General features: G+C 43.3%; 1 protein-coding gene across 1 annotated transcript; it reads right to left on the bottom strand.

Annotated features, from left to right (window-relative positions):
• Positions 1-16388: 16388 nt before the first annotated feature.
• ADGRF5 (adhesion G protein-coupled receptor F5) lies at positions 16389-114289 on the bottom strand. The gene is made up of 21 exons (XM_058553946.1): positions 114183-114289; positions 69956-70078; positions 63119-63173; positions 53408-53578; positions 50050-50226; positions 49809-49915; positions 48112-48170; positions 47124-47266; positions 43592-43813; positions 42153-42356; positions 35119-35289; positions 32794-33003; positions 30308-30520; positions 28366-28521; positions 26302-26510; positions 24162-24341; positions 20962-22356; positions 19699-19740; positions 19555-19614; positions 18858-18942; positions 16389-16897 (listed from the first exon to the last, which is right to left on the bottom strand). The coding sequence occupies exons 2-21, from the start codon at positions 70052-70054 to the stop codon at positions 16818-16820; spliced, it is 4038 nt and encodes a 1345-aa protein (XP_058409929.1). The 5' UTR covers positions 70055-70078; positions 114183-114289; the 3' UTR covers positions 16389-16817.
• Between the last annotated feature and the right edge of the window lie 14436 nt (positions 114290-128725).

Below are 128725 nucleotides of genomic sequence, written 5' to 3'. Positions count from 1 at the left end.
TCAGTTTAGGCTTAAGTTCAGGCTTAATTTGCTCTAGGACCCACTTGCTCATCTTTTTGGCAGTCCAGGGTATCCGTAGAGCTCTCCTCCAACACCATTTCTCAAATGAATCAATTTCTTTCCTGTCAGCCTTCTTCACCATCCAGCTTTCGCATCCGTACATAGCAATTGGGAATACGAGGGTGTGGAGAATCTTGGCCTTGGTCTCTAATGACTCTTCCTTAGCCTTGATGATCTTTCCTAATTCTTACATTGTTGCCCTTCAGAGTCTCAGTCTTCTCTTGGTTTCTTGGCTGCAGTCTCCATTTAAATTGATGACTGAACCAAGGTAAACGAAATCTTCAACAATTTCAATGTTTTCGTTGCCTACATTAAGGTTGCGTAGTTCTTCTTAGTCCTAATTTTTGTCTTGATGCTCAAATGCAGTCCTGCTTTGGCGCTTTCTTCTTTCACTTGCGTCACAGGTCGTTTCAAGTCACTGCTGCTTTCTGCCAGTAAGAGGTGTCATCTGCATGTCTTAAACTGTTGATATTTCTTCCAATTTTCACTCTGCCTTCCTCTGAGTCAAGCCCAGCTTTTCGTCTGGTACGTTCTGTGTACAGATTAAACAGATAGGGAGATAACATGTACCCTTGTCTGACACCTTTGCCCGTAGGAAACCATTCTGTCTCTCCATATTCTGTCCTGACCGTGGCTTCTTGCTACTCATCAGTTACTCATCAGGATGATCAAATGCTGAGGCACACCCATTTCTTTCAGAGCAGCCCATAGCTTTTCACGATCCACGCAGTCAAGGGCTTTATTATAGGCTATAAAACATAGACTAACCTTCTGAGATTCTTTGGAGCACTCCAGTAGCCAACGAATAATCACAATTAGGTCTCGTGGGCCTCTCCTTTTTCAAAATTCAGCTTGGACACCAGGCATTTCTTGCTCCATATAAGGTAAAAGCCTTTGTTGTAGCACCTTGAGCGTCCCTTTACTTGCATGGGTCTAAGAATTTGCATTTCTAACAAGTTCCCAGGTGATGCTGATGCCGCTGGACCCAGACCATACTCTAGAACCACTGCTCTAGTGGATGGAAATGGGTGTGGAAGTCAGGCACCCTGGCTGCAGGCTTGGACTGACCATCTAACTAGCTGTGCAACTTTAGTAAAATCACTTCAGCTCTTGGTCTTAGTTTACTAATTTGTCAAATGGAAGTAACAGTTGACCCCTTCCTCCCACCTCACATTAACACCTACACAGTTGCAGGGTAATAAAATAGGATCATGGGTAAGAACGTATTATATAGTTAAAAATGTGTGCAAATATTGTTGGTAAATTTTCAGCCTAGATGAGAAGCTGTACAGCCACCAGCCTGGTCTTCTATCGCCAAAGACCAAATTGGAAATAAACTCCAGCTTTGCTTCCCCGTGTGCTTCACAGCCCTGTAAACCCACAACCCACTTCACAACGAGGCCTGGAGAAGATCCTTCGCTCCACACTCTCTCCGTGTCTTACCTCGGAAGGGAGCTCCAGGCGTTACTGTTACTGCTGTTGTTTCCCTTTTGTTTTATTAGAAGGAAAGGGGCTCTCGGCTTTGCCTCGTTTAGACCTGGTCCAGCTCAGAGGGAAAGGCCCCCATCCCAAACCAAGGACAACATCCCTTGTACACTTGAGCTCTCTCTAGAGAAAGCAGAAGCCCAAATTTCAAGAGTAACCTAGTATTTTGATCTAGTACTATAATTAAAACTGCTAGGTCAAAATAATGCTAAGGAGGTAGCAGACCGAGGGTAACACATTTTGATATTTCTCTGTAGGTTCTCAGCTCCTGCACCATCCTTACCACGTAGGCTCATCTCTGTTGATAACTGATGGTCATTTCTGTTGATTCATTAAGAATCTGGCTCACCATAGATCAGACATCGTATTTAGCTTTTGTTTGAGTCTGAAGTCCTTAATCCTTCCAGGAGGATTTGCAGATACTTTATTCTTTTGAGGTGTTGAGGTGGTGATGGAGGAGTAGGCATGTGTGATGGGGAGGAGGTAGAGAAATAAGCCTTCCATCTTCTCCAGGCAGTGTGGGATTTTGGCTTTAGATGAGCAACACGAAGAAGTGGGAAATTCTCTCTGCATCTCAGTGCTTGGATTCCTTGGTCTTACATACTGGGAATGAGTCAGGGTAGTCTGAAAGTCTGAAAATGTCTCACGCCTCCTCCCACCCTATCCTTTATCCTTCCCCCTCTGGCTCATTTCCTTCCGTGAACTTACCTGAGCCAATCTGGCCACTCACAAATGTCAAGTTCTTTAGGTAATATCCAGAGCATGTGATAGTTTGAAGTGGGTGGGAACTATAAGCCCTCTCCCACAATGTTAAAACGAATCAAGATTCTAAATTCTGCCACACATTTATATATATTGAGCCCCCCAAAAGTCATCCAGCCTGTTTTGTAAATGTACTGAAGTCTCTGCTCTGTGATTTTAGAGTCTCCAGCAAACTTCTTAGATTAAAGGTTCATTCCAGGCATGTGCAAACTAATAATCTGAAGGCCAGGATCAGACAACTATCTACCCTAGGGTCTCACAACCTCAGCACCATTGATATTTTGAACCAGCTATTCTTTGTGGTAGGGACTGCTCTGTGCATTGTAGGATATTAGCAGCACCCTGGCCTCTGCTCGCTAGATGACGGTAGCACCACCTTTCTGGTTTTTTTTTTTTTTTTTGCAAGGAGGACTAGCCCTGAGCTAACATCCATTGCCAGTCCTCGCCTTTTTTTTTCTTGAGGAAGACTGGCCCTGGGCTAACACCCGTGCCCGTCTTCCTCTACTTTATATGGGACGCCGCCACAGCACGGCTTAGCAAGCGGTGTGTCGGTGTGCGCCCGGGATCCGAACCTGCGAACCCCGGGCCGCCACAGCGGAGCGCGCACACTCAACCGCTGCGCCACCAGGCCAGCTCCTTTTTTTTTTAAGTTTTTTTTTTTTGTGAGGAAGATCAGCCCTGAGCTAACATCTGCCAATCCTCCTCTTTTTGCTCAGGAGGACTGGCCCTGGGCTAACATCCGTGCCCGTCTTCCTCCACTTTATATGGGACGCCGCCACAACATGACTTGGCAAGTGGTGCGCGCCCGGGATTGGAACCGGCGAACCCCTGGCCGCGGCAGCGGAGCGTGCGCACTTAACCCCTTGCGCCACCAGGCCGGACCCCCACCTCTTTGGTTTTGACAACCAAAAATGTTTCTGGATGTTGCCAAATATCCCCTGGGTCAAAGTGATCCCTGGTTGAGTACCACTGATCTAATTGGATCAGCCAATGCAATAATCTATTAAGTGAGGGAGACCAGGACCAAATAGAGTTCTAGTCGAAGATTCTACCCTTCCCTAAAAAAGTTAGTCCACTGGGCCTGCTAAAGTTTTGTACCTATAGCTGTTTGATAATGCCATTTCACCAAAGCAAAGATGATTTCTAGCATCCTTTACCCTAATAAACCCTCTGGTGTGGCTTGAGATAGCAATATTTAAAAGTTTTTGGCATAGGAATTTCTGCAGTACAGACTTTTGATTAGAATCCTTCAGTGCTAACTACCATAGCAGTGTTTCAGAGGACTTTGGCTACTATCTAACTTCTGGGTGTGGATTCCAATCAACCTGCACACTGTATCCAGTGTAATAGTGATATTGATGTATTTATAAACAAATTACAGACAATCTAACACCTCCTCTTCTCAAGCTCCTCCTTCCTGGTGAATTACATCATCTGCTTTACCGCTTAAGAAAACTTAGGGATCCTGAAGCTCAACTCTGGTATTTGAGTAAACTGAGGAGATTCTAAAGAGAACAGGCACCTTAGGCAGGTCAAAGAGCCACTGAATAGCAGAATCTGTTACCCTCTTCTGGCTGCCAGGGACGCTTAATAAGATCAGGGATTTCGTTGAGGGGACAACGAAATGGAAGCTAATCTACATCTAACGCTATATAAAGGTCTTTTCTGCTTGTTTTTCTTTGTTATGGATATCATTTTATGTCTCACAAGTTGCCTACCCGCATTTCCATGTGTTTATGAATATGGCTAAAACAACTTTGCTATGATAGTTTTAATATAAACATAATGTATTTTTTCCAAAATCGTCAAGCAAAATTAATTTTCAAAAAGATGCATTGTGTTTATCCTATAGCTCTTAGTACTGTTTAGCAAATTATCCCAAACCCTAATGGGTGGGTGATGGGAGACAGTGGAGTGGGATGGTGGTAACCCGTCACGAGTACTGACGTGAAAAAAATGACAGAAAAGATTTGACATGGGTAGGGCAGCCCAACAGGGTTCATGTGTGTGTGTGTGTGAGTGTGTATGTACACACGTGAGTGTGTGTAAGGGATGGGGCTAAAAGTGAGATGGGACAAGATAGTGAAGACAAGACCCATCTCTCTCTACCTTTCACAATTTTGGCAAGGGCTGGCCCTGGAATCCCAGAATAGATTGACACATGGCCTCACCTGGGTCACAGCTTCCCTCAGGGCCTAGACAAATTTAGGACAATGTGACCCAGGTGTGACTCAACAGCTCAATGGAAATCATCAGTAAAATTTAAAGATTTTTGTCTGGTCAGGAGAATAAAAGGAGAGTAGAAAAGTGGGGTCATGAGAAAGGTATAAGGAGGGAATGGGAGACGGGGCAGATATTCAGATTATCAGCCCCTGGGCAAAAATGGTCACCAATATCCGTTCTCCTTCTATCCATTCTCAGTAATGGAATCTCTAAACCCTAGCTGGTGGAATGGCTACCCAGAATAGAGTTTACATTCTCCCCTTCCCTTGCAGGTAGGTGGGGCTGTGTGATCATTACTGGCCAATGGAAGAGAAGCAGAAATGTTGCATGACAGCTTCTAGAAAACTTTCTTTAAAAAGCCTTGGTGCACTCCCCCTTAGTCCGTTCTTCTGTGCTAATGACTGATAAGGGGACATGATGGCCAGAGTGGGAAGTGCCATGTGGGGCTATGTGGTGACCATGGGAAGAACAGAACAGAAAGATAGAAAGTACCTGGATCCCTGAGAACTATGTGAAGCTAAGCCTACAATACCAATCTAGACTGCTTATCTACACACTTTTATGTGCTACCGAAATACACTCGTATGTTGTCACTATTGTATTGAATCTTTGTTGCTCACAGAAAACATAATCCTTACTGATCCAATAGTTTCTGCAGAGTGGGCACATGACTCAGACTAAGCCGGTCACGATGCCTTGCGCTGCCGTAGATACACGTACTGATGGGCAAGAAAAGAGTGACTCTTCCTTTTAGATCTCAATCTATGGTCCAGAGGCCTCACAGATTTCTTTCCCTGAAGCTCTGTCTTGGAATGAGATAAACACACAGAGGGAGGCAGAGACGTAAAAGGCAAAGCAGGAGCTCTGAGAACACCATTTGAGCCCCTGAATCCAGCTGTACCTGAAGATGTACAGTCCTGTATCTTTCCCAATCACATGAGCTAATAAATGTCAGTTCTCGCTTAAACCAGTTTGAGCTGTGGTTCTGTTACCCGTAACAGAAAGAGCGTTAACTGACTTACTGATAGCACACGATTGGCTCATCTGTAAAGAGGGGAAATAACGGGATTAGTTTAAAGATTAAATAAAATCCTGTATTACATAAGATAACCAAAGCTGAATTGAGATGCAGACACTGGGAAGTTAACCAGGCTGACTCATTTAAGTGGTTATTCTTCCCTTGAGTCTTCATAATGGGTGTGATTTAAGCTCAACCTTGGTAAAATGATGATTTATGATGTCGCGTATCTTCAGGGTCGCTTTCAAAGACTCCTAATCACGAATTAAATGCAAAAATGTGAGTGTGTATACATTTTGATTCTAAGTAGAGATTGTGTCTAAATCTGAGTTCTGTGTGTGTGTGTGTGTATAATTTTTACACACAATATGCTACAAAATGATAATGGCTAACTGCATTCAGCAGTCACTGTGTGTCAGCTGCTGTTCTATGGGCATAAGAAGTAACTCTTCACAACAACCTCTGAGATCTGTACCCTTATTATCCCGTTACGTTGTGGAAATTCAGTCACCAGAGAGTTACTTTACCCAAGGTCACAAAGCTAAGAAGTGGGGGACTGCCTATTGGAAAGCCAAGGTCTGGCTGCCCAACACTCGCCCTTAACGGCCACTCTACTTTCGCTCAACCAGCTGTCAGTCAGAGCTGAAGACAGCCCGGTGTGTCCACCCCAGCAAAGGGACGCAGAGAACCCAAATGATTCTAGTAGCACGTCAGCTGCTGCTTCAGTCTGGATAGCACAAGGGCAATCATGATGTAGCCAAGTTTATTATTATTATTATTATGTCTCAACTCTCCACTTGTGTTTAAACACAGCCTTAGAAACACTTCACTTCTGGAAAGCATATTTTCCTCCTATGTATCTAAGTAACATCCAACACCCTGAGAATGCTTGATAGATCTCTGGCAAGAATAAGAATAGCACCATCGGAGACTGGAGCGTCAAGGAAGCTCATGTGGATGAAAACTAAAGACAAAAACGGCACATACAGTCCAGCTGCTCCATTTGGGGAGTCCACGAGGTGGCTAATGTGAGACCTGCTCTCAGTAAAGCAGCACAGCGGGAGTCCCTTCCTACTCCAGCAGAGACTGGAAAAGGTAGTGGACCAGCTCTAAAGTCTACCTGGAACACCAGTCATTATGTTCTATGGGCATTATGTTCTAATTTCACCTGGGCTGCCCCTAGGTGAAATTAGAGAGTGAGATGAAGGTTGGAGATGCCTTAACTTCTCCACCCTTTCTGTCACCATTGTTGTCCTGCTCTCTTGTGTACTCAGAACTCTCCCCACTATGGGAGTCAACCTGCATCAGGTTGCACCAAGAAGCAATAGAGTGAGGTGGTGACATGCACATGTTCTAGGTCAGACACTCTGCATTCAACACCTGGCTCTACCATTCTTGAGCTGTGTGACCTCGGGTAACTTATTAACCTCTCTGTGCTTAGTTTATTCATCTGTAAAAGAAAAAGAATATGTACTCAATCCAGTGTTGCTGTAAAGTTTAAATGAGATTGCATGCACAAAGAGCTTAGGACCAAATACAGGGTAAGAACCCAATACACGTTAGTTAACATAGTTAAATAGTTATCAGCCATTTTCGCTGGAGGGGAAATTTCATGTCATCTGTTGTGTACCTCTCCCAGAGGTTTTTGCATGTTAAGCCCCCTCTCTCCTTGAGATTTTGTTTCCTGTTAGAGGAATGTCCAACAAAAGGCAGAAGGTGTGCGAGCTATTCTGAGGGGGTACGAGCAGTGTCCCAAGGCATGTGACATTCTCCTGCAGTCAGAAGCAGTCTGCCACATCATGCAAGGCCAGGTCAGCTTGTCCCCCTTCTCCAAGGGTCAGCCCTCTCGGCGGCCTGTGCTGTTTATTCTCCTGGGTCTTCCTGGATCACACTTTGGCTGGCAGAGCCGGCAGCCTCCTCTTCTGTGTGTGTCCAGAAGCTCGAGCGGGAACTCAGCAGCTGGCCTCCGCTGCCCGCTGGTGTGTCAGGCAGCCCTGGGACAGCCGCTGATTCAATGTGGGTTGAAAATGGAAATCCAGCCCTGCAGTAGTTTTCTACGGATGAATTAGAAAAGGAATAGGACCATCCCAGTTCGTCCTTTTGAAGGCATAATGATAGAAAAAGTGTTCCTGTGCCGTGAAACATGGAAGGCACCCATTTGGCACCTTCCAGACCCTGGTCTGGAATGGGGGACCAGGTGATTTCTGCCGCTGCTTTTAGCCTTGTCTTTGGTTCCGTAAATAAGATTCAGTCAGTGAGGGAGGAAAGAGAGAGGGAGCGATCCTGGCTAGTACATCTCAGAAATGTACACCTGCCTGCAAATCCATCCTCACACTGAAATGATGTGACTGGAATGTTCGCTCTCCCCATACCTCTACACGCCTTTCTGGCTACTTTTTCCTCCGCAAGGATCATAATACAAGAGTGTTAGGAGATGGGTTTCCTCCGCAAGGATCATAATACAAGAGTGTTAGGAGGTGTGGAGTGAGGGTGATTCTTTCATTCCTGGTTTCTATCATCTGGTAAGCGTTGATTCCACCTTCACTCTGTTCATAAGCCCCAAATTTTACTCTTCCTCTGCGGCTTGACCATCAGGCTTGTCATCCACAGCCCTAATGCCGTGTGCCCTGGAGGTTCTACCGCCGGGGACCCAGAAAACGCACCTCCTCTAACGACCACCAGGTGGCGACCAAGCCTCAGGAGAAGCCCGCGGGCTGCTGCGGAGACCAGGCGCTGGAAGGCAGCTGTCACTCATTAGGCCAGCTGGAGACGCTGTCAGGACAGCTTTGACTAGGACAGCTGTGAGAGCTCCTCCAGGCATGGGAAACGCTCACAGTTCCAGGAAAGCGGTAGATGGATGTAAGATTTTCTTCAGTTAATCAAAATAAAACCCTTCTTTCCACCGTTACTGGGGGTGAGGGCTCTTTGGCAGGATGGAGGACAGAGGATGGTACCAATCAAAATTGGGTCCACAAAAGGCAGGGCCTCACATCATTCTTGGATTGTACTGTTGAATGTCAGAAGTGGGCTGGAAAATAGCAATCTTCCCATGACTTGCCCGGTCAGTTCCTGTTGCTTTTCATGCTGAGAAAAAGCTTTTTTTTCTGGGCTCCCGGGCTTGTTCTGTTTAGTTTTTAGCAGTCACACTTCATTTGAGACTTGGCTTTGCATTAAAGAATAAAATCCCTGGGGTGCAAATGGGCTCACAAATCCCCTACCCATGGTTCATCTGTGCAGAGGGACACTCGTGACCTTTCAACTCTTCATCGGAAAGTTTAAAGGTGAAAGGGAAAGAATGGACGTCTATAAAGTCATTTAAAAATAGACAAGATGACCGTACTGTATCTAAATCGTAGGAGACTATGCCCACCCCACAAAGGAAAATGGTGTTGGGAGATGAACAACAGGGGGAGCACAGGGTGGGCTTCAGGAATTGTGCCCATCTTTCCTTCTTTCTTCTTCTGTCCACTCCATATTTGCTGAGAGTAGAAAACTTACGACAACTGTTTCCTTTCTAGAATGTGCTAGAGGATAAACTTAGACATCCATCTGTACCAAATATAAGGAAGGATGCTGGAGGGTAGGACCCTAGCCATCTGAGGAGGGTAAATGGAAGTAATTAGGTGCTTCACCACTGCCCACTCCTTCAGGACCACTGATGGGAACAGAGAGAAGGGCTGGCTACATCCCAGGCCAGGCCCAGGGGACCAACTCCATTCTCTTGTTTTGGCCCATTGCTTGGCATCTGCAGAGATGAGGGGTAATTCGATAGGAGCCTCCAGAGAGGCAGGGTGGTGTTTGAATGATGCTGCTGCTGGCTGTCCCTGGAAGGAAGGGGCACCAGACAGTCTGCCACGTGGACCCATTTGATGCTGGGAAGGCATTACTCAGAGCAGGCCTCCCCTGAGAACCCACTAATCACAACTGAGAGGCTTTCCCACTCCCCCAGACTTTCATCCTCTGGACCATCTGGTCTCCAGGCCTGAGGGAGAAGGGCCCTGAAGTAGTTGCAGCCAGAAGCTGATCACCAGGGGCTCCCCATCCCTCAAAGGGGTTCTGAGGCACCTGGGGTTGTGGGACATGTCTGGGCCTCTGACGGTTCTCCCCACACCATTGGGCAACAAGGGTCCAATACTTGCCCGCCGGGCTGTGTGCTCGGGGCTGAGTCATGCCCAGTGACTCAGCATTCCGAAGCAAGGGAGGAGGCTGGACTCTTCTGGGAAGCACAGGGCCAGCGTGAAGACGTGTCTTTGGGCATCATTGTTAAACTCTGCCCATCTGCACACGTGCTTTGGGGCCTTGTAAGAAAAGTCGTCTTGTCACATTAGCTTGAAGGAAATCTTATAAGTCAATAATGTTTTTGGTACTGCCTCACTCCCTCATGGGTACCTGATGAACTGTGCCCACCCTTCCCGATTCAGTGCCCTTCTGATGACCCCTGACACACCCAGGGCTTAGAATGCCCCTGGAATCTCATTAGGATCACCTGAGTTATTGCCCCCTCCCCAAAGATCCCCTGTGTCAGCCTTCTCTGCCTTTAAAAGAGATATACAAATAATCTTTTATTTGCATACTGCTTGACAGTTTACAAAACATGTTCATATAAACCATGCTTTTTGAGCCACACAACAGACTTAAGAGGTAATTAAGATAATCTCGGTTTTTCAGATGAGCAAACTAAGGATGAGCGAGGTTTAGTGAAGGGCCCAGGTGAGTGAGGAAAGGCATCTTTCTGTTCTAGGAATCATGTTCTTTCTGCTACACTACACCAGTGAGACAGAAAGCTCGTTCTCTAAGAAAGAAGGCTGATGGGGATCCCCAGGCACTTCCTCCTTCCCCGGGGAAGATGTGAAGCTGTGATTTTCTGGGGCCAATGCCCCGTGCTTGTCAGCAATCTCTGAGGAGAGTTTGTAACAGTGTGGCTTTCAGGCCAGCCTGGAGGGGCAGGAGTTACGTGGAACAGAGGCATTTGGGGCCTTCTGGATTTCTGGCCCCGACACCCACCACCACCATGTGCGGAGCCTCTGCATGGACCAGCCCGGATGATGTGGTACAGGCCTTGTCTTAATTTTATTTTCCTACCTGCTGTCAATGCACAAAAGGCAGCAGAAGTACGGAACAGAAAGCGTTAGTCTCTGGTTTATGCTCTAGAGCTGAGTCGTCCAGCACAGTAGCCTCCAGTATGTGTGGCTACTGAGCACTTGAAATGCGGCTGCGGCAACTGAAGTGTGCTGGAAGTGTAAAGTGCACACTGGATTTTGAACACTCAGTACAAAAAATAAAATGTAAAATATCTCATTAATAAGTGTACATTAATTATATTTTGAAATAATATTTTGGACATATTGAGTTAAATAAAATGCATTATTGAAATTAATTTTACCTACTTACTTTTTTTTTTGTGTGAGGAAGATCAGCCCTGAGCTGACATCCATGCCAATCCTCCTCTTTTTGCTGAGGAAGACCAGCTCTGAGCTAACATCTATTGCCAATCCTCCTCCTTTTTTTCCCCCCCTAAAGCCCCAGTAGATATTTGTACATCATAGTTGCACATCCTTCTAGTTGCTGTATGTGGGACCGGCCTCAGCATGGCCGGAGAAGCGGTGCGTCGGTGCGCGCCCGGGATCCGAACCCAGGCCGCCAGTAGCAGAGCGCGCGCACTCAACCGCTAAGCCACGGGGCCGGCCCACCTACTTACTTTTTCAAGTGTGGCTACTAAAAAATTTAAAATACACGTGATTCACATTCTGTTCCTACTAGATGATGCAAGGCTTTACCGAATAGTTCAAAGAAAGCTGCATTTACTCTCACCTAAAGTGTTCATAGGAACGTGCTTTTCTTCCTATTTATGTGAAGGAAGTGTAAACTTCATAAAGCCATGGAAAAATACAAAGTATTTTGTCTTCAAAATACAAAACTAAACATCTTCCTTCTAAATGATGTGTACATTATCTTATAAAGAAAAAAAGTCAGTCCAAGTGAGCGGAAAACTCCAGACAAGCGGCTGTGACCCAGGCAAGCATATCACAGCAGAAGTTTAAGCCCATAAGAGATTCATAAGAGACCCATGGTCTATCAAGGTGTGAAAACTTCCCCAGACCCAGGCATGAGGTGCAGGCTGCAGGTGGCAGCATTTCCTGGGGAGGCTTGAAGGATGAGAAGTGCCCAGCACGAGACTTTATTTTTAAGGACTGGGAGGTCAGATGCACAAAAGCTCAGAGGCCTGGCTGGCACCCGTGTGCTTAGGTCTCTGATCTGTCGGCCTGAATGTCAAGGGCACATTGGCTCCTGGGCGGCTGCACCTGGCGTGCCAGACACACACCGTGCTGGGGAAGGCCGCCAGCTCCCATGCTGCTTTCATCTGGATCAATCAAGCTTTTCCAAACAGCAGCCTTTCCCTGAATTTCCACACCGCTGCATGCCAAGCCCTCAGGAAAGGTGACTCCTCTCCTGTTTGCAGATTCAGCAGACGGAACAACACTGTGACGTTTGCAGCACATGAGCTTCATTACTGACACTGCCCGAGAGACCCTTCTGAGTGCGATTACCATTCTGGATAAAGAACTGTTTACAGGTCACCTATGCACAGCTAATGCCTCACACAGACTCTGCAGAGCACTGTCGGGTCCTTAACTTTGTTTGTTTCAATAATCCGATGAAATATCTTGTATAATCCTCTCCCCTTGACTGCGGGGCAGGACCTGTGAATCCGATGAGATGTCACTCCCATGAGTAGATTACATTATATGGCAAAGGTGAGGGGATTTTACTGATGTAATTAAGGTCTCCATTCACCTGGCTTTGAGTTAATCAGAAGGGAGATTATCCCGGATGAGCCTGACCTAATCAGGTGAGTCCTTTAAAAGAGACTCTAGAGGTCAGAGACTGAAGAAGTCGAAGAGACTCAAAGTAGCACAGAAGCTCTCCTATTGGCCATAAAGAAGCAAACTGCCATGTTGTGGAGAGGGCCACATGGCAGGGGACGGCAGGACGCCTCTAGGAGCTGAGGGCCTCAGTTCTATAAGTACAAAGAATGGAACTCTGCCAAACAACCAGTAAACTTGGAGGAGGACCCCTGCTTTCTGATGAGACCACAGCCCTGGCCGACAACTCGAGTTCAGCCTGGTGAACCCTGAGCAGAGAACCCAGTGAGCCATGTCCAGACTTCTGACCTACAGAAACTGTGCGATAACAAACGGGTGTCGTTTTAAGCCTCTACGTTTGTGGCAATATGTTACACAGCAATAGAAAACGAATACAGGAAATATAGGACCATGTTACAGAAATACCTATTGCTAATAGAACTCCAAAATTCCAACCAAGCCGCACACAAATGTTTAGAACAGGCATTTGTTTATTTGTTTCCCAGACAGTTAGCTCCTAAAAGCTTGACTTCAAGGACCCCTGTTTAAACCCTCTGTAAGCCTCTGAGCTCCACATGCTGAGTGGGAGTAGAGATGGTGTGAGGAAAGATATCAGCTCTGTCAAGCCAACCGAGCTCAGCTGTGAGCTTCTGGCATTGTCCCCTTCCCCACGCCTGGAAAATGGAAGGGCTCATTCACTGTTTGGAGAATGGAGTTAAATTCTGATTGACATAGGGAAGCTGAAACAGCAACAGTACATATTGCAAAAGAGCAGACAATTTATATAAAGAAAGCTTCAGAGATCTCGTTAGATATTTTATTGTGATAAGCATGGAAAGGAAACATAGCTGCATGCTGGCATACCATTAAGACATGATTTAAAACCCCAAGTCATAATTTTAGAAAAATAGCACCTAATTTCAAGGCTAATATCTTTGAAATGATGAGACATTATTTTCATTGACTTTTCAAAAATACGTAAGAAAGATACATCCACTGGAAGTCCCTCCTTTATTTTGGACACTCAGGGAATCAGGGTTCTGTTGGCCTGAGTTACTAACTATCTCTTTGGAAGGCAGAAGCCCCATTTGACATCACCATCACATGTCACAAATAAAATGCATTCCACCCACATGGCATTTCTATGAACACACTCATTGCCTTTGTCTTCTCAAATGGTTGTAACTTTCTGTGCCACTCAGCTCAGAGTAACCTCCCTCCCTTCTGCACTGTAATCTTTCTCATCTCCCTGTAACTTCTTTTTAAGCTTCAACATGGGCCTCTCTGAAGTTCTCTACATAAACCACAAGAGGCTATGACTTCCCACAGCGTTTCTTAATTTCTGGCCTTAGCAACCTACATCCTGAAAACCCCATAGACCTTTGTTTACCTCTTTCTCCATGTAAACAATAAGAAATAGGGAGGGGGATGGCAGAGGCATGACTCATTCAAGAGATGATGTGTTACACTGGGCTTAGACTATTCCTGGACAATATTTCTGTAGTTTATATTAATTGCTCATTTGTGGATGCTCCAACCTCTGAAGAATTAGCACAGATCCATCTGCAAGAAACTGACTTAAAAGAAGATCCCTTAATGCAAGAAAGTTCTGGCCCATGGAACTAACTTGACACACTGAGAGATGTCAGGAACGTGGGGAAGCATTGGGCTGTTTACAAGCAAAGTAGACCACCCATCCCACTTTGCACCAACGTCAGAGCCAACATTCCTCCTTCATCATTCTTCCCTCAGAAATCTGCTACTAGAAGCCTTGTAACCACTGCTGATTGAGAACTGATGACCTCAGGGCCGAGCAGGGCTCCTGCTCTCATAGAATTTACAGATTCATGGACTGTTTTACAATTCTGAATTCTACTGCTTATGTTAGGATATTCTTGGCAAAGAGTAGTGGTTGAACTATGTATCTTGCAATTGGGCAGAAAACTGGCAAGTATTTCTCCAGTTTTCTGTTTTCATAGCTTTTCTGGAATTTGGACCCAGTGCTGTGTGTAGTTTAAAAGGTGGGAAGTACACGCATGCCTCTGTGTGTTTGTGTGTGTGTGTGTGTGTGTGTGTGTGCGTGTGCTGGGGGTAAGGGAACGTGCTTCAGTTAATGCATGTGGGCAGAGGGCCAGAGGCACATCCTATGGAAGTCCGCCAGAGGTTCCTGCCATTATGGAGATTCCATTCACAACATCAAATGCAGTGATTCCCAAAGGATCCTACAGAAGTGGGTGGAAATTCAGTGTTTCTCGTCCTGCTGTGTTTTTTAGCTCCCCTCGAGTGCTGTGCTTTCCTTGGCTGATTACATCACGATGGCCATGCTGACACCGTGCTGTAACCCACCTCAGTTCTCCCTGACACAACTACAGGAACCAAACCTGTCAAAGCCATCCTTTCTCTGATATCTAATTGTAATTCAGTTGATCCTTCAACCTCACCTCTGGCTCTGTCTTCTCAGCACTGAGCTCTGCCCAAAGCCAATCATGCCCTGGAGAATTTTATAGCCTAACAATCATTTCCTCTGGGGACTTTAAACAATGAGCTATTCAGTTGGGATGTGACAATTTTCAGGCACATAGGAGTAGATGTCTATGTCATCTGTGAATATGTAGAAATAGAGTTCACTTACTTTAAACATTATTAGAACTTCTGTCAGTCCCTCCTCTCCCGCCCCATGAAGAAAAGAGAGGCAGAATTTAAATTTAAAATTAAAAATGAAAGAAAGAGATTTTAAGGAATTAAAATGTTAAAAGAAAACTCTTTTGAGCCTCAGTAAATAAATGGTTGCTGAATCTCAGCCTCTTTTGTCCTGTCCGCCTGATGGCTGGGCCCAGTTAGGTTCCCAGTCCTTATGGAAACCACACAGCGGGCCCTTCCCCAGTGGTCCCACATCTTTATTCTGTCTCATTGTCCCCTTGGGATCAGACTTTGATTTGGAATGTATGATTGCTGTGGCGACAGCACATGGTTAACTCTAATATGGATGCAATTTCAATAAATGTTTGTGTTTCTATGAAATGCACACACACGAAACACACACACACAAGTCACAAATAATCAAATTCTTGGGAAAAGCTCCACTTTTTGTTCATCAAGGTCAAGTGTCATTAGGAGCATGGACTAGCCAGCTGTAAAACTTCCATCTGGAAGATTTCTAAGTGGTTGGAATAAACACAAATTAGACTGTACAAAATTCTTAATGTATATTAATTGGTCTGGGAATTTGAAAACTGAAAGAGCTAATACACAGAGAGCTATACAACACGCCAAGGGCCGCTGCAGCCACAGTAACAACAACAACAATAATATACAGTGCTGTAAGGTTATTAAAATCTATTCTATAGTGCACAGAGAAGTACCTGGTTAAAGCTGTTAAATATAATATACGACAGTTGGGGTCTGTTTTCAGTGCAATATATTACATTTGGCAATTAGTGGATATAAAAAAATATATTTTTTGCTTTCAAAAGGTGGAATAAGCCAAAACATAAGGCTTTTCTGATAAATTATAAAAAAGTAATGGGCAGATCTGCTTGGATCGGATAAAGCATGGTTGTTATCACACTTTCTCTGCATATTCAATCCACTTAGCTCAAACCTTAACATACAAAGGTACATATGTATGTGTTTACCATCTGGATAATTGTGTCTCCTTCCGTGCACTTCTTGTAAATATTATTACCCACTTGAAAGCATCCTGTAATTCCCTCCCTATTTTTCCCACTGCCCTTCTCTTCTCTCTTAGCTAAGAAAATACCAGGGAGATAGCGAGAGAACTTTCCTGTGGCTTACTTTCAGTTTCCATTTTTGAGCCATTTTTTAATTCTCAGTGTGGCAGTGTCTGAGTAATTGTATTAGACAATCAACATGGAAATCTTAAAGTGTGGTCCTTAATGTTGTTTTTCTCTATTTTTTTCTTTTTCTTCCTGTTTCCTTCCATCCTTCTTTCCTTCCTTCCTCCCGCCCTCCCTCTCTTCCTTCCTTCCTACTTTCCTTCCTTTCTAGAATTCACTGAAGTATTTCCTAGGTACTAGCTTTTTACTTATTATTTTAATTAAAGCTTATCTTGGTGCCCAACATGTGAAAAGTGAAAATGTCTCTTTAAAATTCTATTTTACAATATAGACAGAGAAGCTAGGCCTTGAGGAACTTAAATTTCACTTAAATACTATACACATTTGGTATCACAGAAGGGCTGGAGGGTGGGGCAGCAAAATAAAGGTAACAATTTACTTTTAGTCTGTCTTTACAAAAGAAAGCCTCTTTCCTAATGAAAAAGTCTCTTCAGCATCTGCTCCCAGAAGCCTGTGGAGAAAACATTTTATGGATGGCTTGAAAGCATCTCTTTTTCAGAGCACATTCACGGTTCCTCAAGAGGTCACCTGGATTGGATTTTCCTGTTCTTAGTTGAGCAACGAACAAGCACTGGATGTGTTTTCCACGGACGAGCTGGTTGTTTCTGGGGTGGAAACATTGTACGTTCCTGAAAAACAGAGCACCAGCTCAGCCTAAAAGATAAGCGTTCAGGTTAGGGTGTGAACCACTCCAAAGGGCCTGGGGGAGCTCTCTCCAGGAGCCAGGTAAGCTCTGCCATGCCTGGACACACACCCATGCCTGCCCTCCTCCCTCCTGGGACCCAGCGGTGCCAGAGAACAAAGCTGTCCTTCTCGAGCATGCATGGCAGCCGACCAGACAAGCACAAACTACTTCCCATCACACCAGCAGCCAGATTTCTACAAAGGACAGGGAGATCTCAATGTGGGCGCCTCTCCACATGCCACCACATGCATGGGCCTGGGGACATTCACCTGAGGGGACCTCCCTGGTCCTCTTATGTTGGAGTGACTTGGGGGAGCTCTTGGGAGGGGCCTGGAGGCTGAGCTGGAAGGTGAGGTGGGGAAGGGGGAAAGGAAAAGAAAAGAGAAAATTACAGGGAAAGGAAAGGCACGACCAGAAGAGAAGCTGAAGTTAGGGGATACCAACAAAAGTGCCGAGAGCGAGTGCAGTGGGGAGGGCAGCCGGGGAGCAACCACACAGGCTGATGTCAGCAGTAGGGCGGGGCTGAGCACGGGGATTGTAGGGAGCATGTGCTGGGCAGGGGGAGGGACACAGTGCCCACCCTACCATCAGATTGGTGAACTGCCACTGCTAACAAGGTTTCCATCATTGCCTGGGAGGCCCTTTGGGGCTGCTGACAACATAAACCAAAGTTACAGTGATTATGGAACCCTCCGATAGGCCAACGTGGAGCTGCATTGATGACCCTGAGAGGCTATCGAGGGGTAATGACCTGGAATCTCAGGCCCTGGGACCTCGGGGAAAGAGCCCCAACTCCAACTTCTATCTGACTGATTCAGAAACAAGGAACTCATTCTATTGGCCTTACATATTGCATAATTCTGATTCTGTAGAATCATTTTGTAGAGTTTTCCCTATTTTCACTTTAATGCAAACGGTGAACACATTCCACAGACAGTGTTTTGGAGAACTATTGCCAAGAGCAATAGTTCTAATACACCCTGAAGATTTGATCATTTCACAACAGGTCCAATCAGTGACTTTCAAAATCAAAAGTGAAGGTCCTCCAGTTTCATAAGTCATGCATCAAACTGAAGCCCCAAACACCAAGTCCTTTGGAGTTTTAACAGTTAATACACATTCTTGAAATTTGTTTTTATATGAAAAGCCTTAGTCTAGAATACTGACACATTTCTAGATTCTGCATTTGTGAGATCTGTACAGTTTCAAGAAGATGGAAGGAATTCTGGTGCCTATTTTCCTGGCGGGAGAGGGTAGTGGCACGGGACAGGGGCTTCAACTTGCCAGAATAGCTGAGACATATTGCCCAAAGCCATTAACACTGTTTATTTTATACTCCCAAGGTGGAAATTTTAACTGTGCATGTTCCTAATAGAATAGCTAACTTGGGTGAGCCCTCATATATGAATGCACAGTTTTATAAATGTCAGTGTGTAAACCAAGCACACTCTAAAAAAAAAAAAGAAAGAAAAGAAAAAAAGGAAAAGAAACCCACAGCATGAGATCCTATAACAGGATTTTCTAAATATATTCTCTGCTGCACTGTAACCCAGAAACATGACCCACCCATTCCTATTTCACACGGATAGAAAAGAACTCTGTGTTGGGCAAGGCCAGCAATTTACAATTCCCATTTTTATGGTTGAGGCAGGTTTGACACACAGCCCTTCAAAAGCTTGTCTAGATTCTCCAAATCTTATTCTTCGTAAGTAACGATTAGCTGTCCACTGAAGGCATTTGTCCTCTGTACCAGCTTCCTGAGGGTTTGGGAAAATATTAGCAATTTCCTCTATGTGACCTCTGCCCCAAATGGAGCCATTGTAGCTAAATGCTCTGAAGTGAGAATCCCCATCAGGGCAAATTTGTCCAGGTCAACACAGGGAGCAACTAGGGTCACTACGTACCTGTTTTACCAAACAAATTGTTAAATCTTCTTGATATTGGAGAACTCATAGAAAATACAGGTGTAGATGAACCTAGGGATGTTGACTAGGAAAGAGAAGAAAAGACAATTACAAAGCAAATGTGTTAGACCAAGGCCCTGTTTCTACCTGTAGGAAGATTAGTTTGCTGCCCTCTAGTGGTCACTTACCACATCTCTCATCCCATTTCTCAAAGGCCTATGTGAACACAAATTTCTACTTCAAGCAAATCAAGCCGGAGAGCCACCTTGAAACATTGGAATCTCACCATCAGTCTTAGGAAAATAACTTTCAAATGCATGTTTCACTGTTCCATAGGGTTCTAGCATCTTCTGACATGTGGAAACAGTCAAATATATTCAAGTACAATAGTGATTTTCCAACATGAACTACAGAAAATTCTATTTATCATTATTCCTCAAATTGTGTTCTCTGTTGCCTTAGGTTTCCCCAGAAGATTGTTTCTCATTGAAATTTTATTTTGACCTCCAATCAATATTATCTGTGCTATTTGACTGCTATTTAAAGACGTGGGGACAGCATCTTAATGAGAGCTCCATGGCTGTGTTTAATAAACAAAATGAGGTGAGAAGCAAAAACGATGAAATAATCTATGCTAAAACTAGTTGTGGAGAGAGAGAGAGAGATTTGGAGAAGTCTCTACAAAGGAAAGATTTACCTTTGAATGCTGTGAAGACCATCTCGACAGTGAAAACTTATTCAGCAAGGCGTCCTGTACCTGCATTGTTTAAAAGAAGCCATTGTAAATTCAACACACCACAAGCACTTTAGACTTTTCTAGGAGCATGAAACTTGTTCTCACCTTCTGATCCCAGAGGCATCCAAAGAGTAAAATGAATAATCCCTGAAAAGGATTGGGAAGAAGTGCATTTTAATCATATTCTATTCTCTGGCAAAATAGGGAGTATTATTAACCTACTGTTGAATTTGTACTATCTCTTTGCACATCCGAGTTTATAGAATGAGTCCAGTAGATGATAATGTTAAAAGGGATGCAGTAGGAGCACACCAAGGGACCTTAAATGTTATGATGTTATAAGGATATTTCCTATTTCCCTATTATCCCCCAATGGTGAACTGGAGATCCTGTTGATTATGCGATTAAATACATCTCTTGTGCCTACAGGACTTGGGCATGGAGTGGAATAATCAGTCCCTTCTAGTCAAGGCTTATTATAAATGTCATTAGACATGAGCCTGATAGTTTGGAGCCATCGGACAAGTAGCATAAGTTAGGATTTGAGTGGTTTTGGCATGAACATCCAAGGAGGCAATGTCTCTACTTCCAGATGCCCTGCCCCTTCACCAGCTCATGGGGGCCTATGCTTACCACCCCTCCACTGGGTGAATCAGAACTAAGCATTCCCTTCCTTGTGTTCCAAAGGCTTGTTGTCTTCACCTCCGCTAAAGCCATTCTAACAATTTGGCTTGTATCATAATGAGTTGAGAGGGAAAAAGGTATTTTTTTGTTTTAGTATAATGGAGTAGAATGTCTACCTTACATAGAGCACACATTCTTTAGCAAGCTTTTCCAGAGAACACACTACGTGGCACACAGCATTCATTTTATTCACCAGATGCTTATTGAGCACCTACTCTGTCTTTTTAGGTGCTAGGGATACAGTGATAAATAGGACAGATGCTATCTCTGACCTGGCAAAGACAGAGCTCATTGAATGCTTATGGAAATTAACTGGAAAAATTATTTGGCTTAATAGTGGTATTGTCATTTAGGAGATAATCGACGACATTAATATAGTCTTGGATAAATAGCAAAATCTAGTGCAGGGAAAGGACTTTCCTGCTATTTGTATATTCAGGGCATTTAGAAGAGAGTCACATATGCAACTAAATTATAATGCAGGTGATAAGAGGTATGAGGTTCCATGGGAACAAAGGAATGTGTCCTTTCTATTTCATTGAGTTCTTGTCATTAACAGTCTTTAGGGCCAGGGCCTCCTCTGGATTAAAATCCTTCCCCATTCCTACTCTTGTTTGTGTTTCTATCATTAATTTGTCCCATCAGCCTAGTCATTTCCTAAGAGTCCTGCACTGCAGAACTTACCTGGAAAGCATTGAGGAGGGTAAATACGATATGGAACACAGCATTGCTCCCCGGGAACACAGTGGCAAGACCAAAACCCCAGGTGAGCCCCAAGAGTGGTGTCAGGACCCCAATGCTCTTGCTGATCTGAAAGATGCTGCTTTTCTCCTGCTTGCTTGGCTTGTCTCCAATGGAAGGTCTCAGGATCTTGGTGATGACCACCACCGTGATGGTCACGTTCACCACCACGATGATTAGTGCTGGGATGATAAAGGCCAGCAGGGCCTTGGTATCCTCCCAGTTGAGCCAACACGCATTCTTCCTCATGTAGACTTCCTGGGGCTGGGTGGCCCCCAACGTGATGACTGAGATGACAAGAGGGCAGCCATAGCCAAGAGAAAATGCAATAGCCTTCTGAATGGACTTGCTTGTGTCACGGAGGATGAAAACCAGGCGGTAGAAGAGCATAAGACCCAGAGTCAGCATCCAGAAGAAGACACTGAGGTAGAAGAAGTGGATGAAGAAGGTGGTGGCCACACAGGCCGTCTCATTGAGTAGGTAGTGATGGTCATCAATGGTGGCGGCCACAATGAACCAGATGTCGGCAACCAGAAGGGAAGCAGAAATGTTCACAATGCAGATGTGACGCATATAGGAAGTCCGATTCTTGGTCACTGATTTCCACACCACGGCTTCCACAACCAGACAGGCCGCTAAGCTCAAGATGGAGAAGCACAGCCCAATGTAGGAAATGATATCCAGTAGTATTTTCAGGAGAGAGTCAGGGTCTGGGGAGTCAGGGGACATGAGGATGGAGAATGATGTTAGATGGTCACAGCTGCAGGAGACAGTGTCTTCATTGACTTCTTTAACATAGCACCCACTGCTGTCCCACCCCCCTGTATGGTTGGCGAGGTTGAAGTTCCAGAAGACACATTGTGGTATCCCGCCTAAAGGGTTGTTGTTCTTAAAAGTCATTGAAATCCTGAATGGCATGGTTATATTGTGGCTGACAGTGGTTGTCATCACTAAGCTGTTTATAAAATTCTTTGCCTCAACATCCTGGGCAATAATGGCTTTGAGAGTTGGGAAAGCCACAGTGACAATAGATGAATCTGGCTGCAGGTTTTCCAGCTGGCACTCATCAATGGCCACATTGCCCCAGAGGTCAGAGTCTAAGAAAACAAAGCTCTGTTTGTAGGGTTTTGGGTCGCCAGATTTTATTACCATGCTCTTCATCTGTACGTTAGTTTGGGAGATGGACAAAAAGGTGCTATCTTCTGACCGTAATGCTCGGGAAAATCTTTCCACTGAATCCAGTAGCTGTGAGCTCTGATTGGTCTGTTGTTGTTGTAACACCTTCCAGGTACTCAAGATGGACTTGCTGAGGATGGCGTTAACCGTAGAGAGAACATGCTGTAATTGACATGGCATGGGATCAAACCAACCAAATTCTTTCAATCATGCAAGAGAAAAAAAATAACATCTCCCTGGAAACTGGTAAAGTGGGTACAGGTAAGAGGAAAAGAAGAGAAAAATGAGGCATCACAGGCTATGGAGATCTGTGATACACCTTCTTATGGCAGGGAGTTAGCAGAGACTAGACCTCAAGGCTGTGAGACTTTGTTAAACATTTAGCAACAGTGACAGTGAGAACCACCACCCTCTCCCCCACGACCCACTAAGGCCAAGTCAGCAGGCTGGCAGAGAGATTTATTAATTGTTTTATTTTATTTTAAATCTCAAGCCTACAAAGGCTTTTTGGTGGGTGATATTTCATCAGCATGGGTGAGGTAGTCTCAGAAGACCCTCTCAAATGCTGAGCATCAAATGAGCAATTGAGGGTTGTCAAATGCATCTTTGTTTTTTGCTAAACATATTGATTCTCTCTCCCATAAACTTGGGCATATCATTTTCCATTTGTGCCTTCTCTCAATATAATTTCTCTGCCCTTCTTTGCCTTGTTCTGTTCTCTGAAACTATAAGCCCTATAGTTAGTTGAATGGTGGCCCCCAAAACAACATGTCCTAATACCCTAATACCCTGTGAACGTGAACTTATTTGGAGAAAGGATCTTTGTAGATGTAGTTAAGTTAAGGATCTTGAGAGGAAATCATCCTGCATGACTTAGGTGGGCCCTACATCCAATGATAGTATCCTTATAAGAGACAGAAGAGAAGAAGATAAATGCAGAAGAGGAGAAGGCTGTGCGAAGACAAAGTCGGAGATTGGCATGAGGCAGACACAAGCCAAAGAATGCCTGGAGCCAGCAGCAGCTGGAAGAGGCAAGAAAAGATTCTCCCCTAGAGCTTCAGAGGGAACAATGCCCTGCAGATACCTTGATTTCAGATGTCTAGCTTCAAGAACTGTGAGAGAATAAGTTTCTGCCATTGTAAGCTATCCAGTTTGTGGCAATTTGTTATGGCAGCCCTAGGAAACTTATATAACTTTTTTGGACTCTTGTTTCCCAAGCTGCTTGCCAGTTGGCATCTGGTTGGGTTTGGCTAATGGGAAGCTTTAGCAGGAGATGGGTGGAGAGGGAAGAAAGAAGATGAAATATATTTTTCCTACTATCCCCTGCACCCCCATTCCCATTCTCCTCAGCACATCTTTGGCAATAGCTATGTCCTTCAAGACTGTAGCTCCTGCTGAGCAACCCCTCCTCCACGGGTCCAGCTCTCACTGGCTGTGAGTGCACTATTTCCTCTCCTTTCTCCTTTAGTCCTTGGGGTAGTTATGGCTCCTAGATGTTGCTGGTCTCGGGATGACTCACCACCTTTTTTTTTTAACCCTAGATTTACCTCTGTAAATATCCCTTCATTGAAGTCTCTTCATCTGAATTCTTGTCGGTGAATCCCCTTTCCTCCTAGAATCCTGTTTGCTTCCAAGTTCAGGTGTAGTGCTAGACCATTGAGAATCCTACCTTGTACCTATTCTGAAAACCTTTAATTCCTAGTTTTCCTAGAAAGCAGATAAGAATTCCTTCTTTTTTAATGAACAAACTAAAGCAGAGATTCACTAAAGAAATCTTCTTAAGGTCCCCAAATGAATACCGGAAACACTCCCTGATGTCCTAGAAGCCATAGGTGGAGAACATGTTACATGACTCTGGAAAAGACAGAGAAGAAGCCACAACAGGGAGGAGATATGTTTCTTGACCACAAGTCCTGAGGGGTGAAAAGATGAGATCCAAAACTCCTCCAAGGCTTAAACCAACTCACCGTCATCATTTCTGAATTCACTTGGGTTGGAACTGTTGAAAGCAAATCAAGGATGTTAATGGTGGCTCCCAGGCTCCCAGGAAATGAGCTGACTTCATTTTCCACCTTGCCTGTGCTAATAGAAAGATCCTTTAGGTATGTAGGGAGCTTCTCGTCCTGAGTGGGGCTCTTGATCAAAGCCTAGTAAAACAAAAGCCAACACAAAAAGACAAACAAAACAACTTGCCAATCAGTCCAATGATCAAATCCTGCTGATCCATCCATGACAAAATCTCTCATATCTATAGTTTCCTTTTTCCTTCATTCCCATAAGTATATCCCATAAGATAACTTACTTATCTCTTAAACTATCTGTGTGTGCTCTTCAGAACAGAATATTACATAAGAAGGGAAACAGTAAAACAGATGTCAACCTGATGACTAGTTGGAAAAAAAAAGAGAAAGTAGATGTGATTGCTGGAGAACTAGATTAAAGTTGAGTAGAATTGTCACTTGGATAGTCAATGGAAGCATATTTGCTACTCTTTGCTTTTTCTTATCACTTATTTTGCTGATCATTAGGGTGACCATCCCAATTTTCCTGGGACAGTTCTGGTGTATATCTGCTGTCCCAATGTAATTAGATAGTGCCCTCTTTTATTTTCAAAAAGTGTCCTAGTTTGGATGATAAATTATATGGTCACACTATCTAAAAGATCACACCTGTATTTTCTAATTATCTATCTTCTACTTATAATCAAAGAATGAACTCAAATTCTGTCTTCTCCATGAAGAACTCTGATGAGTGTTCCAACCCAGAGGAGTTTCTTCCTCTGAATGCATAAGTATTTGTTTTATTTAACACATGTCATATTTGTGACATCTTTCCTAGTGTCATCTTGTGTTTTAATTTTGATATCGCTCCACTTAAATGATAAGCTCCTTAATGACATGAACAATGTGTTGTTTTTCTTTATATCCTTCTCATATCGCATAATGCCTAACATAACACAAATCATTTGACTTGGCACATAGTAGGTGTTCAATAATATATGTTGAATGGATAAGTCAAATGGAGCGTGATAGGCCAGCATGCCCCTTTTCTATTGAAAATGTATTTGGGTATCTAGAATCAAGACCAGGGCCCAAAGTTGAGTTAAAATTAGTATAATTTCTATCTTTCTCAGTTAGGATGATTTATATCCCCAGTGCTTCATCAATCAAGGTCTAACTCAGATGCCAAGTTTTTCTAGCAGAACTTCCTGATTATCCTAGCCAAAATTAGTATGTACAACATCTGTATTCTCTATCAAATCAGCGGTCAAGTTCTGATTTGGCCTCTTTACTCGGATAGCACTTATAATAATGCTTTGCACATATAGGTATTTTAATGAATTTGGTGTAAGACAAGAGGACAGACAGAAGATAATTAGATAAAACACAAATCAATATCACCCCTTCCCCTTAGCTCTTCTTCCAAGGGTGAGAGGATTTGGAACCAGTTGTCTGAAGATGTCACCATTGGCTATAACCCCACTAGTTGCCTCCTTAGTGTTTATTTATTGTAACTCATGGAATTTAGGAGTCTTTAACTGTCAACAACTTAGGTATGAGGTGACATTTATTCATTTTGTTGGAAAGAAAGGAATTTTCCCCTACCACATGAAAGTAACCTCTGTGCTAGGTAAGAGAGGCAGGCTAGTCCCTTCTTTTATAACTATAGGCCACCTCTAAGGATTGAGGAAATCTCAAACCTGTAAAAACATAAAGCCCCACTATTTTTATTTTCCACCGATGAACCTTATTTTTTATATTGCTTTTCATTCTGAAAAGATTAGAGCTATTTTTCTGATATCAAAATCATTCAAAGGAGAGCGGATAGAGAGGATAGTACTACCTATACCTTGGAGCTAACGGAAACAAGATACTGAGATGACAAGGTGAGGGTACACAGCTGTTCCTAGAGCAGAACACATATTTTTTTGCCTCCATATTGACATTTAAGCAAATTTTTAAGCATTTCTAGGGTTGCATCTTCTTTGGAAACAAAGTTGTTTTGAGAGCAACACAAACCAACCCAAGGCCCATTTTCCTAAGTGCTGAGATACACAAGCTAGACAGATCTCCCCACGAAGAGCTCAGTCAGAGGTCTCAGGATCACCTTGGCCAGCTGGAGCAGACCATTTATTGTGGCAGAGATGCAGTTGTTTCTCTTCACCTTCCACTGGGAGCCTACACATTCATAAGTTATGATTCCACCAGCGGGACCTCCAGGGCTGCTGGGAACGTCCGAGAACTGACACAGCTTCTGGATGACTCGCCCAGGCTCCCCAGCACCTATTATGGGATCCTGGCATGTGATGTTCTCCTCTGCATTGGAAACATGGGAATAAAAGGGACAATTGAAAGGAGGAGAAAACATAGTGGAAACAGGGTCAAGCCAGGTGGAATTTTGATGTTTGAATTGATCTTTCTCTTCACTTCCAGTGAGATTTTCAGTTACCCAATTTCTTTATTTTGCTCCTGATTTCTCAAAGCCCCAGTGCTTTCCACACAAATCTGACTTTAATCTGCACTTGCTTTTCCTAACAGAATTTATGTCCTCTATGCCTCATTCCCACCTCCAATCCCCAGGAATCATCTCTCTGCTGCCTGCAAAATCGAAGCCATGGAAAATAATGAGAACTTAAAGTGCACTCAGCCAGATAAGAGATATTCAGTTTACTAGGATTTGTAGGGATATAATGCCTTCACCCAAAGGATTCTCATCCTGGCGTATTAGAATCACCTGGGGAGCTTGGAAAACACCAATGTCCGGGCTCACTCCAGCCGAGGTAAATCAGAACCTCTTGGGCTGGGATTTGGGCATCAGTAGTTTTTTAAGCTTCCGCAGTGATTCCAGTGTGCAGCCAAGGTTGAGAAGCCCTGCCTTCATCCAAAGATATAATTAGCAGTAGGAATTCTGGGCACCCACAACCTGAAGATTCTAGGCAATATTTGCAAGGATTTGTTCCTTCTGTTTTCCCTGAAAGATGACTCTATTTCACCTCTACTCTAGAGGAGACTTGAATGGGAAAATGACATCTGTTGCAAAATCTCTAATCTCCAAGGGACACTGACTCTCTGATGTGCAGATCCCTCTCTCACCAACTTTTAAATTTAGCATTAATTGAGTCCTCAGCCATTGTATAAAATCTTAAAATATGTGAGTAATGTTCTACTAGGAAAATGAAATGGAATCAGAGTTGATATGAAGAAAGAGAAGAAGAACAAACATAAAACATGTTGATGCCTGGACTAAAATGGAGGGACAAGGAAGAATTTACCTTAGCTGCCCCCTGGAAGAGGTCTTCTTGATAGCGTCAGTGGACAGTGCTTCAGAGAGAGATAGGGAACTCTAAATTGCATTCTACTTTGGTGTCCAGGGCTTAGTTATCAATACACATGAGAATGACCACAAATCAGTGAACTCAAAGGAGCTGGCTGATAGAGCCATGGACCCTTCAGAGATCAGGGGTCCTATTACAGAGAAGATTTCTGGGAGAGGGGTCACTTATGGTGGAAGCCCAGGACCATCATTTACACACTTGCCCCTCTGTTGTCGTTAAGGAGAGCTCTTTGGCATGGGCTGTTACAGAGATGTCTCAACAAATCATGACCTTTTACCTTGAAAATGTTATGTGGGGGGATATTGGCTCAGTGATGACAAAGGATGGAAAAGACAGTTGCCTAATGTTTAGATCGATTCTTTTCGTGTAGCCCTGTCTCAGGGAAACAATGCTAGTGGGGACACCCTTCCTTTGCTGAAACCTCAGAGGAGTCTCAGCCCCACACAGACACTGTGCACTCTTATCTGCTGGGGGTGGTACACAGCCTCCCAGACTCAGCTGAAATATGGCTTCGTCGGCAAGGCTCCTTGATCACTTCCTCCTCACCCATCAACAGCAGAGTTATGCCAGGCAGCCTCAGCTGGCCGCCCACAACGTCTCTAGTTTAGCACTTACCACATTATACGTGATAACATTTTTTATTGCATCTCTCTCTCCCGTAGGCTCGAGGCCAGGAAACATGGCTTATTTCTTTTCAAATCTCCACATTTACCCCAAGGCCTGCCACATGAAGGTGCTCGACATACATTTATTGGATGGATGAATGAAGGAGTGATTGAAAAAATGAATCCCTGGTCATGATTATAACACTTTAAAGTAATTTAAAATGCTCTCACCAAGAACCAGATTAAGCTTCATAGACTGGCTCCGGACTGAATTATTAGCGGCATTGGTAAAGTGACAAAACACGTCAACAGTTTTTGGACACCGGGAAATTGAGTTTGCCATGAAATCGTATCTGTAGCACACTTGCTTTCCATTAACTTCTTTTGCTAAGATAGAATTGTTGAAAGAATTAAGTCACAACATGAGTATCCAAAGCACAAATTTTGTTAGAAGGATCCAGTATGGGTAAACTTGTCCACACTCTTCCCAGGAATGGGCCACATGCACTTTTAATGTGGTTTTACTTGCTTACCTTTTGCCTCCAGCTCTTAGAAGTAAGTAAGCCCACATTTGCATGGGTGCTAGCCAAAACTTTACCTCCACCATTCATGACTCCAAATCTGTGCCCACACATTTTTCGACAATCAAAATACCTTCTCAGCATCTCTCAAATCTCTCTACCTATCTAAATCCCATCACATCCTGGGCATTTATTCTATCCTGCCTTCCCCACATTGGTTTAGAGTCACCTCCAATAGGGTCTGTCTCCTCCATGAGACCATAAGGTGTTGGAAAGAAAATACCTAGTCTTATTTATCTTTGCATCTCCCAGTGCCTAGCCCAGTATTTGGCATATAGCACTGAACACATGCAAGTTGAACACAGAATGTTGAGATGTTTGAATATTTTAATAACCAGATTGATTCCATGCCCCCTACCATGTAGCCTTCTCCAAACTTTTTATTGGATCCTCGCTGCTCTGAATTTCCACTGTTCTTTAGATCTGTATTACTCATTTTGGATATTTAATGTTATATGCATTATCTTTTATGACATGAGCCCTTCTAGATATTAACATATGTATTCTACTTCTTTTGTATCCTTTCCATTGCCTGCTATGGTGTTTTGCATTGAGCAGGTCCCCAAAAATAGTTCTTGAAAGAATGAATAAGCTTATAAAACCCTCATGAAGATGTCTATGTTTTGAGATTTGGGATTGTGAGCTCATATTTGGTTGACCTTTATCTGTAGGAATCCTGAAGGATCTGGACTGAAGTACATTCTATCAGAGAGGATTTGAATTTTTTTTTCCAAGTGCCATCAGTGCTACCAACAGACCACTTTAAGATAATTTTAAGTTAAGATAATTAACTTTAAGTTAATTATCCTTCAGCTTGAAGTTCCTGGACCACACAGGCAGTATAATTTCAAACCCCAAACCTGAGTGAAGGCAGGACACTTGTAATTCTCAGGGGAAAATTTTGCCCAACCAGAGATGAGGCCAAGCTCTTAACTCTGGCAGATGAATTTTGTTTTCCTAGCCTATTCTTATGTCACCCTTTGAGGGTCCTGACATCATGCTAGTAGGGTGGTGGTGCCTCAGTTACTGCACAGGAAGCAAGGCCTCTCCTTTCATGTCCTTTAGAGCCTTAAATCCCAAGGTTTTGGGTTTCTGATATTGACAAATGCTCTCAGGGATGCCCCAAAGTTAGTCAAAGCATTATCTCTATTTTTCTTTTCCTCTACATTTTTGGCCCTTAGTTATTCCTCTTACTTTCTTACATGCTCAACAGTGCATTTAAAAAGATTTTTGTAGAACATGTGGGATTTTTAGAGCATGCTGATTCATACCATGGAGTGAAGGACTATCAGAACATCTAGTTTACTATGTTGAGGAAGCAGAAAGCCTGTGAAGGTATCTTAATACCATCTTCAACAGTTCCCACTAAGGAGAATGGGCTCCACTCTCACAGACTCTTAAGATTTTGCCACAACCACAAGACACTGGCCACATAGCAAAATAGAAGATAATGAAGTCTCATGGGATTCTTCTCTGTTACATTCCATCTCTGATACAGTCCGTAGTTTCTTGAATTCTATTTTAAGAGTAAATTTTTAGACTTCACATATATGAAATAATATGTCCTAACAATTCATCAGTTGGCCTCTTACCAGCAGGAAAGGATGAAGAATCTATATGGAAAGTTACTCTGTAGTCTTCATCCTCCTCTATGCAGCACTTGAAGTGGTGGGAACCTCTGCGTGACACTATAGCTTCCAAAGGATCAACCATGATGTTTGGCTCTAGAGGCAGCGGGTGAACGATGACGTCTTTGCTCGCAACACTGTATGAATTCTTATATCTAAATATGCAGTAATAGGTTCCTGAGTGGAAGGAGACAAAAATGAGATGGAATGAAATCATCGTTCCAAAAAGGCATTTGCTGGGAAGGTTAAGAAGAGGCTTAGTTTTCCCTCTCAAGCTTGGGCAAGTGCACACCACACCACCTTGGACACTGGAGGAGAAAATGCATGATCGACTCCCCTTCTGGTTCGCTATGTATTTGAAGGACTAACCAACAGCCACCTAAATATTCACTTACTTTCAGATAAAATTAAATGGCTTATCCAAAATCATACAGCTTGTTAGGGGTGGAACTGGGTTTCAAACCAGGTTCCTGATACCTGCCCCAAGGCTCTTTCATTAACCTGGGGAATAAATGGGAATTTTGGTACATGCTGGGATGGAGAGAATTGGAAGAGAGCTGTGAGCCAGCTGGAGCACTGGGGGGGTCCGCATCTCTGAGCGATTAGGCTCTTCCGTGTCCAGGACACCATGGCACCATCAAGGAGTGAAGACAGAGAGGGAGTTAGTTCTTGGGAGAGCTTGACCTATGGACCCTGAGGTTAGATGTCTGACTCTTCTCTATAAAAGTCTAAAGATGAGAGGCTAGCTGACCGTGCTGGAGTGGGAAGAGAACACTTCAGGAGGAATAGCCTACACAGCCAGTGCTTGGGGGGCAGAGTGGGCTGTGGAAAGTACTTGGGCTGAGCATCTTGAAAGGGCCTTTTCCCAGTGGACTTTGCACTAGGGGCCATCAGATGATGAGCTACCATTTGAGCCACTGCCACAGAACAGTAGAGGAAGATTATAATAGCACCTACAGCTAAGGGAGACCCTTCGATTTTGTATATACTACTTCTCTTTGCTCCGTCACTGGAGGAGCCAGAGCAGGAGCTAGCCAGAGGGAACCTAGAACGAGGGCAGAGAAGAAACTCCTTTCCATTCCTGTTGAGAGGCAGGGAAACTTAAATTCAAGATAAAATAAAAGGGTTGTTGATTTAGAGGAGAATAGATTTTTTTTTAGTCCCTGAGTATGGGACCATTAATAGTGTAATGTGACTGGAAAAGCTCCTCCTAAGTCATGGCCCAGTCATAGGAGAGAGCAATAGGACAGAGTAGGTGTGAGTTTGCAACAGGAGAAAAATACTCCCATTTCCTGATTGTATACTACCAAGTCCAAACTATAACTAGTTATTTCTATAAGGTTGCCTAGGCTCTACAGGCAGAAATAAGGAAGACCTGGGACTCACGGGATCTGGACTGATTAACCTGATAGTTAATGAAAGGCTTCAGGTGGAATGAGTAAGATTTGGCCACTGGAGCCAGCCTTAGTTTCCCCCTGGCTCTGCCATTTACCAGACGGATAACCTCAGGTAATTGACTCACCCTCATTGGGCCTCAGGTTCCCCACCTGTAAAATGGCGATAATAATAGCACTATCTTCTAGGTTTATTCTTTTAAGTGAATTAATACACTTAAATACTTAGCACAGTGCCTATCACATAGTAAGGGCTCAACAAATGTCAGCCACTACTGGAGCAGTTTATCAAATTCTCTTTTTATTTTTTTTCCCCCAAATTTGTGTTTCCTCCCAACATGAACAAGGTACAGAGATAAATAGGAAACAAAAATGTTTCTTTCTTTGGAACCAGGCATATAAAAGCTTTACCTAGATTTTTTATAGCACAGTTGGGTGAAACACTCCCAAGAGTCTGGTAAAAGTACTTTTAAGAACAATTCTCTTTTGGGGTTGGCCCAGTGGTGTAGTGGTTAAGTTCGTGCACTCTGCTTTGGTGGCCCAGGGTTTGCAGTTTGGGATCCCAGGCGTGGACATACACACCACTTATCAAGCCATGCTGTGGCAGGCATCCCACATATAAAGTAGAGGAAGATGGTCATGGTTGTTAGCCCAGGGCCAGTCTTCCTCAGCAAAAAAAGAGGAGGATTGGCAATAGATGTTAGCTCAGGGCTAATCTTCCTCACCAAAAAAAAAAAAAAAAAATTCCTTTCTTAACTTCATGGTAGGAGCACAGGCTCTAGAATCAGAGATACTAACTCCAATCCTGACTCTACAACTGCAGTTGTGGAAGCCTGGGTGCATTTGTTATTCTCTCTGAGCCTCAGTTTCCACATCTGTAAAATGAGAATAATGACCTCTTCCCCCAAGGTGCTGATGCCTTAAATGTGACGACACATTTAATGTAAAGTGGCTGGCATAGGTGTATCCCAGGACGGGCCCTCTGGGGATGGTAACTGTTATGGTGTGTTTCCAGGGGTCCAGGCAGCAGAGCAGGGTATCTGGCCTTTCACTCACCCGTCCAGTCCCTGGTCGAGGTCTTCACTATCAGTACCGACTCTGCTCCATCAGGATACCTCCTTGTGGTATAGAACCTTTGGTGTATTTTAATTCCAGAAGAAGTGTTCCAGTACACCTCATCATAGTTACTCACATCACTGATGCACTTTATAGAAAAGTTTTGTCCCTCAGAAACAGAAATTGGTTCCGGGGTTATTGTTAGGTTGGCTGAAAGAAGGCAAACAAAACAGACAAAAGAAAACTGACAACAAGCACAATGTTTAGTCTTTCCGGTGACATCGACACACAAGTGAAATTTAAGATAAAGATAGAAAGCATGGACCGTCCTGACTCTACTTGTGTCAACGCGGGATTGGCACCTTGCTGTTCCTGGGCTTTACCTGTTTCTAGGCTGTTCCTGGTGGTGCTCTGAACTGTACTCATTTCCGTCACATGCCTTAGGAACTCGTGCACTTCCCCTTTGTGGCTGGAATTATCTCCTGATGATCAGCAGGGCAAAAGGTTGCAAACTTAGGGGTGTTGACTTAACCCAAGCTCCCCTCCATCCTCTCCCGTGACACCTCAAGGGAGACCAAATGTCTCTGTTCTTGTGACAATTCCATTCTATACTCTTTTAAAATACCCCTTTAAAAACAATACCACATTTTATTTTAATTCCTCTCTCTCTACTTCTCGGTAAAAAGTGACCCTCTCAAGAACAGGACTCTCTCTTCCGTGTCTTTGCATCCCCAGCACTTAGCAGTGGATCTAGTACACGGTCAGTGCTTACTAAGCAGAAGACTGATTTCTGGAACTACATTTTTAGTAGTGGGATCGTGAAGTTTATTGCCCAAATAATTACATGTGGACTCTCTCAGGCAAACTGGGATGTGTGGGATCCTAACTATAAGTCTCTACATTTACTCCTCTAAGAATCTCCTCATAGATTCATGAGGAATTATTCATCAAAAATGTTAACAAGACCCTTACAAATATAAAAGCTTGTATGACCATTCCACTGTTTTTGCCTCTGAATCTGTCTTTCCACTCCTCTTTGAGCATGTCCTCTAGATAGTTGACATTTCAAAAGGCCACTCGTTTCTGTCTTCCATAGGTGAACAACTTCATGCCTTGAGCCCGCTGATGCTGGCCTGCTATTCCAATCAGTGTAAAATCTTATTCTTAGTCATAATCAAAAGAAATCCGGGCTTTCCATAGTACTCTTTAGAAGTAGAGCCAAATGTTCAGAATTCTGAAGCCAAGCAAGCATGGATTAACGCGTCCCTCGCATGCCCCTCACTGTGTTGGGATCTTGAGATGCCTTTTTAAGGTTTAGCGGAAAGAGTAGAAAGGCTCATGGAATCATGAATTTGGTTCTCTTGCTTCTCAGTTGAGGTCCAAACTACCAGACCAGTGGTTTTCAGCAAAGGCTAAATATGACCCTAAAGACACCCAAAAGCTCACATAATCAGTACAACTCGCAGAGTTAAAACTTGCGGTGGACGACTGCTCTCGCTATAGGAAACCACAAATTGCTCAAAAAACCCGCCAACTCTTCTACAGCAACAATATTTTCAGATAAACCTGATCTAGCTCTTTGTAAAAATGCTAAGTCATGGTTACAGAAAACCAGTCCTTTCTCCAAGTTGTTCAGAGGGGGGTCTGATGATTTATTTAAATAGTTCCTTTTTGTAAGATGAGTGAAAAAACAAGTTTGCCCCATTTTTGCAGGTGGGGATGAAGTTATAAATGCTTTATTATGTGAGGAGAAGAAATGATACTTTTAAGAAGCCTACTGAAGCTGAATTAATTGAAATATAAAAAACACTTGTTACAACCATAAAATAAGCACAAAGTTTCAGATTATTAAAGGTTTCTGCAGCATTCTCTCCAGAATAGGTGAAACGGGAGAGGTGGAAGGACAGAGGGAGGAGAAGGGTGGTGGGGAATGAGCCAGGCTATTGGAATTCAAGGGAAGGAGAACGAGATTATGGGAGGAAAAAGGGGGAAATTAGGGGTGTTATCCTCATTATAAACTCAATGATCATTTAGGACTAATCTGAGTGTGAAACTCTACCTCCCAGGCCACTTTCGTGTTACCAGCACAATGCAGGCCCTGGCTTCCCTGCAGCCACTGGTCCCCATTCCTACCCTTCCCAGATTCTAATGACTTCATCTGCATTTAAATGGCAGAAGGGACGATCCTCTTCTGTCTCCCACTGTGGGATCTACCCCAACCACCTACCTGGAAGGCCCTGCTTTATTGCTCATAGATATTCCCAAGTGATCAGCAGCCCTTGGTTTAAGGTGCAAGGCTCTAAATTCTAGTGAACGAGTCCTTACCCACAGAGGTGAAAGTCACTTCTATGTTCTTACTGCCTCTGGCTCCGTGGGCGCTGGTGAACTCACACGTGTAGACGACCTTGGTTCCAGCCGACCCACTTAGACACTGAGTTCCGTTGGCCTGGAGGGTGTACCTGCTGCAGCTGGAGTCCATGTCTGTGTCAGAGTTTTCTGCAATGACATAAGTAGTTCTTCTGCCGTCACAGTTGGCTGACTCTCGGATTTAGCAGCAAAGAGGCCACATCAGTGAAAAAGCGTTATTATTTAAATTCGATTTCTTCTCTTTGAATGGAGAGGCAGGATTGTACAGTGGTTAGGTCTGCAGGCTCAGGAGCCAGGTGGCCTAGCAGCAGATCCCAAACTTTACCCCTTTCTGGCAGGGTGTTGTTGAGAAAGTCACTAAACTACTCTGTGCCTCAGTTTCTCAGTAAAATGGGCATAAATAATAACAGCTATGGCCCAGGACTATAGTCAGGTAAAATGAGTTAATATACGTAAACGCTTAGAACAGCTCCTGGCTGGGACCTGCCCCTAACAAAGACCACTAATGATAGTCGTTTAAGTGTGAAAAATAAAAAAAGAGTTTGGATACGTTTTCAACTGGAAGGAAAAAAGATGCCAGATTGTTTAGACTATTGTTATTGAAAAGAGGAAGAAACAAGACTGGGACATCTGATATCCATCCCATTTGAGAAATCTTTTCGTAACTTATTCTCTCCTTCCTAGTCTATATGTTTTAGTGGAAGCTTCGACTTCATGCTTTTTCAGGTTATCAGCAGTTTACCCTTCAAAACAGCTTCCTTTCCATTCCCAAGATGCCCTCCAAGCCATCTTCACTTCTTGCCTACGGCTCTATAACACCCTCCTGGCGAATTTTTTCTGCTCCAGTCCCTTCACTCTCTCCTCCAACATTGCTTGCTGCCATGTACCCTTAAGACATTCTTCAAACACTGTCAATCTTCCAAAAATTAAAGAAAAAGAATAAACTTCTGATTAGCTCCAATGTAAATGCATCTCTTTCAGCCTTGGCTGGATGATCAATGATATTTGAAATATTTTTATTGATATATAACCAGCTTTTTTCCTCAGTTCCCAAAACGGTTGTTCATAACACCAAACTGGTTTGTATCTTCACCAGCCTTGACTAATTACCTCCTACTTCATGGGCACGAGTGTCCCTACTCATCTCTAAGGCTCACCCCTCCAGTTATTTTTGGAAAGCCCACTTCCTCCAGTGCCTCCAGGACCTTATTCTGTCCTTTATCTTTCCTCTCCCCTGTGTCTTTAATCTTTCCTCACTTCAACCATCAGATATGCTCAAGTCTTCCCTTCCTAAAGTAATCCTTGCCCAATCTAAAAGCTCCCCTAGACACCACCACATTTCTTCCTCTCTTCATACCATGTCGCTTCTGCATTCACCACCTTTAGTCTTTCATTCCCACTTTTCAGCAAACCACTGCAATTTGCCTCTTCTCCCTATACTCCACCTAAGGTGTTCCTTTAAGGCCAACTGAGACTCCTTCTTTTCCACATCCAGTGGCTTCTTCTCATGCTCCCTGGACTGCAGCATCCCATTCTGCACACTTTCCCTGTGACTTGGCTCACTTGATTCCATAGGTCCCTCCTTCTTCTTCTCTCTCTTCATCCTTCTGGGTCTTCCTCCCAGGATCCTCTCCCCGCTGTTCCCTTTTTACATATTGGCGTTCCCCATGATATTGGCCTCCCCAAGCATCCTGATATGGGCTCTTTCCTTACCTTTTTCTCTACTCTCTCGCTGGGCAATCTCATCTACACACATGGCTCCTATTATATCCTGTATTTGGATGACTCCCTACTCTATCTCCAAGAGAAACCTCTTGTTGGAAACTCTAGAAGAAAATTCCCAAGTGCCAATGCGATGTCTTAGGTACCGCCAACTCAACATGTCCAATTAAGAACTCATCTTTCTTCTCTCCAGGCAAAATATGCACATCTTCTAATGTTTCTTCTCTTTGCTATTGGCAGTTCACAAAATTAAGAATCTTTAAGTCATCTTTAATTACTTGCATTTCCTCACATTCCACTTCCACTCAGTTGTAAAATCTTTTAGATTGCACCTTTGAAACATCTCACAACTGTCTTATCCACTCCAACCTGTGGTTACCTGCCTGGGTCCCGTTATCTATTATCTGCCAATTGCATACTCTTGAAACTGAATCTCTATTTTCAGCTAATTGCCCCTTCAATCTATTGGCTACACAACCTTAAAATTTATTTTTATTTTCTAAAATTTATTTTTCTAAAGTTCAGCCCTGATCATTTCACTTCTCTCCTTTAACCTTTAAAATCTTACCATTGCCTACAAAATAAAATAATATCTCCTTAGCGTAGTATATGTATTTGTTCACAGTATGATTTCAATCTGCCTCTGTTCTCTTTATTTCATTCTATATTCCTCTCTTACAGACTAGGTCACGGCCTGGCTCTTCAAAATGCCCGTAGCTTCATGCCTTTATGCCTGGGTTCACATCTAGAATATTCTCCTTCCCTCTTCCTCCTGTTGACTCTTACTCATCCTTCAAGGCCCAGCTTCCTCATCAAACTAATGTGCAAGACAATGAACTATGTCAGATGGATTATATATGGAGATGTTCAAAAATAATTGTAATGCACAGTAGATAGATTTCATAAGAGAAATAAGTATAATATGGAGATTAAAGAAATAAGTATATTATGGAGATAAATATATTATGGAGGGGTGTTTTAGTTGGGAGACTAGGGAAGATTTCAGAGAAGAAGGAAGATTTGCTCTAGGCCTGGAAAGAAATAGATAGAATGGTGGCTGTGCTGTTCTGGTGTGCAGCTGTGTGTGTGTGTGTGAACCAGTACTCCTTGGAGAACTTGGCCTTCCATTAAGCTGCTTCAGGAGCTGGGGCTGGGTGGGGGAGTGGGAGAGTGATAAGCTATGTGGGCTGTAAGCCCCCCACGCTTTTTACAACTCAAGTGGCTCCATTCTGGTGTGCTTTACCCATCAGATGTGTGGTTCTCAACCAAGGGTGATTTGGCCACCCTGGGGGGCATTTGGCAATATTCAGAGACAGTTTTGATTGTTACTACCAGGGGTGCTGCTGGCATCTAGTGAGTAGAGGCCAAAGATGTTGATAAACACCTTGCAATGCACAGGACAGCTAGCCTCAGCAAAGAATTATCAGGCCCCAAATGTCACTAGCGCCAAGGTTGAGAAATCTTGCATTGGACAACCACATAAGACTTTTCTTGAAGAAAGGATTGTACGGTTAAATCAGAAAACCATTGGTGTACACGGAAGCACAGAAGCAGCAGTGTGCTAGTCACGGTTGCGGAAAGCTAAGTAGCCCTGTTAGGCTGAAACACACAGGAAAAGAGTGGAGATGAGGCTCCAAGGAGATAGTGAACTCTGAAAACAAAAGCAAGACCTCTGAATCAGCAGCATTCACGTTGTCCTTCACACAACACCCCTGCGGCTGTGCAACTCGGGGTCCAGCACGGAAGGTACTGAATGCAGCTAATTAAGTTGGTGCTCTGCTTTCTGGAGAAGAGATGGGAGGCAATTACAAGTTTGCTGCTCAAGGTTAGATAATATCCAATGAAGATTCCCCACCACACTGAGGATAAGTGAGGGAATGGTTTTTAAGGCTATCGTCAGAAAATAGTTATTGTGGCAAATTCAATGTAGTCAACTTGGTTTTAAATGTTTACATTTATTATCTTGGTTTTTCTCCCTCTAAAAGTCTTGTAAAATAGGTGCCATTATCACTATTCAACAGATGAAGGTCTGGAGGTCAGTGAGGTGACTCGACTTGCTCTGCACCAGGAAGAGGGCACGTGGCAGAGCTGGGATTACAGCTTTTCAGGACTAGGTACTGTCTTACTGGAAAACATGGTTTGTAAGGCTAATTTTTCCAGGGCAGAAGACTTAGCACAAGTTCTTTCCTTTTCTTTTTCTTTTTTTAAATCTAATTTTGTGGGCATTCCTACAAGTAGAGGACCGCTATTTAAAATGGGCTTTGTCTATGGCACTGTCAGGAACACAGAGAAGGACATGGAGGAGGAGGAGAGAGTGGTGGGTGACGAGGTGGAGCCCTTTGCCACGATTGGGGAGACCCCGGGCAGCTCACATAAAGGCTCAGTTTCCCCATGTGTAAAATGAGGGATTGGACAAAATCCATGGTTCTCGCTCCCTCCTGCCCAATAAAATCACTTGTGAAATTTAAGAAAACATGCCACTGCCCAGAGCCCAAATTCATAGACTGACTTAGTTGCTCTAGAGTGGAGCCCTGACAGCTGGTCTTTTAAAAGAACAACGGAGGTGACCCCCATGTGCAGCCATGATGGAGGACGGTGCCTCTAACAATGCTACTTCTAGTTGCTTCTCTACTTAGGGCTCACCTCAGTCTCTGAGGCAGGCCTACTTCTGGTGGTGCTTTATAAAGTGACTCGAAAGCCACAAGACTGATTTTTACTCAATAAAGAAAAAAAGCCAGTGTCACTTTTTTATCTCTTACTGATGCCCTGTTTGGCTGCAAAAATAACATTTCAGGCGGCACACAAGCACACGCAATAACACGTGGTCAAAAACGTAAGCGGGGCCGTTGGGAAGAAAAGACACAAGAAGGGAGATTGTGGCGTTTGAGGCTGTTCCCCGTCACCAGTCACTCGGCGTGCTGTTCCATGTTGTCATATGCCTTCACAGCCAGCCGAGAGGGGGCTGACACCCTCTTGTAAAGACTCAATTGTTTTGTGAATACTCTGCACGACGATAGGCCAAGGGAGTATGGTAGGCAGGGCGAAGAAGAAATTCATGAACTCATTTGGGGACTGTTCTAACAAAGCGGGAATTAAGGCTCCATTATTTTTTATCATCACACCACATAAGAGGAGCTATGGTGAGACTACAAACTCTATTGCCCTAAATTCCCCCAAGCGGTCAATACGTCCCTAAACAGGCAGAGTAGTACTAGATACGGGCAAAGTAGAAGCGGCACTAATGATAATAACTATTAGTACCTCTACGCTTACTACTACTAAGATATAATATTAATACTATTACTTCTGCTGCTATTAACATTTATATCATTAGTCGGTGCCCGATGATTTGAAAAGCCCCAGAAAGCTCTCTATATTCCAAAAAGACCACCTTCTTAAAGCTGGAAATTCTTTCATTGCTGATTACCTCCTTGCTGTCTTATCCCTTGCCAGAAGTGTTTTCAAAATGAAATGCAACTTTTTCTGAGAAGAGGTAATATATTCACTTCCAAACCCTTTGGGGTGAATTATTTAGCTAGATTGCTTTCTCCTGACCTGAAAAAGTGGGTGCTAAGAGAACTTGTGGGATTTGGAGAAAGATTGCTGCAGAGACGGGCCAGCAAGGGAGGAGGAAGAGGGCAGAGTGCCGAGAGCAGAGGCTAAATTCATCAGAAAACTGACCGTGTGGGTCCCCAGGTGGCCAGCCCTGGGGCAGGAAATCCATTGTTCTGCAGTCGCTTCAGCTCACACTGGGCAATAGGAGTGTCTGCAGCAGTCTGGCCACGAGAGGCCCCTGAGCATCTGCACCGCAGACTTCCTGGTTCCTCTGCCAGAGGGCAAGGTTTTTCCCCTCTCCGAGTTGAAAGCCTATAAGTCAGTACCACGGGAACTTTGCAATGTCTTTCCCCCATCTGTCAGTTCTCTCAGGATGCCTACACCTCCTCTTCCTTAAAAATCAGGGAAGTGACTAAATGTACCATCTGTCAACATTTTCAACAGTTACCAAAGGCCTTTCCCATCCTTCGGAGTTCTTTAGAACGGAATGCAAATGCTGCAGGTGAAATGTGCTTTGCAAATGGATGTGCTCGGGAAAAGTTGCATGTACATTAACCATTATTTTATTTTTTTTATAATTTAATATAGTCTGATAGCAAAGACTCTGTAAAGTAAAGCTTTACCACACTAGTGTATTTCATGGGTGGAGTCACATTTTACTTTAATGATGTTTTACTTTAAAGATGAGCACATAATACTGTCATTTCTTAAGGAAGAATTGGATCTTGTTATGCGAGGTTTCTAGGCAGAAGACAGTCTTCTGCTTCAGTACAAACTCTGTCAGATCAGCTGGCTCCCGTGCTGGCTCACCAGGCACGGATAACATAGCCTGGCCAAGACAAACACTGGTCTTGTGAAACAACACCTGAGGTGAGTTCCAACTCTTTCTTTTTTTTCCTATTGTGACAATCTTGGATAAGTCATTTAATACGGACCACAATTTCCTTATTTGCAAATTAGAGGTAAAAATGCCAGCTTCAAACTTGTAGTCAAGTTTAAATGTGACTAAAAGTGATAACATATTTTTAAAAAAATGGTTAATCATAAACTGTTACACAAAAATGAGTCAGTATTGCTATTTTAGTTTATTATTATTATTATTATCATTCATCAGTATAAACTGAAGGGTGGGGAACTTCAAGTCAGATCTCAGATCTAAAACGGAAGCAAATAGGGTCAGAAATCGAGATGAAACAATTGAGAGACAAACAGGTCTACACAGAGAGATGAAAAAGCAGAGACACAGCATAATATAAAAGAAAGTGTGGATACCAAAGCAGAGAAATGAGAAGGACAGAAACCAAGAGAAGAGACACAGAAATGAGACGCTCTAAGTCAGACCCCAAAACAAAGCCAATGACCTTATCCTTAGCTCTTTGCTGAAGATGGAAAGGAAGGTAGGGAAAGGAAGGAAAGGAAAGGAAGCTTCTGTAGATGGGAGATGCTATGGACCTAAGTCATCAGGTCCCTCCCTCTGGGGTCTTCTCTGCCAGGATCTCATCTACAACCCAAACACGACACTTGTACGTATATATTTTTGAAATTTTGTTCTAGAATGGCTAAGTTGGAGCTGGCATCAAACCTAGTACTTTTTCACAGTCTGAAGCCCGGACAAAAACAGCGTCTGACGCTTCCTCTTTCACCCATCGCATCTCCCATTTTTACTTGGCCAAGAGGCAAAAATCTATTTGCAAAAGAGCATCTACCGTTCTTACCTTGAATGGTTATTTTCCCCTCTTTCTTCCATTCTATTTTACTCCAATTAACATTAATCTCACTGCAGCAGTTCAAAGACACAGGATTGTTGTCACACATGACCTTCATTTCTTCATTTGCCAAAATTTGGATGGAGGTAACATCTATTTTTTTTCTGGCCTCATATTCAAAAATATCGAGTGTCAGTTTGCAAATATATTCACCTGCACAGAATACACAAAAGCATTTATTATTACTACATATATCTATTTCCTTAGAAGAATGAGAGCCTTGTCTCATGTGTCATGACAGTACATCATGAAACACTATTTTCAAAGGCATCCGAGACTTGGTCTAAACAACCTTCAGGGAACATTCAGGAATTGCAGAAGATTAATGCAGATATTTCTGATGCCACCAGGTAAAGAGTAGAGAGATGTTCTAAAGAAATAGCAGAAATCTCAAAGTCTCTGCTAATAAAAGAAAAAAGTGTGGGAAGGGAAGAGGTAGAAAGGAAAAATTGGAAAGCCTTGGAGAATTAGAAGACTATGGATAATTCTGGCATCCTGTTTAACTCTGTGGCAAAATCAGAATCAACAAAGGTGTGCTAGGACCCATATGTCTGGAGCCCAATTTCTCATTCAGAGAAAAAGAGATGCCCCTGTGGACATCTGGGTTACAATGGGGTTATTTTTTCTGTTTTTATTTTTGATGAGGAAGATTCGTTCTGAGCTAACATCTGTTGCCGATCTTCCTCTTTTTTTGCTTGAGGAAGATTAGCCCTGAGCTAACATCTGTGCCAGTCTTCCTTTATTTGGTATGTGGGTCACTGCCATAGCATGGCTAGATGAGTGGTGTAAGTCCGCACCCAGGATCTGAACCCACAAACCTGGACACCAAAGTAGAGCATGCCGGACTTAACAACTATGCCACAGGGCCAGCCTCTACAGGGGGATTATTAAATTCTAGAACGTCAGGTTTAAAACTTATGCTTCCGGGTTGCTGGGGGAGGGGAGTGGGGAGGGGCAGGTGGGAGCGACTACAATGGTGTACAAGCAAATTTGGGAGGGTGACGGATGTGTTCACTATCTTGATTATGGTGATAGTTTCACATGTGTATACATATGTCAAACTTATTAAATTGTACACTTTAAATGTGTAGAGTTTATTATATGTCAATTCTACCTCAACAAAGCTGTTTTAAATTTTTAAAAATTAAAAAAAAAAGTCTGCTTTTTGTCTTGAGTTCCAACGAAGCCTTGGTAAACGTACAAAACTGTATTTGTCTCCAAGGCTGAATTTGCTTAGCTCGTATGTCATGGGATTAATTTTCAATTTTGAAAAGTTGCACCTGGTGACTTCCTTTTGAAGAGGAAAACACTATATACACATTCAATGGTTGGCTTCTTTATGAGCTCTTCCTTCCTTTCCTCACCCCAATTATTGGATGGAAACCCACCTGCGTCACCCTGAGTGATGTTGTAGATAGTGAATTTCGATACTGAGGTCGTGTTGTTGAGCACAGAGGTGTAAATCCAGAATCTGCTGCTGTTCTGGATGTCGGAGCTCCTTTCAACATGGTGCCAGGACACATTGGAGAACAGAACTTCGTTTTCACACACCAGAGTTACTGTATCCCCTTCAAAGATGATTTCTGGTATGACAGAGAACTTAGTTTCATCTGGAAACCCAGAAAAAATGTATTAGGATCCCAAAGCAAATAAGTGTACTTGATGCTACCCCCACAGACTGGACGCCACCACGACGAGGGTTCTCCCGAGGTCTCCACAGCATCTGTGCTGCTGACTAGAAGGAGGCAGCGTGTCCTCCTCGCTCCATCCTTGGGCAGCTGGTATCTGAGGCCCAAAGAGTTACAGCCTGCTGGATACTAGGGACAAGCCTTCCAGTTTGGGGTCTTTGCACACTTAAGAGTTCTTAATGGTAGTAATGAGGATCTCAAAGCTATTTTCAATATTTCAAATAGTCTGGTAGGAAATTGCACATTTGCTTATGAAAAAGCCACACCAGGTAACTTAAACATCAAGTTTCTTTGCTACTGACTCAAATAGTATCAACTGCTTCTTATCAATAACTGATACCTTGTGTTGACTGAATGTTCTGTCCTATGTCTTTGATGAATTAGAAATGGAAAGACAATTTAATTTTTGATAATCATGTCTGGTTGGGAAATAATTTTTTTTAAGATCTAATACCCATGGGCCCTTAAAAGTGAGAGCTGTATAGACACACAGGTCCAGATTTGAATTCTGGTTCTGTGCCATACATAGCTGTGTGGCTCTGGGGACCTTGCTTAGCCTCTCTGAGCCTCAGCTCCCTTCTCCGGAAAATAGGGGCAGTGAGAGATACCTTGGGAGATGACTAAGGGAACAGTAGCTATTATGGTTTTCATAGTAAAATTCTGGAGAACTATGGCTTTACATCCTTTCATAGATAGAAATAAAAACATAGTATTTGCTATTTTTGTACATGTTTTTATGGTTGTCCTTTGCTTACACAACTTTCCCTCTAAGCTGTTTCTTGTGTTATGTCCTTCGTGAGTTCTGTGTGTCAAGGAAATCAGAGGAGCGGGTGAGGAGGCTCTGTGGGGCCTCTTTTGTATGGGGCTCGATGCTCAGGCCAGATCCTCTCCATAGTGTAAACATGGGATAAAACACCATAAGATTACTCCGGGGTGGTATGATGCTCTAGCCAAAAGAACAAGGCATCTAAAAATTTCTTATCACTTTTTTTAGGCTCCTGAGTAAAATAAGATTTAAAAAAATCACATTCATCTATTAGGAAGCAAGGCCATCTGTGAATATTAATGTAATGAACTGACATTGAAGTCACACAAATTTGTGTTACTTACTATGTGTCCTTGAACAAATTATTTACCCTCTCTAAGTTTCCATGTTCTCATCTGTAAAATGGAGATAATAATATCTACCTCACAAGATATATAAAGATGAAATATGTACAACACACTGGGTTAACACAGAAAAGACTCAATAACAGTGTCCCTCTTTTCGTTACTATCGTTGCTAATAACTATGATTAGTAAAACTGCCAGTATCATATAGTTATATGGAATGGATCATAAATATATTGAGAGTGATTAAAGAAAAGGGTATACTGGTTAAGGGACCCTGCTGGTTAATCAAACATCACCAGAGGATTAATATATGACAAAATGAATGGAGCTATTCTGAAGATTGCCATGAGCCTTTGTGTTTCATAAAGACAGATTGAAAAATAAGTTCCTGATACCAACTCATTCATGCAGCATTTTTCTTTCTTGTTCTTCTTCTCTCTCTTGTCTTCTAAATATAATTATAATTTTTTAAAAACACCTAGTCACTTTACTTTTTTGGATATTTGTATTCTGGGTAAACACCACCACCACCACGGAGAGCAGGATGGTGTCTGCTTTCCCTGTGGAATTGCACATGACAAGTCCATGCTTATTGTTCTAAGGCTGTGCATATCACAGATCACATTCTGGTCTTCGAAGGAGGGCAGAGATGGATGTAAAAGGGTGTGTTGGGTGCCATTCACAACAACTTTATTGCTCTTTGGAAGAATAACCCGCAGATACTAAAGCCCCTTTGTGAACTGTACTGTCAGCAGTGTTTCTGGACTGACAGTCACCCACCCATCAGGAGAACGGCTGGACACTTATTCATTTCAGTGGCTGACTATCCTCAGCACAACTGAAATTTCTGGGGAAGAGTAATCATAACTGAAGCTCACCTATGCTAAAGCCTGCTATTCTCCTATGCCCTCTGAACCATAAATAAAAAGAATTTTTTGGGGCAATGCGTCTGCTGGTTGGTGGGGTGGCATTGGGTCGGGGAGCAGTGGTCTTGCTGGGATTGCTTCTGTGTGAGTCCAAACTCAGGCCACTTGTTCCTCTTCCTTTAATGTTCTGGTTTTCATCCATGTTGTTGCTGCCTCATCTATTCTGAATTTTTACTTTGCTATTTTATCTTGCTTATGTTGAAGCACTTTCTTACCATTGTGTATATCTCTTCCAATATTTTATTTTTAAAAATGAGCTGATGTCTAAAAATACCAGCAGAGAATGTCAAGAGAAAGAATATAAACCTATTGTCAGGATGGCCTCGCTCCTGAGAAGGGGCGCCCTTTCTCCTGGTTGTGCCTGCAACAGTCTGCTCAGTGCCTCCCCAACCGTGGACCATGTTGCTCCAAAGAGGAATTGCCTTCACGCCAGAACTGTGGACCTGAGTTATCCAGAACATCCGCTGGCCAATTCTTGCCCACCAAATCTCTGCCCAGCTGGCTCGCCTTCCTACCCAGCCAGTAACAATATGTCCCCCCACCTAATAACACAACAGAGCCCAACTCTGTACCCCATTTGTAAAATGGGGAAGAATATCTAAAATCCCAGGATTCTTACCACTGTTATATATGATCCAAAGCAGTGGTTCTCAAACTTTCCCCTGCATCAGAATCACCTGGAGGGCTTGTTGAAACATAGACTGGCCCGGTTGATCTGAGGTGGCCCCAAGAATATGCCTTTATAACAAGTTCCAGGTAGTGCTGATGGTGCTCGCCTGGGGGCCACACTTTGAGAACTACTGCTCTAAAATAACAATGGTTCCCTATTTAATATCAATACATTTCATGACTATCCCAACCCCTACCACAATGTTAGCTTTACTTTTCTGAATGTTTTGGGTCCGTTAATTAAAAAAAAATCCATAAATCCAGGTGGCTCTGGAGCCCCATTGTAAAACCTTTCCCCACTGAAAATGCCTCCTCCAACTGCAGTGACACTAGTCTGGTTGGGAGGCTTTGCACTGGCTTAAGACGGGGAGACAGCACATAAACCTTTATGCCAGGAACGAGAGCGTCTGTCTCCACGGAGGACATCGTAATGTAAGTTCCTAGGTTTAAGCATAATGATGAACATCATTACCATATCTAAATAGAATCTACATATAGGAAAAATGTAGCAATGTTCTACTTACTACTAGTAACTGCTTGAAAGGAGCTGTAGTCCATTTTGTAGGTCTGATTGAGGTTCTGTAATACTTGCTCATTCGCTTTATGCATTAATTCAGGTGATGTTGTTTTAGTCGTGACTTCATATGTCACAACCACACTTCCGGGCCTGGACGGAGACCACTCAGTTCAGTAAAACAGTAACTGACCTGAAAGAGTCTAGACCCTTATGGTTTATTTGCATAAGAAAATAAAATGACAGGAACAGCCCGGGTACTTTTATCTTCAAGGGTTCACTGAAATCAACCTGCTTTCAAAGCTCTAGTTGAAAGCCAAGGCAGGGCTCATAAATGTCTACAGACAGGTAACATAAATAAACAAAATACCAGACAGGGAAGAGGGAACTGAATCACATCAGCTGGTCATAGGGTGGCAGCCACAATGCAGACACCGTTGTCATACAACCATGCTGGCCCAGGGTTACCAGATATGCTGAATGTCAAGTGAAGCCAAAAGCCTGAATGTTTCTGTAAACATTCTTAATTTTTAAAATTGGCAACAAACTTTTAGAAACTCTGTATAAACCCACTCAGGGCTGCCAGAGTGCCCAGCACCAAGGGGAGCCATTCACACAGCAGCATGCAACTCTGAGTTGTAGCTGGCTGGTCAACTTTCCTTAAATAAAAGCATCATTGCATGACATTATTTCATTTTTATGTTTCTGAACTCCCTAGACTACAAGCTTCTCCCAGATCTTTGCAAAATTCTTGCATGCATAAAATGAACACAAGGCTTGTTCTCACCTTCCTTCTAAGTAGGTACATCTGTAAGGAGTGAGCTACTGTTCTTAGTATTTCCTTCCCCTTTAAGGCTGCAATCTGGCATTGTCTTCACCTCTACCGAATTGCTCCTGTTGAGTGTCCCAGATGATGGCCCTCTAACGGGCTTTTTCTCCTTCACTAATGTGTTGATCTCTGCCAATGGACAGAAATGACCTAATTACAGCATTCTTACCTGAACCCTGTCACAGTCACCAATTTGAAGCCTGGTAAAATCCGGTAACCTTTCCAGAACTGGAAAATAAAGCAAGACAAGTGTCATGTATCAAGGTCCAGTGGGATATATGCCAAAAGACTTTAAACAGAGTAAAAAGTGTGTTTTCCTTATCACCCTGGGTAAAATTTTCTCCTGTATATGTTGTTAGCGCCAGCATCAGCAGATCTTTGAAGAAGTAATTCCTGTCTACCTATGTCAGTGTGGGTTCTCTGAGAAGCAAACACTAGATTAAATGTGCAAAAAATTTACTCGGGGAAATGCCTAGGAGAGAAAATGTGGAGGCAACGAGGAAGGCAGGGAGAGCCCTCAGACCCCAAATGAAAGAGAGCAGGAAGGGAGGTTGGGTGAAATCATCCTAGACTGAGCTTGGAAAGGCTCAGTATGGCCTTCAAAGGAGTCCCATGTCTGCCAGACACAGACCTGCCGTGCTCATGCATTACCAGCGAGCAGCAAGCACTGCCATGGGTTTCAGAAGCAGCAGCTGTGGCCCTTGGTCAATTACATCCCCTGTAGTTGGAGATCTGTGATGGGCATTCACACGGCTGCTACACTGCCTGATCCCTCACTTAACATACTGCAGCACTGGTGGAGCCAATGTGGCTTTTGACGATGTTTTCACTCCACTTTGTTTCTCTGAGTACCAACCCCACAGGAGATTCAATCTGACTCAAGTCACATTCACAGGACAGGTGCAATGTGCAAATTACTGAGCCAGGTACCCAGATGGGTAGGACCCAAGGATTAACATGTAACTCTATCTTTCCTCAAAAGTATATAATTCAGTGTAGTGTGTGTGTGTGTGTGTGTGTGTGTGTGTGGAGGGTTCTCATGCTGTGTAGAACTATAACATGCCAAATATGCAAATCAGATGTCCAAGAGCTCTTCTGTGTCAGCAGTTCATCATGGCACCCATGGAAAATGATACTTGTGTGGCACACTGGGGTAAGCTAGAGGCTGCTCCTGGCCTAAGGCAGGGGCTCGGCTGCCCACAGAGCTAAGGGAACTCATTATCCCAGCCCACCTGTAGTAATTTCTGCTACACCAGTTGGGGAGCTCTATTCCAAATGAGTGAAATCAACCATTTAGGTTTAGATGAATTAATCCAAAGTAAAGCACTTTGAATAGTGTCTGGTACACAGTTAACACTTAGGGAATATTCTCACTCAGGGAAGAACACTCAGAGAATATTTTTACGTGAGTAAATTTAAATCTGTCTTAAGTGTGAATGCCTAGGAACCACTAGTATAGAGTGGTTTGGAACCCTCGGAAACTTAGGGCTGGTCTGCCCTAAAAGTGTGATGGGTTTCATCCATGTGCTGTGTGAATACGACTAGAAAGGCATCATCTGGTGCTTCTAGACCAGGTTCTTGGGCCTCTGAATAGGTTTCAGTGAGGTGATACCATCAAATCTTATCTGAATCAATTCTACCCTAGGAAGATGCTCCACCTACAGGTCAAAATGATGTCAAACCATCCCCTGAACACTATTTGAATTGAGCACTTCTTAATTCACCATTCCAGATGTAAAGGAATAATTTTGACATCCACATTCATAAATTCTGAGAGATTCAAGCAAACTATCCACTGTAAATGCAATAGATTCAGTTCCGCCCAAAGAATTTGTTCATTAAGAGGGTCCTAGGGCCAAAACCTACCGCTGTTTCCAAGTCAGTCTTGTAGGACCTATAGAGGGCAGAGGAAGAGTTCCTGAGGTCTTCTTGAAAGCCCACATTGAGTCTGACCGACATTCTCAGGGTAACATCTGCTGAAAAAATACAGGGCAATATTTAAAAATCTCATATTAGCATTTGAGTACACACAGGACAGAGAAACATTTGCTTGAGCTGACATAAAACAGCCATTCAACAAACAAACATTTAATGAGCAGTTACTTACCTCCCCGGAGTTGGCAAAAAGGTCCCTTAGGAGGCAGTCCTTTAAGGCAACTGCAATGATGTCCTGCAGGGGAGTTGCCGTGGTCGTGACATGTGAGATTGTGGAGGCACCTTTCCTGAGGCCACCTATAGCCTGTCTCACAGGAGCACCAGATTTCATTTCCAGTAGGTCTGCAGACTATCACCAACCAGAACAGTGAGGAGAGAGAATGTGGTCACCATCTCTGCATTTATAAACTACAAGTATTTATACTTGTAGGAAATCCTAAGTTGACTCCATATTGCCCTTCTGGGAAGTTCTCTGGCACTGCATGAGATTCCCTTGATTCCTGTATGTATCACCACGCTATTCGGCATGGCCATCCAAAAGGTGACTACTCTGACTATCCATATTAGGGGATGCCTACAATGATAACAAGATAAATAGATTCCTGGACATGGAAGGTATGGTAGCCAGCCTCCAAGATGGCCCCCGACCATCCCTGCCTCTGGGCATTCACACTCCTTTGTAGTTCTCTCTCATATTGTACTCTGGTTGGTCTGTGTGACCAATAGAATATAGCAGAAGTGATGATACATCACTTCTGAGATTAGGTTATAAAAGACACTGTGGCTTCTCTTTTGGTTGTCCTCTCTCTCTCTCATCACCCCCTCTGAGGGAAGCCAGCTGCCATCGCATGAGGACATGTCATGGAGTGGCCCACAGGGTGAGGAACTGAGGTCTCCAGCCAATACGCAGTGGGGAACTGAGCCTGCCAACAACCACACGAGTGAGCCGGGACGTGGATTTCCCAGCCCCAGGTGAGCCTTCAGATGACTGCAGCGCTGGCCAATAGCTTGACCACAACCTCATGAGAGACTCTGAGCCAGAGCCATCCAGCTAAGCTCCTCCCAGATTTCTGGCCCTCAGAAACTGTGTGACATAATCAATGTTTGTTGTTTTAAGATGATAAGTTTTGGGGTAATTTGTTATGCAGCAATAGATAACAAATATAGAATACAAATAAAATTGTGCCTTTTACATTTCAATTCAAATGCAAACGGCCCAAACAAAAACTGATCCCACTGGGGACACTGAAAAATGCTCTGAAAATGGTGCTTTGAATTTATTTCTAAAACTGGATCAAAGTCATATTGCTGGGAGCTGTTTGTTCTGCAGATGGACACCTAGGCATAGGCCCACCAACTGGCCACCCAAAGGAAAACCATCAAACGACTATTCCTGAAATAGGAGGGACAACCAAGTTCAGTGACTCTTTGGACACTAATGCAGTCCCATGCTCTAGAAGTAGGTGGAGGTTGAGCAGAAGCATAAGGAACAGAGGAAATTAGGGATGCTAGTGAGGGAGGTGAACATTGGCTGAGGGTAATTTGAAGGGAGCCAACAAGACTGCCTTTGTCAAACTCTCTCCTACTGACCTGAAATCCCACTACTAAAGCATTTTTTGTTTTGATTTGTCTGTTTTTGAGAGGGATGGCGGGTAGTATTTGAAGAACTTTTGACTCCCATGTAAAATACAAACATGCCTTAGGAGGATGGCAAAAGCTATTACCTCCAGACCACCTACCACATTCCAGATATTGTTTAGTGCTTTACACACATTGCCTAGCCTTAAAAATCCTCAGTTTTGTTTACTATTATTAAAAATGTCTTTCTTGAAAGGATCATTGGTAAGCTGTTCGAGAGTGAGCAGGGGGAAGCATGGGAAGAGGAGAATGGAGAAAATTTGGGGTGCTTAGACATTAGTACCATGGTCAGTAAGTCTAACCTCCATTACCCACCCATCCCATCCACTCCCCTTTGAGGTCAACTCTCCCCAGCCGTCTTGCTGGTCCTGAGAGCCATGAGTCTCAGGCTCTCTCAGTTAGCTATCAGAAGGATTCACCTCCCCAACGTGGGAATGGCCAGTCTTGCTGCCAGGATAAATTAAACTTTCCAAGGGTATTTACATCTTAAAAGAGAAACTCGTTAACCCAAGTTGTAAATTGACTAACCCAACATCTAAACTTGTGTTAACAAGTTCCTAAAATGGTATAAATAGCAGACCCCCTTGAAGTCATGCCATTTCCAGTAGAACAAAATAAATCAGAGTTTGTCAATAGGTCTACATTGAGTGTACATAACATGAACTCACAACTAAAGCTCAAGTATCCATAATCACAAGCTGTTCAATGAAAATAAACTACTTATTTATTTGATAATTACTGGTTTATTTTGTTTACTAGATTTGCTTTCTAGCACCCAAATACACACCCAAGGTTTCCTTAAAAAAAATTGGGAGGCAAAACAAAATTGCCTAAAAATCTATCAAAAAATTAATTTTTCCCCATAAATAGAAGCAATAATTTTAGAGGCAGAAGACCTGTGCTGAGTAGGAACATAGAAGGGTGTTTCCTGTGTTGCTCCAATGTACATTAGTTTTGTGAGATGTTCTATGGAAAAGAGTCCTGTGTGCAAATACATTTGAGGAACACAGAGTAAACTTCCCACTGCTGGAGGACTCACAGTGCATGCTGGCATCCTATCAGAGAACCACTAACTTGAGGAAATTAATGCTAACGTCGAATTTGATGGGAAGTGGCATCCAAAGGGAACCACAAGGCAGCCATTTCAGGTTCAGGTAGCATATATTAAGAATCAAAAATTAAGATGCATAGACTGATATGGTGATAGACTATTTGAAATATGAGAATTCAAATAGATTTTGAAAAATAAAAATTTTATTTTTGCCTCCATTTTAGAATCATGAAACCTAACATCTGTTACTGCTTTGCAATTTACAAAGCAGTAACCTTTTTTAGGACAAGGGACAGTCCCATCTTACAGCTTCTCAGATGATGGTCCTCTGAGAAATAGGAGAGCTAGCATGACTTTGAAAGAGAGTCAGTGTCCAGAAAATCCGATCCCATAGCCTGGGGGTTTCTGGTTCATGCCTTGCTTCTGACCCAGGCGTGTACCTGGTTCCTATTTCCTGACCCATGATGCCAAAAAGAAGGAAACTTGCTATTTATTAATATCCTCAACCACTCCTTGCTGTCTATACCCACTGATTGCCCAGGGGAAGAGGACCCCGTCGTTTGTCAGAAAGGACCTGGCAGTACGACCACTTTGCAACAACCACACACAAACCACCAAGCAAACATTTTGCTACCATTTAAAATAAGGAAACTGGCTGCAGAGTTTGCCAATAAGGGCTTCATTCTGGAAGGCTGTGAAGTCATAAAATCAGACCCATAAGGACTGTTGGGTCATTTCACTTGCCTACTAAGTATAATTTTCTCTAATGGTCAGGAGCTCAGACAGCCTTTCTCCTGACATGTCCCATCTTCCATTCTAAAGCGATGGGTCTTTTACTCACCTGTTGTCACTGCTATGCTCAAAATGTTGGTGGCTTGGTCAGTGCTGTTCCCTTGAATTGGAAAACTGAGGCTGTTCAAATGAGCTTTGAGAGGCTCCAGGAAGGAGGCATTTTCAAAACTGATCTCAATGTCAACGGTGTGCTCTTCAGCTGCAAGGCTACTCGAGGCAACTGGAATGAAACCACACGAAGGCTGTGAGAAAACACCGTGGGTGACAGAGAGAGAACGTGATGGACATGTCAGCATTTAAGGGTAATTCCACAACCATGTGGATGCTGGACATAACAGTCTTTAAGAATTTCTAATGAAACTTTTTAGAGAAAAAGAAGAGTTTGTCAACTCACCAGTGCCAAGCCCCCCTCATGGCGTTCCTGCTCTATGACCCTACTATTTAAAGGAGAAAGGCAATGCAGTGGTCTCTGGCCATCTGAGAGATTCAAAGGCTGAGCTCAGGACTTGCCCTTCCTCTCCGTGCCCCCCCTCCTTGCTGTCCCAGGCCAAGGACTGCTGTGTGGAGAATGGACTGTAAGGGGAAAGAATAGAAGCAGGGAGACCTAGCAAGGAGGCCTTGACAACAGTCTAGACAATAAACGCTATATTCCTGACTCACAGGAATGAGTCAGGGTGTTTCCAACACCATTCAATTGACACGCAGGTATTTTGAGAGCTGAACTGTGCATGGTTTGAAGACCTCTGGGAAAAGCCATCCAGTTAATTAACTTCGCTCTAAGCCTATGTACACAGTACGAGCTCTGTGTTCTTACTCTGTAACTCTGGTGTCCAGAACATGATAGGCACTCAACAAAAGCAAAATTGGCAAATTGGAAAGTAAAATAAAAGATATCTTCAGCTCTTCATTGCTTTTCCAAATTGTCTCTAGGCTGGTTAACTGGCTGGCATTCTAGCTGAATCTGCTCCTCAACACATGCCCACTGCAGGCAAGCCAGACAATATACATTGGAATATTCTTTCATAGTTTCCTGTATTACACTGTCTGGTCCACTAGGTGTAAGCTTCTCAAGGGCAGGAACTATTTCTTTCACTTCTCACAGCCTTACTCCATCTGGCACGGAGCTCACCACAAACAAATACGTGCCCAATTAGTTCTTGTTAAACCTGTGACTCTCTGTTACTGCTAGAATCTTTGGCTCATTCTTGGCTGAAACACGTAACTGGAGCAGAAGCCATGGGCTAGGTTAGTAGTTAATGAAGAACCTTCAAAGAATAGGAGAATTTTTTATACAGCTGTTTTAAGAAGACCAATTGTGGCTTTTCTTGTCAGTCAAATAAGAAAAATATTAGTGAATACTTGCAAAACCATCACTTTAAAATTTAAGTCAAACCTGAAAATATGATGTATATTTTACCATAAAATTGAAATTCTACGTCCATTTTCTAAAAGGGCAAAGAATTTTCCCACAATATTGCAAGATTTGTTTTAAATTTCCCAAGGAATATTGATGTGAAGCACTAAAATAGAGTAAGTTTATTATGAGAAACTCCCACTGATAAATGTTTGTTGCAGAAGGCTATAACATTTGTTCACTTAGAGTTGTAAACTATATTTGTCTTAGAAGGTTGGTTTTACTCATCAATCTTGAGAATTTTTTCATTTTGGCATCATTCAACTTGCTGTAATTAACTCAAACTGTCTCAAAAAAAAGTCTTTGCAGATTTCGTTAAAATTAAGAATGCATCTTACGGTATATTTCCTCCTTATAAAAATGTATTTACAAGTAGAACAAAGTGACTTTTAAAACCAGTGTGGAATCACAGTGTCTACTGATACGTGGGTTTGCCTCAAATTTCCTGTTTTCTCTCTGATTCTCAAGCGTTTAGTGATGGAAACAACCTTCCTGGAAGAAATGCTAATTTTATTTTGCGTGATCCTAACTCTAGACACAGTATGTTGCCTGCTGGGGGCATTTGCAAGGAGGGCTGCTGCATGATATTTACAAGGTCTGCACATTAGAGCACATTCTTTTTCCTGAAAAGCACTGCAGCAATGTTTATACCCTCCAGAGGATTCACTGGCTCCAGGATCCTCTTTGCCGTGGTCAGTCTACTCTCCTCCCACGAATGTAAACAGGATTTCCTGGACAGTAGCTGCTTTTGAGATGAGTGAGGTCAATAACAATTCCCCATCACCCACTTCATCATCTGCATTGTTGCATCCCAGGGTCTGATCCCAGCATAATATCACCGCTGCCTGAGGGCAACGTCCATCCCTGAGCCCACCCGTCTGTGCTCTTTACAGACATAATTGTAGGACAAGCATGTGCCTGGAAAGCACATGGTGATTCATGGATGTCATCATTCCTCACCAAACTAAGGCAGTTCTTCCACTGACATATTACAAGGAGCTGAGCCAAAAGCTTAAAATACCCAGAGGGAAGTTCCTGTGGCTTTAGTGAGTTCCCGTCTAAGGGATTTGTGCAGCTGTTAATTAAAGCACCAGCCTCTAAGACTCTCTTTCTCTCATCCACCGTTTATGTTCTTCAACAACTTCTAAGGGAGTTTCAGAATGGCCCTCAGCCTGAGCACAACTTCCCCCTAGAGACCGATAAGGATGAGGAATTTCTAATACAGAAGGAAATGTCTTTTCCATGAACATAGTCAATTCTTCAAAACAGGCTCAAAAACGCCATAGTAACTCAGAAGGCTCCGGGCTGGCCCTTGGAAATCATCCGGTACAGTGGTCCCCACGCTCGACTGATGATATACACACCCAGGGAATTCTACACACACAGATATTCTGGTGTCTCAACCCAGGTGGGCCAAGGTAGAATCTCTTTGGGTTAGGCCAGAAATCTGCATTTTTTTCAATTCCCACTGGTGATTCCGGCGCTCAAGCAGGTTTGGGGTCTAACGTTCCAATCCAAATGAGGAAATAGAGAAGGTAATACCGGAGAGCCAATATTAGCACCTAACTCTGCTTTTTTTTTTGGTTTTGCATTGCTTTTTGATTCAGACACCTCCTGCTGCTGCTCCTGTGGGGCAAACAGTCAGAGAGTCTCCAAGCATCCTTGCTTACCTCCTTCTTCAGTGATCCTGGATGGATCAAAGGTGATTATGATAAAGTAGCAATAATAATAGCAGCTGCCATTTATCTAGTGCCTGGTGGGTTCTAAGGCCATGAGGGCAGTGTGCATACACCCATTTTGCAGATGATGACACTGAAGTTTAAGTGATTGAAGCCACATGGATAGCAAATATTAGAGCTGGGATTTGAGACCCCATGTTTCTGGCTCCAAAGTCCATTTTCCTTTATCTATCCCCTGCCACAACTGAACTGGAAGAAGATAATGAAAGCGTCCACTTTGTAAACCCTAAGGTACTGTAAAAAATATAAGGTATTATTGTTAAATGTGTCTTTAGTATTCGGTGTGCAATTCCTACAGTAAATTTTAAAATAAAATCAAATACAAAGGCAAAATTATTAACAATAAATGGAAAAATAATCTAAAACTTTGTTGAATTCAATTCATCATAATAAATATCTTAAAAATCTGCAGTGAGGAAAAACACGTTGTGACCCACTGCCATTGAAACTCATGGCTTTTGACATTAAGCCTTGCTAGGTTTATCTGTTTGTTCCCTGATTTATTGATTTATGGGTAACTTCACTGTTTACTGAGTGCCTACTTCCCAGGCACTGTGCTGGGTGCTGGGGACACAGGGTGACTAAAAGGAGTAAAGCTGTACTTTCATGGATCTTCCATGCTCGTGCAGGGGGCAAACAGCACGTTCAAACTTCAATGTCAGGCAGTTCTAAAGGGCATGGAGAAAAATAAAGCAGGATAAGGAAACAGAGGGGCAGGCAGAATGGGGGTGGAGTGTTGTTTTTTGTAGAATGATCAGCAAAGACCTTTCTACAGCAGTAAACGTTGAGCAAAGAAGCAAATGATGTGAAGGGATAACCATGCAGATATCCGGGGAATATCACCCCAGGAAGAGAAACAGGCATGGATGCCCGGAGACAGCAACTTCCATGGCTTGTTTGAGGCGCAACAAGAAGATGTCCCTCCTGATTTGGGTCATTCCTTCTCAACTAGAGTATCACGGTAACTATGGGCAAGCAGAAGACAGAACCACGCTGGGCCTCCCGTCCGTGTAATGCCCCAGGGTGAGTGTCTGAGCTTAAGGGTGGTAGCCCAGATGCTCAGGTGTCAGGATGATCCAAATATGGGTGGGATCAGAGGCCCACTTTGCTCACAGACCTCAGACAGATTTGGGGTAGAAATGCCAAACCCTGTCCACTTCGCCTCTCTCAAACCTGAGGACTTCAGAGCTTGGGAAGGCGATGATGTCTGTTCCGCCCCAGGCTACAAGGGACCCGGGAGGAACAGAAGACAATTTCCCCACCTCTGCGTGAGGGTGTATTTTAGAGGTCCTTCCATGCTCCTCTGCTGCCTCGGGGCCATCTGATTCCAGACAGTTTAATGTGTTTTCTTTTCCTCGGGCTCCTTCGCCCTGGTGTTGTTTGTCTGAATTTCTGTGACTCACCGACGCCTTGAGTGGAAGGTAGCACATTCCAGGTGTCATCAGTGTCACAGATGGAGCCTATCGGCAGGCCCAGCAGACACAAACCAACCAGGATTTCCCCCTCCTTTCCCCTCAATCACTGCTTGCCACACAGCACTTATCTTAAAGAGACATTTCTGGAAAGTTGGCTACAAACTGAGACAAGCAGTTCTGGGTCTTAATTACAGCTGTTTAAGCAAACAATACTATTTTTGCATGGCAACTCTAATGGGAATTATGGCTTCTCAGAAGGCAGAGTCTAGTAGATGCACAAATTAATCTCACACCTGCAAAAGCATGAAGCCTGCGATCCCAGAAGAAGTGAGATTAGTGTGGTACTCTCTTGACTGGACAATGCTTCTTTACCACTGAAAATTTGGCTCTCTTCTTTCTCCCCCTTAGTCCCGCAGCAGGTAAATATTAAAAGATGCCTGCTCTTCTGCTTGTTTGTTGACATGTTCTAGTAGGTACCAATTTGGCAGCATCATCTATATCCTACTGTGCCGTTGTCAGCAGATAGTCAAAGGATCTTGTTCTCCCTTTGGGTTTTGGAAAGGTTTGTTCACACGGAGGAAAACTGCCAGCACCCTAGGCGATAGCTTACCTGGCAGGTGTGGATGGAGGAGACAGTGGGCAGTGCTGTGTCATAAAACACTGGGCTGTGAAGTCTGGAGAAAAGAATCAACTCTACTAGCTGGTCATATGCCCAAATCATTAAAGTCAGCCCCATATAAAGTTCTTTTCCTAGCAAGAGGAAGATAGTGGTGCCAGGGCTCCTTCCTCTACAAAGCTGCTTTAAGAATCAGGGAATGGACTCTCAAGGGCAAGAGCCAGAAACACATGCTGAAAACCATGACTCTTAACTATGAGCACGGACTTGAGAGCCAGAGGGAGCTGGGCAGGCCATCTCACCTCTGTGAGCCACACTTTGCTCATCTGTAAACTAGAGGTAATATTTTTTCTGCAGAATTGTTAAGGAGTTTGGATACTATATGAAGACCCCTAGCAAATAGTCTGGCATATAGTAGCCATTCTGAAATAGCTGGTAGAAATAATAATATTTATTATAATAAATGTAATGATTATATTCTATGCAGACATCTGCTGGTAGGTCAAGACAAACTAATGTTATTCCAATCGGGTCTCACCTTTGCTTTGAGATAGTTAAACAAACAAACAACATTAATCAGAAATTAAAAGAAAAAAGCACTTCCAATATTGAAGGTCCATTCTAAAACCAAACCCAAACGTCAGGCTGAGAGCTCCCAGCCTTCCCATCTTACTCTGCCACCACCGCCACCTGCTCAGAGCCCTAAATGACACATGTTATCACAAGAAAGATTAAAGCCATGAAAATCCCCAAATCTGTTCCTCGACCTGGAAAATGCACAGCGTTTCCTGCACCCAGATCAAAAAGGGCCAGCACTTTGGGGCTGCCAGGTCTGCGGGAAGGTCAGGATTTCCGCCCTGGCAGCCAGCAACCCTGTCTGGGAGGAACCTGGCTCTACTCAACAGGTGTGAAAGTGTAAGCACTTCCAAGGCAGGGTGAGGACATCCTGGAGCTCCCTTTCTCGAAAATTGTCTCCTACCAGCCATTTCTTTTGAACTCAGAGAAGAACCAATGGGGATTCTTCAGCCAAGGGCCCAAGACACATTCCCAATCAAGCTCAGAAACCTGGCGTGGAGGACTCCACAAATTGACAGAGACGACACATTTGTGTAACCAATAAGAAACTTCCATCTCCAGTCCCCTATAAAGACTACCCTGATGGCTAAATTTTGTGCTTATTGGCAAACCTCCAAGATTTTCATTTCAAGTCCAGTTTCTACGTGTGGCCTCCACATCCCTCAGTCACCCAGGTTTGAGCACTCTTGGAGTGTCACATGGACCCTCGCTTCCCTTCACCCCCAGGGTCAAATCTGTCTCCAAGTCCTTTTGATTCACTTCTCTAATTGTCTCTCACAAGCATTCCCTTTCCTTCTCTCCTATTTCACTCCAGGGGCCAGGGCCGATGATGGGCCACGCTGCTGAGCCTCCTCACTGGTCTCGTGACGCCAACTTCTTCATCTAATTCCTTCAGCCATAACCACCTGGCTAGCTTTCACTTCAGATGGCTTCCATCAGTCCATTCTCTGTGCCAGCCTCTCAGCTCATCTAGAATCCACTTCCCGGCGTAATCAGGACATAATTCTGGATGCTTTAACCCATTCTTATTTCCCTTTGCTGCCCAACAGCCGCTCACCTCTAATAAGTAGATCCACACTTATTCTTGCCTCCGGCCTCTGGGTTTTGTGCAGGCTACTCTTCCCCAGCAGAGTTTTGAAATCATTTTGCTAAAATGCTAACTCCTATATCATGGCATCCATTCTCCTGCCTTCAGTAGTTATATGGGAACTTCCCTGCATCAGGACTATTTCAGGCTCTTTCAGATGCAATATTGTTTTTACAAATAAATCAATTAACTTTGTTTTTAATTTAAAAAACTATTAAAACAAACAAAAAAAACAAATAAACTCTCAGATATCCCTATTAACATTTTTAAAAGTAATATGTACATAATATTACTTAATCCTCTCATCAACCCTGTAAGGTAATAACATATATATATATATATATGTGTGTGTTTGTGTGTGTGATATATATGAGAATATATGCATATATATCTCAAGGGCCTGGTGAAGCTCTATAACTAACCTTCTTCTTAGGGAGAAGTCCATAGTGCTCTGAGAATAAATATGAGTATTGATCCTACCTTTAAAGATGATTCTATCCCAAACCCTAAAGATTTGGTCCAGTGCCTCAAAAGGAAATTCCCTTTGAGAACTCTCTTTCTCTTGGAACCTTCGTTTGTCCCTTTCTGGCATTAAGCCTCCAGAAAGGGAGATGTATGTATATGAGAAAGGAAATTCCACTCTGAAGATCAGAGCCCCATCCTATCATCTCACTTAATTATCACACCAAGCAGAAGCCGGACACCTCTGTGCAGCATCTGCTGAACGTAACTCTCCTGTTGCTTTCTTTCACAGTTTTCCTGGAGAGTGATGCTCTTAACCTCAACTTACATTCTGGGTGTCTGCTGCCTGATGACCAAGTCTTTCCAAGGCCGTGTCTTACTTCAGTGATTTTGTGAAAGTACCAAGGCCAATCCATCTTCTGCAGATGATGGGTTGAGTCATTAACACTTCTAAAATGACTCTAGAGGCCCAAGAGCACAGAGGACCACGTGTAATAAGTGGAAAACATGTTTTCATGGTCATGATTGTTTTTAATGAAAGCACGCTTGGAAAAATTTTGGAAAGTCAAATCCTTAGATGTAGAAGTGGTTTCCTCCTCAAGGGCTAACCTCTCACGATGTTGCCATGGTTCATAAACAGAGATGAAGAGCTCGGATGTGCAGGAAGACCTTACTTTTACAGCTGTACCGTCACTGACTGCCCCGAGCAAGCTGGCAGCCTGAACTCTAGAAGAAGCTGGCGGAAACCTGGAGCTAGAACTCTCCTGCAAATATTTTGATTTTAAAAAGAAAAGTCCTTCAAAACACCAAATGGGGACATCTCTGGCCCTGTTTCTGTCACAGGTGCAGGAGGGCTCAAGAGGTTATCAGGGATGGGGTAGATGTAATGATACTTGCTTTGAAGCACAGAAAGTGCAGTCTGTACTACAGACGGCTTCAAGGAAGGAAGGGAGAAAGGGGGAGTGAGGTTCCCGTGGGGATATACAACAAGGCTGAAACAGAAAAGAATAGGAAGAAAGGGAAGAGAAAATGATCAGTGATATGACCTTTCAATGAGCATTTCGAAAGCTGCGTAAAGTGTGGTCAAATTCTCGTTTCAAGCTCTGGGCAACAGCTGGGTCTGGTTGCTGCACTGTGAGGGGCTCTGACAGACACCTCTATCCTGACCTCAGGGTGAGCCCACTCTCTTTGGCAGCCTACTGTCTCTCTCAGACCACAAAACTGAATAGACCAAGTCACGGCATGCCTGGAAAACAACTCCATCACAATGCTCTAGGTTAGAAGTTTTACTTTCTACACAGTTGGTACAGCCACTAGGCCAGCTGACTCAGCGGTAGGAACATACTCTGAACACATAAAGAGGCAGTGATGATAGAGACTGCACTCTCTTTGTTTGTCCACTCATCTATTGAGAAACCAGGCCACAGAGATGAAGAGAGTCCAGGGGAGCTCATGTCTGCTCGGGAAGGCAAACAGGAAGCAAAGTAATTACAATGCATCGGGACAGATGTGCTATGAGAATGTATGAAGACAATGGGAATACAGAAAAGCAGCCCCTCCCTGTCCCGGGAATTGGTGGAAAGCCTTATAGGGCAGGAGCCCCTGTGAACCGTGTGAACCGAGGCTTAAGTCAGAGTCTCCAGAGGAGCAAAGGGGGGTGGTGAGTGGGGCATCGACTATATGAAAGGAACAGAAGGAGAGCAAGTGGAAAAAGCATGTAGGGTCCAGTAAGACTCGAGTGGGTGATAGGATTTTATCTCTAAGGCAATTGGGAGCCATGAAGGACTTTATGCAGAGAAATAACAGAAGCAGACGGATGTTTTTGAAAGGCTGCTGTGAGGAAAGTTGGAGGGTCTGGTCCCAGGAGAATCCAGCCTGCAGACACACACAGACACCTGCCCAGGGTCCCACACATGGGACAAGACACCGAGGATCAGTGTGCGAGTGTTCACAGCTCTCACCTGCCCTCCGCCCTCCAGAGGGCAAAGCCTATATTCCAGACCACTTCTTTGGAATTTAGCAGGAAAATTGGAATGGGAGACAGACGAGAAGGACTTGAGTCTAGTGGTTAAGTTGATCCACAAAATAAAGTGCTGAGTGAGAAGAAAGAGGTTAAAAAATTTTAAAAAGACAGAAGAAAAGGCTGCTGGGTGGAGAGTAGAGAAGCAGGCCTTATGGTGGGGGGGAGGGCAGCTGAGGGCAGAGCCCCAGGGAAATCTTCAGGATATGAGGAGCGGGGAGGAAGAGGAAAGGGGATTGTAATGTGTTGCTAAGATTCATTTAATGTCGTCTGATAGAGTAGAGAATGGAGTTCCTTTGTAATTACTTCTAGAAATTGAACCCTGATGTGCTTGGAGACTGAATTATGTGGATCACAGTGTTTTGAAAAGTTATAGCAAATGCCATTTGATCTGACTTACTAGAAAAGATTGCCAAGCAGAGGTTACATACCTGCTCGTTTATGCCTTGGTGGCTCCTCCTCTGCTGGTTCATGTTCATGGAGAATCTGAAAGAACGTTTTAGAAAACCATCAATTAGTGTTAGAGGCTAGAGATTGATGGATCTATTGTTGCTTCCTGTGGCAGGGGCTAGGACGGCCAGCTCCAGAGTCAGACAGCTTGGGTACAAGGCTGTGCCACTTACTAGCTACGTGACCTTGGGGAAGTTATTCATCCTCTTTAAGCCTCAGTTTTCTCTTCTGTAAAATGGAATAATGACAGTACTGACCTCATAGAGTTGTTATGAGAATTAAGGCTTTCTGTCACATGCCCCGAAATGTTAGAGCTGAGCTTAGGACTACAGATTCTGGGTTAGCCCCTTGTGCCCGGTGGATGCTGGGCAAACAGCAATTGAATGGTGGGGAAAATGAAATGGAGTCGCGTCTGTAGTGTGAGCCGGGAATCCACTTTTCACAGACCAGTCTCTAGATCAGGAGCGGAAGAAATCACCATATCTGAGTTTCTCAGAGTTCCTGCAGTTTCAGACCTGTCAAGAAATATAACTTATGATGTTCTCAACTTGTGTTCTCTGTCTAAGATGGGAGCCCTGAGTCATTTCAATGACCTTCTGGAGAAGTCTCACGACCTCTTCTCAGCACTCAGCCTGTCCCCTCCCCAATATTTCTGCAGCGCTAGGGCTGTTTAGATTGTGCACAGTTAGAAATGATTTTCTCCTCCTCTGGTCCTTTTTCTCCCAGAGGGATCTATTGCTGCTTCCTGTGGCAGGGGCTAGGAGGGCCAGCTCCAGAGTCAGACAGCTTGGGTACAAGGCTGTGCCACTTACTAGCTACGTGACCTTGAGGAAGTTATTCATCCTTTCTAAGCCTCAGTTTTCTCTTCTGTAAAATGGAATAATGACAGTACTGACCTCATAGAGTTGTTATGAGAATTAAGTGAACCACAACATGGCACGTAGTAAGCCCTTAATAAACTTTAGTTGCATCATATAGTACAATGGTTAAGGGCAAGGACTCTGCAGACATTGAGTTCAAATCCTAGCTCTGCTATAAAATGGCTGTGTGACCTTGGGCAAATTATTTAGTCTGTCTGTACCTCATTACTCCTCTATAATATAGGGATAAAAATAGCCTACCTCGTGCAGTTGTTGTGAGGATGAAACGATTAACAAATACAAAGCAGTGAGAATAGTTTTTGTGACATAGGAAGTGCTATTCCAGGACGGGGCATCACTGTTCTGGGGGCACCATTCACATGGACCCCCTCTGTTCACCCACCGTCACTTGCTTCTTCTCTATAAAGCTCATCTCCTGTCATCCTGTGGCTTTTTTGTTTAAGAACTGATGCTGACTGTCTTTGCTGTCTGGCTCACCGCCAGCTCTGCAGCTGGTAACCTTGACCTGACATGGGTTCCCAGCTCATCCTGCCTCCAGGTGGGCTTCCCTGCAATGTGCTTCCCAATCCAAACTCCCGTCAAGGCTCAACAGAAGACCCCACCTTTCTGAAGTCTCCCCAGGTAACCCCTGCCCCCCGGGGGAGTGTCCTTTACTCCACACGCCTGTGAACACCACCTGAGGCAGAGCTCATTCTGCCATCTGGGATGTCTACCATTATTTTCTAGTTATCCCATGTCATAATGATACAAAAATAATAATTCCTAAGATGTATTCAACACCCTGTGCCAGGCACTGTTAAGTGCTGGATGTGCGTTTACTTACTTACTTCTCACGACAATCTAAGATATAATTGCTGTTTATCCACATTTCACTGATGAGAAAACACAGGCACAGAGAGGTCAAACAACTTGCCTAAGGTCACCCAGCCTTTAAATGGCAGAACCAGGCCTTGAACCCAGCTAGGCCGGCTCCAGAGTCTGCACTTGGCCACACAGACATTGCATCCTCCTATCAGGAGACGTCTGGGAAAACTGTGGGTTTGTCTCAATGACCTAGTCTTTCCTACCTAGCACTTTTTCTCTTTCTTTCTCTATTGCCTCCTCCTATCCCCTCTTTCTTGTCAATGACTGGTACTAATGTCTATGGGAACTGGAGGGAGACGTGTACCTGATCATTCATAAATGTTCTTGAACGTACTAGAGGAATGATGGGTCATGACTGGAATTTCAGAAGCCCAGGTGCTGCTTCACATGCAGCACGGTTGTCTTAGCTGAATTGAAATGAGCAGGAACGGAGAAGGAACAAAGTTGATGCATAGGGCTGGTTCCTCCCCACCTTCCCCTGGAGCCTGTTTTGGCTTTGTGCCCAGGCAGAAGGAAGGGTTCTTCCACTGCATTCCTGCCTCCATCATCGCTGGGGCCTGGGGGTAGGGAGAGGGAAGCCACCAGGAAGCTTTCTCTGCCCACTCTTCATGGGATGTGGTTGGGGGACTCAGCCCAGGAGAAAGTGACCACCAGCGGTCACCTTTGGGCAGCTCTCCCAGGTCGAGATTTCAATTTCTCCATTTTCCAGAGGGACTGAAAAATTGAGGACTTCCTGCCTATAGTTGTACATTAAAATCAAGGTCCATTTCAATTCTCTCGTGAAGAGTATTTCAAATCTTTTTGGGCACAAGGGTTACTTGCCCCCCATCCCCATAATCTGAATTAGCAGGTCTGGGGTGGGGCAAAGAAAACTGCCTTTTGTGTGTGTGTGTGTGTGTGTGTGTGTGTGTGTGTGTGTGAAGAAGACTGGCCCTGGGCTAACATCTGTGCCCATCTTCCTCTACTTTATACGGGACACCACCACAGCATGGCTTGACAGGCACTGTGTTGGTCTGCATCGGGATCTGAACCTGGGAAACCCCGGGCTGCCCAAGCGGAGCGCGTGCACTTAACCGCTAGGCCACTGCGCCGGCCCGAAAACTGCCTTTTTAACCAGCACATCCCTCAATGTGAGGCCACCTTTTGAGAAACACTGCTTTTTAACTATTTCCTGAAACTTTATAGTGATTATCTGGAACTTTCAGTCTTTGCAAAGTGCTGTTTCCACAACTCTGTGTTACCTACTGCCTCTCTGTTGTCTAGTGAGGATTCACAACATTTTGTGAGAATAACCTACCTTTTATTTTGAGCTCCATAATCATTGGGGAAAATGGAGGAAAAATACATTGAAAGCAATGAAGCATCGGAGGAGTTCCCTGGCAGTGGTGGCGGTGGTGGTGAATACCCTTGCTCTCCCAGATTAGAGAGGGTACAAAGAGCTGGGCTGCCAAGTCGTGGGGCCTGGATTCCAATAAGGCGAAGGCTGGAGTCACACCAAGAACTCAATGCCACGCCTCCACTTCTCCCTAGCGGGAAAAGTCGTTCACTCACGCTAAGCCTCATGTTCTTACGTTACGAAAGATAATGAGCTGAGGTACACCACATGCTGGTGCCATCTCCAGCAGCGGTGTGTCCCCTTATGTCCAGCTGGCCTGGGGCTCACCAGGAGCCGGCCTTGTCCTCTCAAGTCTTCATGTCACCCAGTTTGGAGAACTGTGAGACTCTAGCACTTGCCTTCTCTCTTAAACTCCAGGTGCTGAGGAGAACTCATGGGGGAGCACAGATCCTGCCAGGGCCTCCCAGTGCTCAGCTGAGCACTTACTTCAGACAAGGAAACAGAGCCTCCAGTGGGGCCTCCCTTTGCTTGTCCATATAGAGGCACCCAGATGAGTGTCTGAGCAACAATGGCCAGCTCTGTCCAGAGGGGATTTCCTGATGGCCAAGCTTTAGTCGGAAGACACAAGGTCACCAAATCCAGGAAATGCCCCACCTGTTGGACGTGATGACTTTACAAATAATTGTGTGTAGGGGGTGTGGCCGGGATGTGGACAATGTCAGGAATGAGAAGTGACACTTTACGTGTAGAAAAGAAAATCCCCAGGGAACTGGATGACAAACAAGGTGGTCCTCAAAAACCTCAGTGGTCGCCAGGCCTCACCCCTCCCCCCCGAGGCCCTGTCACTCACTCTCTTTGTTTTGACCTGGAATCCCCAATTTAACATCTTTGCCTCCATGTTTAGCAATTGTCTCCACAAGGGTCCTGTTGGAATGTCTCCTCACACAGGCATATTAACGCAGGTCTATTTGCACCAGAGTAGTAAAAATAACCAAATCTTAAGTACTTGCTCTGTGCTAGTCACTGGGCCAAGGCACACATGTATAAGAATGTTTAATCCTAAGATTAATGTGACTCAGTTTCCAAGGCTGGTGAGAGTCAGGGCTGGGCTTCAGACTCCGGGCTGGTGCCAGCTCTGAGAGCCCACAGCCTTGCTGCTCCAAGTGTGGTCTCTGGAGCAGGGACAAGGGCAACTTGTCAGAAATGTGACATCCAGGGCCCCACTCCAGAGTTCCCGAGTTGCAATCTGCATTTTAGGAAGGTGCCCAGGTGGATTTATGCACACACTGAAGTTTGAGAAGCTACAGCATCACATTTCATAAGCCTGTCACTTCATATTTGTACACCCGCGTTCACAGCAGCATTGTTCGCAATAGCCAAGGGGTGAAGGCAACCCAAGCGTCCACTGATGGATGAATGGATAAAACAAATGTGGGATATACACACAATGGATCATTATTCAGTCTTAAGAAAGGAAGGAAATTCTGATGCATACTCCAACATAGATAAGTTTTTAGGACATTATGCTAAGTGAAATAAGCCAGTCATGAAAAGACGAATACTATATGATGCCACTTATATGTGGAACTTAGAGCAGTCAAAATCATAGACACAGAAAACAGAATGGTGGTTGCCAGGAGCTGGGGGGAGGGGGGATGAGGAGTTGTTGTTCAACAGGTATAGATTTTCAGTTTTGTAAGATGAAAAAGTTCTGTAGATCAATTGCATGACAATGTGAATATATTTAACATTACTGAATTATACACTACTGAATTATACTGAAAATTTAAGATGGTAAATTTTATGTGTATTTACCACATTTTCTGTAAAAAAGCTCATCACCACATGTTGCATTAACTGGGAGAAGGTCAGCCGTGGGAGCTGAGCGGCAGCCTAGGGCACTATAAGCTGATAAGACAGGCTCAAGTGCACCTCTCCAATAGGGTCTTTGGCCTTTGGGCTGTATGAAGATATTGTACCTTGAAGGCAGATCTAGGGGGGAAAAGCAGGGCCCTTTAGGGGGTTGGTGGGAGCTTCCAAGATGATGAAGTTCAAATTCCACTAGCAGCCCTGGGAAGTCACTGGGGGATAAGTCACTTATCCCCTGACCCGCCTGTGCCACCAGCAGACGGAGGGGCTTTGTAGGGCCTCTGTGATGAGGGCCACCCTGGCACAGTGTCCGGGCGCTGCTGCAGCCATGAACATAAGGACACACTGCAAGAGAGGGAAAGCTAACCGCCTTGCTGAGACCCCCTCGCTCACTGGCTTTCTCCCCTACGCTGGGATAACCGGAGCTCTGCACGGACCCCGAATTCCCAGGAATCGTAACTGTCTCCTGCCTCTATTTCTATGAGCAACCTGCTGTGTGTGACTGCACGGGCTGCACCGTGCACACTGGAGTTTGAAAGAAGATACACACTGAGTACACCTCCCAAGCCATGAGAGAAATACAGGGAAAGACAAAGAAAGCCCAGGTCAAACAATGAAAGACACACAAACAGAAAGGAGGAAGGAAGTGCATGAAGTCAGCAAACAAAATCCTGGAAGTAAGAGCAAGCATTTTAAATACGTCATTAAATGTGAATCAATTATACTCCCCTAATCAAAGTCAGATGTACTCAGATGTGATTTAAAAGGAAAAAAGACCTGAAACACGTGTTGCTTATAAGAGAACCGTGAAAGCAGAGTGATACAATAGAGACTAAACAAAAAATAAAAGATAAAAATCAAGCAAACACAAATATGAAACCAGGATTGACAACTGGAATAGAATACAAAGAGTTAAAATGAAAAAGTGCCAAGCAGGGCAAAAAGAGACATTTTACAATGCTAAAATCTACCAATGAAGCTCTAAGAATAGCAACAGACTAAATAAAGTAGCACTAAAATATCTTTTAAAAAAATCAGTAGAAAAAAATACCATTACAGTAGGAGAAATAATAGCAAACAGTGACATAGCATTTATGATATGCCGGGCACTGGTCTAAGGCCTCTTATAAATATTAACTAATTTAACTCTCATAGCAATCACAGGACAGCAGTACTATTATTGTCATTGTTTTATAGATGAGGAAACCGAGACAGAGAGAGAATTACATCAGTCTCCCAAGATTTCATACCCAGTACCATACCCTGTCTCTGGTGCATTTCATAATCAGTACCATACCCTGTCTCCTTAGAGTGGTCTAAGGAAGGAATAATCCAATAATTCCCATAAGGAATAAAGGGGTACTTATCACCCCCTTCAGTTAAGCTCAACTTTCTTTAACTTCTGAAAGACAAAATGACCTGGATAATTTGTCAGCCAAAAGCTCAGATGATATCTTATGGCCCCTTCAGCTAGATCAGTCTGAGACTATGACACACCACTGATTAACGTCTTTTGAAATGTCTTTCTAGCCTGACGCTCAAGTTCAAATGAATCCTTTGAGAACATCCGTCCTTCTCAATCCTCCAATCTGCTTTATACTCATTGTTGTCAGTTTCAGAGTGGAGCTTCAGGCCTAGAGGTGGCAATTTAATTAGGGAGGGTTCCCTGGGTCCCACCCACCACCGATTTCAGAGTACCACAAGCTGTAGCCCAGTTGATACCTAACATCCACCTGCTCACCACCCCCTCCTCCCATTTGCAACATTTTCTCAAAGGCCCAAAAAAAAAGCAATTTCCGTCTGTGACATTCCCAGGAAATCAGAGAAATATGACAGGGGAAAAATGTAGCAGACATGGATTTACTCACCAAAGGATGAATAGACTCTAAATTCAAGTTCAGTGTAGCTTGGGATGAATAAATCACAATAATCATGAAGCACAAAGTGGTTCTCCTTGCAGATTTCATTTCTTCAAGTTTGGGTTGCTTTGCCTGAAATGGATATATGGTGGTTTAGAGACAGAGCCATTTATTTAACAAACATGGGAAGAACTAGCAAACCCTGTCTCGAAGGTCACACTACAAAAAGACTTTTTCATACAGAGGGGAAAGGAAGGAGTGTAAAGGTACCTATCTGTAGAGAAGAGTCTCTGCTCCTGACCCTTGGGTGAGGAAATGATCATGTCAGGTGGGAGGGGCTTGGGTAGATGGAGGATGGTTCCCATAAATAGGACAAAGGTGGCAGAGGTTTGGGTACATTTCCTTACACATGGAGAAGGAGAGAGAGAAGGAAAGAGAAAGGAGAAAGAGGAGAGAGAAGGAAAGCAAGAAAAAGGGAAAGACTACTCAGAAATCCTTTTAACATTGTCATCCAGTACACGTAATAGATGAACGAAAGGATTCAGAGAACAATACTCACCTTTGCTACATGCAACACACTCTGATATTTACAATTGTGGTCTATCCTATCTTACCCTATTTTTTCTTTTAATTCTGGTAACAACCCATTAAATTAACTTTTATTACTATTATTTGTTATTTATATTAATGGGCTTTTATTATTTTATTTATTATTTATATTAATGAGCTATGACCCATTAGTATGAAAAATCCTGGACTTCGTCATAAATATCTAAGTTGTATTCTATAGTCTTTTATCATGTTATAGTGATATAGTATAGAATATTAATATCATAATATATTCCATCTTATGTATCGATTTTTGACAGCAATCTCTTTATAATGATGGTGACGAAAATGAAGTTTTTTGGTGACCAGGTTACTCATTGTTGCTGTTAAAAAGTAGAGTACCAGATGGAATCATCCCAACCCTCGTGGGTCTGGGGACCAGGACAAACTACTTTGCTCAGATTCCTTTCCTCACTGACTTTTCTATATCTACGCATTGTTGTGAAAAGGGCTCTAGACTAAGAGAAGAAGATACGGGTTAGGATGCAGGTTTATTCTAACCTAACTGTGCTTCCGTGAGCAAGTCACATCTTCTCTGAGTTTATGTTTCCCCACCTGTGAAATGGAGATCATTATACCTCCTCTCATTCTCTCACAGAGTTTTCTGAGGCTCAAATGCAATTAAAAGCCATGAAGAGCTCCGGAGATACAGGCTGCAATGGTTTTCACCCTGATTGTTAGTGGAATCCAGAGGGCAACCATCAGGAAGGGCAGGCCTTGGCCCAGGCGTTGCAGGGAGCGCCAGGGGAACGTGGCCAGGATAACACAGATGATAGCCAAGATTTACATGCCAGGGAGAATTGTGTTTCAATCACCAGCTGCCGGCTCCCTCCTTTTCCTCTTCCCCAGTGGAAAAGAGGGAAGCATAAGGCCCTGGAAAACTGATCCAATTTGCAAATCTGGCAATCTAATACCTTTTTTTTAAATTCTGGAACTCTGTGTCTTTTGGAAAATGCTCTGCAATTTAGGTTACAGGAACAGATATTTAAGACCAGATGCATCTGCTATAGGGAAATCATAGCAACTCAGTGCTTAGTTCTCTATTAGAAGTTTCTCCTCCCTTGTTGAAAGGGAGTGGACTTTTGTGGGTATTGGGCAGGCTGATTTAGCTTGGTGATAGCAACTGTTCCTGGGATGAATCGGGTATTTAGGAGGCAACTTAAACTTTTCAGGCCCTGACTCAGTGCACTGTACTAGTTGGTTCCAGATCGAGGCAGTTAATAAGGGGGTGAGACTTAGTAACTGAATGGTTAATGAGCCTCCCTTAGTATGTGACACCTAGGGAGGGACTCATGTATTAGAGGGACTAGAGCTGTCTCCATATCTTTCCATTATTTCCCAATGTTGACTTTTTCATCAGAGTTATCAAGAATTATAATGTCCCCAAAATGTCATGTTTGGGCCTTTTGTATAGGCCACCAGCCAATACTGTCCACTGTTCCCATCTTCCCCCAGCCTCTCCTGAGACAGTTCTTGATTAAATTAATATTCTCTCTGTCGACCTACTTAGTGACAACAAAATCACCAGTCAATAGAAGTAGAGCTATAAGGAGGACCCTACTCTGGGAAGAGGAGTATTCTCTAGATGGAGAGGAATGACAATAGCTAGGTACAGTCCTCAGTTACACAGCAAGGGGGGTGGTTCTCCACTTGAAAAGAGAATGGTACCACTTTGAGGGAGAGGTAATATTCAAAACATTTGACAACCAGGATGGCGTGACCAATTGGAACACTGATACCAGCTGAGGATCAGTTCAGTTTTTGAGGTTGCTACTACATTTTGGGAGAGACCTGAAGATAAACTTCTCTTACCTACGTCAATAATCTTACATTAACTCTCTAGCTCACAGCTGTTCTCATCTGTGAGGAAGCCAGTGGAGGCTGTTTAACTTGGCTAATGGAGGAAAAAATCCAAATTCATCCAGTTAGAAGCATGGAGCAGTGTCCACATTCAAGGGAATATATCTTCAGTAAGGCCCCTTTATTTGTTTATCCCCTAGCAGTTCATATTTATTCTAAATTCCTGGAGTAAACGGCAGACGACAACTAAGAGACTCAGAGGCAGAGAGAGAAAGAAAATGATCTGAAGTCATTCCCAATTTCTTTCTCTTTTAAAATTATAAATCCTGGACACTCTTTACTAAAACTCACCAACCTGTATGAGTCAGCTGTGTTTTAGAAAAAGCTGGGAAATATGATCTCATGCCCAGTACTGACCCTGTGGTGATGAGCAACTTCCTGGTCTCCTCTGACTCGATTTTCCTGTCTGTGAAGTTAGGAGAGACAGAGAAATCAAGCCCCTTGACATCATATGCCAGGAATAAGTCATCAGGATTCTCAGCAGCCCTGCATTTAGAGAATGAGAGTCTGGGTTCCTTGAAGTGTCTATAACAACATTCTCTTGCTGCACGATTATGCATCAGGATCCGTCTTGTGAAACTAACCTGAAACACCCGGGAACTGTTCTCCCAAATCTTAGAGATAACCAGTGTTTAAGATCAACTGCTCTCCTGGAAACGCTTCATCAACCTTGACCTGCCCAGACGAGAGGAGGAGTAAATAGGCTTGTATGCCTGGCAAGGTTAGAAGCACATTCACAAAATGGCGACATCTGTGTGATCTGATGACCCAACGTCATCATCAAATTGTGATTGCAGGCTTCTTCTCAACAGAGCAATAGTGGGATTCTCTCTGGAAATGATTTATTTCCTAAGCTCTACACGGCTCTGCCTTCCCATGCTCTCTAGTGTCCTTGGCCCCTCTCACCTGGGGAGCCTAGCTTTAATACTCTCCTTGGCTCCTCTTGGGGAGTAGGAAGGTAAGAGGTGAAAGTGAGCCCACGTTTGACCATCCTCTGCCCAGGGGCCTCCTCCATCCTCCAATGCAGGGTTCTGCTCCTGGCTTTAGCCCAGTACACAGCCCCTCCCCTTAGCATCACTGGGGTACCACCACCCTGGAAGGAAGTTCCCTGGAGTATTTGTGCATCATTTGCTTCAGTGGTTCTTATCCCTGGCTGTGCATCAGAGCAATCACCTGGGGAGTTTCTTTTTTCTCTTTTTTCATTTGTTTGCTTGTTATTTTAATATCACTCCAGACCAATTGAATTAGAATTTCTGAGGAGTGGGAGCTGAGAGTCTGTATCCACTCCAGTTGCTTCTGATGCATAGGGGGATTTGAGGTCTGCAGATCCATATTTTCAGCATTCCATTGCTCTTTCCACATTCCCTTGCACACTTCTGGTACTTTCCATCACCAACCTATAACTTTCCCTTAATAAAGAAACTATGTAGAAGAAGAATCTTGAGGGGGATGCGTTTAGGAGGCAATCCACCAAGGGTAGATGAATGAATGGATTAATGGGAGTAGGGACTCAGAGGTGATCTACCCAATAATTTTTTATGCAATTCAGTAGCCAAGGCTGTTATTTGAGACTGTGTTTTATATCTCATGTAGCATCAAATGTGTTGCATGCTTATGGACCAAGCACCATAGGGTGCTTTCTATAGGCCCCAAGTTGTGCTATGCATTCACAAGTTGAAACAAGTCACGATCTTTGACCCCAAGAAGCTCTCAACCTCATTGAGAAGGCATGAAACCTACAATTAAAGAAACATAGACTGAAAGGAAAACATAAGCTTAAAAGACACTATTTACTAAATGCCTACTGAGTACCAGGCACAGTGTTAAGTGCAATAAATATGTTAATTCACTTAATTTGCTTCTCACAATAACCCTGTGAGGTAGGTATTTCAATCTTAATTCATAGACAAGAAAATGAAGGCCCAGAGAGGATACAGAACTTACCCAGGCCAATCAGCTAATAAGTAACAGAAGGAGCTCCACCCCCAAGTTAGCCTGTCTCTGAAGTGAGCAGCAGTGTGCAAGTGATCAGCATGACTGGAGTTGAGGACAGGAGGAAGTTGGGTGAGCTTTGGAGTGACCAGGGTCCCTGGCCAGACCCTGAAGGATGGGCAACGCTTCAATGTGTAATGGAGAAAGAGAAGAGAATTTCAAGCAAAGGAGAATAGCATAAGCACAGTCAGTTGTCTCTGTTTCAAAGGAAACAAAGCAGTCAAGAAGGGTGATGTTTAGCAGTCCCTCAAGCCACTTGTGGAAGTTTCCTGGAGCAGCTTGTCTAACCACTGTGACGTAGGCTCAGCTATGGTTCTCGGGAGGGCATTGTTCTCCTGAACAATCACTGTCACCAAAGAAGGCATTGTTATTTTTGCTGTGACCTCGAAAGAGAATGAATTTGATGGCATTAGGGCTTGGGTGATTCCCTCCTTCGTGTAGCCGACTGTAGTGGAAAGAGCACCGGCCTTGGAGAGAAACAAGCTTGTGTTCTGATTCCTGCTCTACTACTTCGTAACTATGAGCAAGACACTTAACCCTGCTGAGCCTCAGTTTCCCAATGTGATAATGGGGATCACAGTACCTGCCTTGCAGCATTGTTGTAAAGATTAGAGATCATGCCTATGTCATGGTTGGAATTTGCTATGGGCTATGTCCCTCCAAAATTCATATCTTCAAGTCCTAACCCCCAGTATCTCAGAATGAGACCTTATTTGGAGGTAGTATCCTTAAAGAGGTAGTTAAGTTAAAATAAGGTCATTAGGGTAGGCCCTAATCCAATATGACCAGTGACCTTATAAGAAGAGGAGATTAGGACACAGACACACACAGAGGAAGGACCAGAACCTCTAGAATTATGAGAAAATAAATTTCTATGGTTTAAGCCACCCAGCCTGTTGGCCTTTGTAATGGCATTCCTAGCAAACTAACATAGAAGTTAATAAAAATGGTATCTCTTTTTATTCTTTATCATTTAAAAAGAGTGAGTGTGGACCTCTAGTCTGCTGCTCAATATTTATTCTGGGTACATTTTTATGAAAATTGAAAAATGGATTATTAGTGTGTCTGAAAAGAGCATAAAAACATACACAGTCAGAACTGGAAGACAAGTTAGAATTCATCTCTTGTTCAAGTCCTTCCACCACCCCACACACCCCTTTTAGTTTTCCAGATGAGAAAACTAAGGCCACGCAAGGGCTGTGTGTCTCAAAGGCAGCTAGGGCCTGAGTCAGTCAGGACTCAAGAGGTCAACCAAGGATTCTAGATAATAATATTGTCCCACAGTCAGGCAAGCCATTTACGACAGGGTTGTGGATAATAACTGTCTTCGATGATGCTGTTGATGATATAGATCTCTGTCATTTATTGGGTTCTCACTGTGTTCCAGGCATGGTGCTAAGCTCTCTCCAAGGATTGTCATTGAACCCTTTCAAGGATCCTATGATACCAATAAATTACCCCCACTTTTCAGATACGGAATGGAAGATTAGAAGAATGAATAACTCACCAAGGCCACACAGCTGACATATGGAGGTGGCAAAATGATAAATTAAGCTGTCTATTCCACTGGGGAAAAGGTAACATTTGGGCTACGAGATCGTCTTGGTGGGGTATCAACAAGAATAAATGGAAAACTTTCTCTGTATGTATGGACACTAGACCAGGCAACTGGAAACACGATTTCTAGCCTTACTTTGCCACTAATTAGCTGTGTGACCTGGAACAAATCATTTCACCTCTCTGAGTCTCAGTTTTCTAATCAACAAAGCCAGGAATTTGACTGCACTCAGTGATTTCAAAATTGGGGTGTAGGAGTTGGCCTCTGAAGGCCCTACTACTTTCAAAGAGTCTAAAATTCCTCACCATTATTTCAAATCCAGTGTAACCTCACTTAGGCTTCTAAGCCTAACCATAATTATCTCTTGCATGTATCCAACCCATCTCTGATTTACTACACACTCCAGGCCTTCACTGCCTTCGTGTGTACCATTGTGATGGCTTCCATTCTTTTCCTGTCTGCCCCATCGTTTACATAGATGCAACATTGATCTTCCAGAAGCATTTTTCTCATGTGTTACCCCCTGCTCAGCTCCCCACTGCTTTCAGAATTAAGGCAATTGCTTTACCGATACTCAAGGCCCTCCATGACCTGGATTTTATTTTTCAGAGTTGGCATATTTAATAAGCATCTATCATATTTTCACTACTGAAGCTGGTTGCTTTTTCATAATTTAAAATAGTGCAAGAGATTTTCTGGTCTTCATGCAAAAGTAAAAATACAAAAACTAATCTTTGAGAATTAATCCTGGGGGTGGGGAGGAGTAGTTATTATTGTCAAATTATTTTTCAGTGTTTGGCAAAACCAAAATAATGCTGCCTTTTACTTTGTTTGTTAATCTTCGTCTTGTCCTGCCCCTTAGCCCCAGGATAATCACTGCGTATTCAAATTCTACCCACCCCTCAATGTCCAGGCAAAAGGCCCCCTCCTGGCTCGAGGTTACCCGATCTGTTCAGCTATAAATAGTCCCTACTTCCTCTGAACACTCACACTTAATCTAGATCCTTAGCCTTCCTACTTGTATTATATTTATCGTTGTAAGTATTAGATAAAATGAATCTATTGATTCCCCCATTCATGTATTCATTTGTTCATTCATTCACTGGACAAACATTTATTAAGTCCTGGTAAGTGCCAGGTGTTCTGTTAGGTGCAGGAGAAGTAGAAAAAAACAAGAGAATGGTCCCTGTCTCCATGGAGCTTAGAGTCTAAGGGAATAGATGACATTAATAAAGAATCAATTACTCAATTCATTGTTTAACTATGACTGTGACAGTGCTACCAGGGAGAATAATCATAATACAAACATTTGTTGTGCACTTACTCTGTGCCAGGCACTGATTTGAGCACTGACTGTATTAAATCCTTTAATCCTCACAACAATTCCAATGAAGTGGTTCTAGTATGATATCTAATTAATAGTACGATATCAAGTTAACTGAGCCACAGAGTGGGCAAAGTACTTGCCCCAAACCACACAGCTGGTAAGTGGCAGAGCCAGAATTGAAACCTAGGAAGTCTCACTCCAGAGCCCATCTGTTTAATCAGGGTGCTGAACTGCCTAATAAAGCCTATCAAGACAGGGGCATGACCTAGTCTTGGGAATTTGTGGAAGGTGTCCCAGAGGAAGTATTTAATTGAGCTGAAATCTGAAGTATGAGTTAGAGTTAACTAAAAACAAATGGGGAGGTTGAAGGGAGGGGAGGAAGAGGGTTCCAGGCAGAAAGAAGATCACGTGCAAAAGCCCTGAGGTAGGAAAACACATGGCAAATTTAAGTTGCTGCAAGCAGGCCAGAGTGGCTGGAACACCAAATGGAAGCAGGTATGAAATGGGGCTGGTGAGCCAGGACAGGCAGGCCTTATAACTGCAAGCACGGGAGTGGGTAAGGTTGATTAGGAAGACAGCAGAGAGAGTAGAGAAGAAGGCCTAGGACCAAGGTTCACAGAATTCCAACAATCAATCAAGGAAGGTGATAGAGCCAAGATGTGTGGGAACGAGAGACCACAGAGGCAGGAGGGAGAAAAGGCTAGCAGTGAGTCTGAAACAAGAGAAGGTCAAGTTTCAAGAAGCAGAGTGTGGTCAACTATGTCCAACAGTGCTGAGATGTCCCTTGAGGAGAGGACTGAGCTTGCCCACTGGATGTGGAAGCATGGTATGTTCTTAGCAAGGGGAATCTCATTGGGGTTACATGGGAGGAAATCCTAGTGCGAAGAGTGTAGAGTGCGGGAGGTGAGGACTTAGAGAGAGTGAGCATGTAAAACTCAAGAAATTTGGTTGCAAAGTGGAGGAGAGAGAATGGAGAGTCTTCCCATGGGTAAACTGCTTGGTTTTCGTGTCACTCAAATTAGGTGATGTTATACGCATGGCTTTCTTTTTAAGGAAGGAACAAATTGTATCACATGCTAGGACAGCATCAAGGGAAGCCGTGACTCTTACTAAACCTTGGCCTAGTTTATGGCTGGCTAACTAGACAAGTTATTGTGTGCTTTGAAAGAAGCCAAGGGCATATCTCCCTATCCCTGCTCCCCGTGTTCTGGGGTACAGTCCATATGCTCAGGCAGTTGTGTTTTAAACATGGCCTTCTGATCAAAATAGAGACTAGGTGAGAGATGGAAGACAGATATGCGCATATACCATTCTACTACTAGAGAATAATTGAAAGCAGAGCTCTTCTTGATGGTAGATGATAGATGGTAATACCAAATTTCAGGAGGACTTTCATTGCGAAGTTTGCTGTGATTATTACTCTTTGCTCAGCTCCGTGAGGCACAGGTTGCAATAAAGATAGGATGCCATCAGTAACCTCCCTCCTGAATTGTAGAAGTAGAGATTAAAAATCCTCAAGTGTATCTTCAAGAGCCTGCCTTCAGAGATCTGTGTTTTCAACTGCAGAGGTGATAAGACTTATGTTTGCTGACCTTATTTAAGTAGAGGATTCATCCCTCGCACGCGCAGAACTATAAGCTAAATATTTATTCAACACAAACACGAAATACAATACCAATTAAAGAACTGCCGTGAAAATTTTTCTCTGTTGAATTTTCCTTGGCCTTGAAATAGGGTCCTGAAGCAGCATTGTGTCAGGGTGGCCCAGCGCTATCAGATTACAGAGGAACATTTGTTTGTACACAATGGGGTCAAGTTTTCCAAACACACTGCACATGTGTGCAGCGTTGATAATCTTTTATCCTTCTTTTCTTGTTGTAAATCACCAGAGGATTTGAACATTTAAGCTAGAGATTGCCATCTTTGTGAAAACATTGCGTTCCTAACTCTGCTCTTATCTCATCTATCTCGCTACTTTCAGTGACCATGTGGAGGGATTTCCCTGAACTTTGGCAAAACAATGCCAGGAGTGCATTCCATTTGCAATGGAGGGGAGCCCTGTGGTTGGCTGCAGTGCTGATGGAGCACCAGAGCCCTTGGGTGTGGGTGCAAGCCTTACATTCTGTGGTTCTACCCTTTATTAGGTGAGACTCAAAATAATACTGGAGGGGCTGGCCTGGTGGCGTAGCGGTTAAGTGCACGCGCTCCACTGCGGAGGCCCAGGGTTCTCAGGTTCGTATTCCGGGCGTGCACTGACACACTGCTTGTCAAGCCATGCTGTGGCGGCGTCCCATATAGAGTGGAGGAAGATGGGCACGATGTTAGCCCAGGGCCAATCTTCCTCAGCAAAAAGAGGAGGATTGGCAACAGATGTGAGCTCAGGGCTGATCTTCCTCACACACACACACACACACCAATAACAATAATACTGGAATATTTTAATAATGACCATAATGGACCAATCAGAGCAGTCTCTGGTCACTGTGCAGGAGTTGGGGGCTGGGGGCCTTCATTGCTGGGTAGTGGCGAGGTCTGTGGGAGGTTTCCGAGGTGAGGGGCTGGGAGGCTAAGGCAGAGATGGGTGGGGGGCACTCCGCACTCTGGGGACTCGAGGCAGCAGTTATTTACCATGTGGTTTAAAATAGTCCAATGTCTTAAGAATTGGCAGGGACGTCCTACCCTCTGTGTTTCCCCCTTTCGTGCCCTTATCCACTCCATCTCCCCGAGACTGGGCATTGCCTTCCTTGGCCAGTGACTTCACTTCTCTTAAATTCTCATTCCCTCTCTAGGGATTACGTTAGGCTTTAAGAATAATGTGTGTTATTCACAATGAAAAAAGTGTTACTTTTTTCCCCAAAAATACAGTACCCTGAGAAGTGATGGCCGTTCCAAGATTTCCTTAATCTGGACAGTCTGACTTTTGTCCTCACCTCGTCATGAAAAGGATTTTATAAAGGCAAACCCAATGACATTCTTCACTAGTCCTCATCCTCCCTGGTTTCTTGTTGGTTTCTGATGTCATTTAGGGCCTCCTCCTTTGTGGAGCCCCCTTTTCCCTCTCCTGCTTCTTTCATCCCTCCAGTTTTTGCTCCCTTCCCTCCTCCTTCTGTGATTCCATCCATCTTATCCCACAACGGTCTCACTGTGGTTCTGCCAAAACGTCTCCTGGATCCTTGGCTTATCTCTCTTGACACCCTTTCTCTTAGGGAGCTTGTCTACTTCTAGAGTTTTAATTATCAATTTATGCAACAATTCCCAAAACTTTATTTCCACCCTGAGCTCTTTGCTAAATATTAGGAGCATCTCTCCAACTGTACTATTTCCGCCTAGGTCTAAATTCAGCTCATCTAAAACTGTACGTGTCTTCCTTCTCTCCCAGTGCTGTCTCCTAACCCATCCCTTCCCAGATTTACCAACTGCTGGCTTTATTCTCCAGTTTCCCAGGCCCACCACTCCATAGGTATCCTTAGACACAAGAATCGAGGGCAGGAGGGGGAGCAGCAATTCAACCAGTCTCTAAGTCCTGTTAATGACTCCATTGCTGCTGTATTTTTTTTCCTCGGTCACCACATTGGTTTGGACGTTATCATCTCACATCTGGATGAACGCAGCAACCTCCTGAATGGGCTCCCTCCCTCCTTTCTGCCCTGCTCAATAATCCAACACACCATCAGCCAATTAATTTGCCTCTCAGCTTCTTCTCATCCTATTCTTGGCAACTGAAATGCTCTGTTCCTCCTTTCTGAAATTTACACATCATTTCAGGTCTTGCTTATTCACTTAGTAACAACGACAATTTCTATCATTTACCAAGTCCTTGCTATGTGCCAGGCAATAGGCTAAGCACTCTGCATGCACTAGGATCATTTAATCCTTAAGTCTTATACTGTCAGAACTATCATCATCCCCATTTTACAGAAGCAGAAACTGAAGCTCAGGTAAATTAAGTAACACACTCCAGGTCACACAGTAAGTAACCAAGTCTGCTGCCAAAGTCTGAACTCTTAACCTTTATAGCATACTGCCTCTTTTCTTGTCTTCCCAGAGATACATCTTTCTCCTGAAAACACTGCATTTCTCTTCTCAGCTGCTCCTCTGGACCTGCCATGAGGCTCTTTTGGCAGCACTGTTGTGGTTTTTGTAGTGTAGCATAGTAATGGCAATGTAATAGTAATGTAATAATAATAATAGTAATGTAATAGTAATAGCATAGTAACAGTAATGGACTCTGAAGTCAGACTACCTGAACCGGAATCCTTATCCACTATGTGCCAGCTCTGTGTGCCTCACGCAGCTTTCTTAAAATTGTCTGTCCCCTCGTCTATAAAATAGGGATCATAATAGCACCTGAGTTATAGGATTATTGGAATAAATGAGTTAACAATCTTTGTTATCACTGAGCGTAGTGCCTGACACATTGTAAGCACTCAATAAATATTTCCTGTTATTAAAATTCTCAATGCTCATGCCTCGCCTCCCATTAAGAGTATAAGTTAACTAAAGGGAAGGATTCTCTGCCTTTGCAATTCCACAGCAAGTCTCAGCAACATAGGTGCTTCCATTAACCTGTGATTTTAAGGGTTTCACTTTTGTGATTATCTTTTAGGAAACAGGCAAGATTCCAATTACTTTAACCATCAGGACCAGAATCATACAATGTGAGCTGAAATGCTGAGCTGGTAAATAACTCGTGAATTCACAGTGTACCCAATGCAGATATTTAACTCAACAAGCCTTCCTTATGAGCATATTCTGTGCCGAAACTCGCCGGCCCTGGGGAAACTGAGATAAGCTGAGGGAGGCCCTCCTAGCGCTTTCTATAAAGGAGACAAAGGCTACACCGATGAGGAATACTAACTTGAACTATATCGAGAAAAGTTGGGGGCGAAAGGTTCTACGAGCACATTTCGTAATTTAAAAACAGCCCTGATTTATTGTCTATCCATTTTAGATCAATCCAGAAAGTGGTGGGCTGTGCAAAGGATAATTAGTATTTCTTTGTCGCCTTTTTCTTAAGATTGGGACACAACATGTTAAAGTGACATTGAGCAAAATGCATGACCTCCCGTAGTCATTTGGCACTGGAAGAGCACATCCTGTTTACCTAGAACATTTCATCTGATTTTGTTAAATCTGTAAGTAACAGGCAGCCAATGTGTCTGCAGTGAAGTCAGGGGGGTTGTTCCAATTTAAATTCAACAGGCGGTGCCATTGTAACTCCTCTTCATTTTCACATGCAGAGCTGAGATGCGTCTGCCCCTCTCACAAACAATAGCAGCCAGGATCCCAATACATGGTGCTCACAGCTGCTGGCACTTCTGGCCCCAACTTTTTGGCTGCATGAACAGGTATTACTTATATTTCTCCACTTAGCCATTTTCTCTCTTACAGTTAGGACTTAGTGGTTCTCAGCCCTAGCTGCACAAATGAATCACTTCAGAGATTAAAAAAATGAAGAATACCATGCCCGGGCCCCTTCCCCAGAAATTCTGATTCAGTAGGTCCAGGGAAATGTCTGGGCATTGTTTTCTTTTTGTTAAGTTTCTGAGGCAAAACTAATGGACAACAGGTGTTACACTCTGCCAAAATCTGTACCAGGCAATAGCTTGATCTGTCTACAGATTCGCAGCAAAACACGTACCATGTTGCTGCAAAGCTGACAGAATCCAGCCGATCACCTTAATTCTCTATTCCGCGTGAATTTTATCCTTGCATTTCTGACCAAGAATGGGGCTGGGAAGCCAGAGATCTGGGTTTCTTCTCATTTCAGCACCCCGAAAAGATTCTTTGTGTGATGCTGGACAAAACTTAACCTCTGAACCTTTCTTTTTTGGATTCCATAAAATGAGAGTGAGAGACTTGCTCCCCCTGTGACACGTCGAAAGAGGAGGAAATCTCTGTCAGGGGGCTAGCACGAGGCACTAGGGTGAAATGATTAACCAGATTAGCCACGGATCAGGAGAAGGGATCAAGGCAGGCAAATTTAACACAGTGGTCAAGAAATTACTCAGAATGCCCCAAATCAGCAGGGCCAAGTGGCCCTCTGGTTTGAGGTGGAAAAGTCTTGGAAAGGGCAAGAAAATACCATATAGTAACTGAAAGTATTTTCTAATTATTCTTGGGTTTGACATTGCTTATTTGTACCTTGCTTCCAAACCTTTTCTCCATGACCCATATTGACTTGTTCATAGTGATTTTTTCTCATTCACTTGTCTCAGAACAATGTTTGGGGGAATTAAAAAAGGCCACATTTTTACATAAAGCTAAAAGAGATAGAAAATTAACCCATCTGTTAAAAGCATTTATTATCCATTAAATAAAAAGGGCATCTCTCCCACTCTCACCCTATCTTCCCACTTAATCTATCCATCTATCTATCCATCCATCTATCTATCTATCCATCCATCCATCTATCCGTCTATCTAGCTAATTTCCTTTTACTTTATTTTTTTCCCTTTCATTTGCAAAACAAGGTTGCCTTTGACAGCCTTTAAGAGAGAAGCCCAAACCACTTGTTGGAAAATCTAGAGATTAATCCATGGGAAATTATTGTGAAAATTATTAATTGCCAAAGCCAAAACGGACACAAATATAATAACGGTAAAAATGAGTAAAACTCTTTCAGACTGTTCTAAGTGTTAACAGAGCTGTTCACACTCCCCACGTATCATTTCATCTTTCCAGTGAGTGGCAGGTGTTGCTAGAGATCACTGCATGAACCTGACAATGAGAAGGTATTGTACTCCTGTGTGCCCCGGCTTGTCTAAGAGCTGGGAAGAGAGAAATTAAGTCATTTAACTGGTAAGATGCAGGGCAAACTCTTGACAGGCTAATTTTGGGACAGGGAGAAAAAGAGTGTCTTGGGGGGTGTGGGGCTTGAAAAATTGTTAGAGATATTCTACGACAGTATGAACATGTCCCTGCGTTACTTGCATAATTCAAAAATGAGAAACTAAAAACATCAGCCCTTTATGAAAGGAAAGTGGCGTGACCCGGCTTCCTACAAAGTACAAGAAAACATGGTTTGAGCAAGCCCCGCATCACAGAACTTTTCCTCCCTTCTGGAATGACCAAAGCAAGCCTGCCCAGCTCTGAATCCCAGCTGTCTTCCTGACCTCCTTTCCAGTACTGTCTGTAAGCCCCTTTGCCGCAGTCATGGGTGGGAGGTAACAGCTTACATTTCCATTTCGGGGATACCCCTTGCCCCTAGGACTGTCTGGGAGCTGAGAGAATATCCGTGCTCCTCCCACTGTACACGGGTGCAGCCTCCTCTTCATCAGTACGCCTCGACATGGCTGCCTGGCCATGGAAACACTCACATAGTAATTCATGAATGCTCTGGTCTTTATGGTATTTTCTGGTACTCTCTTTATTATAGAGAAAACCATAAAAAGATCCCAGTTAGTTGCCTGATAATCTCCCTAAATATGGTCTCAACTTGACTAACAGGCTACACAATACTCTTGACCAGACATGCTTAACGCTCACAACATACATGTCACAGCTATATAAAAGAAAATCAGGGAAAGAGGATCCTAACTGGACGATGCCTTAAAAGTTGTGTCAAAGTGACTGAGGTGCCCCTGAGGTCTTGCTGCGAAAGGAGACAGACCACAGAGGGAGAAATGCCTGTTACCTGTCCAGCACCGCAGTCTCCAGGCCGGCTCCTGCTCTGATCAGACGCCTAGAAGCTTCCAGATTTCCACTCTGAGGCCATTTGCCCTGTGGCCTCCTAGAAGGCCTCACACCGGTGAAGGGACAGCCAAGCAGGATTCATTGTGAGGGCTCAGGCAGGACTGGCAGCTCCACACCACACTCAGCCTCACCCCCGCCCGGTGGCTCCCCTGCCGCGGTCCTCGGAGCCTCACAGAGCCATCCCTGTGAGCCTCACAGCTGTTTGAAAAACAAGAAGTGATTTCCTGATCCTCTTCCCCGGATGGCGTGTGCGACTTCCCTCACGCCCATGGGAAGTCCTTCAGATCCTTCTTTATCTGGAAACCTCTCCACTGAGTGGCCAGACTTGTTTAGCCAATACCCCCTAGCTCTTGCTTTCCTTTCTCCCAGAAAAAAAAAATCAGAAAATGAAACCAGAGCAAACCAAAGATGAGTTAGAACTAATGAGTGGCGTCAGATGCCTGGTTTACACCTTTGAAAGATGCCCACTAAATTAGATTGTGGAAGGAAAATTAATTTCAGAGTGGAAGGAAAATTAAAATTATCAGTGAGTTCCTCGTCTCTAAAACTATCAATAAGTGTCAAGAAGTCAGAGAAATAAAACTCCCCGGAGTACGAGAAGACCTCAAGAAGTCATTTGGTCCTAGCTCTGGGATTTAGCAAGGGCAGCACTTCAAATATGCCACATGAAGGGGGCGTCTAGCTCTCCCAGATCTCCAGGGAAACCCTGTGAATATTTGTGCATCAAACTATAAATTCTGTGACGCTTAAAAACCATCTCAATAACACTAATATTTAAAGATGAGGCGATGCCCGGAAAAGGGCCATTTGGCAGGCTGCAGTTAGGTTACTGGGTTTAAAGATGAATTATAATCAGAGTGTTTTAGCTGAAAGTGACCCTACTATCCTCGTTTTACAAGTGAGGAAACTGAGGCGCAAGGAGAAACAGTGACTTGCCCAAGCTCAGTACACAGATGGGAAGTAATACATTATCATGCATTGTTCTTAGACCTCAGTGTGCGGAATGCTGTTCAGTTGCCTGCTCTGGAGCCCTACCCACAGAAAGTCTGGTGAAGGCGGCCCGGCCTGGAGCCCAGGACTCTGCATTGTGGGTAAGTGCTCCAGGTGAGTCTCATGCAGGCAATCCCAAGACTGTATTCAGAGAAACGCTCGGAATGTTAGAGCAAGGACTCCAGTGCCAGACCGCAGGGATTCAAACCACAGTCCCACATATTTCTGTTTTTGTAGTCTTGTGCACATTAGGAGATCTCACCAAGACGCAGTTTTATGGCGTGTGAAAGTGGATGATAACACTGCTGAGCTTAGAGGCTCCCAGGACAGCCTGGCGTAGAGGAGGAGCTCGAGAACTGTTCGTTCCTATCGGAGGACCTGGACTCTAAGCCTCAAGCTCACACGCCTTCCCTGCTCCACACCGGCTCCCTCTCTCCTTGCCCGCCTTCACTTCTGCCCAAGGCCATGGCCCTTAGGCACGCCGGCAACCCCCAGTACTACTTACGGTTGAGACAAAAGTTAAGTATTTTAGCAAAAAGAGGATGAACCTTCAAAATGTTATTATTCTACTTCTCAGTACTGATTCTCAGTTGTATTTTCCACCCCCTCCCATGCCGTCATTGGGAGACGCTAGTCGTTGTCCACCCACAGCTGACCCTCCCCTTACTCCTCACTGCCATCCCCGGTCAGGCCGTGTGCTCAGGGGATGCACCACGATTGGTCTGAAGCACGGCCATCTCCTTCTCCTTGCTGGACACTGGGGTATGCTTGGACATGGGGCCAGTCGTGGCTGCATATTACTTCTGGGTTCACCGTTAGTGGCACAATAAAGGGCCTTATTATTTAATCCAGTTCTAATTGGGCTTTCTGTTATTTGTCGCTAAAAGCCACTATAGTAAAGTGGTAATTCACTATGAAAAGTAAATCTATTGATTCTATATAAAAGGCTACCCTTGGCCTAAAAAAAAATTAGGAAGAATATTAAAACACATACACACAGGGCCAAATAGCTTAAACCATATTCTAAAATATTCCAAATTAATTTCTTATGCTAAATATTTGTGGTATTGACTTTTTCTATAGGAAATGGACCAAGATACTCCAGATTATTCCTTACACTAGAAATCTATAATATTAAGTATAAGTAGTGGAGAAGCACCTGCGTCTTGGAAACTCAGAGGAGCGTGAGGGTTAGGAGTGTGGACTCCAGATCTGCCCAGTAATAGCTCCGTGGAATCTTAACAGGTTATTTAATCTTTCTGTGCCTCAGTTTCCTCATCTGTAAAATCAGAGTAATAATGACACCTCCCTCAGGGTTGTCTTGAAAATTAAATGAGTTAAATACATAAGAAAATGCTTAGAATAGAGCCTGGCACAGAGTGAGCATGTAGAAGTGTTGGCTATTGTTATTTCTGCAGAGAGAGATTTTGTTGTAATGAGAGTTGCACGTATGGATTTGGTATTATCCTCACGTTTGCTTTCTGCTAGCTTTGCCTCTGGTTCATTGGCACTTTGAAGATGCCTCCGAGGTATGTCTTGTCTCTGTCGTGAGATTTGGTTCCTTTGGGGGTGGCTTAAGTGGATTAGTATAAATGTAGATGAATGACGCCAGCTGTGTTGGGGAGGAATGAAGAAAATGTAGGAGGAAACCGGACATTAACGTGGTGTTGAAGGACACTAAGAGAACTTTGCGGGCTGACAGCAACTGTGTGGGGGAAATTGACTTGGATACATCTTGCCTTAAGAAGCACCCTGCTGTCACAAGGAGCTCCTGGATAGATGCTCCTTCTATAAGACTCTATCTTTTTTCTGGCTGGCATTGCATAGTCAGGCGCAGTTGGCTCTCTGGACATGGAACGGGGCGTTGTCACGGTAGCTGTCCCTTTGTTTCCCTGAGGAGCAATTCCTCTCTCACCCACAGTCCCGTTTGTTGCTAGGAACACTCTGTGCTTAGTGCACTCACTTTACAATGAAAACAAAGACAAATAAAAAATGGAACCACCATATGGTCTTGGCTGCAGCCCAGAATTAACTGCTGTTGGGAAGACTTTGCCCTGTCGCAGCTACGGCTGCAGTTGGCTGTGACAGAGGCCCTTCTCCTGAATTCTAAGATGTTAGAGTTGGCGGCAAGTTGAACCCAAACTTTTTCAACCAGACTGCAGTGGTGCAGCCAGAGTAACTAATTCAGCAGTCGTGTTATCTATGTTTGTGTTAGCAAGAGGTGTCTCTCAGGGCTTGAGGGTATAACTTCATTAGAGAGAAAGCTATTTTCTCAGGCAAAAATGTTGGCACCAAATAAATGTGTATTTGCCTGCATGGTCCAGGCTGTTTCACCCCTCTGCCTGTTCCCCTTCCTCACCTAGCTAACTTTTAGTCTCCCGTTAAGTTGCAGGAATTATTTCTTCCAAGGACCGTCCTAGCCCTCCCAGCCTGGGCCAAGTGTTCCTTTTCCCTGATCCCATCCTACCAGGTACATGTCTTTTTGCAGTTACCACACTGCATTCCAATGATTATTTTGATACATTGACTGTAAGCACCTTGAGGGCAGGGGCTAGTCTTATTTATTGTTTGTCCAGCTCCAGTATAGTACTGGCATATCATAGGTGATCAATAAAAGCCAAAAAATGAAATTATTCCATCTCATTCCATTGCTGGTTCCTCTTCTTAACGCTGGGGTGTCCGTGGCTCAGCCTTTGGAACTCTTCTTTGTTGACACTATTCCGCCAAGTGATCTCCACCCATTTCATGGTTTAGATCTTTGTGCTGATGACTTCCAAATGTATATCTCTATCATGGGCCTCTCACCTGAATTCCTGCCGCATATATCCCACTGCCTACTTGATATCTCCACTTAGATGTTCAATAGGATCTCACACTGAACACGTCCAAAGCTGAACTCCTCATCTTCCCTCCCAAGAGTCTCTCCCATCTTAGTAAAGAGTATCTTCATCCTTCCCAGTTACCCAAACCTGAACCCTAAGACTCAACCTTGAGTCCCCCTTTGCACACTTTATATTTAATTTGGCATCAAATCCTGTTAGCTCTACCTTCAAAATATATGCATAATCAGCTATTTCTTACCCCTTCCATTGCTATCCTTCTCATCCAACCCTCCATTATCTCTTGACTGGATTGTTATCATTGCCTCTAATTGGTCTCTGGGCAAGACTGCAATTAGAATGGTCCTAGTCAAACAACCGTATATAATGCCCACCAATGCTCAGCCCTGTGGTGCTCGCATCCCACACAGTCAAAGTGAAAGTCCTTTCAGTGGCCTATAAGGCCTACACCATCAGCACCCCTGCTCCTCCACTATTTCTTCCCTTAATTCCTCTCCTACTTGTCCCCACATTGCCCTAGGCACTCTGGCCTCCTTGTGAGCCAGGCACAGCTCTAGCTCCGAGTCCTCACACTTGCTCTTCTCTCAGCCTGGAATGCTCTTTGCCCAGACATCCTCCAGACTCACTCCCTCACCTCATTCCTACCTCTGCCCAAACATCGCTTTCTTAGTGAGGACTTTGTGACCACCACATTTCACATTTCAGCCCTCTCAATCTCCCTTTCCTGATTAATTTTTTCCATATCACCTGTGACCTCTAATATACTGTAATGTACTTGTTTATTTTGTTTATTGGCTGTCTCCCCCTTTCAGCCCCACACCAGAATATAAGCTTCCTGAGGGCAGAGATGCCTCTTTGGTTCACTAAAGAAGAGTATTTGAAAGTGTAGCACACAAGCAAAGGTACGAATGCCACAGCATTAGGATGTACCCAGTAGAAGTATATACAAAAGTACATGACAGTTCAACTTGTAAAACACTCCTACCTCCTTGTCTTGGCAGGGGAAGCTCTGGGTTTTTTCAATCTACAAAGAAATCTTGGTAACCCTTTTGACCCAATGTGGCCCAGAGTCAGCTCTCATTTGGTATTTCTAAATCGAGGCCAGGGAAAGTCCCCTCTGGCACTGACCTGTCCCTATGCGAGGAAGGAACCAGCGAATAATTGGGCAGTTTTATAATATGCAAATAGTCATATTCTTATCTTTTGTGTGTATATCTTGGCAGAGTCTCTGCTAATTGGAGTTGGTCATGTTTGCACTTGGCCCGCCGTCTCTCAAGTTTTATTTGCACTTTTTTCTATTGGATCCATTCCACCAATAGATGGAGTGATCACACTTTCTCTGCGTACACGTCTTTCAGATATTTATAATATTTTGCTACGGTAGATCCCAAAGCTCCATCTTTTGAACCTATTGGATACAGCTGACAGCCCTGTTCTACCCACATTCTTATGCCTCCAGTGATGGCCCCAGCTTCTGTCAGAAATTCAGAGCATCCTCCAAGTGGAGCTCTGTTTTGGACTCTATTCAAAGCACTACCTTCCCTGCCTTTTCTCAGAAGAGGGAGGGACAACATATGGGGGAAATGGAGGTAGACTTAGGACGTGGCTCCATAGAGGTGTCATTGACAGTCCTCTATTGACCTTTGTTGACCTTTTCTTGTGGAGGGTTGACCCTCAATGGTCTTTGAGCCATCCCCAGCCTTCAGATTCCACCTTCAGTTCTTACAGGTGACACGCCATCCATGTAGTAGGAAGTACTTGCTGATGCCCATGGCATGACTTATGTCACTCACGTGCTACAGCCATGATGCACATGATATCAGAGTTATTGATTGACCAAACTTGTCATTACCTCCTCCTCCTTCAGTCTCCTCCCACCCCCAGCCAGTATCATGGATGGAGAAGAGCAGGGAATTTGAGGACATGGGCATTCCTTCTTGCCTTGGTCTGGTAAGGAATCTAGTTAGAAGGAAGCTGCATTTCCTCTAAAGTGCACAAGTTCTTTTGTCCATGCACACCGGGTGGTCACTCCTATTCTAACTTCTGCTCCTTGATTGTGCATTCTGGGTGCAGATGCTCTGCGTCAGCAGATATCACATACCTCAGGTAACAGTGAGGGCGATCTGCAACATCTGGCAGACCCTAGTTTGAGCCTGCAAAGCCCTGTCCCCATTAAGGGTGCATCCATGCAGATTCCGTCGCTCTCTACTGTTTTCAGGAACTCAGCATTTCCTCTGACACCAAAAGAAAGGGCCCGTCACTTTTCCTCTGATGATAGAGGTAATTTCCTCAGAATTTATCAAGTTGATTAGTGAACAGTCTTGATGCCAAAACCACTAGACAAACATGAGCTGAAGAGTCATCCACACCAGGAAAAAAATCAGAATCAAAGAATTCTAGAGTACGGGGGCCAGTGATCATTCCTTCCAGCTACCTCATGTCAGAGGGAGGTTGAGCGGCTTAACCAAGGTCATAGCACCCATCAGTGTCAGAGCGAGAATTAGAATTTAGACCTTCCATCTCCCATGCAGGACTCTTAACATTATGCCCTGGTGCCCACCGCCCCCCTCCAGATACTGTTAAGATACTTTTCCTCTTACCTCTAAATTGGGACTATTCCACAGCTACAAGTAGGGTGCTTAACCGTATACGTAATGTCTATATGGAGTAATGATTTCTGAGTAGAGAAAGAGGTGATATTACACTCATGTTAAACTTGTAGTCTTTTCTTGATGATGCTTGGTTCACAATTTAATTACTGCCAGAAATGACACTCTAAATAACTCAGCCCAATTTTTCCAGCGCCCATATTCTTGCATGGAAGAATGTTAAATGATTCTTTTGAATGTATTAAAATACAGCTGAACCGAAAGTGTAGGGAATGGCAAAATAGTTGTCTGAAAAATATGGTGCCAGGTGACAGCAGGAGTATAGACGCTCACCTCTGTGGCAGGATTTGAGAAGCCACAGAAAAACCTATGTCCACCTGCCCTGAATTCCTAAAATTACACTTTTAGAGACAAATTGCTGTAAGGGAAGGAACTCTTCTCTGACTCAAATAATTTTGAAGGGTTGACATATTGTCTGTTTCCAGTGAGTTGCGTATAAGCATGAATTAGTTTAAGTCATCAAAGGGGCTTTAATATGGAAGAGAGCAGAGATAATGGGAGGACAATGAAGTCAGAGAGAAGTGGGGAATGATGGGGGGATAGTGTTTTAGAGAGCAGCTCTTAACTGTATCTGAGGGAAGACACAGCTTATTCATCAAAATCATCCTGCTAATTGTTGGTGGAATTGCTACAACCACATCGCCTGACAATCCTATTATTTATGTTACTTTTCTCACTCCTCAAAATCACCATTTCACATCTCTTCTTCTCTCCTCACTCTCAGTTGTAGCCTGGCCTCATATTTCATTGAGAAAACAGAATCGATCAAACTGGAATGCTCATTTTCCTGTACACAAACCTCCACGCCTCCTGCAACTGAACTGCTCTTTTTGGCTCCTTCCCTCCAGTTTGAGAGGATGACATGTCCCTGCTCCTCCTAATGGCCTGCCTCTTCCTCCACTTGGCTCTGGGTCCCATTTCCTCTTCCTTCTTCAGCACTAGATCAGTCTCATGAGCACACAAACATGCTCTAAAATTTCTCTTTAAAGGCCTCCTTTTGACATATGTCTCTCTCTCTCTTCATTGACTGCAACATTTCTCTGTTCCCCTTCACATCAAATCTTGACCAAAGAGCTGAATACATGGATTTTGTCTCCACTTCCTCACCCCTATTCTCTGACCCCAAAGTCAGTCAAATCAGTCTTCCTCCCCGAGTAGTGCACAAAGCAGCTCTCGGGGTGGTCTCCGTGGCTTCCATGTGGCCGTAGTCAATGGTCCCTTTGCTGTTCTCATCTTCCTTGACCCTGCATCACTGTTTGACAGAGTTGGACTCCCTTCTTCTTGAAACCCCATATTCTTCTGGCTTCTGTGGCACTCAATCTCCTGATGTCCCCCATTCTCCACCCATCCCTCCTCTCAGTTTCCTTGGTGGCCTTCCTTCCTCTACCTGACCTCTAAAATTGGCATGCCCCAGGTCTAGGGTCCCACTGTCCCTTCGCACCTGTGCTTTCCTCTAGGGTGACCTCATCTGGCTCCACACTTGAAAACACATTCATGGGTGAGGGAAAATTAAAGGTATTTTTAGACATATAAAGACTGAAAGAATTTGTAACTCACTGGCCCTGGATGAAAGGACTATTAAAATAGGATTAAAAAAAGATTTTGTGCCAGGGATCCTTTTGGCTGTCTGGTGAAGCCTGTGGCCTCCTTCTCATAATAATGCTTTTAAACACATAAAACACAACACATAAGATTGCAAAGGAAAATTATTATCTTGAAATATAGTTATCAAAATATTAAAATGATGTGATTTAGTAATATATTTACTTCTTTGTTAATCTATTCAATTCAAAGATTTAATGAGGCAGGTTTAATAACTATCACAAGTTTTAAGTGGTGATGAGAATAAACTAGATTTTGGAGATCTGCAACATAGTAATGTGATATAAAATATCTGTGATTTCTATTGATGACAAAGTCATAGGTACGGCTAATACTGCTGTGGTCTGTTACCTAGGATCCTCATTGAAGGAAATCCTAAATTTCAATTAAAGGTTAGTGAAAACTAAGTTATATTTTTTCCCATTCAAGTTCATGAACCCCCTGAATTTTATTCCTGTAGCGTCCACGAACTTAGGTTAATATATTTAGGAGAGAAGGAAATTGAACACTCGAAAACTGAAAGTTTAAAAACTATTTTTTTAACTATTAGTTTTTTAAATTATTAGTTAAAAATGATGAATTTGGAGGAGGTATTATAAAAGAAAATATAAATTAAAATACTAGGCAACTGAAAAGGAACATAAAATAGGTGTTCAATTAATGCTTTTTTCATGAGTAAGTGAATCAAGGAGAGATTTTTTTGACCTCTCTTCTCTTCTTCAGCTGGCCAGGATATACACCCTCAGGGGAATCCACTGCTTCCAAAAGCACGCTCACAGCACAGTTGTGGTTGCTAACACACTGTGCACATTGACGTCCCCTGTATGCCCTGTTGCTTGTTAGTAGGCTTACAGGAGTCCCCTCCGTGTGTATGGGGGGTACTCCAGCATCTTAGCCAAAGAGTGAAAGTAATTTCTGAGGTAGAGCTAGAAATCCCCAGCACAGAATAGATGCTCAATAAATTGTCCAAGACCTACACTATGAGGGTAACACTTATTGGTCAATATCACCTTCTGGTCAACCCGAGAAGGCCATCTCTGTGGTAAAAATTGCCACCCCCCAAGTGTGTACCCCCCTCCCTCCAGAGTCACCGCTCTTTGGCTCCTGGTTCACGTCTAACAGTTATGGCCCTCTACTAACACTTCTCTCAATTCTTCAGAGGACTGATGTATTCTTTTCAAAATACCCTTACAAGAAAACATAATATGTCAGGCACAATGACAATGTTTGCTTGAGAAAGAAGTCGGAAAAAGACTGGCCGACGCCTGTGTCTATGAAGAACAACAATGGCTCTGAAATTCAACCCCCAAAAAGGGCCTAAAATAAGCTCGCCGAGGAGAAGCACAAAGTTGGAGGCAGCAGTGGTGAGAATGGAAAATGAAGCACAAATGAAAATTAATCAAAATTTCTGAAGTTCAACTCCTTGGGGAGGAGGAAGAATCTGCCTTTTAAAAGCATGTGGATGTGGAATGCTGAAAACGACAGAGCTCATGACTGAGTTTTGGGGAAATGAAATAATTGATAATTAGCAAGATCTTGTTAGACCATGAACACTACTTTTTATTTAACCTGTAGCGAATCACTTTTAAAGAAAATGGAAGGGCACATAATTTCCAGATACCACGCACGTTACACGGTAAACTAGCTCCTGTTCAAACAACTTGCTTATTTTAGCATTGGAGAAAAGCATGAATTGTTAAATGGCTTACCATAGGTTAATTGAATTCCCTGTCTCCCCAAATCTAAGCTGTGGATAAGCCACTGCTTTGACACCGTTTTCCTTCACTGGTCTGGTCTGTTTCATACCGTTATGGGAAACTCTGAGAGTCCGCTGACCTTCTAGTTGGCTTGGTGACCCAGTTGGTAAACCCAAAGCTTAGTTGCCCTGGGTTCTAGCCTGTACTTTTTGAGTTTTTCAGAAATAGATGGGGTAAGAGATTAACGGGAAGGTGTTTGCAGTGGCTACTACTGCCCTTTAAAGTGACCTAGCATCTTGCAGATGCCGCCTTGCTACATGGAAGTGGCCCAGCACTCCACAGCTCTGACGGCCTACGAGGGGCAACGAGGGGTCCAGGTTTCCATGTCCAAGACCTTTCCTAACTATGTTGCCTTCTGTAATTCAAAGTCTGCCTCTCAGGACCAGTAAACTATTTTTAGACCTGATACGTAGTATACAAAACACAGCTGCAGATCAACAATTACATGATTATTCCAGGGCCACACCCCTTGAGTTCGCCTCATCTAACCTGGAACATTAAGAAAGGGAAAACCACACATATTTTTAGTCTTTTCCTGAATTCCTCAAATGTTGTTCCATTTTCCATTTTATTGAGGGCCAGTAAGACGTGTCCTTTGTGTTTTACATGGCAGTGTGTGCACACACAGAAGATGAGCCTCTGCCTTGCACTCTTTATTTGAACCTGCTGGGCTCTTGCTAAATCTGGGCGCTCTTATGAACAACAGCTGGCCCTTGGATCACTTACTAGTCTGCATTAGAAATGCTCCCATATACTCCCTTCTTAAGTGTGAGAATCGCCATATACATCAGGTGCCTGCACAGGGATTATTTATGTGTACTAACAGGAGCAATATTTAAGTACACTTCTATGTTTAAAATCATAAAATTTTTCCAGGAGGCAGGTAATGACAAAGAGAGAAAACTGGTGCCCTAAACCCACTAATACACACACACACACACACACACGCATGTATGTGTACACTTGTACTACATACATACACACGTGCTTCTCTGCATTGCAAAATGTGGTGAAGAAGGCAGCAGCCAGCACACATAATTCTGGACCATGGAGATAGCCAGCATATTTGACATCTGGACCACATCTTTTATTAACTTCCCCCTCTTTTATATGAGAACGTTATTTCCAGTGGTAATCCTTATTTTCTTGATTAATTCTTTAGATCTAAAGCAACTTGCTAAAAAAATTAAACATTTGACTTTTAAATATTATTAAAAATCAGTAAGTGTGCACACAAATTTGTATTTGCCAAATAAAAAGAGAACACCTTGCAGGTTGCTCTCTCCTTCACTGTTTTAAATTTTAAACACAGATAAAAACTCTATGCAGTCCCATAGAATGACAGAATTGAAGCAACTCCTGTTGGGTTTCTTTGCACAACTACTGCACTAATATTGCTTATTTTTAATCTACTGTTTAAATGCAGGGACCTGTCCTACCGTGGGGGTTAGAGACACTTCGAGCAACTTCAGACAGTTCCAAACCGCTAGGAACTCAGTCATGCAACAAGCCCGGGTCGCTGAGTCCCTCTGTGTCGGGAGTCGCTATCTACCTGAGAGTTGTCTGAATTAACTTCTATGGAGAATACAATATTTATTAAAAGATAAGTAATAAAAATATGGTAATTAGGAGTTTATATTACTGATGGAAGCAATTATTTAGAACTTAGACCAATAAAAGATTTGCTAGGAAGAGTGTTTTATCACTGATATTGGAATTGCCACCAGGTGGTGATAATATTTTTTTTTAAAGACTTCTAGTTGGTTTTGTTATTGATTTTAAATTCTGCACAGACAGGGTTCCACCCTATTGCCTGCGCCCAGGGGGACCTCTCCCCACATCCACCCTCCGTGCCATTGATTCCAGCGTCTCGTAAGCTTGTCGCGCAAGCACAGGAGACGTCCGTCTCAGAGGGTCGCCGGTTCTCTCTTCATTAGCCTCATCTATTTTCACTCGGAGTGGTCCTCTTAGGGGTGCAGACCCAAAGAGGGTGGAGGAAGGACTTGCCACCAGCAAACAGAAGTGGAGGAGAGCCCTTGGAAAAGGACAAAGCATGGCCGCGTGAACCCCACGCATCACTAAGGCATTTCTCCAGCTTCTCCAGGAGCAGCTAATCTCCCCTTTCCCCTTCCCCCGGTCCACCACCTGCTCCTCGCATCAGCTCCATCTGGAAACACCTCCCCGACCCAGAGGAAGGAAGAGCTGTATGGTTTTCTTTCTTAGTACGGTTCTAACCCCGCCAGGCCACCTGAAAAAAATAAAGTGTGGTGTGTGGTGCTGACCGGGGGTTAGAGAGGAAATCGGCTTTCGCTCCACTTGACCCTGGAGGAAGGAAGCAGGAAGCCCTGCGCGGGGACGAGGGTGAAGCCACCTTCTGGACGGGGGGACAGGGCCCCTCTGCCTAATCCAGAATGCCGAGCGAAGGGCTCCAGCGCAGAAAGCAGAGCCTCTGCGGCGCTTGGCGCACCTCTTTCAAGGTTAGCGACCTCATCTTTTATAAGAAACAATCCTTATAGGGACTACAAGTGTTGACACCATGTAAGGCAGCCAGTCAGGACCCGACTGAGCCTCACAACTCTGTGAGGGAGGAACGGTCGTCCTTCCCATTTTTCAGACCGGAAACTCATCAGAGCAAGCTGACTTGGAGAGAATGGAACCCAGAACTGCCTCATGTCCAAGGCCTTCCATCCTCCTGGGGTGAGGTTGGCTGGGGGTTGAACCATCCAGTGATTCAAGCACCTGTAGATACTGGAGCATTAACCTTCAGAGCATTGCCATTGTGCTATTGCAAGTACAGCGTTGGCGTCCAGCTATTGTTAATTGAGTCCAGCTGCTCATAGAGCTAGATTTAGAAATGTGTAAAGTGAACTTCTGGATGACTTATTCGTATAATATGTGTGTAATCAGACGCCAGGTGCCTTCCCATTCTTTTCATCCAGGTCGGCCTGCTGTACCTGCCCCTCCAGTATCCCTTTGCATGAAAGGGTTATGAGCAAGGATGAATTTAGTTAAATACAATGGTAGGGACAGTGTGTGGATTTGCTCTATGTAACGGCTGAAATCCTCTTTTAATATATCTCTTCTTCCAACTCATGAATCATTCATTCCTTCACCAAATATTTGTTGAAAACTGATAAACCTACGCACCAGACCCTGATCTAGACCCTGGAGATAAGCAGTGACCAAAACAACTGTCCCCTAGGAGTTACATTCTAGTTGGAGGAGAATGGTACCCCCAGGTCCATCTCCACCCTGTCTGCCCTGCTCTGTGTCCCGGGAGGCCAACCCCACAGCCTGCAGCGCCTTGTCACCGGGGAGGGCAATGGGAAGAAAGGGAGAGTGGGAGACCCCAGCAGGAGACTATAGGAGGGAAGGAGAGGGCAGCAGGTGTTTACTACTCTCCCCTCCTTGCCAGGCTGCAGCTTTAGCAGTGGCTGTGTTCCTCCACCCTCAGCCACGGATTCTGGAGAACCCCCCTCTCCCATACCCACAGATCTTACCAGGCTCCTCTGACACACCATCCTAACCTTCTTGACCATTTCTGCCCTAGGGAGGTTAATCAAAGTCTTCCTGATCCTGCCAGTCCTCTGCTGACTTAACTGTCTACACCTTCTCAGTTACCCTTTGAGAATGTCATTTCTTTTCTGCCAGGACCTTGACTTATACAGTAATATAGACAATAAACAAACAAGTTATGTCTCAGATGAGCAAAAATGCTATGTTGAAACATAAAGCAGAGGAAGGACAATAAAAAGTGTGTGTATATGTGTATGTGTGTGTATGCGTGTGCATGTGGGTTGGTGGCATCAAACCCCTCTGTATTCCATGTTATTGAAAATCCCCTTTCCAACTCTTACCCTACCCCTCCTTGGTCTCACTAGCTCAGATCTCACGTATTGGATTTTCCACTGGGTCCTCAATTTTTCTTATCTGTATTAAACAGAGCAGTTCAGGCCAATCGTGGTTCCTACCTTAGAACGTGCATCTCAATGTTCCCAAGCAAAGTGCCCTCCATCAGTTACCATCCTAGTTCCACGGTGATTTTAGGAGTTACCAACCACAAGAAATGTTTTCTACTACATGTGGTTTGAGAATAAACATGATTTACAGCTTAATTTTGTGTGTTTGGGAAGTACGTACACTCTTTAACCCTGAAAGCCTGTAGAACAAATTCCAATGCTTGCTCTGCAGATTCTTTGCTAGAAGAATGACAACGCTCCAGGTACCTTCTAAAGCATCATCTTCTCTTTCCCTGCCTGTCTGCCAGCCTCAGACCCCACCATCTACCATCTCATAAGCAGATAATCAGAGTTGAGTATGATGGCTTCTTTCCCACTTTCCTCAAACCCTCAGTTAACACTGTTGACTGGCAAGTATCATTTGTCTATTTCTGTGTCTTTTTGCTCTGTCAAGCATTTAGGAAGCCGATGATAATGAGCAACTTCTGGGGTTGCTGTCAGAAAGGAAAATGAGGTTCTGGTAGCTGAGGCTGATGGGATTCAGGACACAGTACCCCAAAACGTAGCACCTTGGAGTGTTGGCTATTTTAAGCTGAAGGAGTTTGAGAAAATAGCAGAACCAGGAAGATCTCTCTGATCTTCCCCACCCTTCTTCCCTGAAGCAGACCATAAGATCCTCATGTGAGAGATGCCCTCTCTATACCCAGAGGAAAGGAGCATCCTTATCTCCAAGGTGGAGGGACGCCAAGAAGAATCTGAATGAGCAGGGCTTGCTAAGTCTCCCCCAGGTTCCTATTCTTAACTCACACTCTTTGTCCTATTGTATCTTTCCCTGACTCTCCACTCTTCATCAAACCTAGCATAAAAACACTCAGGTTTAACCATTTCTTCAGATCTTCATTTCTTCGTAAAGCTTCTGTGTCATGTAAAATTTATATGAAATAAATTTGTATGCTTTTCTCCTGTTAGGCTGTCTTTGTCAGTCTAATTTTCAGATCCAGCCAGGGACCCTAAGAGGACTGAGGGAAACTTTTTCCTCCCATTCACCTCCGAGCCATTGCTGAAACCTTGGAGCCCACCTGCTCTTCTTACCATGCGGGAGCATCTTGGAGGGTGCGGATCAGTACTTGGGACTCGATCTTAGTGATTCTCATGGGCAGTGTGCTTACTAAGCCCTTGGTGGGAGGTCCACTGACCAGGACTTCCAGGCCCTGCCTGTGACCTTCTCCTCGGAGTCTCAGGGTGGAGTCTGGAATCTTCATTACTAACAGGCTCTCTAGGTGACCCTCGTGCAAACTAAACTCTGAAAACTACCATTCTAGAGACAACTATCCATGTTCTCCCGCCCAGTCCTTCCCATTTTTCAGGTTATATCAAAGCAAAAGTCTCAGGGAGTCATTCCTCCCTCCTTTAATTAGTGATTCTTTTCTACATGTAAGAATCTTGAGTCTGGACAGGGCTAAGATTGTGTTGGAACTGAGATGGGCTCAAAGGTGTGGAGGAGACAACAGAAGATGCGAGAGCACTGGCTGCCCCATGAGCTTGTGGAGGCGCAGAGTCACTAAACAAACAAAACAGACAACCAAATCATTGTATCTGTGGGACTTCAACTAAAATCCCAACATGAAAATTAAACAAATGAGGGGAAAGAGCAAGTAAATAAAAGTTTATTGGTTCTCACACTCAATGAAAGTAGTTTTCTGCTTATTTCCTTTTTACACAATCACTGTTAATTTCAACTATTTTTAGTAACTTCCCTTTGAACTCGTTGTTTCGAGCCTCAAAAGTAACTTTAAGGGGCCAGCCTGGTGGCGCAAGCGGTTAAGTGCGCGTGCTCCGCTGCGGTGGCCCGGGGTCTGCCAGTTCGGATCCCAGGCGCGCACCAACCCACCACTTGGCAAGCCATGCTGTGGCGAGGTCCCATATAAGGTGGAGGAAGATGGGCACGGATGTTAGCCCAGAGCCAGTCTTCCTCAGCAAAAAAAGAGGAGGATTGGCAGATGTTAGCTCAGGGCTGATCTTCCTCACACACACACACAAAAAAGTACATTTCAGTGAGATTGAATTTTGTTGTGAAGATATGGAATGGGGAGCTCCACTAATTAACTTCACTGGTAAACAAGGCAAAAAATTATGCAGTATTGAAAAATCTTAGAACATATATTTAGCTAATTTCTTCTATATGAAACAGAGATAGTTAATGGAATTGAACCTACTTTGGGTGAATGAGGATTTCCAGATGCTTCCAGATATTCAGAATGGCGTTTGCATTTCAATACTATAGATATAGGAGTTTTAGCTACTGGACTGGTAATAAAACCCTCACAGCAACTTTGCTTTTTATGATTTGTGATTATTTCTGCTCCTGGAAGCCTCGCTTTGATTCATCACTTATTTGTGTTAAAGATTGTTAATTTGGCAACTTGCTTTTTTTGACATGAATCTTTTTCTTCCAGATCTTTGGCGTGAGAAATTTAGTTTGTGACCACGACATAAAAAAGGTAGATTTATTTATTTTATTTTATTTATTTATTTTTGTTAAGCAAAGGGAAACATTAAGCATTCAGGATCCTTTCTTCCCTGTCCATCCTTTTGCTCCTCCCTTGTTGGAGATACCTTTGGGGTTCCCAGCCTTCTCCTGCTTATCCATTAAGGAGAAACTAACAACCCTTCTGGTACATGTTGGCCTAAGCCGGTTGACCACACTCAAAGACACTGATCTCATATTTCCACACTCAAAGCCCATTCCGTAAAGGCTCAGATTCAAATTGCTCTAAAATGTAGAGAAACTTGCTCCAAAGCTGCAGCTCTAAAGCCCTCCAGAGGGGCACACTCGTGACTCAAGTGTTTGCTCTGGGTGACAAGTGACTTCCTGCTTTGCACACAAAAGTTTCCAAGGGCTGGTTTTTAAAACTCCAAAGAACCCTAAAAGTCACTCTGTTTTGACAACTTACAGACCAAAATGAACCAGAATATCAGGAATATTTGGGTCATATTTTCTTAAACTACAGAAATATTTAAAAGTTAAAGGAGCATTATAGCAAAGAAGAGAAAAGATTTAGTCATTCTTCCTCCCAGGAATTTTTAAATTTTAGTGCAGCTTAAAATCACCCAAATACTTTTGGCTAAGTTCCTGGCTTCTCACTCAGAGATTCTGCTCTGTAGAAGGCTGCGGATTAGCAGCATTAGCATCACCTATGAAGTTGTTAGAAATGCACCTTCTTGAGCCCACCCAAACCTCCAGAACCTAAAACTCTGGGGTTGGGCCCGGTAATCAGTGTTAAACATGCTCTCCAGAGGTGATTCTGAGGCATATGAAAGTTTAACAACCACTGAGATATAGCATGATTATCTTTACTACAGTGGTTCTCACTTTGAAAAAACACTGATGCCTCATGCCCAGGCCTAGGCCAGTTGAATCTGAAGCTCTGCATACATTTGGAGAAACACTGGCAGGTAAATGAGCTGCTGGGTTAGTCCATGGGGAGTCTCTTCTCTCTCCCAAAAGACACAGAATTTTCTCCAGCTAAAACCCTTAACCATTAGGGCTTCTGCCTACACACCCAGTGTCACCCCTCTCACCACTTTCTTCTCATCTTACTCTCCCATATTTGAACCTCCTTAGTGCCCTGCAAGCACTATGTTCTCCAGCCTCTGCCCGAAACTGCCTCCTTCCTCCATTTTCACTTGTCTAACTCCCATTGTCTTTCAAGGCCCAAGTCAAGGTCATTCCCTGTGAGAAGCTGCCTTTAACTCCCTCTAGTTGTGTGTACACCTCCGCCCTCGCTTCCCTCTGTTAAAGCACATACCGAACTGCATTATAAGGGTCTATTTGTGGGTTCTTCTGCTGTCCTATGAACCCCCATTCCCCACCCTTAACCCCAAGGCAGGACCTTGTTTGTCTATTCTTCTGTGCCCTGTACCCATCATGGTGTCAGACACAGAGAAGGCAGGCGCTCAACGTTTGTTGTGAATGAATCCTTAAGGCGAGACATCATTAGAGGTGCTATAAGGGGTAAGAACATGGACCATGGCATCAGACTGCTGGGTTCAAGTCCTTGTTCTACCATTTACTAGCTGTGTACACTTGGGCCAGTTACTTAATTCCTCTGTTCCTCAATTCCTCATCTATAAAATGGAGATAGAGGTACAACTATCTCATAGAGTTATTGGGTGCTTTAAATGAAGTAATCCATAGCAAGTGCTTAGAACAGAGCCTGGTGAGTATTAAGGCTTCGATGTTCAATGCTAGTGACAGAAAGGACCAGAGGGTCCTAAGATGCTTCTGTAGTTAGCCTCCACATACAACACTTTTTATCCATTCTCTCCCTCTCTCTCTCTTCCCAAATTTGCTTATTTCTTTTTTTAGACTGCCAATATTTCTTTCTCCTTTCTCCTTCTCTTTCTTTGTTACGGTACTCTACAAGTCTATGACAAAATCCTACATTTATAACCATTGGAAGTGTGTGTGTGTGTGTAGAAGTTTGTGGGGTACATCAGGAATAGGAATAGGAAATAGATATTAGCCAATTCCTTAGCTGGAGGTCTTATTTTTGAAGGATTATTCATCAGAATAAATAAAGCCCACATGTTCTTGAAAATTGTCATTTATGAAATTATTGACTTAAAGTGGATCTCAAGCACAAAGAGAGAAAAAAACCCCTGGATTTAGTAGTTGACAGCAGATATGAGACTTAAACATACAAGCAATAGGCAGAACTGCCTGATAAAGTAAATAAAGAAAACTTACAGACAACTTGTGGGAAAGTAGGTTTTTTTTTTTGCACAAAGTTACTTGAGTTTTATCAAGAGCAGCCCAGATTTGATTTCTAGTCGTGTGTGTAGTTACATTAGCAGTTTGGTTACATATTTATATTTTCAAAATCCTACTCTTCTTTTCACCAATGAATTACAACATACCGACTGGACAAATGTTTTTGAGCACCTACTTTGTGTAAAATACTATCTTATATGCTGTAAAAAACAAATCATCCACAAGTTTCCCAAACTCACAAAGTTTATTCATTGTTGTTGGTAGTGATGATACTTCTGTTGTTATTATGAATTGCTATCTCTTGCTGAGAACTGACTCCTTCACAGGGTCTGTGCTGAGCACTTTTTAAAAAATTATTTATGCACGATGTCATTTAATTTTCACAATGATCAATGAACTCTAGCTCTTTCCATATGAGAGAAGGAGGCTTAGAAAGGTTTGGAATGTGCCAACCCTCATTTAAAGACTGCATAGACTGGTGGTCAAACAAACAGAAGAATTTGAAGCAGAATCCGAACTCCAAATCCAGCTCTCACCACTATACTATACTGTGCTCCAAGGTAAGCTGCCAACGCATAAACAAAAATTATACACGTGAAGGTGTGATGGTGTGAAGGGTAGTGCAAAGCAGTATACGATTCTCTTCCAAACGTGTGGCCCAGAGAAGGGTTACAAATTTGGCAGGAAGAACGTCATTGCAAAGATGAACCCAGATGGGAAAATCATTAACCCACCCCCAGAGGAATGCAGGGAGGGGCCCCTTAAGCTACAGTGTAAACACTTTTCTAAACACAATCTGGCAGATATTTTCTAAATATTGTTTCTTCTGCATAATTAAATGTGCATCAGACTTTGGAAGAACTATCTAAGGTGCTGTTCAAAGAATGTGGATTCTGTAGCCCTGCCCCCCTTCCCCGCCCCCATGCCCCCTTCCCACACACACGGGTCCTATTTAATGGGGGGTCTAGGCAGACCTAGCAATCTGCATTTTGACTAGTGCTCCCGTCAATTTATCTATGGATGATCTCTAGACCACACTCGGACCAACCATGCTTTGTATCTTTAGTATTTTGTGTCTTTTACAGTTCCCTTGTACTAATATTTTACACACATTATTATAAAAAAAAACAAAATAGAGATTTTAAAGGAGATTTTTCAAAATAAATAGCAGTTCATGTATTTTCTCCTCATAGCCCAGTGGAGGATGCAGCACCTAGTCCACCATCCAGGCTTGGGTGAGCCCCTGACCCCGTCCTGTAAGACCCTTCCCTGCCCTAAGCACTCCTGGCAGTCAGGAGGTTGGGTGGATTCTGACTCAGTGTTCAGGCTCAGCTTCCTGTGGCCCCCACGGCTCTCCTTCAGACATCTTGGCAGATCAATCTCTGTGTCTGCAGAAGATCTGCAGGTGCAGTCAGGGAAAGTTTGTGTAATGCCAGGTCCACGGTGAAGTGGTGACCTTGACAAAATATCGGTTCCGTTCCACCATGGCAACATCACTTCAAATGCATGAAAACCCAGTGTCATTCATGACGCTTTCAGAGGGGAGATTTAAATTCAGCATGAAGTCCAAGTTGTCAATTATTTCTGCTTTGCAACAGGGATTGAGAACTCAAATAGGAAGTGCTAAGAATTGTGATTTTGATTTCGAGAACAGTTGAAATATTCTTAGTAGTCTAAAAGTGAGTAGTTTAACTTAAAAAATTATATTAAAATAAAAATTTACTAATACATCCATCTCAAAGCAGTAAAGATGTTATTTAAGCTCAGGGTTAAGTTCACCAAAATGTCTGTTTGTTAAAGGACACTTTTGTATTCCCAACTCTTTATGAAACATTAATTGAAAGCCTAAATGTGCCAATTACTATGCTAAGGGCTGGGAATAAAAAGATGAATAAGATGGCATCTCTACATCCTCGGAAAGAAGTGCATGTGAACAATTACCGAGAACACAAGTACAAAAGGTGCTGTAACAAAGCCTTGGAAAGGTGCTGCTAGGATGCTTACAAGAGAGTTCAGCTCTGCACACAGATGGGAGACAATGATGGCATTTAAAATGGGCTTTGGGACCGGCCCGTGGCTTGGCGGTTAAGTGCGCGCGCTCTGCTGCTGGTGGCTGGGGTTCAGATCCCAGGCGCGCACTGACGCGCTGCTTCTCCGCCATACTGAGGCCGCGTCCCACATGCAGCAACTAGAAAGGTGTGCAACTATGACACACAACTATCTACTGGGGCTTTGGGGGGAAAATAAATAAATAAATAAAATCTTTAAAAAAATAAAATAAAATAAAATGGGCTTTGGAGGATCAATAATTTACTTGACAGAGAAGGGAGAAAAGAGGACTCTAGACAGAAGGAGGAACTGCAGCAGGAGGTGATAGAGATAGAGAAGAGAAGATGACCTGGGTCATGGCCATCGGGAAGTTGAGGGAACAGCAGAGGGAAGAGAGCCTGCCAAGAAAACTGAGGAGGCACAGCCAGAGAAGTAGGAGAAAAGCCAGGACGAGCCATGTCAAGCCATGACAATGAAGTGAGATGGATTTGGGAACATAAAGGTCATAGAGAATCTTGGCAAGAGCATTCACTATGGCGCACTGGGGGAGGGCAGACGGGAAGACAGAACATAGTGGTTTGCAGGGTGAATGGTTGGCGATGACGTGAAGACATGAACATCCATAATTCTTTCAAGCATTGTGGTGAGGACAAAAGGAAGATGGAAGCTGTGGGGCTGGGGAAGAGCTGCTGCTCCTATTGTTTTGAGATGAGAAGGACCTAAGAAGAATTAAATGATAACGGGAAAGAGCCAATCAGAGAGGAGTGTAGTGAGGCCATTGGGTGGGTGGGAGGGGTGAGAGCTGAGCTCTGGATGCAGGGAAGGGCTGTCTCTTCCCTCAAGGGAAGAGATAGGAAAAAAGGAGGAAGAGATGGGTGTTGAAGCAGACACTTTCATGGAGTCGGTAGTGAAAGGCCAAGGGAGTTATTTCCTCCGAGAAGGCAAAGCTGTCTGCTGAGAGTGAGGTATGTGTGCATGTGTGTGTGCGTGTATGCACTTGGCCACGCTGGTGCCTGGAGATTTGAGGACAGGGGAGACACCGTGAAAGTGTGTATGGGGATAATAAGAGTCTCAGGCTTGGGGAAGGTTCATGTCCCTCCTCTGATCTTTCCGGGACTTAATCTATAGTTTTCTGGCTCCTTTGCACTCTCACTTACAATGCATGAGTGTATGTGTCTGTATATATCTCTAAATATATCATATGTTCTTGAAGTTTCTTGGAGGCAGAATTTCTGCTTTCCTTTGATGCCTAGTAGAGTTCAGGTACACAGCATATGCTCAATAAATAACTCTTGGTTGATTGAGAGATCTTTCAACTCATCGTGCCCCTGCTTTACCCAATAACCAGACTCCGAAGGGGAAAGCACCTATAATTCTAGAAGAGTCCTGCCCTGGGGACAGGGAACTGAAATTGGGTCAACATTTTTAGTAGGAACACATATGATGGTAAAGAAAGTAGAAATTTCATCTGGTCTGAGCAATGACTGGGTGCATGATATGATATTGAATGAAAAACTTTTATAATAAATTAAGTTTTCTGTTTTATTGCTTATTTCCTCTTCACTGACACACACACACGCTCACACACACATGCACGCAAACCTGCAGGTGGACACACACAACCTAAGTCCGAAATCTTTCTGCTTCTTAGAAGGTTGGAAGCATGATTTTTCTGCCATGTGGGGACACAGGAGCTGTGACCAGGAGAAAGGGTTAAGTAAGTATCTCTAGTAATGCTTCCACTTGTTCTTTGAGGAGTAACAAAGAGAGGAAGTGCAGCCTTTGGGGAAGGAAATTCCCAGCCCCCACTTCGGACATCTCACCATGCCCTGTGAACCCCTGAGGGGTGTCTGACAATAAACACTTGCAAACAAAACAATCCATAAAGGCATTTTTGCTAACATTCTCGCATTTTCACCAAAGGGCTCGGACACCTTTTCCTGTGTCTGCAGACCTGGGGGGGCCTGGACATCCACCTGCTGGCAGAGACCAACAATCCCGTCCCTGCTCAGGGCTGGCGTTTGTACACACAGGTCCTCTGCCCCTGTGGTCTTTGACTGGGCAGGGGCCCCATCCTCATGTGTGGCCGCTGGAATGCAGATCGCAGGCCCCGCGCAGGCCAGGTGTGGACTGCCATGTGCAAACCTGAGACCCTCCTGTCCATCTTCTGTAGCGACCCCCAGACACAGCCCGAGCATTTCACCCTTGAGTGACAATGCAGTGACTGTCCTCAGGAGTGGAGAGAGCTGGAAAAAGGCCTGAAAAGCTCTGCTGGTCAAGTGTGCCAACTAAATAGCAGATTAGGCTTCTTTCTCTGTAATGGCAACAAAAACAAATCCAAAACAAAACCAAAAAAAGAAACCAAACCCCCCAAAACAACAAAAACCCCATGGTAAATATTTTCACAGTAGTTCCTTCTAAGGAGCTCAAAGCATATTGGGACCAAAATGCAAAACCTTAAGCAAGAGTCTAGTTTGGGTCAGTTTATTTGTAATACTGGACCTTATTTATCCCCAAAGTAATAGGATGTGAGGTCTGTTGCATCTATTTTGTAGATGAATAAATCAAGGATCAGAACCTGGCCTAGGATTAATAGCAAAGATCTGGATGATTCAGGTGTCTGATACCTGCTCTCACGTGTGTGTGTGTGAGTGTGTGTGTGTGTTGGGGCTGTGTGTACATGCATTTATGCTTTGTTTTACTATAATGTGCTTAAAAACACTCTATTAATTGCAGTCTAACCCAGGATCTCCGAATGACATCCCTGTTTCTGTGCTATCCCAGAATCCACTCCACAGCACGGGTGAGGGTTAGATCCTCAACTACAAACAGAAAGCTGAGCCTTTAGCCTTTATTTCTGAAATGCCATCACAATTCTCTGGGATATTTTTAGATGAAATAATTATACATGTCGCTCATTTGCATCTGCCCAGGCAGGCGACCTCTATCTTGACCCCGGCACTCAGGACCTTGTAGACTGAGGAATGACAGGTTCCAGATTTCACTCTAGGTGGGGTTACCGTGGGCCTTGCACTCCGGCCTCTTTCTGCCCTTTGTACTGTAACAATGGGCGGAAACACAGGCTTGTTAGAGGAAATTCCCAGGGCCGTAGTTTGGATATTAGGCAGTTGCTTTGCTATGCTGGGCAGGCCAATGTGCATCTAAAAATAAACATGCTGGTCTGCATGGATTTCTATGATTTTGCCTTGCACAGTTGATTATATTTCAAAGGGATTTTTTTTTTTAATTGTTGTTTTTAAGAAAGCAAGCCTAGGTAAACCTGGAGAATAAAATATACCATGGCTTTGTTTCTATTTGATGAAATGTAGCATTTGCTGTTACCCATTTCTATTGAAAGAACTGCAGCTTTTCTTGCCCCAGGATTTCAGAACAAGACTGAAGAAAGCAAGGCATGCTGAGATGCTGCCCAAGCAACTACAGAAAGATGTGAGGGTCCAAAACCGCAAGACCAGCCGGTTCTTCCGAGTGCACGAAGGATGAAGTATCAGCAAAGAACCCCGGGGAAGCCTGGAGCAGTGGATGATGTGTGTGGGACCCACCTAAGCTATTATCTCTTCTCTAAAAACCTCCAGGTCCTTAGCTGGCAGAGAGGCTGTTATTCATGTGGCTCATTTAGCTGTAAAGGGAAGGTGGGTGGAAAACAATGACAATGAACTTGACTCAGAGCAGGCAGACAGCTCCAGCCAGCTCCCTTCTCTCCCCAAAAGTCAAATATCCCACTCATTGTCCCCCAATTTAGAGGATGGAGAGCCGTGCACTTTTTAAAATTAGATTTCTGACTGGCTAAGAATACATATCCACAGAGTAGTGTTTCCGTTTCACACACAGAACAGAAATCAAGAAAAAGCCCTGAGTCTTTCTGTTACTTGCCTGACCCTGGTTTGGCTGAAAATGTACCATAATGTGGCAATTTTCCATCAAATGGGAATGTGTTTTCAGCACAAGAAGTAACCTTCAATCTAGTTAGAGAGTTACCCAAGAAGAGCGATTTGGAGTGAATTTTCCCATCTCATTGTTCTCATTTCTTTTTTGCTTTTTCCTGAAAGTCCAATCTAACTCTATTGTTGTTGCAAAGACCCTATTTTAAAATGATCTCAGCAAATAGGTAGGGCTTGCTAGTGAAAAGGCAGCTACGATAACTCTCTGGTGATTTTTTTTGCAGACCTTCGTTTGGTGCCTTGAGTTGGGGCCCTGAGATCACAAGGCTTTTGGTAGCTTTGAGCGGGAAGGACCTTGAGGTCATCACCCGGACCCCACCCAGTGCAGGCATCCCTTTGGGAACACCCTGGCCATCGTCTTCCAGGGTGCTGGCACACTGCCCGGGACAGGGTGTTCACCACAAGGGACAAGGCAGCTCACCCAGTTTTAGACAATTCTGATGGGGTAAATCCTTCCACACATTGAGCTAAAACCTGTTACCCTATAATTTCCACTCATTGGTCCTCTGGTGACCTCTTTTTGCACATAGAGCAATCTTTAAATATTTGAAGGCGGCCTTTACATGCTGCAGGACTGACTTTTTACTTCAAATATTCTGCAAAAGACAATTTTCTCATTTTCACCATTTTGGCCAGCCTCCTCTTTTAAGATCGGATGTATTTCTCGAGGCAACATATTAGGTACTTTAGCTAATTAACCTTCTCTACAATCTTGTGTGCTAAATAGTATCTGCATTTTCAGAACCAGAACAAAGACTCGGCAAGACACAACAAGATACAACTACTTATTAAAGGAAGAGGCAGGTAGGGGATTCAGAACCAGGTCTGCCTCTTTCTAGCCCACCACATGCCTCTGATTAAAAAAGAAATGTGGAACCAGATTTTGGTCTCAGATACATTCTGAGATCTATGGCAGGCTGCTAGAAACATCCCATGCAGGTCAACATCCCTTTTGTGGCTACAACTTATGCTTACTAATAGAAATTAATGTTAATTTGAGAGGTTAGGAAATGACCAGTAGAAAACACTTCGGCTGCTGAAAGGCCACTGTAGACAAGGCTGGCGTGCAGGAAGAATGGAGTCAAAGAGATGCATAAGCAACAGGAAGCAAGCAGGAATGAGGGAGGTCCAGGAGGCATCTCATTTGAAAGCTTCAGCTGATAAGGGAGCAAGACAAGAGGGTTCAGAGAGGGAAACAGTGTTTGCTTGAGAGAGCTTAAACAGTTTGCTTCAGACTGAGTCTGGCGGTTGTGTCTGAAGAACAAATAGAAAGTATTTGTCTTCCCCCAGCCGTCCATACACCCTATGAAAAGCTTGGGGACAATGGTACTATGCCCTTCCCTAACATATATTCTAGGTGAAATCTGGCTAAGTCACAAATCTTTAGGTAGGAAAAGAAAAAGCCCATATGTAGTCAGAGAGAGAGTCCTTGTAGCCATGCCATGGTGAGGGTCAGTGTAATGGCTGGCTATATGTCTACAGGCTTCTAGAGTTTTCCTGCACCACTTGGTAGAGCTCCTTCCTTCCCATCTCCTGGCTGCTTTCCAAAAGCAGAGATTGCCTGAGGATGACACTGCCTCCCTCCTCAGCAAACCAGCTCCACACCCAACAACTAATGCCAAATGGATTCCTCTAAGCTGCAGGGCCCTGCTCCCTAGGAGCCATTGCCACTCTGTGCCCGATGGAAGGTACCCAAGGACAACCTTAATGTCTACAGCTGAGCACAGGGGCATAGTAATGAAATGACTCCCTTGAGATCTCTTCTTTGCCAGTTTGACTCAGAACTGCAGAGCATTGCCCTTCAGATAACCATGCAGTGTGAGAGAGGGGAGTGCAGAGGCTCACTGGATATCGTCTTCTCATGAAGACATGCACTCCTATCGTGCATTCATGAAGGCAGGTGCTTCTCTTCCTTGTGGCTCTCTGTCCTGTTCACCACTTGAGAAAATCAGGGTTCAGAGAATGGATGTGGATTCACCCAAGTTCACATGGCAAGTGATTTGCGGGTGCAGGACTAAATCCAGGCCCCAAAGCACAGCCCAGCTTGCATTCTGCTAAATCACACTGCCTTCAAGCTTGTATGTGCCAACATTTATTAGAGATTAGACTCCTTTGATTTTTCCTTAATTCTTTTTAGGGAGAAGCAAGATAGAGGATGATAAAGAGTACACCTCTGGGCCGGCCCAGTGGCTTAGTGGTTAAGTGCGTGCTCTCCACTACTGGCAGCCCGAGTTGGCATCCCGGGTGCACACCGACGCACTGCTTCTCTGGCCATGCTGAGGCCACGTCCCACATACAGCAGCTAGAAGGATGTGCAACTATGACATGCAACTATCTACTGGGGCTTTGAGGAAAAAAAGGGAGGAGGATTGGCAATAGATGTTAGCTCAGAGCCAGTCTTCCTCAGCAAAAAGAGGAGGATTAGCATGGATGTTAGCTCAGGGCTGATCTTCCTCACAAAAAAAAAAAAAAAAAAGAGTACATCTCCTATATGGAAGGTGCCTGGGGGAAGTACTCACACCTATGTCATTTCCTTCGTATCCCCAGCACAGAGCACAGTGCCTGGCATGTGGAAGGTGCTCAGTATATATTTGCTGAAAAATGAGACAGCCTCTGACTTGGAGTGGTGGAGAATGAGGGGCACTGACAGAGAAACACACAGTGGGAGAGCCTATCCACATAGACATAAAGAAATAGATTCTAAATCTATGTCACAGAACAGGTATTCAAAATATTTGGTGAAAAAATGAATCCAACAAAGTCTCATAAAGGAGAGTGTGAGACATGTATAGGGATTGGCAATCTCCTGGGAAAACTTCAAACTATAGATCTCAATCTGGTAATTAATTTGGGTTTTTCAGACAATATATGCATTCATTCATCCATTCGTTCTGTCATAAATTCAATAAATATTTATTGAGCACAAGCTACACTGCCGACATTGTTTCAAGGGCTATGGATTCAGAAATCAAAGACGGATAACTCCCCAAAGGTGAAAATAAACATAGCAACCATCATTTAAGGTACTAAGGGCTAGGACAGAATCATTTCACCAAGTGCCATAAAATCACAGACCTGAGGGGCACTTAGTCTGAGATGGATTGAGGGGGAAAGAGGGAAAACAAATCAGGCTGTAATGGTAGTTGGATGGAGAAGATGAATGGAGGTATCCCGGACAGGAGGAGCAGCATATAGAGACATAGGTAGGCATTAGGGCTCTTGTGTATTGGAGAAATGCAGGGTATTTAGTACAGCTGGAAAGTCAGGTGGTGAGAGGTGAGGATGAACAGGATGATAAGGAGCAGACCTTAAAGGTCTTGTCTACCCTGCTTTAAAGTCAGGGCTTCTCTTTAATGTGCATGGATCACCCAAGGACCTGGTTAAAATGGAGGTTCAGTAAGTCTGGGAAGGGGATGGAGAACTTGCTTCTCTAACAAGCTGCCAGAAAGCCTGATGCAGCTGATTCCCAGACTACCCTTTAGGTAGCAAGGCTGTAAGCAATGGGGCACAATGGAACTATTTCACTGAAAAGAGTGACATTGTCAGAATTACATATTCCCAAGAACCGTACAGCAGGATGTGGAGGATGGAATGGAAGGAGACTGTGCTGAGGTAAAATACATAGGTTGCAAGAAGTTTTGAGAATCTGAACTAAATAAGCCAGGGAAGAATAGTCAATGTTCAATAAATGGGTGTAAATTGGCTGATGTACTATGACGTCATTATAAAATATTTCTCACAGAGGAGAGGCTGGTTGTCAGGACAAAATGAAACGATAACAACATAAGAGGCAAAAAAAAAAAAAAAAATCAGAGATATATGTAGTATTATTTGAACAAGGCTTGACCCATCTCCTGGTCTCAGTCAACACATCATCTTGAGCCCCAATAGTGACCAAAAAGAGCAGCTTGCTAAGGAATGATCATCATCCCGGCAGACAATTATCACAACAGAATAAACAAAATCAGCCTTCTCAGCCATCACTTGACATACGTTGTCACTACTTGCATGTAATTTCAGGAAACTTCACAAAGGGGGAATTGTTTCATAGAAAATTCTGGAAAATAGCATGGAAGTCAACCAGATCCTGAACAAAGTGCTTGTTCATTTACTTATAACTCATAAGTACCCTATATTAGAAACACCTATTTCTATTCCTGTTAGAAAATCCTCTGTCAACTCTGGTACATCTTTAACTGAAAGGAAAAACTCAGAAAGGAGTAAAAATAAATAAATAAATCATGGTGGGGGTCTACATTGTTGAAAAGAAATGACAGGTGGTAAATTTTCCCTTCTGCAGAAGCAAAAGCTGCAACTTCTTATGAGATTTGCCCTCCAAAAAGAATAAGAATCAGCTCATGTTCTATGTACTATGCTAGTTGGCATTCTTTATCCAAAGATGTACAAATTCAAAAAACTCAAATGTCATCTCCCCTCTCACTACCTTTCCTCAAAGTCCTATAAATCAGTAAATCTCAACAGGACACAGATTGAAAACATGCAACCAACTAGAAAAGCCGCATGGACACACACATCTACTTCAGAGTAGCTGGATTCACATTCCACGAGACAAAACAAAATAATGCAAGGACCTACCTTTCTCTTCTGTGGTTTGTAGGTTCCTGAAGTTTAACCCTGTACGAGAGATCTTCCCAAGAACCTCTTATGTGAGATGTAACTTAGGGACTTCCCATTCAATCACACAGCCACAGGAGGGTGGGGTTTCACAAGACCAGACTTCAGCTCCTCGGGGCTCACACAGACCTTTGGGAGCAGAGGTGAACTGCCTTCTGTTCTCTGCTGCAGGAAAAAGCTGGGAGACAAGGGTGGCTGGAGGTGGGGGCGGAGGCTGGAGGAAGGGAAGTAATATGGGAACCGTAATAAATAAGAGATCCTCTCCACATGATTTCCTGTATTTGGTGCCTGTTGCCTCTCTGCAGGCTCCCTAGAGGAAATAAGAAATTTAAACTTGTCCTTTGGCCACTGGAAAGAAGAGAATAAACACGTTAAGCACCATGAAAATGAGTATGAACAGGGCAGCAGGCTGGGAGCTGATGGGCCAGCTAGCTTTGCCTGCTATCGAGTGCTTTCTTCCTGAAGTTGCTCCAAGTGTTTAATTCTGCAAAAGTCAAGAATGCCCTCACCCTCTTCCACTGACCTGAAGCATTTTCTGGCCACGGTCCAGATGTCTTGTTACAGAGCCACTCGTGACAGGCAGGTCAAAACACACCTGAGGAGACTCTGTTCACCAGCTTAGGAAAAGACCCTCTTGGCTCTGTCTCTGAAAACACTGATGACATTCTGTATCTAATCTTGGAACAACTCTTAAATTCCTCAGGCCATTTGCCTGAGGTTTTAAAGAATTATCTGAAGGCTGCCATCCACAGATTGCTGAAAGCAAGACCCTCTACATAATTTGTGGGTCTCAGTGCAAAATGAAAATGTGAGACCACTCATTCAAAGATTAAGGATTTCAAGATGGTGACAGCAGAACATTAAACCAAGTGTGGGGGCCCTTCTGAGTATGGGACTCGATGAAACTGTGCATGCTGTACATCCGTGGAGCCGGTCCCTGCTAGAGGAAGAGGATTGGAGTGACGAGTGTGTTGGTTTTAATCAGCTGAGTTATCAAGAGGCTTGGACTATGGCCATTTTGTTGTGTGGGATGACAGTCAACCCTTGAACAGCAGTGCACTCGGAAGCTGGTGCACAGGGGGAAATGCTGGCCTGTGTGTGAAAGCAGGCACAGACCACAAACACATCACTGAGGTAAAATCACCCCAGTGGTCTCCTTGCTGATCTTCAGCTCACCTCCAGTCCATTCACCTCCCGCAGTCAGAGCAATCTCTCTCAAATGCAGTCTTCATGATATGATTCTCACGCTGAAAATCTCCCAATCACCTAAGAATAAAGGAGAAACACTTTAACGTGGCTTACAGCAACCTGCAGGTCCTGGCACTGGCTAACCTCTCCCGCCTTACCTCAAAGCCCGCCTCCACCCACCCTCTCCTTCCAACCCCTAATCCTTCGAATCTCACATCTTCCAGAAAACGTTTTTCTGATTCCTGGGCCCCTGTAGGTGTTCTTCCTTAGCAAACCATGCTTATCTCTCTGGTAACACTCATAACTCAAAGCAGTGAAGACCTGCCCACTTCTCCCCTGTCTCCTGCCATAAACTCTGTAAAGTCATGGACCGTGTCTGTTTCAGCGTTACACCCCTAGACCTAAGACCCAGAAGGGTGTAATTTGTGTAAGTTTAGTGTTAGCGGCAGGAGCATTATTAATTACAGTTATTCCCCTTTTTGGAAAAAGGAAAACAAATGACCCAGAGGAAAACATAAGATTATTGTTAGGGTTTTACAGTTTAAACTCTGGCAGACAAAGTAGAGCAATTTCTCAGGCGATATTGCCATGCTGATTTTTAATATTTACTGAAATGCCACAGTTTGTCACCTGCTGTATGTCCGTGTCCTCATAGGGACTATACTATGAGTAGGAAATGACCTCTACTCAGAAAATGAAGCTTTAGACATGCCCACAGGAAGGAGGACTGAAGTTTGTAAGGGTGAAGGAAAAAGCTGTTGGAGGTGAGAAGAGAGAGAGGAGAAAGTGAGGCGTGCCAAATGGGAGAATGGGAAGGAAAGAGGAGGTAGGGATGTGGGACAGGGAAAGGAAGGGGAGGTAAAGACAGGAGGGAGAGGTGGGAAGAAGTGTAAGGATCCAGCAACGTTAGAAAACAGCAGGGTAGGAGATGGAAGGAAAATGACTATCCAGGGCTGCATTTCTTCTAGAAGCGGTTTTTTCTAGCAGAGTCTAGAAACCTGACTCCCCCAGGCCTTTCCTATGCTCCTTGATAAATCAAATCCGTGTTTTCTAAAAATCAAATTGTAGAAGAGGGTCAAGGGACATGCCACAGTGCTGCTGTTATGACACAGAAATTAGCTTCTGCATTTTGCTTGGATTGAAAACATTTTTAAAGCTACATAATCATTTTTCATTTCTCCGTTTTGAAGACTTTCATGACACCAATGTTACTACTAGACTGTCAGAGCATGTATTCTGGCTACTTCTCACGGTTCCTCTGAACCAAAATGTCACTTTGTGTATGGATAAGGGCTGTTAAGGGCTGGGAAGGCCCCGTTGAGACTGTCTGATCAGAGTATAAGCAACAGTAACAGAGACCCATAATCTAACATCTATAAAGATAATCTAAATGTGCGCGATTCTGAATATCTAGTTTTGTGCAATTAATTGTAATTTAATATATGCATATATCTATACTATAGCAAAGATATTTATTAAACCAATAGTTTGAATTTTCTTCATGGAGTCTCAATTTTGTTCCTAACCAATGGATATTACTTCCATTGAAAATAGAATAGTCAAGAAACACAGTGAAAGACTTTAGAGTGAGAAAAGATGACTGGGTGTCATGTCAACAGAATGTTGAGTTGACTAGCAGACCCTTGGTGAGGAGCTGAATCTATAGGGGTCTATACCTTTGACTATTTTTGACTGGCTATTTTATAATTCTGAAAGATGTAGAAACTGACAGTAATGCAAATGATTCTTGTCCATAGAAATACAAACTAATTTTCTCCCGTTGAGATCCCATTGATTTCCAACCTGTAGAAATGATTACCCTAAACATTACATTTTAGTGCTCTATAGGCTATTAGTCTATATTTTGCATCTATTAGCAAAATTGGGTCAACATTCCTGATTACCTATATAAATACACCTACTCTTGAGATTTTTCTTTGAACCAGTTTTAACATATTACTGTCCCCTTACTAAATAATGAGTTAAATAAAATTTTGGTCACATGTTTATTTTATATTTGTATGAGAGTGATGATTTCACCTTTTTGAAAATGATCTTTTAACAGAAGTCAGGTGATAATCTGTGCATATGGCAAATTGTATTGGGAATTTGCAGTGGCAGAACTCTATTTTCTTCAATATTTTGCTTAGTTTTCTGTGTTCCCTGAGTGTGTAAAATAAAAACATGAAATAAACAAAGCATGTTGATTATCAAAGCAAATGACAGAACTGCCTCAGCTGAACAGTTAGGAGGGTACAGGGTTTCCATCAGGGCAGAAATATAGGCAGAGCTGGAAGGTGGACTGTACTAAACCATAACTGGACATGGGTTTACCGGGTAGGGTGAAGTGCCGAGGTCTGGACTCATGGAAACTAGTACCCTGGAGGTGAGAAGAACTGGATAAGCGAAGAACACATATTTCAGGTATTCCATAGTTCTTTACAACAGTATTTTCAGGAATTCTAGCAGCATAGACAACCATCTGGAAATATCTTACTATCCATCACCTACAGCAAACCCTTCAACAAAGGGGACAGTGGCACTTTGCCAGGAAGAGACCAGAAAATATCAATATATTTGTGTATTTTAGTTTCTCTTTAATTTTGATATTTATTGTGTTTTTAATTGATGTGACTTGCAATATTTTTTTTTTATATCAAAGACATAGAATGATTTATCTTTAAGGAATGTTTTAACCAGTCAGTCCAACCTGCTTCCTAAAGCCCTTAGTGCCAGAAAGGCAGGTAAACATAAAGGATTTTTTGTTTTGTTTTTTATTTTTTATTTTTGAAATGAATTTGTCATTAATTCCATCATTCGGAGGGGAAAAAAATAACACACCTAACAGCTCCATGTGGAAGTTCTGATGTTTTTCTGAGAAGGATGATTCCTGATTTTGGAGGAATTGTGAGAAGCATGAACAATCATGGCAAGTAACAGAGCAAATGTGATCTGTTAGATGCTCAAAGATCACTTTCCACAAACACGTGGCTCTTTCTGCAGAGCTCTAAGGGGGACTCAGTCACACGCGCTTCAGCTCCACCTACATCAGAGGTGAGGCTTGTCTTGTTCCATTAGCCATTTTTCTCTTTGCCAACTATTAACGTCACATTTGTCACTGAAGATAGAGCACTAAAAGGGGACTACTAAGGGAGTTCTATGATTTCCATTATTTCACTGAGAGATAAAAAGGAAATGTATATTCTGTAATATCAAACCTGTCACCTCAGGAGCATACGCGAGAAATCTCAGTAGGATTGTTCCTGGAAAAAAGAAAAATGTTCGCCTTAAGTAAGACCACTATCATATTCTTCCCTGGAAAATAAAGATGTTAGGAAAAAAGGAAGGAAGGAAGTGGGGGGGGGAGGGAAGGAGAGAGGAGGAGGGGAGAGAGAGAGAGAGAAAGAAAAAGAAAGAAAAAAGGAAGGAAGGAAGGAGAGAGAGAGAGAGAAAGAGAGAAAGGAGGGAGGGAGGGAGAGAAGGAAGGAGGGAAGGAAGGAAGGAAGAAAGGGAGGAAGGGAGGAAGAGAGGAAGGGAAAGAAAGAAAGAGAAAAAGAAAGGCATAAATCTAAGTGTTTTGGGGACCTAGGAATTCTCATACACTGCTGAGTGTTTTGAGGGGAATGAGGAACTCTCACACTGCTGAGTGAGTATTATTGGGTAAAGCACTGGAGAGCAACTTGGCAGTATTCAGGATAGTTCAAAATTCTGGTCAATGTATTTATTCTAGAGAAATTTTTGCCTATATATACAAGGAGAAAATATAAGCATGTTCAATTGCATCATCTTTTATTATTAATAGCTAGAATCTAAAAAAACATACATATGCATCAGTGGGGAAATGGATAAAAAAATTTTAGTATTTCTACAGGAATAGTGAACTAGATCTATATGTATCAACATGAAAGGATAATTTTTTAAAAAGTAAAGGAAGGGGCCAACTGGGGGCGCAACCGGTTGGGTGCACACGCTCCGCTGCAGTGGCCCGGGGTTAGCCAGTTCGCATCCCGTGTGCACCCCGACGCACTGCTTGGCAAGCCATGCTGTGGCAGCGTCCCATACAAAGTGGAGGAGGATGGGCACAGATGTTGGCCCAGGGCCAGTCTCCCTCAGCAAAAAAAGAGGAAGATTGGCAGATGTTAGCACAGGACTGATCTTCCTCACCAAAAAAAAAAAAAAAAAAAAAAAGAAGGAAAAAAAAAAGCCAGAATGAAAAAAGCCAGTTGCAGAAAAATATACACAAATGATATATGATGAAAAAAATACACAGTGCAGTCTAGGAGAAGGAAGGTATAGAAGAGGAATAAGCAGGGAATAAAAGAGATTTTCCATTTTATTCTATGTCTTTGGTATAAAAAAAGAAACAAAAATGACAAAATATCAATACTTTAATCTGTATGGCACGTAATACAGACGGTTGTTTTTCTCTACAGTTTGTCTTTTAAAAAAGAAAAAAGCAAAGTCAGTAAAATATTATTTTAAAAAATAGAGACCTTTTGAGTCATAGATAAAACACATTCTTTTCACATTCTCCACCTGCAATTGTGGTAGAAAAAAAGTTACTAGGAAGAGAACTTCAGGGAAGATCATAATTATCTTCAACCCTTGATGAAATGCAGTATTATCCTTGGCTCCATCTCAGATTTGCTCACTTCTTCCATGTGAAATGAAACCTTGTGTCCTCAGATGCAGTATTTTCCAGTGTCCTGCATGTTTACTGACAGCTCAGCATCTGCTACTCTATGCACTGTTTGATATAGTTCACAAGAGAACCTGTAAAACCTCAATGAATATATCTAAAAGTTTCTCAAAGACAACTTGCTTTAAAAATGTATGTATCTTGAGGAAGATGAGCACGGATGTTAGCCCAGGGCCAGTCTTCCTCAGCCAAAAAAAAAGAAGAGGATTGGCAGATGTTAGCACAGGGCTGATCTCCTCACACACACACAACATGTATGTATCTTAGGAAGTTTGAAAAAGAAATTATTTTAATTTTATTTGAATGATGTAAAGAGGAACTTGTTTTTAAAAATTAACCTTAGGCATTCTGCATCTGAGTATAAACATTGCTTTGGTTGGTTGGTTGGTTGGTTGGTTGGTTGGTTGGTTTGGTTGGTGGAGTTTTAGCAACAAACCAGCGTGGGTTGAGAATATACTGCATGGGTTGAAAATACATTGAAGAAACTTTTTGTTTTTGTTTTTTTAATTATAGAGATAGAGGAGGAAGCTGTGGCTAAACTTCTCTCACCTCTGACATTCCTGTTAGGTAAGGGATGGTCCTTGTCTCAGACTCACTCCCAGCCATGCCATTCAACATCTCAGACGGAAAAGTGAATAAACAAACAGAGACCATGTCTCTTTAAAGATGTGACTGAGGGGAATCACGTGGCTACCCAGGAGACATTACTGTGATAAAGTTACACCCGCTAGTGATGTGGGGCTTCCTGGATCTCCACGCCAGATTGTTTCCCCTGAGGCATTTCTGTGCACCACCGTCGTACACAATGCAGGCCTGGGGTAAAGGCCTCCTCCCTTCACAGGAGTCTCTGCCTCCAGATCCCCTTCTGTCTCCCTGGGTGTGCCATCCTGGTCACCACACCTGCCCCCTAGGCACAAACCCTTCCCCATCTCTGTTACCCACTTCCCATTCCCCTCATGCTTACCCATCACCACTCACCCTTACACGGTTCTTTGAAGACTGGCCCCTGGCTCACACTCTTATCTTCACTCTGGAATCGTTCTCTGCGATTTCTGCATCCTCCCTTTCAAGACCTTGACCTCGCACTTCCTTGAGCTCCTCAATGCCAATGAATTTCACCCCACATTAGCAAATCACCGTCTGTTGCCACAATGTCACCATCTGGAACTGCTCTAATTTCAAAACAGATGATTCTAAGTTTGACTTGTTTGGGGGGAGAGCACCCTTTGACCTCTTCTTCCTCCCTTCCATGGGAAGTCTGCCTTCATCGAGAGCCCCACTTCTTCCTGGCCTCCTTGCCTAGACTCCAGCTGCTTCAAGCTACTCTCACCTTCCTATCAAACCCAGACACCATAGATAGCTATTTAAATGCTCTCTTTGCCAATTTTCCATCATATCTTTCTTTCTTGACATTCCGCTGTGCCACTAGCAGCTTCTGCTCCCAGGGACCTACCGATCCATCTTTCCTGCTCTCTCTGTGACTGATGGGAAAGGCCACAAAAGGTTACTGAAGAGGTATTTCCACTGTGAACCACAGCTGGATCCTCAGAGCTGCTTGACCAGGAGTTCCAGGACTCAGCAGCCTACTAGCGCTCTTGAGATCTGACCCCATCTCACCTCCTTTGTAACTATCCTCTCCTAGCATATTTAACCTCTCCCTTTCTACTTAGTCCTTAATCCTTTTGCCTGAAAACATGGTCATATCTCTTCCTCCAAAAACCTTCCTCTTCCTCATATCTCTTCCTCTGCCTACTCTTGAATTACCATCTTATCTTTTCTCTTCCATTTTCATCCAAACTTATCAAAAAGAACACTTGATAATCACCCAGCCTCTTCCTCCTCTATCTGGTAATCCATCTCTCTCTCTAAATCACCTTGTTTAAAGTCACCCATGACTTTAGGCTAACAAGGGCTTTTCTCAGGTCTCATCTTGGTCATCTTGAAATTTTTAACATATGGATCAATTCTTTTTTGAAACTTCCATCTCATCTTCCTTGCATCTGTACCACCTGAAGTCTCTATCCTTGGACTCCCCATTTCCTCCCTTCTGATCTGGCTTTTCTTCATTCCTCTTTAAATGAGGGCATTTCCCAAAGTATCTCACATGCCTTGTTCTGTTTTAGGCACCACCATTCTTCTGGTTCAAATGTAGGGTGGGATAATTAGCTTTACTTCTACCTTAATTTTCCCAGGTCCTCATCCTTTCCCCAAACCCAAGTCATTTTCCGGAACCTGCTGATTATTACTTTGACATATCTTTCCCATATGTCTCTTTCTTTGTATATCCACTGCCATCACTTCATGCTTGCATTTATCTCTTCCAGCCTGAACTACTGAAAAATTATCCTCAGTCTTTCCTCGCCTGGACTCACTCCTTCCAGCCATTGACACTCTGCTGTCAGGTTAATTTCCTTAAAGCCCTGCTACAATTTTGATACTCCCTTCTCAAAAGTCCTTCCATGACACCTCTTGCATACACACACTGCCTCTCGAGAGGCTTTACTCTTTAGACTGTCATTCAAAACCCTCCCAGTCTATGTCCAGTCTATCTTTCCAGTGTAACCTCTGCTCTTCTGTACTTAGCTTTGGCTCCAGACCCAAATGAATTTCCTTCTCCCCCTCCAACAAGTCTTGTCTTTTCTCTTCTGCAGAGAGCTAGGCTTCCAGCTGGAGTCATCCATCAGTCTCAAACAGGTCCGGATGCTCAGCATGAAGTTCAGTTCCTCCATAAACCTTTCTCTGATAAATGGTGCCGCAAGTAATCTCTCCCATCACTTAAATCCTAGAACACATATTGTCTATATCACTTTAGTAGCTCTTCCTTGTCTTACATATTATCTATTTATGATTTCATAACCCAGCTATTCAAATAATAAAAATAATAATATGTACCAAAGACTCTTTGAGTGTTTACTATATGCCAAGCCCTTGGCATATTAACTTATTTAATTCTCTCAACAGACAATCCTATGGGATGATTTCAGCCTTTCCTATATGATAGCAAAAGGAATGGCTGGAGTTTCCATCCATGTATTGTGGGAAATCCACCAAAGCCCAGCCCTCCCTCCCTCCATTCCTCTGGGATCCTCAACAAAGGAGGTGTGGGAAAAAGTTGAGTTCTTCTGAGCCATCCTCACTGGAGGCTGCACTGGAATCAGCACCAAATGGCTTGCTGCCAAGCCATTGCTCTTGGTTCCCCCTTTGAACCCCTGATCCTTCATTTCCCCAAAGTCCCATTAGCATAAGGCTATTGGGTGAAACAGATTTTTTTTTAAATGTCGAGAAAACGGAGAAAGTAATTCATCATAACCCAGAAAACAGCTTACATCGATCACTGGAATCATTGTCCTAAAGTCCTTCTGCTACCACTCCCCAGGGAATTTTTGTGGCCAGTGTTCTCCCGAAGCCTCCATCTACATCATGTGCTTGGCTCTTCTTCCTTTCCAGAGCCTCCTGACATCCCACTCCTCTTCTCTCCTGGGGCCCATCCTCTTACTGCTGTGTAAAGTCCTAGTTCTTCTCACTCCATGATGCAGAGCAATTCATCTCTCCTCTCATTTTGCATCCACCCATCTGAATGCCCAGGGGGTTTCAACTTTCACCTCCAAAATGACCCCAGTCAGGTATCTTCTAAAACAAGCATCCATCTTTATACTACCCCCTTAGAAGGCTACAGTACTTTTATCAATTTAAACAGCAACATTTTATTTTTCTTCCTCACCTATGTATAACTTATCTTCCTAGTATATGCATGTCTTATTTTTTATACTATATTTTAAGCATCTTGACTTCATTGTAACCAGCTTTGTATCCATCTTTGTGCCACACACTTGTTGAACAGATAAGTTAATAAGAAAGAGAATGATAGAAGGCATGAGGACAGAGGGTTTTGGGGATAGATAAAGACAAGGGAGGACTGATTTCTATCAGTGATTGGAAAAACTTAAAAGGCTTGTTTTTCACAGTTGCAGGTGACCCAAAGCTGGGAGATAGACAGAAGTGAAATTTGAATAGACTTTGAAAGTTCTATACCATTTCCAGAACGCACTGCCTCTTTACTTGGGTCTAGATTACGAAACGTGTTCTGTAAATACTGAACATCTTAGGAAATGACGTGAGGTATTCTCCCCAACCCTGTTTCTCTGGAATGAGAAATGTAGGAAAAATAAGCCGCCGTCAAGGTCTCCCTGGACTGAACCCTCAGGCCAGGGCGTGGGCAGCACTCAGACCACTTCCTTTGGTTTATCATTGTTGAAACGGCCCTACAGCTAATGTTTCAGTTCATTCACAGGGGATAACTTCCATTCTCCTTGCCTCAATGCGCTGTCATTTCTTCTCACAGAAACAGTAATATTCCCAGCTATTAATTCTTCAAATCAGTTGGAATTTATAAAAACGTGTTCTTTATTCCTCAATGAGCATCACGAAGAATCTTCTTCATGTAACGTGCTTGTCTCCTAATCATCCCCAGCTATCTTAGGGAGAAAATCTGCCAACACCACAGAGATTTGACTCCGCTTCCAGTCTCTGTGTCAGGTTTTATTCCCAGCACTAGAGACCCAAAGAGCTCACAGTCTAAGCAATTAAAGAATTTCATAACTATTTAAGTTTAGAAACACTTTAGCCTCAGACTGTTGACCTCATTGAGAGTTTGAATACAACTTTAACGTAATTTGGAAAAAATTACTATCTGCTATTATTTCAATTGTCCTCCTCATATTCCCATATCTGATAGAAATAGGATAGAAATGAGGATAAGGCAGTTTAGAAGTCACAAAACAGTTCTATTCCCAAACACAGTTATTTATTTGGGCATGCAGAATATATTTTTAACAGAAACAAAATTTCTAAAATAACAGCAATAATTGCTATCATTTATTGAATACTTATTATGTACTAGATACGATGCTAGATTGGATGTTAGTTCACTCAATTCTGATATCAACTCTGAAAGGCGGCTATGACGACTTCTATCTTTGATAGGAAACTAAAGTTCAGAGAGGTTCTGTAGCTTACACATGGTCACGTTGCTGTGCTTTAAAAATACAGGGTTACTTTTTAGCTCTCATAGTAAATACTGAATAAGTGAATGAAGGGAAGAATAACTTAATATATGAAGCAGTGGCTTCCTGAAAGGATCCACACTGTCTGTGTAATTGTCCATATGCAAACAAAAATACGCATAAACAGTAATTACAATCTTTGTAATAAAATTATGCAGAAAATCAATAATTTAGGGTAAAAAAAGATTTTTACATTGAAGTCTGATGTTTGAGAGGAACTGGTCTAAATAGAGGGGGAGATGGACATTTTGGGGACATCATGCTAGCCACTTTGAATTTTACTTTGAAAACTTGATAGGTACTAATCTTTGTTGACCTCTCAATTTAAGGGTATAAAAATTTCAATAATACCATAGTTGGTAAACATCATTGCTAGGGCTCATAAAAATAATAAACTTAGAAAAATAAATTCATTGGTAGCTGAAATAATAATTCTATTAATTAAAAAGTCTAATAGTGGTATTTGGAAGAAAATTTATTATCTTGACTGAAACCCAAGCAAAATTTCCTTTAAGTTATCAAAAATTGAACTGATGATGTTTTAGGTGTACATGGAATTTGAGGAAATAGTAGTTTATTAATGTTACTGAATAGCCTTGTCTGACTTGGACTCTTTCTGCAATCTCTTCAGCACACCACTCTCAGGGGGCCCATGAAGAATCAAGACTGGAAGCTGGAGGCACAGTGCTGGTTGGGACAGGAAGGGATCCACGGCCTGATAAAAACAAGAAACCTGAGGGCACAGATATAGAGAGCAGGCCCAAGGCCCATCAGGTATTCAGAAACTGATGAGTAGGATGGACATAGGTGAGTTGTCAAAAGTCTGGCAAAGACCCAGTGCCAGGGAGGCACCCGAACTAAAGGAGCATGTGGGCAAGACAATGAGAAGAACAGGCACCCGGCACCAACCACACAGTCCTGCACTCCGGGGGGAGGTGGGCTCCTTGAGCTCTAGCAGCCTTTACTTGCCTCACCCAATTCCATAGGCAAGTGGCCTGAAGGTGCTCAGAGGTGACTGGAGCTGCTTTTGCTGACACCAAAGAAAGGAGAAAGACAGATTTTTCTAGGGTAATTGGAAAAGAATTGGTGGAGAGGAAGGCAAAATAGGATTAGAAGCTGAATGGTTATGGGTGAAAAAGAAAAGCCTGAGAAGTACCTAATTCACAAGTGAGGGGTGAAAGACAGCTTATGAGATAATTAACTGCCCACCCATCTCTCACCTCTGAGGAGCATTTGTCCTGGACCCTTGGCATCTAGGCTCATGGGAGTACTGGGTAAAGCTGGAAAATGGTGGAGCTCAGGGAAGAGCTTGAGATATGTTGATTTTCAATGGAATGGTCAAAATCCTATTAGTGGGCAAAAAAGAACAGATACATCGAAGAGAAGATAAGGAAAGAGTAAAGGTAGGTGTCTCAGGTCAAATCTGGAGAAGACATTTAGGGAAGAAGTACCATGCCTGCAGGCCTGTCCCTACATTTGTAGAGCTGAGCAAGAGTGCACATGGAGAGTCACATACTCTATGTCTCAGTATCTAAAAATTATCAGTTAAGCTAACTGTATCAGTCAGGCTTCCACCAGCAAAACAGAACCAGATGGAGACCTATATTAAGAGACTTATTGCAAAAATTGGTTCACGCGATTGTGGGAGCTGGCTAGGCAAGTCCGAGATCCGTAGGGCAGGCGATCGGGAGGGACAGGCTGAACTCACAGGCACAACCTGAAGCTGCGCTCCACAGGCAGAATTTCTTCTTCCTCAGGAAACCTCAGTTCTGCTCTAAAGGCCTTTCAACTGTTAGAGTCAGGCCCACCCAGATTACCTAGGGTAATCTCCCTTACTTAAAGTCAACCGATTATAGATGTAAATGGTATCTATAAAATACCTTCAGGGCAACACCTAGATTAGTATTTGATTGAATAGCTGTGTACTATAGCCTAGCTAAGTTAACACATAAAACTGACCATCACACTGACAAACTGTTAAACAAAATATGTAACCATTATCTACCTTGAGATATACACCATCATGATGACAATATAAAAGTGTATTAAGCAATGGTTTCTAAATAACTGATAAATCAGCAAAATATCAAAAATGGCTTAAAGTAATTATTGCTCTTTTCTGACTGTTCTCTTGACCAGTCAGTGAAGTTTGGATGAATAATAAAATAAAGATATACATAATTTGTAAATTATATATATATTTCATAAAATTTATATTTCTTGCCTTAATTTCAACAAAACTACCAAACTACGTTGTTATAATCAAGATTTTGTTGTGTTGATGTAATGTCAACTTAGACAACCTTTCTTGAGTCATTATAGTTTCTAGGTAGTTTTATAAATTGATTTAAATTTGGAGAAATATTGCTCTGTAGGGGAAGTAGCAGCCAAAATTGTCAATAAATGTCTTACAGAAATATTTAGATTGAGAAATAACCATGAATTTTACATGTCTTCTTAAAATATTGTAATAAAATCACATATCAATTAGCATTAACATAGGAAACACTTTGAGATATTTTAATTTTATCATATATTGTGATTTTAGTCATCTCATTAAGCGAAATTTAGATACATATGATATTTTTAAATTTCCTTTTCTTTCAAGTTTTTCAAAGCTGGGGTAGCGTAAAAAAAACTGAAAATAGCGCTTTGTTGCTGTATTTGTTCAAATCTTTCTTCAACAGAGAGCATACTTTGATCTATAATGACCAGAAAATCATCCTCACAGAAATTTCTTTGGAAATTATTTGTACATGAATCTTCTTTATATTCATACACACATTTTTGTTTCCTTGTTCTATTTAACTTATATTTTATCGGAATATCACTTTGCTATACAGGTCACATGCATTTTCTTTTGATTTATAAAAATACTTTTTCTTTAAAAATTAAAAAAAACGTTTGTAAGCATTTTATAAGTGAAATGGCCAAACTCTGATCTTCTCTTTTTATGAAGTTTTGCTGAAACATTCACATCAAATAAACAAAGTTCATTCCAAATAACAAAATAACATGGGGAGCTCATGTTCAAACTTAATTTAATTTTCTGCTGAAGACCACAGTTTACTGTTTATTTGAAGCTCTTCTGTGTTTCACTTAATTCTCCTATGCATCTGATAGCTTGCCTAAATTAAATCTTATTGCTTTAATAGCATTCAGTCAGCATTGCCCTGACATGTCTAAGGATGGTTGCATGGCCAAATTTGATACTGGTTTCCTCAATTTTCCATCTTATGGTGGAGAAAGACAATAACATATATAGTCTTTAAATTGCTCCATAGAATGCCATTCTTATCCACAACTTGACATCTTGTCTTCTGATAACAAATTCAAACTATGTTGAGGATTCTGTCTTATGTGTTTTTTCTTTGCCTGACCACAATTCTCAACAAACTTTTAAATCAATGCCTAAAATTTGAAGTTGTTTTTTCAGCTTTTCACGAGTCAAACTCTTGCTTTTTACAAAAGATGTAAAAACCAATGAAATATTTGTAAATTTTGACTTCTTTATTTCTTCATCTAGTAGTTTTTAATAATTTATATGGTAAATG

The sequence above is a fragment of the Diceros bicornis genome, chromosome 14 (assembly GCF_020826845.1).
Source record: "Diceros bicornis minor isolate mBicDic1 chromosome 14, mDicBic1.mat.cur, whole genome shotgun sequence".
NCBI lineage: Eukaryota > Metazoa > Chordata > Mammalia > Perissodactyla > Rhinocerotidae > Diceros > Diceros bicornis.
The sequence above is the reverse complement of the archived record's forward strand: the minus strand, read 5'-3'. Positions and strand labels throughout refer to the sequence as shown.

Excerpts from the sequence above, each read along its gene's own strand:
- ADGRF5 (XM_058553946.1), bottom strand. The coding sequence starts at position 70,054 with ATGAAATCTGCAAGGAGAACCACTTTGTGCTTCATGATTATTGTGATT. Across the intron at positions 63,174-69,955 it reads TAGAGTCTATTCATCCTTTG|ATTCTCCATGAACATGAACC; the intron begins GTGAGTAAATCC and ends ACGTTCTTTCAG. Across the intron at positions 26,511-28,365 it reads GAAGCTTAATCTGGTTCTTG|AGGAGAACATCACATGCCAG; the intron begins GTGAGAGCATTT and ends TTTCCAATGCAG.